General features: G+C 39.3%; 1 protein-coding gene across 2 annotated transcripts; it reads right to left on the bottom strand.

Moving 5' to 3' along the window:
- Positions 1–4413: 4413 nt before the first annotated feature.
- CBFA2T2 (CBFA2/RUNX1 partner transcriptional co-repressor 2) lies at positions 4414–103845 on the bottom strand (the record flags this gene model as incomplete). Of its 2 annotated transcripts, none has more annotated exons than XM_084247550.1 (11): positions 4414–4713; positions 5675–5865; positions 7913–7981; positions 14443–14638; positions 15843–15928; positions 18347–18600; positions 19516–19697; positions 23739–23828; positions 27998–28239; positions 30504–30647; positions 103812–103845. In XM_084247550.1, 11 exons carry the CDS (start codon positions 103843–103845, stop codon positions 4414–4416), a joined length of 1788 nt encoding a protein of 595 aa, XP_084103676.1. The 2 variants fall into 2 exon arrangements, with proteins under 2 accessions (XP_084103676.1, XP_084103677.1); XM_084247551.1 differs by having other exon boundaries at positions 5675–5862.
- Between the last annotated feature and the right edge of the window lie 13191 nt (positions 103846–117036).

Here is a 117036-nt window from a genome sequence, read left to right as displayed (position 1 = left end):
CCTAACCTCCTGGTTCACGATGGAAAAGGCTGCCTACACCATCATCTTTGGAAATGAGCACGTCAACGCACGTGGGCAGAGGCAGGCAGTCAACATTTTGGTTTCGTAAGAACTACACTCAAGTGTTGGAGGGGCCCTATTTGGCAGTTTGTCTGTGCCTCCCTCACCCCACCCGGCAGGATTCCAGAAAGCTGGCCCATGCAGGACCAGTCCAGGGCCCTCTGGCTCTTGTTACATTTGGTTCAAACATGCCACCACCCAGTTCTCTGCAAAGAGCTAAAGCAAACAAACAAAAACCCAAGAAAATTGGTTTGGTCTACTGACCCAAGAGCCTGGGAACCAGTTCTGAGGAAATCCTCCAAAATGTGTTTAATTTTAAATGATTTATTCAATCCATAACCCCTTCTACAGTTTCCAGGACAAATGGTCACCTAGGCATTATTTATGCTTTCATTCCAAAGAATTCACTACCATACAATTCCAACTGTGTTGCTGAACCTTCAAAGCCACTTGTGGAGTTGTCTTGTGGAACTATTCAGAACAACATCTACACCATTTTGCAAGCAATGATAGTGTGGGGAACAATTCACTTTGGGGCGGACTGTCCAAGGAAAAGGGTAGATTTTCTCTCTAGAAGTTACAGATTCTCATGTTGACACCAAGAAGTCACCAGTTCCTGGTAGACCACCCGGCCCAGAGGGCAGCAGCCATTGCTGGGCACAGCCCCGTGCAAAGGAAGTGTGCTGTGTCCAGACTGATGCCCGCTGGGATAGTGTGACTCGGCATGGCCCAAGAAAAGATCCACTCTCTCTGACCTCTGGGCCGGGTGACTGCGCCTGAGCAGATCTGCTTGAGCCCCTCCCCTGGGGTGGCGGGACCCTCCACAGTGGAGTACTCACTCTCACAAGGTGGGCCACCTATTCCTGAGCAGAAGGAATTAACTTACTTCTTCCTGAGCCAGTTTTCATCACCCAATGGAGTCAGGCAGGCACAGGCAGTGGGTCCTGCCCTCCAGCAGCCCGCACACTTAGAGATGGCTCCCCTTTTGGCACTTTTGGTTTCTCTGGTTGCTGAAGTCATTCCTCACTGGGCACAGGACGACGAGGTCCTATCACCGTCAGTGGGTGATGGTGAGCTGAGACCTCATCCTCCAGGCGTGCTCTGGTGGGTGCGGCCCTCGCCACATGGGCTTTTAGTTTCTAGAACACAGACGCGCCGTGACCACAGACAATGCCTTCAGCACCATCACCCAAGCCCCATTGTCTTTTATGTCCTCCCCCATATTATGAAGGTCAGTCCTTCTGCAGTCTGATTATATTAAGACACTTTAAATGTATCTTACACTAGATGAAAGTGGGGAATCTGAACTTGCACCTCCAACCTGGTAGCTGGGGTGGTGCCAGCAGACAGTGGAAACCAAGTGGAGAACCTGGACTCACCCCTGCACCTCCAGCCATGACTCTGCCCTAGATATTGCCTCATGTCCTCCCAATCTGAGAGCTGGAGAATTTCAGAGAGGGAGCCTAAGGAGGGACTACTTCTATCCAAATAGCGTCAGATGTCCTAGCAACTTATGTGTGGAAGTGGCTAAAATGACAGTTGAAGGTCTGAGAATCGAACTATAGTGCGGAATACTGTCCAGAATTTCAGCTTGGCCTCTGGGTAGCACATGAATGGAGAAATCTAGGGCAGCACTCCAGGCTCCGCAAACTAAGCTGTCACTGGAACTAAGTCCCCAAGTAGACCAGGACCTGCACACTAAGACTCAGCTGAGGAAACTGACATGGAGCCACAAGAAATAGTACTTTGTGGGTTTTGACTCTATTCCAACCAGGAAAAACATGAGCTACTCTGGCTAGTCTTGTGGCCACTACAAAGATTTAAAAAACCTGCCTAGATGTTCATTCAACTTGCGGATTAAGACAGTGAGTCAAGGACAATGAGAGACCCTCTTGTTATATATGATTTATAGGTTCCCTGACATCTTCATGGGATACCCCACATCTTTTTTGCCCCAGCTAGACTAGGCAAGATTTATTGGAAACTTGTACTTGAGCACAAAGGAGGCAGGACCAAAAGAGAAAACTTTTAGCCTGGCTTCACCAGGGAAGCGAAGGAGAGGTTTTTAAGGGGTGGGACTACCAAGGCGGGGCTGAGGGGAGCCATAGCATGTTCTGGGTTGGGCTATACTGGGGCATGCATGCTCCATACATAGCATGTTTCATTAACATTTGAAGTCTCCACCCAGGGGTGTGTGCGTGTTAGCATGCTAATGAGACTTCAGTTAGGATTTTTACTGTGCATTCCGGACCCTCCCTCTTCCAGGAAAATTGTGAAACAATCATTAGTCAGGAAATAGCACCTTTTGTCTAGGCACAGCGCCTCTGGTCAGTCTGGTGGGCCAAGGTGTTTGAACAGGATGTTGAGGCAGGACCCGCCAGTCCATGATTTGGTCCACCTGTTCAAACATGTTAGGCAATTCAGTCCTAGATTCAGTCCACCTGTTTAAACAGGACATTGGGCAACTCTTAGCCTATTGGCTTGAAATTTCACTTACCTAGGCTGGGACATCCCACATCTTACAGAAATGTAGGCAGGCCCTGTCTGGTGTGCTGAGTTCATCCTGTTAAAGTAGCGACACCCCACCGGCTGCTGCAGTTTAAGGAGTTCCACAGTAGAGGAACGTGACTCTGTTCTTTTATCTTTGGGTGTCCCTTACCATATGCAGTGGAAATCCAGGTATTTTAATGGTGCCTTGTATTGAGTTTCTTTGTAACACAGAAAATCCTTGGGTAAGGTAAAGTAGGGACTTAAATTTCTTAAAGTAAAATAGACCTATATGCAAGAACAATGCTACCTATGCTGATCCCTTTCCTTTATGGGACAGAGCTTTTATTTCTGTCTGGTCAGTGCATATAAGGTGGCCATGTGAAGCTGGGCCAACCAACTCACTCCAACTGATTCCTTGGGGAGAGAAGGTGCCGGAGGCTTGGAGGTAAAGAGAGGAGGGTCAGGGTCCTTGGGCTTCCAACAGGTGTTGGCAGTTCCAAACATTTTAAAAGGTGATGTCATGTCTGCAGAGCCAGGTAAGCAGCTAGAAAACTCCCTGAAGTTGGGAAGAAAAATTGGTCAGGTTCTCTCAGAATAGTTGTCACATTTCACAGAACGTTTCTTAGCTCAGAGAGGGAACGTATCAAACATAACAAAAAAAGGGAAATTGATATTATATGCCTGATAATAAGCTGATGTAGTATATATAATGACATGGAACCGTGGGGTTTGAAGAATTCCTTCAGGTCCAGGAGGGCAGCTCAGATGTGACCAGGCCTTGATGGTGAGGCAAGTTCCAGCCACACCATTATCACATCCTATGGGATAATCGTAGCTTAAGAGGCACCAAATGGAGACCACGGGAAGGAGACCCACAGCGATCCAGACATGCGTGGTCTGAGATAAAAGGACAGAACGAGATGACTGTGCAAACGGCCAAGCGGTGACAAATGTATCTGTATTTCCAAAAGATGATCCAGTCAGTAATTTGACGTACTAGTTTGGCCAACATGCTCAGCGAGAAGAGACTATCCACAATTGAGTCTCATTCCCTAGAAGACCAATCCATGCGCTGGAAACTTATTTTTTTTGCACAAGCAAAGTAAGAGAGAAAAAAACAGATCCTAAACTAAAGTAGCCACCCAGGTCGGGAAGTCTTGTCCAAAATGATCTGTGATGCTTGCTGGAAGTTCTATTTATATTTTTTATTATTAGGGATGCTTGTACTGAAACGGTGACTTTTTTCCTGTGGTTTCAAAGAATCGTAACAAGTCTGAACAGCAGGGTTGAGGAGGGAGTCCTGAGAGCTGCTTTTTGCCTGCCCAACTCCTGATGGGGAATCAATGGCATTTGCTGAGGTTGGAAATGGGGCACAAGGAGCTGTGTGGCAGGGAGAAGAGCCACTTCTTATCAGAGGGTGGTTTCCTCCACAGTTGCTACCAGCTCCAGGCTTCTGCTGTGGGAGGACAGTGGACTAGAGGACAGTGCCCAGGACCAGCTGCCTCCAGCCTGGCTGGGCACATTCAACAGTCTGCTGCCTCAAGAGGCAGGGAGGGGAGCTGGTGGTCTATACTGAAAAGGGGCCGGTCATGCCAGTTCCAGCTGGGAGAGGAATAAACTGGGAAGCCATGGAGGAGGCAGCTCCGGCCAGCTGCATCTGCAGAGAATGGCACACTAGTTCCCCAAGGGAACTGGGCCACAAGTCTAAAGAGGTTTGGGAGCAGAGTCTGCTGGGCTTGCACTCCTGCCTCTACTACATTTCCTGCTGATGACCCAAGAGCTATTTGCACAGGTTCAAACACCAGCCTCCTGTGCAGTGTTTTGTCATGCTGCAAGGTCGTCAGGGTAAAGTGAGTCTGGGGCTCAGAGTCCATTGGTGTCGATGGCTGTCACAGAGGCAGGTGTTGAAGAACGGGAAGTGGTTGCCGAGGTCTTGTCCAGGGCTGGGCTTGGCACATTGCAGTCGGTGGACCTGGCTGAGGTGCCCCTCCCTCCAGGAAGCAGTGGCCGACTCTGGCTGTGGGGACTCTGGCCATGTAGGTTCTGGCCACAGAGACGGTGGTGTCGCTCCCAGTCCTTGTGCTGGCAGAAAGAGCCACAGTATCGTGCGATATTGCAGCCACTGCAGGTCTCACTGGCTTTGCGGCCACAGTTCCAGCAGTTCTGCAAGATACAGCCATCAGTTAGTTGCTTGGATCTCATGAGGCAGGCTGGTCATAACTGTCACCCGCACTGTTGAAGATGGGACTATATGGGGAGAAGATGGGCTGTGGACCTACACTCACCTGGGCTTATCCTGTCTCTACAGTTATCTACTTGTGCACGGGAAATGCAAATTCCTTATCTGTAAAACAGAAAACTGCCCACCGTGTGCTGATGCACTAGCAAGATGAGGGGATGCAGACACACACACACACAAGCATCAGTGTAAGGCAGGCAAAGTCCCATCTCCCACTGAAGGTACTAACTTGCTTTGACTAATTTAGTCCTCAGCAATAAACCAAACTCTTTCCCAGGGTCCCTCCACCATAGCTACCTAGTCTAATCCCACACTTGCACGTGTTTAGAAAATTATTTTCTCGCTCCTCCCAATGGAAGAATGATCTTATTTTCACTGACAACACCAGATCTTTTGAAAATGTAACCTGTCAGAGGGCTAGCATGGGTGAATAGGAGGGCAGGTAGTTCTGCTACCTCCTCTGTGCCCATGCTCCAGAGGTGGGGTGGGGATCATGGGATCTGGCTCATGGTCCTGCAGGTCCAGGTCAAAAAGTTTTCTTAATACTCTTTGCATTTTTCTAGAGGCGGTCAGGTACTGCTAGGGTTTAGCAGAATCACCCAGGGGCGAGGGAACAAGGAGAGCACCAGTTGAGAATGCACTAACTCTAGTGTAGGAGATATGAGTCAAGTGAGGATAAGTCAGAGCCAGAAGCAGCAATCATGAAAGCAGCAGTAGAAACAGCTGTTAAACAGACTATTTCCCTAATCTACTAAGAAGGAAGATGCAGGCCATCAAGTGCAGCTCAGCACTGTCCCTTAGTACTCTCCTTCCTTAGGCTCCAGTGAGGATTCCATTAGGAAAACGTGCGCCCCGGCCTGGCCCATGTGCTAACAGAACTCTGACCTCTGTTGACTCCTCCTGCTCATTGATGACGAGGAAGGCATCCTCTGCAGCTTGCCGTTTGACATCTGCTATGGTCTGCTCCATCCGAGCTCTCTCTGTTGCAATCACTTCAAAGGCTTTTTGCTCTGCCTCGGCAACAGCTTTCTGTACTTCTGACATAGCCTGAATTTTCACCTTATTCACAGCTTCTTCTAGAAGAAAGTGACAGTAAAATCAACTGGCCGAGAAATCTTTTCCCTCCCACCCCACATCATTTCTAAGAAGGGACAGAGCCGAAACACAATGACTCTTGTAAACATACACAGGGATGAAGATATAAGCTCTCTTCTTATACTCATCCATTATACAATCATTTGATGGACACTATAGGGAGTGGGCACTGTGCTAGGGACTGGGAATACCTACTCTACTAAGGCATAGCCCATGTACTCTTAACCATTTGTGAGACAGTATAAAGGTGGATTAGGTGCCATGATACAGATCAGTAAGAGATGAGGATTCTAAGGATAAATATGATCAATTTTATAAGTGGCAGGGGAAGAGCAAGGAAATGTATTTTGGTTGAGATGGCTGGTGGAAACAAATTTTTGAAAAGTCTTGCATACCACAATATGGAATCTGACCTTTTTTCCTAATGTGAAAATGTGAATCCCTAAAGGATTCTGTGCAAGGAGAAGACTGAAGACAGAGATACAAACTGCGTGGTGAGGGTAATAATTTAGTTGATAGATGCTACTACCATTTTGCTGCAATCCCTCCTCTCTGCCACTCCCTACAGGCTCGTTTCAGAGTCTGTTCTAAGAGTCCCTGGATGTGCTTGAAACAAATAAAAGGCAAAAAGCTTGTGTAGAGCAAATGAGAAGGTTGGGGTGGCTCTGGGGCATCCAGTCACAAGTGAAAGGAGCAGTTTGGGGCTGAGCTCAGTAGGGAAACTTAGATTAAAGATAGAGATTTGGGTGCATTGCCAGGAACTTCAGGCTTCCAAAGCCCTGTCTAGTTACCCACACTATTTGCTTTCTAATAACTTGCTCTTATTCCACCACCCTGCTTGGTTTTCAGTGAATGGGTACTTGAAATAACACAGCTATACATTTGTACCTAAGCCCTAAGTCTCACTGTGAATGATCAACCATCTCAGTCCACAAGACTAGACAACCCAGAGGCCTAAGGGGACTTTCTTAATGCTTGGCTCTTATACATGGCCTAGGCTCGAAGGAGATCTAAACAGAGTGTTCTCAGACAATCTGAGAGCTTTACATCTTATCATTCCAGTCTTAAGAAAGTTTTCACCCCAAAGGTTAAGGATGATGCTGAGTTGACTTCACATCAAACTCTATCCTTCCCTACCTGGGCATCCACACAGATACATTATGGCCCACCACAGCTACCCTTTATAGTGCTCTTATTAGTTACCAGGTAGGCATTAAGTATCTCTTACTGACTAAATTTTATCTTCTTAGTTTAAGGACCAATCAATATGAATCACAGTTCAGATAAATATATATACATTTCTCATAGCATAATTTGTTACTATTCTTTTGTGCATTTGTTTATCGTGGTCTTAATGCTCTTGAAAGAGTCTTTATGAATGACAGATGTTAATTTTTTTGTAGAAGTAAACAGGTAGAAAATCAAAAACTGTTCTGGATGAAAGGTCATGCCACTGGTAAAGGGAGGCAAGAAGGCCAGTTATTTGGAGAAGAATAACTTTAGGGAAATGACCACTTTAATACTCCATCTTACTAGAATAGGCAGTTCCCACCCTCCTTTAAATCTTTAAATGTCTACCAAGAATAGTCTAGACAAAGTTAGTGAAGGTAAAAGAGTAGAAGAGTAGAGGGATTGAAGAGCTGTTCCAAGAGAATGAAACCAAACATATAATGTATGAAAAGTATGTGTGGATTTGAGTAAAGAGGACAAACAGAAATGAATTAATTAGCTATCTGTCCAGAAATGGCATAGAAATAGGGAATGAAAAAGTGGTTACTAAATGCCTCCCCATCATCCAGAAGTTTGTGAAAGGGACTTGGATGGACTGCAGGAAGTCATTCCAAGTTCTTAACTTGTAAAGTAACAAGACAGGCAGTCCAGATGTGTGGGAAAGCTGAAGGGAGAGAGGAAGGAGGCTAGAGCTCTATGGGGAAGGAGTTACGAAGCAACTACCTTTCCCCTAAAAATGTATTGGAAGCTTGCACAAATTAATGAATACACATGGCCTATAAGCAGACAGACACATACCAGTTTTCTTCCAAAACTCCACAGGAACATATCCTGCTCCTGGTCTGCTGCTGAATTCCCGCTGAGAATCTATATAAGAGAGATAAATGGCAGAGGGACATAAGCTGTCTACAACTGACATGCTTAGTTGTTATGAAAAATTTATTGGACCTCCCATTTACCAGTTAAAGATTTAACCGTATAGGTTCATGTGGTGCAAAAAAAAAATTCTGGTAAGGGATTAAACCAGATTATAAAGTAGTACACTTAATTTTTAGTTTTAAAACACACCCCTCAAATATTAACAATATTTCAGAAAGTAGCAAGATTATATAAACATAACTATAGATACATATTTATGTGCCTATCTATACCCAGTTTAACGGTTCGCATAATGTGCAAGTCACTGGCAACTACACTGTTGATATGTTAGAGATAGATATGGTTTTTGTTCTTGGCAACTCTGAATTCTTACATGTAATTTGAGGACGTTTCCTCTAAAGTTTCTCAAAATGCTTGCAATTAAAAGAAAAAAGGGCAAGAAAATACTCTGATCTGGAACATTGCCTTTCAAATGTATTCCAAAGAGGCACCCCAGAGGGTTGGAGGAAACAAAGTGGGGGAGGGGGAATCATGTGTCCATTGCAATTACAAGATAAATTTTATAATGGTTTCATTGCTTTAACAAGTATGAAAACTAGGTAATTGGAGATTTTTCTTTTCTTCTTTTTTTCCAAATTAGCCAGTGCCAGCAGATATCCTCACATCCTGATGCTTTGTTGAGGTTAATCAGAAAAGCAGATTTTATGCTCTTAACACTAGCCAACCGCTGGTGCAAAGAGCAATCAGGTGACCAGTCAGTGTGGCAGAAGAGGCCAGCCTGGCATGAAACATTCCCCAGAATAGCATAAAATGGTTAGTCCTCATGAAAATGCCTGGGAATTGGCTGTAAACTGGTCTTGGATAGGGAGGGAACCTCTCCCATTCTAAGAACAATGAGCACAAAGAACCTACTTCTGTATCCCTCCACCCCCTGAGCTGTAAGGGGCTAATGAAGGTTTTTTTTTTTTTAAATTTTTAAATCATGTACACATAGAATCATGTATATGTAGAATTTGCCATTTAGTCATAATGTTGTGCAACCATGCTCACTGCTTAGTTTCAGAACATTTTCACCACTCTGAAAGGGAAACCACAGAATTTTAATATTTTTGTTGCATCTTAGATCTCTAGGAAGTACTATCACCATGGTCAATGAAAAGAAAATAAAGGATTCTCTTCAACAGAGGTAAGGTTCTTGATTGATGTGGCCATTTGTCAAATACTTAAAAACTCAAGTATAAGATTCATAAAATAAATATAGGGAGAAATCCAGAAACAGAAGAGCAACAGTAACACAAGCTAAGGAGAAGAAAATCAATTTCAACTGAGTTTTAAATAAGGAAAACCATTAAGAAAGCCAATGATTGTACAACTGCACTGTCAGTGGTGTTAAACGACAGCAGAAACACTTGTTTATTTATGTGTGGCAAGGAGAAGCCTTAGCCAACCAAGGAAAAGCCACTTCACTTCAGTCATCAATATACTCTTGGTCATATCTTTTGTACCTGCCCAGTCCTCAGCATTTATTTCTTTGACATATTAAGAAGGTGAGATGCGGGCCTCCCCTGGTGGCGCAGCGGTTGAGCGCTGGGCTGCGAAGCTGCCTGCAATCTCTACAGCGCTGGTTTGATTCCCAGCCGCCCTGTGAGGGTCCCACATGGCGTGCAGTCCTCTCCTGCCACCCGCTGCTCCCCTCAGCAGTGTACTTCGTCACTCTGCCTGTTCTGTTCCCTGCTCTGGCTCTGGTGAATTCTCTAACCCTCCCGCACTTCTGACTGTACCCAGTGCTTGTATAAATAAATCTTAAAAAAAAAAAAAAAAGTGACATGCACTTCACCCTAAAGGAACCTCTCAAGTTACTTAAGGCATACCTAGAAATAGGGCTATTTTTGTGCTATTTCCAGAAGTCAGAGTAATTATTCTATATATGTAACTCAGAAAGAGACAGAAATTGGGATTTTTAGTTGGTTCACTAAGAAATAGACTCAGATGCTCTTATAATCAAAGATCAGAAAAGATAATGCAAGCAAATAGGTCAGAAATGGGGGAAATGGTATTGTCATAATGCAGGGGAATGCCCTAGTTCTGGAGAGAAGTAGAATGAAGAGGCATTTAAGGATGAGTGCCATGGAAGGTCTAAGGTTTACTTGACAGACTGATTCAACCTGGACTTTCAGCTTTCAGCTGTGAGTATTTTTTTTTTTTTAAAGATTTATTTTATTTATTTATACAAGCACTGGATACAGTCAGAAGTGCCAAAGGGTGGGAGAATTCACCAGAGCCAGAGCAGAGAGCAGAACAGGCAGACTGACGAAGTACACTGCTGAGGGGGGCAGCGGGCGGCAGGAGAGGTCTGCGCGCCATGTGGGACCCTCACCTGGTGGCCGGGGATTGAACCAGCGCTGCAGAGGCTGCGGGCAGCTCCCAACCCAGTGCTCAACTGTTGCGCCACCGGGGAGGTCCTCTGGGTATTTTTTTTAAAGGAAAGAAAGGTATTTTAATTTATAATTTATTTATTCATTTCTGAGTATTTATTGAGCATCAACTAGAGCTAGGCGTATCCGGGTAATACTCTTCTTTCTCTGAAACACTTTGGAATTTTTCTTCCCCCCCTTTTTTAAAAAAATTATTTATTTATTTATGCATACAAGATCTGGGGTACAGGCCAGAGGTGCAGGGGGTGAGAGGATTCACCAGAGACAGAGTGGGGAGAACAGGCGGACTGACTGAAATACACTGCTGAGGGGAGCATCGGGCGAGACAAGAGAGGTCAGGTGTGCCATGTGACCTCCCTGGCCTAGTGTGCCATGTGACCTCCCTGGCCAGGGATTGAACTCCCACTGCAGTGGCTGTGGATAGCTTCACAGTACTGAGATTTGACTTCGTGTGTCACCACGGAGGCCCGCGTTGGTAGTTTTTATACCCCTGAAAAGTTGCTGTTAACTCCCACTTCTGTTTTTTTGGTCTCTACCTTTAATATTAGAGGCTGACTTCTAGAATTTGGCCACTCTTGACTGCATTGCAGGTCTCAAAAAAACTTTGTGAAAGCTCCATGACTATGAATGGAGCTTATCATTGTGGGCTTAATTAGTAGCTTTCCCAAACTTGCAAACATATATTCAGACTCTGGGGCCCCGAGTTCTATCTCCAGGAGAAACTGATAGCTGCATCAGTTCTTTCCTTTTCATTTTAAACTTTACTTGCAAAATATCACATGATGAACAAGGTCATAAGAACATTAATGTATAATTTAATATGAAATTATATAAAGTGAACACCCATAAACCTCCAGACCAAGAAAAAGATCATTTTCAGCAACTCCAAATTCCTAAGAATAAGTAGTAGCAAGCTACATTAATATTTAAATGATTTGCATCTTGTCCCGAGAATAGCTGATAAAAATGGAGCTCAGTCTGCACTCAACATTATTTATATCTTCCATGCTACACTCTCAGAGGAAACTATTCTCCTGAATTCTCTGAGGATAATGTTTTTATTTTTCCTTATATTTTTTACACTTATTTATGCATTCTTTTTTTTTTTTTAAGATTTATTTATTTATACAAGAACCGGGGTATAGACCAGATGAGCAGGAGGGTGAAAGGTTTCACCAGAGACAGAGTGGGGAACAGAACAGGCAGACTGAAGAAATACACTGCTGAGGGGAGCAGCGGGTGCAACAGGAGAGGTCTGCTGCCCCATGGGGGACCCTTCCCGGCCGGCAGGGATCCAACTGGCACTGCAGAGGCTGCAGACAGCTTCACAGCGCAGCGCTCAACCACCTGAGCCACCAGGGGAGGCCCTATTTATGCATTCTTAAATAAAACAACACAATATATCCCTTACTGTCTGAACAAAAAATGTTCTTGAAAACATTGTGAATCATACATTTCTAGATAGAGGGAACCTGTATGTCATTATTTTAAATGGGGAATAATTTCATTATTTTAGATGGGGAATAATTTCATTATTTTATGCTGCCATTTAGTCTCCAGCCGATTTTCCTCCAATCATCAATACACTCAAATACTTAAATAACAATCCACAAGGGATTTCTGTATAAGGCCAAACATTTTAAAACATTTATTTAAAAGTCAGGGTAGGGGCTCCTTGGTGGCGCAGCGGTTGAGCGCTGGGTTGCGAGGCTGCCCACAGCCTCTGCAGCTCCGGTTCGATCCCTGGCTGCTCCCCGGCCACAGGAGGAGGGTCCCGCATGGCGCGCAGACCTCTCCTGCCGCCCGCTGCTCCCCTCAGCAGCGTATTTCATCACTCTGCCTGGTCTGCTCTCCGCTCTGGCTCTGGTGAATTCTCTCACCCTCCCGCGCTTCTGACTGTACCCACTGCTTGTATAAATAAATAAATAAATAAATAAATAAATCTAAAAAAAAAAAAAAAAAAGTCAGGGTAAATATTTGTGTGCTATGCACAAGAGTACTGCCCAGAATAAGGCGGTGCTAGTCAGAGTATTGGTCTGCAAATTGTTATTTATTTGCATGAAGAGATACAGAAATTATGCCAGAATGCAAAACATTTTTAAACTTTAAGCTTAGTTTAGTGAACTCTTCAGGAGCAAGATTCTCATATCATCACAGATAAAGAACAAATAGTTTTTGGAGTGGTGTTGGTCCACATTTTGAATAGCATGCTTGTTTAGGATAGGAATTATGCTTTCCTTCTGTACTATGACAAACATGTACTTTAAGAAAAATTAAAAAATGACTATATAATGTGCATTAATAAAGATACTAAAAGACATTTAAATTAGATAGGCTCACAGTGCTCTGAGAAGTCTGAGGTAAGGAAATGCTGAGATTTATGAAGAGCCATTCATGAAGAATGGAGTGAAACATAGAACAACAATATAATTTATAATCCCAACTATCCTCATTTTTGAGAGTGAAGAAGGTGCCAACAATAATTATGACAGGATAACAGGCATCAACTAGGTTGTCCTATACAAATGGAACATACAGTCACCTTAGGCTAAACCCCTAAGCACAGAGCGAAAAATGATGAGCAGAGGTTAATTAATACAAAGCAGTGCTTGAACAACACCAGCAAGACCTCAGTCATGGCTAGAGAAGGGGCAACTTCTGACTACAGTTCACTCTGCACTCTGTGACATACCACCTGCACACATACAGATGCGGTGATGGAAGGTTTGTGATTTGGATGTGACTTGAATGTGGGGTAGATTCCCACAATTTGTTATAGGAAATATTTCTGAGGCTTTAGATCATAAGGGATACCTGAGGATTAGCTTTGAAGTTTTCATGAAAGGAAACATACTACAACTATAAGTATTCTTTGATCACGGCATGCCAGATATCCCACACAATGGTGCTAATCTATAGTTAGCTTAAGGGTCACCTCTGGGGCTTCCCCTGGTGGCACAGGCACAGGCGCAGCACTGTGAAGCTGTCTGTAGCCTCTGCAGCGCTGGTTTGATTCTGGCCGGCAGGTGAGGATCCCACATGGCGCGGCAGACCTCTCCTGTCTCACCCACCGCACCCCTCAGCAGTGTATTTCGTCAGTCCGCCTGTTCTGTTCTTCGCTCTGTCTCTGGTGAATCCTTTCACCCTCCCATGCATCTAGTCTATACCCTGGTTCTTGTATAAATCAATCAATCAATCTTTTAAAAAAAAAAAAAAAAGAGTCACCTCTCTGGGCAGGGTAGAGGAATGAGATCTTTTAGTTACCAGTGTCCTGGCTTCAATATTTTTGGTAGTCATTTTGAGACTAACAGCTATCTTCTATGGAACATGCTAGGTCTGTCATAAGATGAGATTTGTTTTCTCTGGAGAAAAAAGGGAACTTAAAGTAGATGGGAAGGGAGTTTGATCACAGATGTCCTCTCATTCACAGGGCACCATGGGATAGGGAACCTTTGGTTAACAGGTGATGTGATGGAACATATTTTAGGGAAAAAGCTATAGCATCCTGGATGCACCTGGAATGAGAGAACAGTTTCTCTTATCTTTACTGCTTAAAGGCTGGGAAAAGGTAAGATGGGACAGAAGGGTAAACATTTTGTAGGAGCCCTTAGTGGCTTGTGCCTGGTGGTTGATAAATGGTATTTTCCTGGATGGTAGAGGAGAAAGGAGTAAGGAAGGGGAGGTGAACATTTTCAGGGCTATTGTAAGGAATAAATGTGATACACATGTATCTCGTACATTCAGTCAGACTGAATTAACAACTAGATACTCTTTGATCATCACCTAAGATACACCTAGAGAGAGTTAAAAACAATAAAATCATAAACATTCCCATTTTCCCATCAGGAAGAATTAGTATTTCTTAAACATGTTCGGTACTAAGTACTTGGCATATTTTCTCACGTATTCTACATGATCACCTTGATCACTCGACTTCATAACAGAACACCATCTTCCTTTAAAGTAAAATGTAAAAAGCCTTTCTTGCCATTTTAGATGGGATGCGCCCCTTACCGTTGCTGAGAGAATCTGCATTCCCAGGGCTGTGCTGCCTGGAGACCAGCTCACTCCCCGTCTTCCTCATGTCTGTGTTTTCATTATAGCGCCTTTTCCAGTAGTTAAGTTCTTCACGATCAGATTCCTGACAGCGCCGCAGAACTGCCATGGAGCGCCTTGTCTTCTCTACCATTTCCATAATGCAGTTCAGGGCCTGAGCCAGAGGGTAAGCCAGGCAGAGACGAGACAAGGACATTCAAAGCAACCAAATCCGAACATCAAGAACAGGTGAACAAAATATGAAGAATGCTCAAGTATTTTATAGGGTTAGTAATATCAAGTTTACATCTGAAAGCCCTTCTTACTATTTCTTTTCAAATATACACACATATATAATTTATTTGTTTTTTCTATTTAAAAAAATAATACTTTTTATAGATTGAGGCTGAAGCAATCAGTCTCATTTTAATATGGTCCTTTAAATACTATGATGAGGGCCTCCCCGGTGGTGCAGCAGTTAAGCGCTGGGTTGGCGAAGCTGCCCGCAGCTTCTGCAGCACCAGTTGGATCCCCGGCCGCTCTCCGGCCACCGGAAGAGGGTCCCACATGGCGCGCAGACCCCTCCTGCCGCCCTCTGCTCCCCTCAGCAATGTACTTCGGTCCTTCTGCCTGCTCTGCTCCCCTGCTCTGCTCCCCGCTCTGGCTCTGGTGAATTCTCTCACCCTCCCACGCTTCTGACTGTACCCAGTGCTTGTATGTATAAATAAATAAATAAATATTAAAAAAAAAAGTAAATACTATGATGAAATCACGTGCTATCTCTACCTAAATATACAAAATCATCCAATGAAGCTGGAGATTTGCATAAGAATATAACCAAAGAAATATTGTCCAGTGATAAGATCTCTCACGAAGGAAAAACTACCTCACAGAGATACTACATCTTCTCTTCCCTTTTTAGTGATAAGGAAAATTCTTCTGATGGGAAAGAGCTTGGGCTTCCACTCTGTACTAGTATACTAATTTTCATTTGTATTTGGAGAAGTTCCATTTATTTAACATAATTCTCTATATATTGTGTCTTGGATAATATATTTATCACTCCTCTGGTGTATTCACAAAAGGCTAAAAGGTGAAGCAAGGTAGAGAAAGTGGTACCTGAACTCACAGGCCTACATTTTTAACCATTACACTCTAAGATTCTGCTTGGCTGTGACCTGAAGTGATCACCCTACCACAAAGATTTGGGAGAGACTCTTTAGTTCTCTGACTGGAGGAGTAGCAGGTAAATCAGCTTTTACTGTAAAGGTGTTATGGCTCTAGGAATGTTTATTTCAAATATATATACTTCAATACTACTGGAAATATTAAGAATTAAAAGTTATAAATAGTTGAGAAATTATACATAAAATTCTTACATGATCAAGATGTTTCCATTCATCAGCCCATTCCCTTTCTGTCAAACGGTGGTCTACCAACTCATCTTGATAACCTCCATTTAGGCCTATTGGAAATGAGAAATTAATTGAAAGAATACAGTGGACTACAGTAGAACAGAATTCTACCAAGTGCACACACTGACATTCATACCAATTATGAGCACACTACTAAGGCAAAGATTCACAATGGCATGTAGGACTCACAAAATGGCAAAAAACCAACAAAGGATCACAATTCAGTATGTATTTAAAAAAATTCTTACAAATAAATTATAAAACATAAATAGTTCAAAAGAAACAGGCAAAAGAAATAAATAGGTAAGTCAGACAAAAATACAGGTGATTCATAAACATATGATATTAAAAATTATAAGTAGTCAGGCAGTACAAATAAAATCTTCACTAAGAAAGCAGTTCACAGCTATATATTGGGGGAAAAAAAGTCAGTAACACTAAGTGTTGGCAAGGATGTGGCAAAATGAGAATGCCTAGCCACCAAAAGAAGAGTGAACAATGGTATGAGCATTTGGAAACAACTTATTACCAAAACATTTTTTTTTTTGCATATATAATGAAATTTGCAGGAACATAACAACTGTAAATCAAGGGCATACAGAATTAGGTTATCTATCACTTTGAAAAATCATGTCATACATGAAAACACTGTTCATGGCATTTGAATCATTAATATAAAACCTGTTATTTCCTGAATTGGTGTTTCATTCATAATGATTCCATATCTGTACTAGCAACTGCCTATTTTGTTATATCTTCTAGTGTAACCATGCCTGAACACTACACACCTTATTATAAAATAGTTTCTTATATATTATAGCTTAGAATACTGCTCCTAAACTTATGACTATTTAAGATAGGTTACAGCAGCTATAAATTTCATTTTGGAGACTAAAGGGGGTTATTGTGTTTAGTAAGAGGGGGTGGAGGAATGAATGAACGGCTTGGTAAGAATTGAAAACTATATTAGGGTATAGGTTTTTTAAAAGAGGACTGGAAATAAATAAGGAAAACATAACCAGCCTGCAAGACAAATAGTTAAACCTAAATCATCAAGTTAGGACCAAAGGTCTTCCAAGTACACCTCAAGATGAAAAAAAGTTTTTTCTAAAATTGTAGGAAAACCTGACAAAATTACCAACATAGTTTTTAAGCACACTTTTCTCTCAGAAATTCAGATAAGCGGACCAAAAAAAACTGTATATGAATATAGAAGAAACCACTGGCAAGTTTAGTTATTAACAGATAAAAAGAAACACAGAGGGAATAGGAACTGTATCATGTAGAATAGCTTCTAAGGGAGGCGCCATACTGGCGATGCATTCAGACAGCTAGGTCTGAATCTTGTCTCTGCCACTCTGCTACTATGTGATTTTTGGCCATAGTTCCTTCATCTTTTATATGCAAAAAGGGGATAACAACTGTATGGGTCTGCTGTGAGGATGAAATGAGACAATGTGAGTATAGCACAATCTCAGTAGTGTACATCACAATCTAAGACTCAGTAAATAGAACCAAGTGAGAACCACTGCTGTCGTGGCCTTCACCATTCAGCTACCACCATATGAAGCCAGGGCATTATTATGGTCCAAACTGCTGAAAGATCTGAAAGATCTAAGTCAGAGGGACATGGGCAAGTAAATGTGTTACTATCTTTTACTCCACAAGTTATTTCATAAGTGGGAATGTGGTTTGGGAAAAACCTGGAACCTAGTAGCTTTCTGGGTTTCGAGTCTGACACATGCTCTGCAGTTGAACTCCAAGGGACCTTCTAAGTCAACTTGTATGAGCCCATAACAAATAGCTCTGTCCAAAAGCCGATATTGGGTGAGATGTGTTAGGGGACTTTTTGGTTTCTTCCTAAATTTAATGGTTATTTAGGATGAATGTACCAGGCATTCTAAATGTGACGATGGTGGTGGCATCTCCATTTTAGAAGTAATCTGTAGCTCAGAGAGTCTAAGCAACTTGCATAGTATCACAAAGCTACTGAGGATGTGTAACAAAAATTTAAGTTTAGATACACATCCACGCACTTTCACAGTAAAGACCACATATTTCACATCTTCATTATTAAAAAGATATTTTATTCTGAAATAAATCCAGAATTACGAAAAGTTACAAGGATATACAAAGAATTCTCATATACCCTTCACCTAGATTTCCTAAATGTTAATATTTTACCCCATTTGCTTTATCATTCTATTTTTTCCTAAACATTTGAGAATACATGGTAACCATTTACTCTAAAATATTTCCTAAAATTTGTTTAATCCTAGTTATACTATAGCAACAAACTATGAAGTGAGGTCAGCTGAGATCAACAAAAACTCTAATTTTTATGTGTTATATTGTTTTATCTTATCAATGGTAAAAAGCAATATTATTTTACTTTATCTTGGAGTAAGAAAGGAACCCAAGGACTCAATCTGAATTTAAGCCATTACCATGTTGCTTTGGTCACTTACTAAGATTGTGGTGTCTATCACGAACTTCTCGATGTTCTAGCATCTTGCTGGGTTCACGATACAGGTGGGAAGTTGCAATATCTTCTAAGGTGTAGTGTTGAAGAGGTGGAGGAGTAGGATGGAATTGGCCCCCAGGATTCATGAGTGGTACAGTGAGGGCAGGACTGTGCCGGGGAGCAGGGCTGATGGTACATACTCTCTTGGCTGGGGGCTCAGGAGGAATTGCATCTCTTTCAAAACCACTCTCTTCCCTCCTGCAGAAAAACCAGAACATATTTGAATCTTTCAACAAGTGTTCAAGCAAACATTTTCTGAATGCCTACTTTGTGCTACGCACTTTTACAAACAGGAACACTAAGAAAAGATATGAATGAGGCAAATACTGAGTCTGGGTGTCAGTTGGGTAATGAAAATTGCTGACTTATTCTAGCATAAAAAGAGAGGTCAAATCATCCATAAGCAGACAGGAATATATATGCCTTATGAAGCAAAGAAGAGGCTAAGGAGTTAGCCTTAGCTTTCTAATGTGATAGGAATATGGAGGGTTATAGGTGCAACTATGTTTAGGAATGCCTTTAAGTCAAATTTACTATGTAAATAGTAAATAACAATTTACAGTTATTTGAAACAATTCTCTGCACAGAGAAAAAAAGACTCACATAATTAATGCATATGTGAGCTGGCAAGGTTTTCACTCATTAGCTTCAATTGTGACAGATTTTCCACTGTTAAAATATTGATCCTTTGACAAACCATAGAATATGGTGGTAGTCACTCATACTGAAATTTCCAGAATGAATTAATACAATTTCAAACTTCTTGGTAAAGGTGTTTCATCAATAATTATCAATAATTAATTGTTATACATTTTTTTATAAGATTTCCCAAACCATAAAAAATAGCTCATGCATATTGTACTTCTTATGGTTCTGGAGCAAGGGACCCTCTGGAGCAGTTTATCATCAGGTGTCCACAATGTTGAAAATGGTCATGTTTGGGAGCTTCTCCTATAGGTTTGAGATTTACTCTGTTGCCTGATGTTGCACCAAAGCAAATTCTGAGACCATACCTATCTATAACCACAGAAATAAAAATCTTTTCTTTCACAAGGTAAGCTGCACTCCGGGTGGTTCCAGAAAAGCCAAGGCAACAAAGTTCTTTCTACTTACCTCTCTGGACTGGGCCTCTTGCCATTTCCATGCACTTCCATGAGAAGCTCAGAAGAGTCAGCAGGTGAAGCAATACTTGTGTTGAGCAGAAGGTGCTCATGCTGTGCCAGGTACTGGGATGGGGTCTGCTTGGCGGCACGAGCACAGTGCAGCAGTTCTCGCTGCAGCAGGGGCAGGTTGGCCTTGAAAAAAAGAGGCAGGGACTGAAAGCAGTTTCCTTATTGTTGGGCTTACATGATAGGGTTCAGCACTAAAATGGCTTTCACAAAACTTATAACACAGACAACAATCCTTCTCTCCTTGTCAGCCTGATCCTCATATACCTCTCGATGAATAAAGTTGCATCTCTTACACTGAATTTGAATTATTGATTTACTTGTGAGAGGAAAGGGACTGTGCTTTGTTTACTTTTGTGGCCTAGTACAGAAACAAAACTCTGTAAAGGTTTGTTGAACATAGTAAATTAAAAACTTAAAACATTTTTGAAGACTTAGATCAGTTAGAGAGTTGATACTGAAGTCACTCTTCATCATTATAAGATTTGGTTTCTTCTGAATCCCAACCCATATCTAACAGCATACTGTTCAACCATCCCTCATGTTCTCTGTGACAGCTGCCATGACATTCTGGAAATGGTGATTATTATGGCTTGGCTGGAAAATGGGATTTTGAAAGAAATATTGGGGTTGATGGGAGAGAAGGCAATAAGACACTTATTAGGCTGTGAGGCTTATATGAACAATGCCCAAACTCAGGTGCTACACTGTGTCCCAGATGGGATGTTTCCTTATTTTGCAAAAGGCGAAATAATTTTGTACTGATTATTTTCCCTTCTCCTCAAATAAAAAACCTTTAATGAGGACACATCATATAAAACCTAATACAACTTTAAATTTAACTCTAACTCCATCAGGAGTTACTTTTCCTGTATTCCTCTAATAAGAATCTATTTTTCTCCCCTAATTTAAAAGGAAATCAGGCTGAGGTCATAATAGAAGCCTTTATGCCAAGGGAAACAGATGAGCAAGTGAGAGTTTTAGTACATGCAAGTAGTCATCCTTTCACCAAGGGTTAACTTAGCAGGCACCATAATTAGTGACTGTTTTAAAGCAGAAATAAATTGACAAAACCCAAATGCTAGCCAAAAAGCTGCCATAACAACCCACCTCATGCTGTTTTCCAAAATAACAGTGTTAGAATAGGGAATTTGATGGTATAAAACACTTTTTAAGTCTGTTTATAGCCTCCATCTTGTCGCAACTATAAAAGCTTAGTTGGAAAAAAACACCAAGTCATATCTTTACATTTGTGCTATATACTCTTTGAGGAATTTTTTAAAATGCAAATTATTTCCTCTTAACACAAATTTCATAATCTTTTTTGACTTCCAGAATCTCAGGGGAAATAACTGTCTCATAGTTTTGATATACAGAAGAGAGACCAAGATAGACGCAGAATAGCTGTTTCAGGGTTGAAAAAGGTGCCCAGACTGGTCTGAGTGGCCAAGGCTTCAATGCGATCAGAAGAGCCACCAACAGGCCATGCGCTTGAGACCCAGGTGTTTTCCTGTATGTCTAATTGTAAAAGCTACCCCAAAAATCTTGTATTAGCACATCAGTAAAATGACCCACCTTTTTGCTGCTATTACATTTTCTTAGGAAATGAAGTTAAAGGGGCATATTTATTTGGTCAACTATTTTAGGCTGTGTGAGTCAAGAGGTAAAACTGAAGATATTATTTGAGTATGCATACAAAAGAGAAAACTAATTTCCACAAATACTGTATTGACAAAAGTATTGATAAAAATGATTCAGTACAGTTTTCTCATTCATTCATTCATTCATTCACACATGCAATATCTGTCCACTACTAATAAAAAGAATGGCATTATGAAGGAGAAGTTGAAGGTAACATTTAGCTTAACTACGTACGGCTCAAAGTGTTCCCCATTGTCAAACTGACTGCAAATGTTCACAGAGTGTAAAAATGTTTTGTTTTTTTTTAAAAACATTCTTTTAAAGGCATTGATTTTAGTATTCTCCAAGATGCTACAAAAACATGTGGTAGGCTGGCTTGGGTCAGTTTTGCAAACTGCTTGATCTAGAGCACACTGGTACCTGACACTAAGCTTTCATGGTCTTTGAGTTATTTTACAATTCTGTAAGTTACATATGTCTGATAGAAATGCAAAATAATGGTCTACGGACATGCATAAAATTACGTTCAGTTGGGGTTCAATTTGATTTCCCCTGTCCAATGTAGACTGTCAATTTTACTTCTGTTTACACATTCATATCAATATTTTTTTTTAAAAGATTTATTTATTTATACAAGAGCTGGGGTACAGGCCAGATGCGTGGGAGGGTGAGAGGGTTCACTAGAGACAGAATGGGGAACAGAACAGGCAGACTGATGAAATACACTGCTGAGGGGAGCAGTGGGCGAGACGGAGAGGTCTGCCGCACCATGTGGGACCCTCGCCATCTGGCCGGGATCTAACTGGCACTGCAGAGGATGCGGACAGCTTCACAGCGCTGCGCTCAACCACCTGTGCCACCAGGGGAGGCCCCATATCAATAATCTTAAACATAAATTTGCTTGTTTTTTAGATTCTCCCTGAACTGCTATAAAACCTTACACTGAATCTCCACTTAAGCATGAGTTAAACAGAATGTTTACTTTTTATCTGTATGAGTCATATACTTGTTTCTGAATTTAATAGAAAAAAACAGTAACTTTATAGTGGGAGAGCATTCTGGACACCACTTTTTCCAAGTGATCAAAGAAAATGTCACCAATTAGCAGACAAATTAGCATCTCTATGTCCTGATATCATGTAATGATACCACTTGCTTGATATTCCTGCCTAAAATGCACAAACTGTTTCTGATCATTGGAACTACCAGAAAACACAAATTGAGGTTGTCTGTAAAATAACTGTCCTGTACTCTTCAAAAACGTCAAGACCATAAAAGGCTGAGAAGCTGTTGCTGATTAAAATGTACTAAAAAGACATTACATGAAATGTAAGAAATTACCATGAATTAGTTCAGGACCAAAAAAACAAAACAGAACAAAACAAATACCACCACTTTTTCTTTTGCTGTAAAGGACACTAGTGGGACATGAATAAGATTTATTATTCATGTTGTACAAATGTTCATTTCTCGACTAGATAACGTATTAGATAAAGTATTCAGATATATCATGCCTGCATCTTGCTCTCAAGTATTTCTGAGGCAAAAAGAGTCTAATGATGTAGACGGGATGAAATGAATATATAAAAATCTGAGGAAAAGACACAGAAATTTTATTGTATGCTTTGCAACTTTTCTGTAAGCATACAATTATTTCAAAATAAAGCTTTCTAGGGCCTCCCTGGTGGCGCAAGGGGTTAAGACGCAACCTATGAAGTGATCTGCAACCACTGCAGCATGAGTTCAATCCCCGGCCAGGGAGCAACCCACACGGTGCAGCAGACCTCTCCTGACTCCCTCCCTGCTCCCCTCAGCTGTGCTTTCGGTCTGCCTGCCTGTTCTGTTCCCCACTCTGTCTCTGGTGAATCCTCTCACCGTCCACACCTCTGGCCTATACCCCAGTTCTTGCATGACTAAATAAATAAATCTTTAAAAAAAAAAACAACAAAAAAACAAAATAAAGCTTTCTAAAGAGGACATATACCACATAAATCTAACACTGTCTTATCAGGTAAGTACAACAATATTGAACAGTGCCCCTAAAAGTTATTTTCCAGGGAACACTAATTTCAGAAGAATAAATAGAAGCTAACTAACACTGACACAAACATTGCCTTCTCACAGGTTCTCCTGTTCTTAGGGTATTTCTAGACTTCAGAGGTTCTCCTCAGATTTAACATATACTCTTCACACTCTGGTGGCACCCAAAAGATTTAGAGATTTCCTGACAAGAGCCTGCCTCCATACCACCCCCTTTCCTTCTTACCCACTCACCTCCTGCTCCCCTCCTCTATTTGCTTTTTCTGTGAGTTACTAGCAATGTCTGCAACACAAGTGACAACTCAAGGTTTTTACAAATCTCATCTCAAGATTATCTGCAGACTGCATTCACATTGTTCTACCAACCCATAATAAAAGATAAGAAAATATGGGGCACTGTCCTGAGATCACAGAATAGGGAGAGGTAGCAGATCTTGAGGAAATGTTGAAGATAAAGTACATTTAGTAGTTACTCATAAAAATTACCTTGAGGAATGGAATCACAAAAGGACGAAGAGGAAAATTTGTAGCTTCCTGGAGCTTACAATGGAATTCTTCAATTGTTACTGTTGAATTCTGAAAAGAAAAAAAAAGTAGTTCAATTTCTAAAGCTTGACAATGTCCTCCTAATATAAATGGTAGGTCTGATTCCTTTTATTTTTTTTTTAATGTTTTTTTTTATATATTTTTTTAAGATTATTTTTATTTATTTATTTATTTATTTATTTATTTATACAAGCACTGGGTACAGTCAGAAGCGTGGGAGGGTGAGAGAATTCACCAGAGCCAGAGCGGGGAGCAGAGCAGGCAGAAGGACGAAGTACACTGCTGAGGGGAGCAGCGGGCGGCAGGAGAGGTCTGCGCACCATGTGGGACCCTCCTCCGATGGCCGGGGAGCAGCCGGGGATCGAACCGGCGCCGCAGAGGCCGCGGGCAGCTTCGCAACCCAGCGCTCAACCGCTGCGCCAGCGGGGAGGCCCGGTCTGATTCCTTTTAAGCCAAAAGGAAAAGGACAATTCTAAGAACATTACTGTATTTGAACTCCTCTTAAAGTTTAACCGGATTGTCTTTCCTTTATGAAACAGATAAGGCCTCCTTGATTTTTCCTTTTACTCTAAAACTCAATTTTCCTGTATGCTCAGGAGACAGGGGTGCAGAGAAGGGCAATGTCTTCCTCACTTCCTCAGCACTTGTACTGAGGTCCCTTGTATTGATGGGTTCATCGCAAGTTACCTCAGGTACAAGAAACCTAGTTGACAGTGTTTCCAGTTGAACAGATCCCCATCAGTGTAAGAAGTCAACTTATAGACTCAATAACCCAGTAATTTCATTTATTCAGAAATTCATTTCTTCATAGGTTCTTCCTACATCCTAGTATCAATTCTCCAAATCTTCCAAAACAAAGGTTAAAAAAACCATCAGCGGCCTTCTACCTTCACAAGGTCTCTGCATATCAGAGCACCTTCAAATAGGCAAACTCCTAAGATTTTAGTAGTCTTAGGAAAGTTATCAATTAGCATTTTCCCTATAGTTTTTCAAATCTGGCTTTAAAATGGGATTCTCAGTCATTCTCCTTAGGAGAATGTACAAATACAAATATTTTCCTCAAAATTTACAAGATACTTTTATTTCAATTCCTTAAAACAGAATATTAAATAACAAGTAAAAAAAAAAAAACCACAATAACTGGGCATTAATCTGAATTTTTGTTCCCCTGAAAGAAAAATGATCACTTCTTGGAATTGATTTTGACAAAACCGTCAATTTTTCAAAGACATAATATGTACTGTATGGTAATTTATTTAATTATTCATCAGCACAATGTTGCATTTAACAGTAAAAAAAAAATAGAAAATATATAGGTTCACAAACAGGAAACTGCATTAAAAATTACAACACAGTCATGCATGAGAATACTTATAGGGGGCAGATTTATTGCATCTATTAGTGAGGAAAGGTGTCTATAATACACTGTTAAGGGAAAAACGAGGAAAAAGGGTATGTTTTCCACTAATCCATTCATGAAAATAACACACACACATTTATATAGTACTGTAAATGTCCAGAAAGACAATTACAACAGCTATTATTTCTGGATGTGAAATTTTATTGGATTTTCCAAATACATATTCTCAGGAAGCACAGTCACTTAGAGAGATGATTGGATATAACTACATAAACTTTCACAAGCAGGAAAGGATTCACCTTTTTTTAAATTTTGCAAATGAGCTTCTGCTTCTGTCATTTTTTTCTTTTACTCTTCAAATTATCTTTAAGCACAGGCTCAACGTAAATTTGCTGCTAGAACTGGTGTAACATTCTGCTATCTGCTTTGCTTTGAAACTCATTTGACATTTCAGGGTCAATTTTATTAGTCTAAAGTTTATTAGTAATATTTATCCGCAACAATCTAAAAATGTGACCAAAAATGCTTTCTCCCCCCAACAGAATCAAAAACACTTCTCTCAATGGTAAGGGTAGCTCACAGTGCCTAAATTATTTTTGCAAACAATATAGTTGATGCTGTACACTATATTGTACTTATGGGAATGTGAATTTAAGTAGGTGTTAGGCACAGTCCCTATTTGTACCAGACAGACATTGGACATTGAGTCTCTAACAGGAGTCTTTGGGTAGAAACATGGCACATGTAGCTGCATTTTCATTGCTGGGGGAAGAGTATATTCTATATGATCATTCAGATGAGGAAAAGAGCATAAGTTTGCACATGGATTTCTCCAGATTCTAGCTATGTTTCTCTCTTTAACATCCAGTTGTGTATCTTTATTATTTCTCTGTTATGAATCTTAGCTGTGAGCACAATTATATGCTAAGTTCTGTGAATTCTTCTAGCAAATTTTAGCATAATAAAGTGGTGTAGGGGACCTATCACACTTCCTCAGAATGTCAACAATTCAAATGTCCGTCAAGAACAGAAAGTGTAATTATGGTATTCCTACAACAAAATACTATATAACAACAAAACTGAACAATCTGAAACTACACAAACAATAGGAATTAAATCTCAAATAATGAAAAAGTCATTGATTGTATTTTATCTTATATAAAAGTTGTTTCTTCCATACTATACTAAAATTTTTGTAGGTGGCAGTTCCTAAACTTTTTAGTCTCAGGATCCTTTTAATTTACATGGATTATATCTATTCATGTTATTATATAAATATTATATATTCATATTATACTATATCATATATTAAATATTGTATATAAATGATATTACCTATACCAACTATTTATATATTAAGATAACTATATATTAATATTTATACATCAATATATACTATAATATTAAATATTATATAAATTTTTATAGTCACCATATCAGAAATTAAAACTTAGAATTAAAAAAAATTCATTATTAACCCATTTCAAAATACCCAATGACATGTTAATTTTTTTTAGTGAAAACATTTCTTAAAGTATGAGAAGAAGAGTGGTATTATGTTAGTTTTGCAAATTTCTTTAATAGTTAGCTTAAAAGACAAAAAGGCCTCCCCGGTGGCGCAGCAGTTGAGCGCTGGGTTGTGAAGCTGCCCGCAGCCTCTGCAGCAATGGTTCGATCCCCGGCTGCTCCTGGCCACCGGAGGAGGGTCCCACATGGTGCGCAGACCTCTCCTGCTGCCCGCTGCTCCCCTCAGCCGTGTACTTTGGTCCTTCTGCCTGCTCTGCTCCCCGCTCTGGCTCTGGTGAATTCTCTCACCCTCCCGTGCTTCTGACTGTACCCAATGCTTGTATAAATAAATAAATAAATAAATCTTTAAAAAAAAAAAGACAAATAGATTCTTAGTTATCTGCTTTTTCATTTAATCTGTTGCTACAACAGAGCTAGCCTCTGTTGATCTGATCACGTAGCCTCTAGAAAATGCTACTATACATTCTTGAGAGGAAAATAGTAAGTAATACTTTAGTATTATGAAAATAGTTTTGATATTTTGTACCTCCTGAAAGTGTTGTAGGGAATCCCAGGGGTCTTTGATTACACTTTGAGAACTGCAATATTAAGATTTGGTACTTCCAGTCATTTTTTTTTTTTTTTTCCAAATCACATAAAGAGAATAATCATGGGGTGCTTTTACTGGAGGTGAATCTTAAAGAATTTTATTTATAAACATTGGGAACATACAGAACTTGACTTAAACACTAAGAGTCAAACCACACCCAGTTGTCAATGTGAGAAAATCACTCCCTTATGCCATAGGCTCATCACACTCCATAAAGAAAGAAAAATGATGGGCATGTTGAAAATTCTAAGAAAATTGTATTTGCACAAGGAGCTGAAGAATATAATCCCTTTAATACTATTTATTTAAACCACAAAACTAATAATTTTATGTTATTATTTTCAAAATTAAACTGACTACTCTTTTCTCTCTGGTTTGGAAACAAGGCACCAGGTACTGAATATATTAAGCAAACCAAATCCTGTGTTATGGATGAACCTTAGTGGGCCCAGTGAAATCCAGTTATAAGAAAAATTAAAAGCTGCTCATTGGAATTAAATCAACACCATAAGAAACAATAAGGTAACCATTACAGATTTTGTTTCTTTGCTAAACATGATTACCTATGACAAAAATCTGCAATTCAACAGTTTTATACAAGTCATATAAAACCACTATAGTTTGTAGAATTTGCACATTTGGGTATGAGCAGAAATATCTACTTATCCCTTGGTTTCAGTTCCGAGCCACACAAGTAGTTGTCAACAGTGATGTTGTACTTACCACTAGTGCGAGAACAAGAGTCCGAACTTTCTCCCCAATCTCAGGTGAGATGTCATTGCCAAACTGTTGCAGAGTGGTGAGGAAGCGTTTCAACTTGCTAAGCTGCCGAGCACCACAAGTGGCTGGCAATTGTTGATTTGTTAGTGCAGATGATGTGGAAGAGGCAGGACCATTGCTGAATCTCTGTGGTGGCGATGGGGCGCCATTCAGAGTAGGAGGAGAATGGTTGATGCCATTGCTTACTAGAAGAAAGCCAAACAACAGACAAGAATCTTTGCTAGTTCTTCTTCTTTGCATTATCCTCCATTTATTCATTTTGTAAAGCACATGTTAAAAGAGAAAATAAGACATTGTTTCTACCCTCAATGATATTCATATAGTGAGACAGACTGTGAGATAAAAAAAATAACAGAATAAGACAGACATGCTAAGAGTACAAAGTAAAATTAATAAACAATGATCAAAAACTCAGACAAGTATAAAGTACTACCAAAGCACAGAGACGGGGCATTTAATTCAATAGGCAGATGGTCTGGCAGAATATATATTTCCATTCATGTCCATCTTTAATGTCACACCTCCTTCCCAATCTTAGGGTCCCAAAGAAGTCATTTAGAAGTAGCACGTGATCAAGACAACCAGAAAACAGTTCTGTTAATGTAAGAAATGTTTTTCTAGGCTATACGTTTAATGACCTAGTCCTATAATAAAGTATATACCCGCCTGACCACTCAGCATATTCATGAGCATCAGTCAATTTCTCTCTGCCTAGGCAGTGTGAGAGTAATACTGCCAAATACTTGATTATTCAAAAAAATTTGTTCTAGATACCACACAGGACATTTTCATTCTATATTTCTGTTCATATTATAATACATGAGATTAATTAGTTTTCCTACATTCCCAGTCATTTTCCTGGTAGTTTTAATTTGGAACACAAGCTTAGAGCTAAATTCTTAGTGGCATTAAGTAAATCTCTCCTCCACTGAGACTGAAATAAAATTATCCAGTGCCTAAGTGTCAACAGATTTTCACTTAATCAAACCCAGTTTTGAAAATCTATATCTAAAACCATAATGAACAATTTAAGTCAAGATTTAAGACAAATCTGAAGAGTCCAGTCATTTAATCATTACTTAACATAGGAAACTGACATTTATTTACATTTTGCTTAATATCAATTCCTTAATCATGAAAAACCTTCCACTTTACTTCCTTCTTCCTCCAAGTCAGTCACAGTTGGGTCAACGACCACTGTTCTTTCTTATTGACTGACCCTTATTCAAATTTGATTTGCCCAACTCTTCATCCTCTATAGCTCAGTTATCACTTGTATTAAGAAGCATTCTGATAGACTGTATTGTTCCATGTTAAGGCAAACCTTAATAGATATAGTAACTCTTCTCTGTGCTGCCTATATAGATGTTTCCATTATTTTACTTATCAAATTATATTCACTTCTTTCTGTAACTGTGCATACCCACCCCCCAGGTGTTTATTTGTATTATGCATTTCTTGATGAAAACTACCTTATACATATGTGTATACTTTAATTAGCTAAAATTTATAATCTTCTATACTATATTTGTATGTGTGTACGTGTGTGTGTATACATACACACAGGTTTCTTCTTCCATTAGCTAACGAAGTGTAAGTATTCAAGAAAATTGGGCCAAATGATTGACTACATAAAAGACTTTGTGGGGTGAGAAAGACAGTAGAGGTAAATTCTCTTTGGTATCTTTCATTAAAAACAATTACTAGGGCCTCCCCGGTGGTGCAGCGGTTGAGCGCTGGGTTGCGAAGTTGCCCGCAGCCTCTGCAGCGCTGGTTTGATCCCTGGCTGCTCCCTGGCCACTGGAGGAGGGTCCTGCATGGCGCGCAGACCTCTCCTGCCATCCGCTGCTCCCCTCAGCAGTGTACTTTGGTCCTTCTGCCTGCTCTGCTCCCAGCTCTGGCTCTGGTTAATTCTCTCACCCTCCCGCGCTTCCCACTGTACCCAGTGCTTGTATAAATAAATAAATAAATCTTTAAAAAATAAAAAATAAAAAAAACAATTACTAAAGCTACTGGAAAGGAAAATTCAACACCAACCTCAGCAATACACAGTAGCTGCAAATGGTCTGCCATTTCTTTGTGTTCATAAAAGGTCAACTGCCATTGGAGAGCTGCCCTCTTTTGAAAGCTTTTTTTTTTTTTAAGGCTTTTAATCTGTTGGGATATCCAACTTCTTTTCATTCATTCTGGTTCCAGCTACTGCAGTTGCTTGTTACTCAATTTTATTTATTTAATTTTTTAAAAAAAGATTTATTTTTTACTTATGCATACAAGAACTGGGGTGTAGGCCAGAGATACAGAGGGGTGAATTGATTCTCCAGAGACAGAGTGGGGAGCAGAACAGGTGGATCTACTGAAATACACTGCTGAGGGAAGGCTTAATGGCAGTCAGTCACTTAGATCCAAATATCAATTTGAACCACAAACCCAAATAATGAAGAGGTCTTACATGCTGTGGGAGTAAATGACACTGGCCTTGGTCCTCCAGGATTTATTGGTGGAAGGGGTGGCATGGTGGGAGGTGAGGATCTTGACTGTATCTTCACTTCCACAGGCGATCCAGGCATTGCTGGCACCCTTTTCTCAGGACCGACTGTAAAGAATAAAAGGAATGGAGATGAGAGTTTTCTATGACACAATAAAAACAGTGACAATAATTTGAAATGCCGACACATTTCACTAGAGAATTAAGAAATTAAGAAGATTCTTAGTATAATGGGTTGAACGGTGTTCCTCACACAGATGCCTATCTCTTAAACCTTAAATTAGGTTTCCTTACTTGGAAAAGGGTCTTTGAAGATTTAATTAAATAAAGAATCTTGAGGAAATCATTTTTATCTGGTTAGCTTTAAATCCACTATGAAGAGTGTCCTTACAAGAGGAGAGACCCATGACACAAATACAGAGGGAAGAACATAAACAGACAACCATAGTACACAAACAGAACACCAGGTGAATATGGAGGCAGGGTTGAAGTGAGGCCATCTATAAGCCAAGGAATACCAAGGATTGATTATCAGCAACCAAAGGAAAAACAGAAGCTAGGAGAAGGGTATGGAAAAGATTCTTCCTCTGAGGTCCTAAGAAGGAATCAATCCTATAATTCATTCATTCACTCAATCACTCATTTTGCTGATACCCAGTTTGTTTTTTTATGACAATCCCAGAAAGCTAAAACAAATTAAGGTATGACATGATCTTAAAGTTAACAATAAGGATAGGGGCTGAGAAAGGAAGAAACCTGGTTATAAATTCAGTTTATCCCAACTGCATTAATTCTTGACTTCGCCTTATAACTGAATCACATTAAGGGATGGGAGGAGCTAATGTGGGCCTATCTAGACTAGTACGCATCAACTGCATGGCATGGAAATGGAATCATAATCAGCTGTACACGAATTACTAGGAATGATAAAGTACTGTATATATTTTTTTTATGTTCATCTACTCCAAGTGGGAAAAAAGAAATGGAGTCAACATCACTGACATCAGTCATGTCATTTATGATGCACAGTGTCCAAAAAGATGATTACAGATAATTCTAAAGTAAGCACAGGCTACTTTAACCCCAGAGACAATGCATACAAGCAGTTATTTTACAAGTCTGGATAGCAATGAATTCTAGAACGAGAAATCAGAGAGATAAAAATGTCATGACATTAAAATTAAGTCTGAGCTGATTTGAACAAAACTTGATTTTGAGAAACAATATCTAAGAAGTTACTTTTCCACATTAAAAGGAACTTCCTGCCTAATTGGTTAATAAAAGGATCAGGACTAACACAATCACCATTAAATTGAGCTATGATCCTATTATCAGTATGAACTTTACTTTTTTAGTACCATATCTCCAATAACCACTGAGTTAAAGTACAAGAAATTGATACCAAAGGTTCAAATCAACGTTTTCTTTCAGTAAGATCATCTATAAACACAATACATACACGAGCATTCATGGCATTGGCAACTCGGTACATCTTTGTAAATTAATGGGGCACCTCCTAATGACAAAAATAACCCTAATATTAATTTTATATTTCAGCTGGCAGTGACATTTTGGGAAGAGATATTATGAATACAGAAAGTCAATCAAGGAAGCAATGCCCTTAAGTTACAAATCCCCTGATAAAAATGTGCAGTCACTGAAAGTCACATTTAATCTGTTGGGATATCATCTGCCAGCCCTTCCCATCTCTCTGTCCAGGACATTTTCTTTGTGAAATGGATGGTGATGGTTGTCCTGTCTGATTAGTGGACTAATGAGCTGGTGCATTTTGCCTTTTCCTTCCTGACAGTATTTTCTCGGTGCCCTTCAGTGAACAGTTGACATGTTTCCAGTTCTTCCATCTGGGACCCAGCTTTCTGGAGGGTGGGGGGAGACGGGAAGGAAGGAACTGACAGTTGTCTCACACAGTTATGTGTTGTGTATAGTGTGCAACAACCTAGAGGGAGCCTTTCTTCAAACCACCTGCCTTTACAGCAAGGGCGCCAAAGGCCTGAGGAGGGCTTAGCAGTGAAATGTGTTTTAACATTCATCACTTGGCAGAATAAAAAAACACAGAACAGCCCAAGTGCAGAACACTGAACTATATACCAACTGAAAGCTGAGATACTGGGCAAAACCAGTCATCAGAGTCCATTTACAGATTAAATCTACTCTTGTTCACTTCACTATTCACAAACCCACAACATGTCTCAAGCAATGCCATTTTCCAGTAGAGAAAGCATGGGTATGAAACTGAGACATTTGATGTGAGTAATCTTTCTGTAACCTACATGAATTTTATCAAATCACTGCACTTCTCTGGATCATGTTTTCAACAGATGTAAAATGAGAGATAAGATCTACTTGGCAGGAAAGATCTTAGGATTAGAGATAATGCCTGGACTAGTACTAGGTATAAAGAAGATGCTTGATAAACAGTAATAAAGATCAGAGAACAGGAAATCTGGTGTTAAGTTCAAGATTTACCACTTAACTAAGCCATGTGACCACATCCAAACTAATATTAGCAATGCTTTCCCATGAAAATGGGTCTATTGGGCCTCCCCTGGTGGCGCAGCGGTTGAGCACTGGGCTGCGAAGCTGCCCGCAGCCTCTGCAGTGCCGGTTCGATCCCTGGCTGCCAGCGAGGGTCCCACATGGCGTGACAGACCTCTTCTGCCGCACCCGCTGCTCTCCTCAGCAGTGTATTTCTTCGTCAGTCTGCCTGTTCTGTTCCCGCTCTGGCTCTGGTGAATTCTCTCACCCTCCCGCGCTTCTGGCTGTACCCAGTGCTTGTATAAATAAATAAATAAATAAATCTTAAAAAACAAAAACAAAAAAACCCCCCAAAATTTAGAAAGAAAATGGGTCTATTATGAAGTTTACAATTCACCTAAATTCAGAGAGATTGCATAGAATGATCCAAGAATTAACAACTTGCAAAAGCACCAAGTTCAATGTAAGGTAGTAATTTTGTTGAAGGCTGAGTGGCTGAATATACTTCATGTATGAGAGATCTAACCAAATCGCTTATAAACTTGGTAAGTTCAAGCAGCTGCTCAGACAATGGATAAGGGGTATGTTTCAAAGTAGTCACCTAACATTCTGCTTAGTGTCTGTGACATACCTTTATGGCATCATGTTAGGATGACTTCATTTCTGAATCTTTGTGAAACTGATGTTCATGCTTTATATTCCAACTGGATCCTTTGAAAGAAACAACCAAATCTTAAGCTCTTTTCAATTCCAGAGAACTTAAAGAAAGTTCAAGGAGAAGAAATTCCTTTCTCTCAAGTACTAGTTGAGTCCATAAACACTCTCACTAGGACAAAGCACTATTGTTTGGACAAAGTATTCAGTCCAAGAAAATAAAAATAACCTTTACTTTTGTTTAGAACCTAATCCAGTGATTCTGATTTGTAGTTAGCCAAGTGTATATATGAATGCGTGGGAAAAACTGTCTAACTAGGATGGCTGGAGGGAGAAAGGAAGGGAGGGGAAAGAAAGGAAGGAAGAATAGAACTTTATTGTTTCAGGTCACCAAGTTTGAGCATGGCTGGTCATGCAGCAATAGATAATTATCTATATATACCACATACAAATGGTTTTGTTACTCTTCTGTTTTGGTTTATAATTTCACAGTATGACCTGAAATCCTTACTTTCACAAACTTTTTTTTTTTTTGAACAGTTGCATGATATTCCATTGTGTGGATATACCATATTATTTAAACAATCGCCTACTGATGAATAATTGACTTGTTTCCAATTACTAGCAGCTGAATTTTGAGGCTCTCCAGATCCCATGTTATTGACTGTTCTCCATTTGCCAGGCCTTAGGCAGAGATAAAGACAGGGTCCTTAGTAATGGGAAACAGTTATATTCAAATGTGCACTAAGAAAACACAAAAGTAGAGATGTGATCATGTATGAAGGCCAGGGAGGTCATTACATTGCACTAAGTAGCACACCTGGAAGATTATGTGGGCTTTCCAGGCAGCACATAAGGAAAAACATATGAAGGAGATAGCTTGAATAATACCCTAAAGTTGGAATTAGAACCAAAGGAAAATTCAGGAGAAAAATTTCCCTGACCACAGTTTTTCTTTAACCACTACCAAGGATAGGTAGGTAAATGTTCTGAATGCAACCATTTCCAAAATTGACAATTATAATTTGCTAAAGACAGAGGAAAGAACATTAAGTTTATTGTTGCATTTATTGGTTTAAAGTTGGCTAAAATGATTAGGGGCATAGCACCTGTTTAAAGATGAAAATTTCCCATCCTTGCAACTCTGCCTCAAACCTGACAACACATTCAACTTTCCAGTAACATGTAAGCTTCATAGAGACACCTAGGAATAACTGTTTACAATTTATCATTCAACAAAAATGGAGTCAAGTAAAAAACCTGTAGAAAATATTTTACAAAGAAACTTGAAGACAGAGTTCACTAGCATAAAATGAATGCTTCACCACACACATTATATCAACAGAAATTGAAAAAAAACATATTTTTTTCCATTCTAATGTTATAAATACATTGGAAAATTAATTTATCTAACACATTCCTATAGCTAAGGCATTAACAACTATTTTTTTTTTTTGGCAAAGGCAAGATACTAAATATTTTTGGCATTGTGGGCCATATGGTCTCTGTCTAACTATTCAACTCTGCTGTTGTAACACACTGTACACAATACACAAATGAATGAGCTTGGCTGTGTTCCAATAAAACTTTATTTTAAAAAAATAGGCAGTGGGTCACATTTTTATATTATTGAAAATTGAATATAAAGAGCCCTTAACTTACTGACCCTGAAGGCAAAGAGCATACAAAAAATTATTTTAAGATAGACTCCTGGGCCTCCCCTGGTGGTGCAGGCGGTTGAGCGCAGCACTCTGAAGCTCTCCACAGCCTCTGCAGCGCTGGTTCCATCCAGGCTGGCCTGCGAGGGTCCCACATGGCACGGCAGACCTCTCCTGTCGCACCCACTGCTCCCCTCAGCAGTGTATTTCAGTCAGTCTGCCTGTTCTGTTCCCCACTCTGTCTCTGGTGAATCCTCTCACCTTCCCGCGCATCTGGCCTGTACCCCAGTTGTTGTATAAAATTAATAAATCTTTTTTTAAAAAAAGAAATTGATCAAAAAAACTCCCAAAAACAGACATACTAGTAACAACATGAAAAAGAGCTAAGTTGTGAGACTAGTTATCTGAAGTTTTTCCAAAAATCAAACCAACTGGGCCTCTCCTGGTGGCACAGCGGTTGAGCACTGGGCTGCGAAGCTGCCCGCAGCCTCTGCAGCGCCGGTTCCATCCCTGGCCCCCGGCGAGGGTCCCACATGGCATGCAGACCTCTCCTGCCACGCCCACTGCTCCCCTCAGCAGTTTATTTCGTCAGTCTGCCTGTTCTGTTCCCCACTCTGGCTCTGGTGAATTCTCTTACCCTCCTGTGCTTCTGACTGTACCCAGTGCTTGTATAAATAAATAAATAAATCTTAAAAAAAAAAAAATCAAACCAACCTATGAAAAGAATCTGAAAGATGACTAGTGTACCTGTGAAGGATGGCCTATTTTTTCCCTAGCCACCCAACTCTTTATCTTCTAACAGTGTCAGATGGCCCTAGATAGAGATACCTGGAATACGTGAATAAATATTGTAACTTGATGATAACAACTAAAATTCTGAAATTCCCCCAGACAATCCCCCAAAGATAAGCACATGAAAATCACATGGGTGATAAGCACATGAAAAAGATGCTTAACATACTAGTCATCAAAAAAACACAAATCTTAACTCATCAACAAAAGGGACACGACTGATATATACATCCAACAATATGGATAAATGTCGAAAGTATTAAACAAAGTGAAAGATGCCAAACATTGGGCCTCCCTGGTGGTGCAAGGTGTTAAAATGCAACCTATGAAGCTCTCTGTGGCCTCTGCAGCAAGTCTGATCCCTGGCCAGGGAGCAACCCACAAGGTGCAGCAGACCTCTCCTGACTCACCTGCTGCTCCCCTCAGCGGTGTATTTCAATCTGCCTGTTTTGTTCCCCACTCTGTCTCTGGTGAATCCTCTCACCCCACACCTCTGGCCTGTACCCCAGCTCTTGTATGCATAAATAAATCTTAAAAAATAAAAAGAAAGATGCCAAACTCACAACAAAAGTACAAATTTTATTATCCTATTTATACGAAACTTCAGACAAAACTAGAGACAAAAAGCAGATCAGTGAATGCCTGGAACTGATGGGGAAAAACTAACTACAAAGGGGAATATTAGGGATCATGGTGGATATTTCATGTGGTGATGAAAATACTCTAGAGCTTGATTGTAATGTACTAGTGTAACTACAAGTAATAGCCAAAATTTGAACTATATACATAATGTAAGTGAATTTTATCATATATAAATTATATCACAATAAAGTCGAGAAAAAACAGCAAACTAAATCCGACTATGCATTTTTTTTAAAAATCACAATCAAACTGAGTTTATTAAAAAAGCAAGGGTAGTATATTAGCTATAATATTAGAAAACACAATATAATTCACCACATTAACATTAAAAGGAACACCCTAAAAATCTCCTCATTGTAGAAAAGCACTCTTAATAAAACCCAATTTCTACTCATGTATCTGAACAAAACTAGAAATAAAGATCAATCACTTAACTAGAAAAGGGACCTCTTTCAAAAACTCATGTATACTGTCATACCTATACATTAAAAGTACCACCTTTTACTTCAGAAAGAAGATAAAGATGTATAGTCACAATGTTCCTATTCAGCAATTACTCAAGAATCAAGTCATAGTAGCATAGTGAAGAAGAAAAAAATGGCTATAAGAGAAATAAAACAGTGCATAGACCAGATGATTGTCTATACTGAAAGCCAAAAGATTATACCATCCAATTATTAGAATTAACATGTAGATTCAACAAGATTGTTAGAGAGAAGTCCGATATTTAAAAAATTAACTGCATTCCTACATACAGCAGGCAAACAAACTAATTTCAAAATATATGGCTATACATAAAAAATTATAAACCACAAAGGAATAAACCTAACATAAGCTACATGAGACCTTTACGAAGAACATAATTAAAAGGAGATCTAAATAAAAAAGATTGCTCATGCTTGTGGATAAGAAGACCCAGTATCATAATTATTTTCTTTTCATTTTAATGTATAAATTAAATTCAGTCCTTATTAGTACCAGGCAAGATTTTTGGTGCAACTTAATTAGCAAATACTAACATGTTAAATGTACAGCAACAAGAGAAAAAGACAACTAAATTGTGGCATATTCATAAACCAGTGAGTCAAAACTGCTAAAAATAAGTGAACTAGAGCTACAAATAAAAAGGATAGTAATATTGGGTAAAATATTGGGCAAAGATAATAGGTTTTAGGAAAATATGAATTTATATTTTATATAAGCAATTTACGTGAGACATTTATATATGTAGTAAAATATAAAAACACCAAGTGACTATTATAATTGAAAAAAGGGTGGAATCAGGCAGTTACTAATTAGTTTTCTAAGTTCACATTTTGAAAAGATCTGAAGCAAAACATAAGACAAAACATTAAGATTTAACAAAGGATACATAACTATATAATTTGCTTTTGTCTTATTTTGTAAGCTTGAAATATTTCATATAAAAAGATCACTGGCTGCAAGGGGAAAATGGTAATGCAAGAACAGACAGCTTATGAAGTTTTTATAGCCAAAGATGATTGTGGCCTGAGTGACAACAGGAACGAAGGAAAAGAGGTGTTAACAGTAATATGTAGAATTACAACAGGTGGGAATTTACTTATTAGATGTGGAGGATAAATCAGGGTAACATCTGGAATTATGGACCAAGTAAAGGGCCCTAGAGGGAGAGTATGATGGAGGGGAAAGATGAGGAGTCATGATACCTATAAGAGAGACAAGAGGGCCTCCCCTGGTGGCGCAGCAGTTGAGCGCCGGGCTGTGAGGCTGCTCGCAGCCTCTGCAGCGCCGGTTCGATCCCCGGCCGCTGGCGAGGGTCCCACACACACACACACACACACAAAAAAAAAAAAAGAGAGAGAGACAAGAGAGTCTGAAAAAATGTCATGTCAAAAGAGAACACAATTATGCCTGATGATTTTTATCATATTGACTTTTATCCCATATTCAGCCTTTTTTTTTTAAGATTTATTTTTATTTATTTATACAAGCAAGCACTGGGTACAGTCAGAAGCACGTGAGGGTGAGAGAATTCACCAGAGCTAGAGCAGAGCAGGCAGAAGGACCAAAGTACACTGCTGAGGGGAGCAGCAGGTGGCAGGAGAGGTCTGCGCGCCATGTGGGACCCTCCTCTGGTGGCCAGGGAGCAGCCGGGGATGAAACCGGCGCTGCAGAGGCTGTGGGCAGCTTTGCAACCCAGCGCTCAACCGCTGCGCTACCAGGGAGGCCCCCATATTCGGTCTTGATCATGAGTAGCTAGAAACTATTATATACTAAATATTCTTTCATAAACTTCTACTAGATTTATAGAAGATCCCCTTCTTGAAGTCAGTAATTGGTTTCTTTGGCTAAGTATATAGTCAAAAGCATATAATGAAATGTTCCTAGAATGGAATATGAAAAATAGTTATTTTTGTGATTATTCTTTACAGTATGTTAGCTAAGGACACCATGACAAAGTATCACAGATCAGGTAACTTAAAAAACTATTGTTTTCACTTTGCCTTACTTCTATATAGACCAAATTTCCTGTGCCAAATTTCCTCTTATTAGAAGATACTAGTCATATTAGATTAGGGTCCACCTTAATGATCTCTTTTATTAAAGACCCTGTCTCCAAATGCAGTCACATTCTGAGATACTGAGTATTAGGGCTTCATATACATTCTTATTTATTTATTTATTTGTTTGTTTATAAAGATTTATTTATTTATACAAGCATTGGGCACAGTCAGAAGCGTGGGAGGGTGAGAGAATTCACCAGAGCCAGAGTGGGGAACAGAACAGGCAGACTGACAAAATACACTAGTGAGGGGAGCAGTGGGCGAGACAGCAGAGGTCTGTTGAACCATTGTGGGACCCTCGCCGGCGGCCAGGGATCAAACCGGCAGAGGCTGCGGGCAGCTTCGCAGCCCAGCACGCAAATGCTGCGCCACCAGGGGAGGCCCCCCCTTTTTTTTTAAGATTTATTTATTTATGCATACAAGAGCTGGGGTACAGGCCAGAGATGCGGGGGTTGAGAGGATTCACCAGAGACAGAGTGGGGAAAAGAACAGGCAGACTGAATGAAATACACTGCTGAGGGGAGCAGCGGGTGAGACAGGAGAGGTCTGCCGTGCCATGTGGGTTTCTCTCTGGCTGGCCGGGGATCGAACTCATGCTGCAGAGGCTGCGTTTTGCTTGATAGTGTGGTGCTTAACCCCTTGTGCCACCAGGGAGGCTCCATATACATTTTTAGGGGACATAATTCTGTCTATAATAGTGAATGTGGGGAGGGATGAAAAAAGCAGTTAGAGGTTGAGCGGCTTTTCCTGAGTTGAATTTTAGTGTTCTTTCATTCATTTCAAAACAGTTGTGTACCTACAAGGTATCCTGCTACTGGGGAGAGCAGCAAATAAAAAACAAGTAAATAAAAGAGGTGAAGGGAGAATTCTGAGGTTTTTCAGTCTGGATAACTGGAAGCACTGATTTCTTATTACAAAGAAAGTGAGAAAAAACATGCTATTTGTAGCGAAGGATGCAAAAGAATTTAAGAGTGCACATAAATTTCACTTCAGGACTTAACTGGGACAGAATCTATAGTAAATAAGAAAAGGTTTATTTGCAGCAAAAAGAAAAGATGAAAAGGACAATTTGACAAAGGGACCAAATTCCAAACCAGCTGGAGATTTATGTCCTTAAATAGTCAAATGTAGGCTATTTTGGAAGAAAGAAAAACTGGAAGGTGTGACTTATGAATTCTGGTTCTTCTGCCAATTTATCAACTACGGGACTCTTGACAAGTAATTTTTGAGCTCTGGTTTTCCTTACCTTCCTCATGGAGGAAAGCGGGTAGAAGGTGTTGAAAGGCCCATAAAGTAACAACTAAGAAAGTGCTGTTAAACTATTCAAGTATAAAATAGATAGGCTCTCCATCAGAAATGTATTACCAATCATTATACCATTACATGTTGAAAGTAACTAAAGGGTCTCTTCCAATGCTATTACCTTTAATATTTAAAGATATGTCGTAACTGCCTGCCAACATCAAAACCCTGTTGATAACCTTAATGCAAGATAAAAGCAGCAGTAACACAGCTGACTTGATAATGTAAAGAGGGAACAGTGAAATATGGATGGTTGCTTCCCAGCTCTAGCAAATGTTTATTTGGAATAATATAGTTATCTACTCCAACTGCACACCATCTGTTCCAAGTCTCCACCAAGTTGATATTTCTCACATGAACAGAAATGACTAAAAATTACATTTGATTAGCATCTTGCCTTCCCATGGAGGTTACCACTACCCACAATGTAAATCTACTGATCCTCAACCTCTTAACATTGTGCAGCATGCTGTTCTGGCCAAACACCTGCAACCAAAGCCAGCTAAACCCAGAGATTTGAGACTGACAGAGAAGCAGCTATCTCTAGCTTTCTTGGTCAATAAAGTTTTCAAAAATAAAATTTTTTTTTATTTTTTTGCTGGCCTTCTGGAAGAAATTATATCAAAAAGTTCAAAGCTAGTTAATAGCTTTTTAATATTAAAACCCATGTCTCTCCGGTTCCATCTACTGAAGTATCTGTGCTACAATTTCTCTGAAACACAAAGGCTTCTATAACAATACATTAGTGTATCCTGACAGGTCGATTCCAAAGTATATCCTAATATATCACTTCTCCATCTCCATTAGCTCAAGTCACTGTCATCTCTCACTTGCACTATTGCAACTGCTTCCTTATTATTCTTTCTGCTCTGCTTTTATTCCTGCGATTCTAATCTCCATGTAGAAGCCAAAACGCTAATTTAAAAACATCAAATAGACCTTGTAACAGACCTATTAAAACTCCTCTAATAGTTTCTCATTGCTCTTACATTTAAACACAAACTCTTTACCTTGGTTTATATGCAAATATCTACTCACTCTTTCTCAAAGTGTGGTCTGGGATCCTTTGCATGTATGTGCACGTGTCTCCTATAAAAATGCTCTTTGATGTTCTAATAATTTTTAAGAGTTTTCAAAGATATTCTGAAGAGTTTGAAAACTACTGACCTAGTCAATGCCTATCTCCTCTAATCTCAGATCTTACCTGTTCTGCCCTTATTCTGTGTGTGCATAATGTTGATCTTTCCACTTCTCAAATATGCTAAGGTAACTCCCACTTCTGTGCCTTGGCTCAGATTATTCCTTTGGTCTAGAAATGGCTCTTGTCAAATTGTTAAATGGCTTACTCTTTCGCATTTGAAATGAACACAAATGTTACCTCCTTAGAGGGAGCATAACAAGTTGTTCTCTATTCCCTCTACCATTCCATCCCATGATCTTATTTACTTCCCTCATTGTACTCATTACTATTGCACCAATCAAGCATTAGTTTTGCCTAACAGATGACCATTTTGGGAAAATAAAGGCCTTACCTATTTATCTACTGTACTACCCTCAGCACCTAAGAGTAGACAATAGCGAATCACAATGATCAAAGGTGGCGTATTCCCCAACTTTAGTTGGATGTCAATGGTCTTCTCTTTCTCACTTTTCCTTGCTCAATGAATCAGCACAGCCTTACCACTTCTACCTCCTCATATCCACCTTCAACTTGCTCTCTACTCCCCACTCCCAGAGCTACTACCTTAGATTAGTCCCCTCATTTCTCAAACTGCACTCTTTTTGGGATCCAATCTATTCTGCATTTTGCCACCAGACACCAAATCATCAAGAATCCTCATTCTCTGTTACTATCTCCATTTCCTAAAATTCCTTCCCCACTTTTCTCTACATACATTTATGTTTCCCAACACTTTTGAGAGCTTGTTTGGAGGTTCTAGCAGGGGAGCGCAGCTACTCGTATACCCTCGACCGAAGACCGGTCCGTCTCTATTCGGGGAAGGCCGTCCTCTTCGACCGAGCGCGCAGCTTCGGGAGGGACGCACATGGAGCGGTGAGGGAGGAAGGGGACACCCGCCTAGCCAGCCAGATCAGCCGAATCAACCCTGGCGATCAATGGGGTGACAGATGTCGCAGCCAGATCGCCCTCACATCCAAGTTTCCCAACACTTTTGATCCAACTTGTTGGTTCTGTTTTCATGATTTGAAAACATTACTAGACACTGCAACTATTATTTGGTAACAACTGTTAGTTGATAAGCTGTAAAAAAAAAAAAAAGACATACAAGGTAATTATTTAGTTCTTCTGAAGCATGTTAACAGCACTTACAGATAGCCAAGTCATCATTTCATATCAATAGTCTTTTGGGAACCACTACTTTAAGCAAAATGACATATAATGAAACAGATATTACCATAAACCAATACATATAAACAAAAGCTATATTCCTATGGCTTATTTCTGGTTACAAAAACATTACCAAACTTCTAAGTAAGACCCAAAACACTGAAAAGGTTAAATAATAATTTGTATTCATTCATTTATTTTCCAACCCCCTTATTCCAGTTCAAGGTCACAGGTGGTCAGTCTATCCAGTAGCACAGAGTACAAGGAACTGACCCTGGACACAGACTGTATGTGTCTCTTAGACTAGGACAAGTGAGACACAGCAATGAACCTAACATGCACATCTTTGGGATGTAGGAGAAAACCCATGGGGGAACATGCAAATTCCACACAGACAGTGGGCTCTGCCTGCAATATTTTTCTCATTAAAGTTATAATGAAATGACATTGAGGACCTGCTACATAAGCAAGCTATACTTACTCTAATTCTAACCCAAAGCCTGTAGTGTTAATGTTAAAAAGTTGTACACTTTTACTTGACACTAGGATAATAAAGTTAATTATGAAGATAGAGCTATGAGTCCATCAGCACCACTTAAAAAAAAATCACCCCTCAAAAATACATGCACTATTAATGCATCAACACCCATATAATGAAGACAATATATTGCATAAATCATGACTCCATTAATCATGTCAACTATAATGAAGCTGAATATTTGTTTTTAAACTACTGAGGAATATCACAGACTAATGCAATCATCAAATCTTTTGTTCCTATAACTGTCTCCATAGAACTTTCCATCCCCAAAATGCTATATTTATCTAGATCCATCCTCCCCCATACACAAACAGCTGTTACTCTTTCAGACTGAAAAATATTAAATTTTAAAATGCCGTTAACTTTTGCTATTTTAATTATAATAAGTAAAAATAAGTGTGCAATGCAAAGGCATATGTGCTCAGTCCCATCTTCCAAATATTAGTAAGGTATCTACCAAGTTAACTGTGGCTTAAAAAAACTGTTTTAATCACATTGCCATGCTCAGTTAATTCGAATGTAAAATATTTTTCTTTTCTGTAGATACTTACTCGTAACTTTAAAGAGTTTACTGATGCTAGGGCTCTACTTGGTTCCATGTCTCAAATATTAAATCTCATAATCTGATTCATTTAAATGACCCAGTCTGAAGAATGATCAGCCAGCCTATGAGCTTTTTGCCTTGGGGTGAAGAACCACAAAAACAGAAGTGCAGGCTCAGGAGTTGCACAGACCAATGATCAAGATGCTCTTGAAAGATGGGAAACCCCTGAACAACACCCCTGGTTGGCTGACACTCAGCTTCTGTTAGGGAAAGCTTGGCATCTAGGGCTTTGCCTTACTGCAAAGATAGCTCAAGTCACTGCTGGATAACTAAGGAGTGGTTCTTGGCAATAGTCAGTAACTGGTAATAGTTCTGTCCTCTGCAGCCTTATCACTGTCAAATATTTGAAGAAATCTATCTTATTATGAATAATTAAAAGACAGGTGGTTGTGCAAACCTACCAAACGTGCTCCTGCTACACATAGCGGTGGGGTGGGAGTGAGGGCAAGAAAAAAATAAAAATCTATGTTGAATCTGTGATTCAATCTGGTTTCTAACAGTAGCAAAACCAAACCAGCTTAGGGTTTGATGGTTTTTTTTAACTACTTTCTGGAAGCTCTTTGTGGGTAGGACAATGGGATTTTAGACATTTTTGAGTTTATGAGCAGATGCACCTCTGAGGCAAGTCAACAAATATGCACTGAATTTTGGTTATGTAGAGAAAGTACCTGGTGAATCCATATGTAAGGCGAGGATTTTCTATAACATTATACAATTTAGTATCATCCACATGTTTTTAAAGTGGAAATTTCTGGGCCTCCCTGGTGGTGCAAGGGGTTAAGCACCGCACTATGAAGCAATCCACAGCCTCTGCAACACGATTTTGATCCCCGGCCGGCCAGGGAGAAACCCACATAGTGACGCAGACCTCTCCTGTCTTGCCTGCTGCTCCCCTCGAAAGTGTATTGCAGTCAGTCTGACTATTTCAGTCAGTTCTGTTTCCCACTCTGTCTCTGGTGAATCCTCTTACCCCCTGCATCTTTGGCCTGTACCCCAGCTCTTGTATGCATAAATAAATAAATCTTTGAAAAAAATAAATAAAGTGGAGATTTCTGCACATAATGCAGGACTGTGCTGCCCTGTATGGCAGTCATTAGCCACACACAGCTAATGAGCACTTGAAATGTGGCTAGTCTAGACAGAAGCACTGTAAGTAAAATATCACCAAGTTTCAAAGATTTAGTACTAAAGAAAAAAGGAATGTAAAATACCTGAATAGTTTTTATGATTGTATGCTGAAATGGTATTTTAGACATATTAAATAAAGCAACACATTATTGAAGTATTCAATAATTTCACCTATTCCTTTTAATAAAGCTAATAGAAAATTTTACACATGTGGTGCCTACTTGTGACTTACATTATCATTCAGTTGGATAGTTCTCCTATAGGAATATGATGCTATGATTAATGTACAAACATGTTTTCTCGATTCAGACAGATCAGGATGCGAACCGAGGCTCTGGAACTTCTCCAGCTCTTTGATAGCAGGAGTAGCTCCTCCTCAAAGTTCAGTTTCCTTGCTTAAAACATAAAGTCAGTACTGTCCAGAGGCCAGGGCTCTTTTGACAAGTGAAATAAAGTAGAACAATCTAACACAGACCTCCGCCCCCATGCCAAAGAAACCAGTTACCAAGCTATGTTAGCTGAGCAATTAAGTTTAGGATACTTTTGTATTCTTCTTCCTTTTCAGAAAGTAAATTTATAATTTACTTAACTGATCATTTTATGGTCTAAATCTGTGAGGAATGTAAGATGCATATATAAACAAGGTACTTTATTACAATTAATCTGAAAGGAATGATATCAGATAAATATTCCTACAACAGATAAAGATAAGGGGCAATGTCTCCTCAGTCTCCTTGTGTTCTTTGTGCCTGGCTGAATTTCTGAAGCTCCATGTCAGAATCATTCATTTGTGCATCTCCCACAACCTCAAACTATACTTTGTTGTTGTTCTCTACCTTTAAGTTCCAGCTCTAATTTAATACATATATTTTACATTTAGATCTGTGAGGCTTCTACCTATCACAAACTTGCTTTTTACCTGTTTTTATTATAAACTGTTCTTCAGTTAAATCAAAAGATTTTTTTTATGAGGGGAGGTTATATATTTATGGAAATGGCTATTTCTCCTTTAATGTTGAACTATCCTTGCATTATGGGATCATCTTGTTTGATTAGGCTATATTCCTTTTAACTACATTGTTGTTCTTTATAATGAATTAAGGAAAAGGGGAAAAGATAATGTTCTGTTTCAAACAGACCAGAAATGAAGTGAGAAGAAGTATCATGAGTTGAATGGCAATGATGCTTTTTTGATTAAAAATGTGTATACATTTGTTTACTTGCACTTAACTTTGTTGTAATTAATACTTCAAAATGTTACACTTTTACTTTAACATTTCATCATTTTAACTAACATTTGAGCATGAGAACACAGAGAATACAACTGATATGTATATATGTTAATTTTAGAGGTGTGTATACTAGGGGAATTGGAGTAGTGGTGAGTTTTTAAGAGATTTAAACTATGTGACACCTCAGAAGAAATTTACAATCTGATGGAGCTGAGACCCAGGATAGGATCATTTCAACAATGTCAGGTAGGAAGCCAGCAAGTCATTTAGAGCTATGTGATCTAAGCAGAGGCTTCAAAGTCAAGCAGGTTTAGTTGTACTTCCTGCCCTGCACTCACTCGTAGGGAAACATGGAACTTCCCAAATCTGTTCAAGGACTTCTGGAAAGCCTGGGCTTGAGGTCAGTTTAGAGTGTGAGTCAAAGCTAGAAAGCCCTAAAAGGGCATGTGAAAAGAGTAATCAGTGAAGATGTAAGCAAAGTGGAAGGGAAGAGCATGAGGAAAGGCATAACACAGGGAACAAAGAGCCTGGGTGATATCAATTATGCCAGCACTGAAAGAAAAATCCAAGCAAAAATAAAGAATAGTTTACGGAGTCCCCCATTCTCCTCTCAGGGATAAAGATTTCAAGCCCCAGAGCGGGTAGCAGATGGGAGAGAAATACGCTGTTTCTTTCCGCTGCCATTCTCATTTCCAGGGCATTGTATATTTCAAATTAAAATATCAACAAACAGTTGAATCTGCATGTCTACATTGAGTTGGAACTTCTGATCTTCCCCCTTCAATGGGAAGACCCAATGATTCACTTTAAATTTCTGACTTTGGCACTACCAAGAATTTCTACCACAATTTAAACTATGTGAATAAAAAACAATGGTCCAGATGTGAGCATCTGCCTCTCATTTGCCTCAGGACAGAAATCGTGAGTTAAGATTAATGGATTTAATTCCAAAACAGCCCAGACATAACAAATTAAAATGAAATACATGTAAAAGGATTCAACTTTTGGTCTTGGAAACATCCGAGATGTTTTCTATCCGGTCCGCTTAAGGGAGTGTAATTAAAATTAATTTTAATGAAAGAAGGCAAAGCGATTCAAGTAATGAAGTTTTGATTTAGGCAGAAATAATTATAAGAGGTTCTCCTATATACTTTTAAAAAGCTAGTGATCAAGCTTATAGCTTTCAAACTGTGACAATCCTGAACTTCTCTATCCTAATTATGAACCTTCTGAGAAAAAAGGAATTAAGAGTGAAAATATGTACTGTGGGATTAGAACTTTTTCCTGATTCAAAGCAGCCTTTCTATCTTTATCTACCTATTATGAGGCCCCTTGGCCCTTCATACTTTAACCACAAAGTACTTTTGATAATTCAGAAATCCTTGACTAATGAAGGAATCTTAAGTTATATTCTATTTTGAACTCATACCCAAATGCAACACTCTGCTATAGAACTGAATGGCTTTCATGAATTCAGTCTCTGCTTAAAATGTTCAGAGAAAGACAGGAGGAGCTGGTTCCATTGGTTTGGGTAAAGAGTCATTATCAACAGAAACCCCGGTTTACTCATTTCTAACATAAGGAATAACAAAGATAGTAATTACATTGTTTATAGGATTACATGAGCATATATGCTCAAAGTAATTTTGCACATGAAGTACCTTACCTATTAATTATCTGCTTTTTTAGGTGAGTGGGACAAATGATCAAGTACATACTGGTATGCAAGGAAGGACAAAAGGATAAAGTATATATCTCAATAGCCAACCATGAAGAGTAATCATTCTTTCTTTTCAAGTTTGCTTTCATATACTATAGCCAAGTATTAAAGTCAATTTCTCCACAGTTACTCGGTCAGCCCTCCATTATTCTCCCAGAGCATAACAAAATGGGATGGTAAATTTGGAGAGAAAATGGTAATGTATTTTCAGTTCAAACTATAAAGCTTTCTAGAATACCTATATTCTTGTTATCTTCCATTAGTTCCACTATCCCATTTGTAATGTACAGGAGAAAAAAACACAGCAAGTAAAAGTATTTTGAAGTACTGACATTCAATTAGTGGAGTATAAAAATGACTCCTCTGCCAGAAAAACATTCATACCATTTGACTGTGTGAACTCACTCCTGGGAATCTGTCTTTAGGAAAATAACTCAAAGGGAAAAGCAATCTATATCATAGAATGGTTAATCAAAGAGTGGAACTGCATGTCAATGTGAACTGTTGAAAGCATTCAAATTTACAAATATGAAGATCATTAAACACTTGAAGAAATGTACACAACACAAAACTATGTGGGGGGGAAATCCTACAAAAATTATGTATGTGGAATGATGACAATCATTTATAAAAGAATGGGCACATATAGTCACAGTATGGAAAGAAACATGAAAATGGAATTAAGGACATGGTGAGGGTAACAGGTAAATATCAATTTCCTTGAATCCTTCTGAATCATGACTTACAAAATAGTCTCATTTGCTTTCTCACTAAATTTTCTTTTCCACAGAAGAGTAAGAAACCCATTGGGCTGCCAAGCATTCCTAATATGTTAAGTCTTTCTTCACACAAGTAGTATGATCTAGTTATAGTGATCTCATTTTTTTGAAATCAAAATTTTGACAAGTAATTAGGGTTGAGAAAACAATAGGACCAATTATTTGAAAGAGGAAGCATGATGGAGAAACCAAGATATGAAAGTCAGAAGTCCTAGACCTAATCCTTGAGAAGTATAAATGGGTAAAAACATGCTTTTAATTAAGACTGACTGTCCTTGGTAACAACCAGAGGAACTTGTTTGTGACCAAAGCCATGCCAGTTAACTTGTCAAAATGCTCACTGTTCATTTAAAGGATACATTTTTTTGGTGTACAGTAAATTCTTAAACAAGGCAGCCCATAAGATAGGCAATTAATCCTGCCTCTAACTTGTTTTATCATCAAGAAATGAAATACTGGGCTTCCCCTGGTGGCACAGGTGGTTGAGTGCAGAACTGTGAAGCTGTCTGCTGCCTCTGTAGTGCCAGTTCGATCCCAGCCGGCCAGCGAGGGTCCCACATGGCGCAGCAGACCTCTCCTGTCACGCACGCTGCTCCCCTCAGCAGCGTATTTTGGTCAGTCTGCTTGTTCTGTTCCCTACTCTGTCTCTGGTGAATCCTCTCATCCTCCTGTGAATCTGGCCTGTACCCTGGTTCTTGTATAAATAAAATAAATTTTAAAAAATCTTAAAAAAAAAGAAATGAAATATTAATAATCTTAATTTAAATTGCAAACCACTTTACAAAACATAACATCATCACCACCCACTATTACTAACTCTATAGCTCCTACAAAGAAATCAGTTGATGAAGCTGGCCAGTTTATCTGATAGGCTGAGGGCGAAATCTCCTAATCTAAAAAGGTCATTTAAACTTAATGACTGCGATGACTAGGCAACCAATAGGGGAAAATAAAAGGAAATTCACAATTAAATGCATGGTATGGCTGGCATAGGCGGTGGTACAGCAAAGTGCTTCCAGCACATTACGAAAAGAATACACCTGACAGAAAAGCTTCTAAATGTATTGCTGGTAGAGACATGATTATCATCTAAATCAAAAAAAGATGACTCAGGACTGAAATATATCTAACCAACATCTCTCTATGATTTATTATTTAAATTCAACAAATAATTCTCAACCACATACACTAATGCTTCTGCCACCAAATCTAGGGTGTACAAACAATGCAAATTTTAAGTGTTTTCTTTAGAGACTTTATTCAGCATTCTTCCCTACCCTATACCTCAGTTCCCTGGCTTACATATTTTAAGGCTAACTTTTTAGTCTGTGTTTGAGAACAGGGAACAGATGGTCTACATAGCATAAACTCTCCCCCAAACTAATTTTTACCAATCACATGTGGTTAAAACCCAGATTTATACCTACAGATTAGTGAGCAATAGAAACTCTCATTATGACTTCACAATTATTCAGTGTGACAGCTGTTTGTACCACTACCAAATGTGAGTTTTAAAACATAGGCTAACACTTCTGGTTCCAGAGGATTAAAACAAAACAAAAACCATTAAAAAAAAAACCAAAACAAAGTGACAAAACCCACATGAAAACAAAGAATCTTTACAGTAGGACTACAGGTCTAAAACAAATCTTTGCAAAAATTTTAAAAGGTACTATTTAGAAACTAAGTAATCAACAAACACAGACATACATACCTACTCATTCCAATGTTCAAGGCTTTAATTTTTTTTTTAATTTTTTTTTTTTATAGAGGCATGTTTTATTTATTTATTTATTTATTTGTTTGTTTGTTTGTTTTGTTTATACATGCACTGGGTACAGTCAGAAGCGCGGGAGGGTGAGAGAATTCACCAGAGCCAGAGCGGGGAGCAGAACAGGCAGAAGGACCGAAGTACACTGCTGAGGGGAGCAGCGGGCGGCAGGAGAGGTCTGCGTGCCATGTGGGACCCTCCTCTGGTGGCCGGGGAGCAGCCAGGGATCGAACTGGCGCCGTAGAGGCTGCGGGCAGCTTTGCAACCCAGCGCTCAACTGCTGCGCCACCGGGGAGGCCCCCAATGTTCAAGGCTTTTACCATGGTTTTGGAACATATTTTCATTAAAAAAACAAAACAAAAAAATAGCAATTTTTATGTTGGTTGCAGATGAGTCCTACCCAAATAGAAAGAAGTATCACCATTTTGGGTGATATTTTTGACATTTCTATCAGCTGCTGCATAATGAAACATATCAGAAGATTTCTGCTCACAACACAAAGCCCTAATGCATAATTTGTTTATTTTGTTTCAGAGGAGGCCAGTCTCTGCCTTTTATGTCCAAAGCCCCTTGAGAGTTGGACCCATGTCTGTCTTGATCATTCTGTATTCCCAGCGCCACGTTCAGTGGCCAGAACATAGTATACACTTGATTCTTATTTAATAAAGTCAACTATTAGGAATTTCTTAGAAGATTACATAGAACCATCACATTTTCCTAGTAGGAATAGTAGGTTGAAAAACATAATCAGGATGCAAAATTAGAACCAGAACTTCAATTTTGACTTAAATCCAAATAAAAACTAGTAGACTTTCCTTCAAATGGTTGATAACTGTCTCCAAAATACCTTCAAGGCCCTCCCTAGTGGCGCAGGGAGTTAAGCACCGCACTATGAAGCAATCCGCAGCCCCTGCAGCACAAGTTCGATCCCCAGCTGGCCAGGGAGTGACCCACATGGCAAGGTAGACCTCTCCTGTCTCACCCGCTGCTCCCCTCAGCAGTATATTTCAGTTAGTCTGCCTGTCCTATTCCCCACTCTGTCTCTGGTGAATCCTCTCACCCCTCACCCCTCTGGCCTGTACCCCAGTTCTTGTATGCATAAAAAAATAAATCTTTAAAAAAAAAGACAAAAACAGAAAAACAAAATGCTCTTCAGTTTTAAAGTAATTTGTTTTTATGACTAAATTATATGCCTTTACACACATTATATGCTCTAAACACACAAAAATAAACTGAGCAGTAATATTCTGCAACTCATTACTGAAACTACATAAAATGCATATTTTCAATTTTGTAGAAGTTTTAAAAGTTCAAAAATTTCTTTGCATTAAAAAACTAAAAGAAAAGAGGGATCTTGGACAAACCAAGAAGTTTATATGATAAGGTTAAGGATCGAAAATAGTGAAAACAATCTCAAAAAAGAAGAGCAAGATCAGAAGACAAGCTACTCAATGGCAAGTGATTTTTAGTAAAGGTACCAAAACAATTCAATGGGGAAAAGAAAAATCTTTCTAACAAGTATTTCTAGAACTGGATATCTAGGTGAACTAATATGAAAATTACTCATTATAAAAATTAAGGTTTTCTGTTTATCAAAAGATAGCATTAAGACAATGAACAAATAGGCTATATATAAAAATTATCCACAGCTCATATACCAAAAAAACCCTCGTATAGAGAATTATGACAAATGAACCATAACAACACAATGAAATTTCTTTTTTTTTTTTTAATGTTTTACCTCCTAAAGGACATTTTCTCTCTCTCTCTGTCTCTCTCTCTCTCTTTTTTAAAAAAAGATTTAGTTATACAAGCACTGGGTACAGTCAGAAGCGCGGGAGGGTGAGAGAATTCACAAGAGCCAGAGCGGGGAGCAGAAGGACAGAAGTACACTGATGAGGGGAGCAGCGGGCAGCTGGAGAGGTCTGCGCGCCATGCAGAACCCTCCTCTAGTGGCCGGGGAGCAGCCGGGGATCGAACTGGCGCTGCAGAGGCTGCAGGCAGCTTCGCAACCCAGCGCTCAACCACTGTGCCACCGGGGAGGCCCCACAACGAAATTTTTGAAAATGAGATTTGAACAAAGACTATTGAGCTAGAATTAATATAACTTCATAAAGGAAGATACAGCATGTTCAAAACACGGAGGCAGTAAACATTAATCATCAAGAAAATGTCCATTAAAATCACAATAAGCTACCATCACATAATCACTAAAATACAAAAAAGATTGACTAAATTTTTTTAAAGATTTTACTTGTATTTATTCATGTATACAAAGAACTGGGGTGTAGCCAAAAGGTGGGGGGTGAGAGGATTCACCAGAGACAGAACGGGGAGCAGAACAGGCGGATCTACTGAAATACACTGCTGAGGGGAAGCAGAGGGTGGGACAGGAGAAGTCTGTTGCACCACGTGGGTTAGCATCCTGGTGGGGTATCAAACCTATGCCGCAGTGGCTGGTGATAGAGTGATAGCTTGATAGCACTGAGACTTAACCCCTGCACCACCAGGGAGGCCCCAAGATTGACTAAATGTTAAGGAGAATATGTGGAGCATCATCTGGAACTCTCATACACGGCTGGTGGGAATATAAAATGGTATAACCACTTGGACTGTTGGAGAACTGTTTAGCAGTTTCCTATAAAATTAAACATAAATCTACCCAATGACTGTGTAATTCTGGCCCCAAAGAAACACTACATGAATATTTTTAGAAGCCTTATGCATAACAAACCCAAACTGGAAATAACTCATGTGTTCATCAACAGGTGAATGGGTAAATAGAGGTAAACCACACAATGGAATATTACAACATTGAAAAGAAACAATTTAAAGGATTTATACAATTACATGCATGAAATTCAGAGGTCAGACACAATGCATGCTTCCATTTACATGAAATGGAAATGCAGTGGTAAAAATGAAATACTGGTGCATTTAAGGCTCTTAAACTTTTTTAAAAAGATTATTACACAAGAGTAGACAACTACACAAGAGTAGACAACTATTAAACTCATTGAATTGAACACAACTATGTGTGCATTTTATTTTAATTATATTATGTTTTTTAAAATCAATGCAAAAGGACTCCCCAACCTATCCCAGTGCCTCCCACTAAGGGCAATTCTGCATGAAGATTGTTTTATCTTAGCATATGGAAATCACTCAGACTATCTCTGTCCATCAGATTTCTGTACAATAGCCATGAAAGGGCCTTCTTTCAGATCTTCTGTATAGCAAGTTTATGCCATACTTTAGATTTCCTGCAGTATTTCATCCTGAAGGGTGAACTTGATAGTCAGACCAGCACTTTTACATCCTGCCTGACCAGTGTTCACTTCTAATCAATAACAGATGTGGGAATGATGCCATGGTGGGCCTTATGCCAAAGTAACAATTTTTCTCCTATTCAAGAGCAAAAACCCTTCTTAAGCTTCAAGTCATCCAAACAGAGAGAATGACATCTGGAAATACACTACAATGCCATGTGTTTGGCCTCTTTGGATGATAGCTGTAGGCACTGCAAGCAGCGGGTTGCTGTGCCAGGCTCCTGGGATGCAGCAGAGTACAGCAACTCTACAACAGTGCAATATGGAGAAAATGCTAAAGCTTGAAGGAAAAGTAGTTGCAAATTCGTACAAGCTGAAGTTCAGTTAACAAAATTCCCTTTATTATGGTTCCTTGTTACAAATATGTGGGAATTATTTATTTCATTTCCATATTCATCTTAGGCCCAAATTTTCTATTTGTTCATAGCCTTGGCTTCTCAACTCCTTACCCTTTTCCTGGGATCTATTTTTTGAAAGCTAGTACTGCCAAGAAAAGCATAATGAACTTAAGTTAATGTTAATGTGAGGTCAGCCATTATAACTGCCTTAGAAAACATCACACAATTTTAGGAAATGTGGGAAAATATGAATTGGGTATATACACAACAAAGGAGTCAGTTATAAAGGAAAAGGGATAGAGAAGTAGGGCATTTGTTTTCAGTTTTATGTATTTTCTGCAATTGTATTAGTTTTTAAATAACTAGTGAAAGTTTGATGTTATTTGCATTATGCCTCCATTTGTTCTATTCTAATGATGACTAAAAAGTCACCAACTGATGACAAAGGAAAATTGATAAAAAAGTTTTTTTTCAGATGCCCACAGAACAATATATACCTTTCTTAATCCATAATGACAATAAAGCAGGTTTCCAATTTACCCTAGATTTGAACTAGGGAAGACTCTCTTGCTGGGAAGAATAAAATAAAATCAGGAAGTAATGAGTTATAATAGTTATCATTACTTTCTATGTCCATATAGTCATTTGTAATGATAACATTAATATGAAGAATGGTGCTAAGCACTTTATAAATATTTTATTAAACAACAGCACTAAGACAATGGGAGATACCATCGTCTTTACCATTTTACTCAATCAGAAATTAAGGCTCACAGAAGTCAAATTATGCCCAAAGTCTTACATGTAAGAGGTGACAGCTCTGCTGGATGCAGAGTCCATTAACTGTGTCATAAGAAATCTAAATTGAATGATGCTGAATGGTTATAAGACTCAATGACATTGTACTTTGTGACCAAGATAAATAAAAGAAAAAATGAACATTCATCATAGCTCAAAAAGACTTCCCATTCCTCGTTCTTTATTTCTTCACAAATTTAAGAATGCAGAACATCTATAGCTAAAGTGGATCAAAGACTGAAAAGTAGGAGTTATTCTGTAGGAATCCATTTATGTTCTTTTTTTTAAAAGATTGATTTATTTTTATACAAGAGCTGGGGTACAGGCCAGAGGCGAGGGAGGGTGAGAGGATTCACCAGAAAAGAGTGAGGAGCAAAACAAGACAGATCGACAAAATACACTGCTGAGGGGAGCAGCGGGCGTGACAGGAGAGGTCTGCCTCACCATGTAGGTATCTCTGCGGCTGGCCAGGATCGAGCCCCGCTGTAGAGGCTGCGGACAGCTTCACAGTGTTGTGCTCAACCCGCTGCGCCACTGGGGAGGCCCCCATTTATGTTCCTAAATGACAATCAGAAAGGCTTATGGCAAGGTAATTCTTCTCTGTCAAGTAAATGAATTTGAGGAGAATGGGAGAAAAAAAATCATGACTTTTGAAAACACTGGATCCACATCAAAGTCATCCTTCTCTTCCCAGTATAGTTTATCAAAATTAACAATCCAGGGCCTCCCCGGTGGCGCAGCGGTGGAGCGCTGGGTTGCGAAGCTGCCCGCGGCCTCTGCGGTGCCGGTTCAATCCCCGGCTGCTCCCCGGCCACCGGAGGAGGGTCCCACATGGCGCGCAGACCTCTCCTGCCGCCCGCTGCTCCCCTCAGCAGTGTACTTCGGTCCTTCTGCCTGCTCTGCCCCTCGCTCTGGCTCTGGTGAATTCTCTCACCCTCCCGCGCTTCTGACTGTACCCAGTGCATGTATAAACAAAACAAACAAGCAAACAAATAAATAAAGAAAAACATGCCTCTATTAAAAAAAAAAATCTTAAAAAAAAAATTAACAATCCAAACATTTCCTTAATTATTTCCAAATATTCAGGTACCTTTAGAAAAAATGAAATACACCAAGTATAAGCACAAATACAAAGGGTGAAAGGCCATCACTGAAATTACTATTTTAAACAATAAAACCATAAAACATAAGCAGGTATTCTATATAGAGTTTTCCAGGAGAGGCTGAAGGATAGAGAGCAAAACCAGCTAGAAAACAAAATCTCTTTGGCAAACATTTCAGTGACAACACAATTAGCACCTACTCCATTCATCTGTTAAGAGAGCTCAATCTTATTTTGGCATTAAATTAAACTTGGTATAGGAAAGATGGAATAAACAAGGCAATAAATGAACTGGGATAAGTACCAACTACAGGATCTCTCATGAACAACTCCACCCAACACAGAATATAAGTCCTAGAGATGGAGCACATTCTAAGTTTGGAATGGTTTAACTTGCATTCTTCCTCCAAACCCTGTGATTTTTCATGAGTGTGAGCAGAAATATGAATATGCGGTAGCAAAAGGCTACAGCTGTACTTGCAGATGTCAGGCTGTTAGCTCTGTGATCGGCAACCATGCTGTCAGCCTTGCTGGCTCCCTCCTAGTCACTGCCTCATCAGTCAGGGCTCTTGCTGTGCCTAGAGGACTGAGAGGTTCTTCCTGTTGGACAGCACCCCTTGCAATCAAGCAAAGGAAAAAGCCTGTATCAGGGAACTAATAGCCATCATAGAAATTTCAAGATTATATATTCTTCTCTCAATGAACAACTCTTATAGAAAATGCTAGTAAGAGGATGATGCCTCAATTTTCTCCTCCATAAAAATAAAAACAATAACCCTTAGGTTTTATTTCCTATCCCTGAGGTGTTGTTATAGGATAAAATGTTTTGAAAATTAAAAGCACAACGTAAATATAAGGCTTTATTATAGTGGGGCCTGAATCCAAACAACGTAAATGGAAGATACTATGGCAGGACAAATGGCAATGTCTGCTATCAGAGCAAACTTTTAAGTTCCAATATCTACTTACATATTAAGAGGTGATTGCAGATAAAAATTAAATAAACATAGAGCCTACAAAGCAAACTATATCCTCTTCCTAAACTGCCCTACTTCCCTGTCTCAGACACTTTGGAAACTCCTCCTTTAAGATCTAACTCTAATCTCACATCTTCACTAGCCTTCTCAGATATTCAACTGCACCTGGGCAGAATTAACTGCCATCTGACATCTGTATGATGTCACTAGTCATGTTGTTATAAGTAATTTGTTTCTGAGTCTGTCTTCACTAGCCCACATGAGTTCCTTAAGCTCTTTACTTTCACAACCACAGATTATTAACTCTTCCTAATTCCAGTTAAAAAATTAAAATGCAATCAAAACATTTCTATACCTTTTCTATTAAAGCAGAACTTTCAAGCTGTGCAAAGAATCACTGGAGAGGTATGAATTATAATATGTACTGAGATTTTGATTTCCTCAGCCTAAGATGGACTATTAGAACCTATTAATTTCTTTATGTGCTAAGATAGAAAAGGTCAGAAAGTACTACATAAACCTGTATGAATATTTAACTTTTTAAAATATTAAACTAACATGAAAATAGATTGGTTAAAAACTACATAAATGGTGACATCAACTGAGGCATTGAGAAAAAAATACAATGACTAGAATAACTGCTTCACAATAATTGCTTGACTAGAAAATAAATGCCTCAGAACATGGGCATCAGGTAAAGCATCATATCCTGAAAGAGAAAAATAACTCGCATAGCAGTCAGTCTGTGCAAACACCATATGGTCTGCTAATTTAATCAAAATAACCCCAAATTTTACTTTTTCATCTTGCAGATAAAAATGAAAAAGTTACTAGAAATATTTTAGAAATTATTCTGCCACCCCCAGTGTCTAATACATATTCTCTTTTCAAACCTACCTTTGAAAGCACAAAAACACTTTACAGGCCACATTTAAAACAAATGATCAGAGCTCAGTCTCTTCATTTTCATACTTTAAAAAACACAAACAACCAATCATACTTTGCATGACCCCCCTCCTCAAAATTGAAACCTCTAGTCCTCTCCAGTCTACCTACAACATTTTAGACTTTTATAATCTCTTGCCTAGACTACAAACCATCTCAAAATGATCTCCCTTACTCTAAAATTGTCCCCATGAAATTCATCTTTTGCATAGAAGCCTCCATCAAAAAAGTGCCAAGTCGAGAGAGAGAGAGAGAGAGAGAGAGAGAGAGAGAGAGAGAGAGCGCGAGAGCGAGAGAGAAAGAGAAAGAAACTGTAACGAGTCTTAATCCTATTTCCTACAGAATAAAATATGAGCACAGCATAGGGTATGTTGCATAACAGGTACTAACTACTCCTCCAGTCTTATTAATATCCTCCTCTTTTGACCTCATGACTTTACTGGGACATTTTTCTCTTTGTGCATGCTAACTTTTATTCATACATGAAGAACAGTCCCGGGCAAAGTCTCTTTATGGAACATCTTTTCTCACTATATTGGGCGGGTGGTGGTGGGGGGGCTGCGGGAAGCCCCTTCTAGGTTATGTGCTCTTTAGCCAGATGATGAAAAAAATATTAAAAACCCAGAGTATTTTCTTTTTGCTTTAGTCAAAAGGTGTGAGAGGATTTCAATCTAAGTTGGAAAAGAAGGATATGAAAGGAAGAATTCACACATATACCCACAGAAAAACAGAACCGAGGCTGATTTTCTGCAAATTTTAAATTTTATCTCCTGACCAATCTAATGAACATCTGTCTGCCAAGTTTCTCCTTATTCTCAAGTGAGAATGAACTTACTGGTTTGACTCTGGTTGGATCCCCCCTCTTTACACCTCTGCCCATAAATACAGCTTCCCCTCATGGCCCGAAACCTCAACACATCCATAACTTGCTGTATAGTATGTGCATTTCCCAAAGTGCAATTTCTCTGCTATTCTCAAATAAACTCAACTTCTGGTAATTTAACTTTGTCTCAGTTTACCTCTTTACTTAGGGTAACAAAAGTTAGTGCAGGACTGAGTGACCACCGTTTTATTCTACCTAGTCTCCTCTCCAAATTCCTTGACTCTTGATTCCCTGCTAGTTTTCATTTTGTCTTTTATTATATATATATATATATTTTTTAAAGATTTATTTTATTTATATATACAAGCACTGGGTACAGTCAAAAGCGCGGGAGGGCGAGAGAATTCACCAGAGCCAGAGCGGGGAGCAGAGCAGGCAGGCTAAAGTACACTGCTGAGGGGAGCAGTGGGCGGCAGGAGAGGTCTGCGCGCCATGTGGGACCCTCCTCCAGTGGCCGGGGAGCAGCCGGGGATTGAACCAGAGGCTGCGGGTAGCTTTGCAGCCCAGTGCTCAACCGCTGCGCCACCAGGGAAGCCCATATATATGTATTTTTTAAAGCCCATTTGAATACAGATGGAAGTTAAAGCAAAAAGATCTTATAAACTGGGGCCTCCCCGGTGGCGCAGCGGTTGAGCGCTGAGCTGCGAAGCTGCCTGCAGCCTCTGCAGCGCCGGTTCGATCCCTGGCTGCCGGTGAGGGTCCTACATGGCGTTACAGACCTCTCCTGCCGCGCCCGCTGCTCCCCTCAGCAGTGTATTTCGTTAGTCTGCCTGTTCTGTTCCCTGCTCTGGCTCTGGTGAATTCCCTCATCCTCCCGTGCTTCTGACTGTACCCAGTGCTTGTATAAATAAATAAATAAATCTTTAAAAAAAAATCTTATAAATTGTTTTTAGAGAAGTATATTTTATTACATTAGTCCCCTGATACATGAATGTTTCACATACACCTTTCCATTGCCTCACCAAGACCTATTATTCTTTAAACCTTACTCCAATTTTTAGTCACTCTTGGTGATTTTCTACCCATACTCAAGAGATTAAGGCAATATCACAAGTAGAATCAATATTGTACCCCACAAAGAACTGTCACCCTCAATCTTCATGTATACTCAAAAAATGTGAGGCATAATATGTCACATAAAAGGCTGAATTTTTTTTATACCCATTATCTCCCTGCATTCTTAAAATCATCACCTTCTTAGTGGGGGCCCTCCTTAACTGTTCTTTACAAACTTTCCTCAACTTAACCTGGGTCTTTCTAATCCCTTTCCATAACATATGAAGGTTTTTTAAATATGTAAAACCATATATATTTAGTCCACACACACATATACTGCTTATTAATCATCTTTATTATCTGTCTCTCCCAGTAGAATTTAATATCCATGAGAGCAGGATATTTATTTTTTTAAGTAATGCATTTTTATTAGTTTAGTCCACCATCAGGGGTATGCACACTCAATCGAAGTCATTCCTTGATGAGTTTCTCAGATAAAAATGCTCAGTTTTACCTTACCTTCCTAGTTCCTCTCCCCTATCTTTAGGACACCAAGTTGTTACTGGCCAGATTGATTTAACCTAACACTCAGATGCCTTAACCCCTTTTGCTCCATCCAGCTATGGAAATCTGGGATGTCAAGAATACAAACATGAAAGAAATTCAAGGTTTATTTCATATGGATAAGTTTACTGCTTCCCTATGACATATACAATTCCTATTCTATCTGGCAATACATATACTCAAACATGTTATATAAAGATATTTTCCATTTTATTTCTCCCCAGAGGAGTTTTTATTTAGTCCTTAAGGACTTAGCTCCTTTACATGGACTTTGGAGGAGGTCATGGAGCAGCACAGTTCAGTCCTTCTGGGCCAGAATTTGTTGAGTACCTTGCTGTGAATGGCACAACTCATGCAATCACGTAGTTTCTCATACAGCTTGGGAAGCACACAGGCATCGAAGACACTTACTTAGGATATGCCCCCGATGGCTGTGCCTCCTTCACTACGTTTGGAATGATGAACTCTGTCCTTGGGCATGCATCTGACGCAGATGGTGCAGCTAATAGGCTGTACATGACAGTGGCCCTTTTAGGTCCAAACTTTATTCCTCTTTTCTTGGTCATCTTGGAAGGAAGGACCCAAGAGGGGTCTTTGCTTAATTTATTAATGTACCTTCAGTGCCTAGAACAGTACTTGGCCATAACAGGCATTAACATATATTTAAACAATGAATAACAGTGAGGGCAGCTGTGACAATGTATTACTCTTCTCCCTCTCCCATCATTCAACCCATCAACAAGTTCAGAAAATTCAACATACCTCCAAAATGTACCAAATCATATCCTCTCTGTCTTCTGCTGCCATGTACCTAGTTCAAACTTACCCTTTTTTACTTCTGATCTTGCTGCCTTCAGACATGCTTCCATACAATTCTTTTTCTACACTACAGGAAGAATATGATCATTATAAAATATAAATTAGATCAAATTATTGCCCCAATAATTGGTTACTTAGCAGTCTTAGAATAAAATTTAAATTTCCGTCCTGGCTCTCCAAACTCTACATGAGTTCCCTCCTATTTCCCTAACTTCTTCTCTATCTTCTGCATCTACTACATTATAACAACAATGGTCATTTTTCTATTCACTGACAATATCAAACTCACTGCTGCCATGTGGCCTTTGCAACTGCTTCTCTGAAGACTAATATTCCTCAATTTGTTATCTACCAGGTCCTACAGAAAAATCTCTATCGTAAATGTTATTTGGATAATCAAACACACATGGCTCTTTGCCATACAATAGAACTTTGCTTTGCTTGTGAAAATGCTATTGCCATTTAAAAACAAACAAACAAAAACCCTACTATCAGCTTCATCATGGCATTCACCTCAGGAACAGTATAGGACAACTTATCTGTTAAAGGGGATAATAGAAAATTAGTCTCATACTATACTGCAAACTCCTTTGCCCATTCAGCTGGTTTCAGTGTCTAGCATAAGAAAATAAAAAATGAACCATATTTCCGACAGGCCACTAAGCCTGTCAGAGTATCAAAATGAAAACTAAAACCACATGCACATACCTCCAGATAATAACATCTATAGCAGTATCGTGTCAACAATCTGTTCCATCTTTTATTAAGTTCTACACTTCAAATGAAAGCACACTTATTTTGGAGTCAGAAGACTGTGTCAAATCTCAATTCTCCTCTTTCCTGATGTCTCTCACCTCTCATTTCTCCACTGTTTAAATGAGGGAGCAAATTTAAAAGTTCTCAAAAGACTCATCAAAAAACAAATACTAGGGCCTCCCTGGTGGTGCAGGGCTTAATGTCTCAGGGCTATACAACTATCACCAGCCACTGTGGCACGAGTTTGATCCTTGGCCACGGAGCTAACCCACACGGCGCAGCAGACCTCTCCTGTCTCAACCTCTGCTTCCCTCAGCAGTGTATTTCAGTAGATCCCTGTTCTGCTCCCCACTCTGTCTCTGGTAAATCCCTTTGCCCCCTATACCTCTGGCCTACACCCCAGTTCTTGTATGCGTAAATAAATAAATCTTAAAAAAAACCCCAACAAAACAAAACTACAAATCCTAGCCTGTTCTAAATGTAACCATATCACTTTACCAGGAGGCCTGCCTTCATAGAATCTGTCAAGTAAAGTGTTGGCTGCCAGGGGTTCTTCAACTCCTAGGACTTTTATAAAACTCTAAATCCTGGAAAAATACTGAAATTGTTACTTTAAATGTCAGAATTATTAAATCACTTAGTATGAAGTGTTGTAAACTCCAGATTTTACTAAGACTAAGTGGCACAGCTAAACACCCAACAGTCAAAAGATCTTAGTCATGATTACTCTTGGTTTTCTGAGCTGTTTACTTGTAAAGGCTACCAGACCCTGAACCAGATACTCTTCACTGAAAGGAGTAGTGACTTTTGTCAAGATCACAATACACTACATGGGTAGTCAATAACATTTCAATTTAGGGATTTAAACATGGTACTTAATCTATTTGAGATTACACATTTATTACAAATAAATTATTGGCTTAGACCAATAACCAAAATGAAACATTTAATTTGTTTACTGATGAAGGAAGAAGCATAGGATACCAACCTCCTATTTGTGGTATTTATCTTAAATAAACTGGAACAACCATTGGTGCAAATACACAGGGCAAACAAAAATAATGCAACATTAAAGGCTTAACTAGTTCTAATTGAAGTTTTCCTACAAAATGTACTATTTTAAACTAGGTCCCTTTCCTAACATACTGCCCACTTGATTACATTTAATAAATGAAAAGGCAAATGACCAAAATTTTTATGTCCCCACCCAAGAAGCCCACTGGGCCATGTTTTGCTTGAGTATTATGGGCACAGTATGAAATATTTAAAGTAGTGACTAAAATTTTCCATAAAAGCTCATCCAAAGTCTAAAAGCTTTACTACTCAGAAACACATTCATCTTCAGACCTTTAAAAGATTTACTATTCCACTTATGATACTGTTTTACTGTTTTTTTTTTTTTTACATTTCATATTAAGGTAGGAGATGGTAAAGGGGGAGAAAGAGGGTGTAATTAGTTTTGCTTGTAAAACGTTCATCACAGTTGTAGTGCCAACCGAGCTATACAGCCTATTGGGGGTCTAATAGATTTCAGGGTATTATAGTTTGAGTAATAGAGGTGGGGGTTGTGGTGGAAATCAATAAATGACTACTACTTCTTTGCACAGACCCATATGGAAGTAATCAAGCGCAAGGGTGGCAGCTGGGGCCAATAACAGTCACCTGCAGTTGAGGGACATGGGGGTTTCAGATGGGTTTTTAATGCTAATTTCCTACAGAAACAATGAGCTAGAAAGAGCAGAGTAACAGACGAGGCCGGATGAAGAGAGACCAGCCAGAACAATGGCTGCACCTGGTGCTGGAAGCAGAGGGACAGAGCAGGCACGCGCCCGCCGGCAGCAGAGGGCACATCTGTCACCCTCAAAGTGGCCCATCCCCCAGCTTTTCAAGCAGAGTAAGTAATGCAAGGTCCCTACACATTAACAGCTTGCCACACAGCAACAGGTTTGAGTTTTTAAGGCTGCTGCATTCTCTACATGCACTCTTCTCCCATGACTAAGAATTAGTTAAGGGAGTAGGGCTGGTTCTCTGTCTGAAGACAGACATTAAAAATATTCAAGAAACACATTTTAACTAAGTCTTTCAGTTATTGTAACTTTGACTTTGGGAGAGGGGACTAAGAAAAGTCACATGGTAAGAGAAATCTTATTTTGTATTAATGCAGCAAGAATCATGCTTGTTATTTTCAAATTTAACCTTCAGAACCCATAATAAAAGCTACTTTTATTCCTAATTTTATAGGTGAGAAAACTGGGGCTTAAAGGTGAAGGTTAAATTAGCTCATGGTTACCCAACCTAATACCAAAGACTACATACAATCTTTTCACTGTCTTTTCTCCACCTGTCTAACTACCACAGCCAAATGAAAATACACACTCTATTTACTTCAGCATTCCAGCTATGAGAAGCAATTGAAGATATATGTACATATATATTCTATACAGAATTGCACTTAATGTTGCCAGAAATCTCTAACAAGTTGCTTAGGATTCAATAATAATGGATATCTATTAACTGTTGCTTTAAACAAAGCATAGAGTTGCTTTAGCAGGTTTTGGCATGCTTTAGAAAGTAAATCCATATGCATTGCAAGTTTCCCAGCATAAATGTGGTGCCACCTAGATCTTAAAAGTTAAATGTTGTTAGGAAAGTCCATGAGCCAGTAAGAATATAAAAACGAGTTATAGTAGATTGTTTTCTGCAAGATACAGTCACCACTAATTCCTATATTTATTGACTTGAACTTGGAGGGAAAATTAAACCAAACAGTCCATCACAGTAGAAAACTTAAGAGCTTCCTGGTATAAACCACAAGTTTAAAATGGGGGGGGTGGGGAGAATGAGGATTAGGGGCTATGTATGCACATAAAGAAGTATCTCAGAAAGAAACAATTATTTACAGATTTGGAAAAAGCAACAACTAGGCACAACTGAAACACAGATGTTAACTCTGTGTAGCAATGTATTTGACAAAGCGATTTAAGGCACTGGGGTCTAATGGAAAGTGCATCTTTCCATCACCTACCACGCTTCTTCCAAATACTAGGAATCTAAGTCCTTCCTGTCCTTTTAAGTTTCTTTCAAATACTTCTTTCAAATACAGTACCCCCAGGAAGGAAGGTGTTCTGAATCCCTCAGTGGCAGTAATTTCCAGGACTTACCTACATTTGCATGTCTGTACATTTATCTCCTCTATAAGACATCTTTATCCCTTATTGTCACAAATGGGTAATAAAAAAAATGAATGTGTTGGAAATTTAGAAGACAATTCCAGTGGAAGCTTACTTACCAACTACCAACTAAGTTATCAAACTGGTTCAGGCAGACTTTACCATTCCACTACCCTTCCCTCAACTTGGTTCATTTATATAAAATAATGCCTTTGGGGCCTCCCTGGTGGTGCAGCAGGTTGAGTGCAGCGCTGTGAAGCTGTCCGCAGCCTCTGTAGCACAGGTTCAATTCCCAGGCAGCCAGGGAGAAACCCACATGGCACAGCAGACCTCTCCTGCCTTGCCCGCTGCTCCCCTTAGCAGTGTCTTTGGTTCGTCTGCCTGTTCTGTTCCCTGCTCTGTCTATGGTGAGTTCTCTCACCCTCCCGCGCCTCTGACCTGTACCCCAGTTCTTGTATAAATAAATCTTTAAAAAAAATGAAATAATGCCTTTGACTAGATTGACTAGATTATCCTTAAGATCCTTTTCAATCCTACTATGTTCCATAAGTCATCCCTGGAGACTTAGGAGCACTAACTGGTCTTAAAATAATCTTCTATGACCTGATTTCAAACAATTTTTCAGATCCACTTGAATTCTTCCAATTGTATATAAAATATATTGAAAACTCAAAAACACTCTTTTGTGGTGTTCCAAAGATGCCATTTAAATGTCATTATCTGGTGGTGGGAATTATGCGAGGACTACACCTGAGAGGAGAAAGCATACATTGTACAAAAAGGAAGAATGATATAAAATACACACACACACACACACACACAGATGTCATTATTCTCATCTTGAATTTACTGACATTATTGCATTAAAATCTTTGATCTAACATGGCCCCCTGGTATAAAATAATCCTTGGTTGGGCCATTCATGTAAGTCAACTTGAGAAGTTTTTTCTTTGACAGTACTAAAGCTTCTAAGAATGTTTTCATAATCTTAGAAAGTACTATGATTCTCTCCAGTATTCAACTCAAAAACACCTTAAGTAACAAGCAACTATTTTCCTGAGCTGTGCGGAGATAGTAGGACTTTTAGTCAACCCCCTTTATTTGCAGGCAGTCGTGGATATTCACATATTAAAATAGTCATTTTTTTAATACTTCTTAAAACTCTAACACCAAAAGTATTCTTAGTAATAACATACAGTGAGATACAAATCCTTTTTTTAGGCACCTCACGGTAGACCCCAGCCTACACTACACTTCAGCATTAAGTCCTTTTTTCTGCACTCAACCCAAGAAGCATGTCTTCTAGGTACAATGAATACTGCTTGCTCACTGAGGGAGTATCATGTAAATTCCATATAAATACTATACTTTCTCAAATATTCAGACAAGTCCCCAAATATATTGAACATTGCACCTATCAAAACAGAAACTAAAAAAAAATTCTTACTAAATCATTTAGTCACTTGGCATAAGATAATACTTATAAAAAGATCACTTGAAATGTGCCCCCTCCTTGAGAAATCTGACAGCAAAACTGAAGGAAGAAGCTGTAATATAATTACCCAACTGATATAGAAAAAGGCTGAAGAACTCTAAGCAACAGTAGTACTTTTTAAGTTTCTATTTGAGAATTAGCAGAATTTTCAAGGAAAAAAGAAAAATTTAATGTATTATCACAAAGCAGTATAATTCCACACCTCTTGTTTGTTCACCTTTTTGAAGTTCTTCTGTACTGGCATAACAGGCTCATCTGCATCACAATACTTAGAATACTCTATATCATTTATAATCATAGTAAGTCTTAACAAAGTTAGCACGTAATATTTATAACAGATACAGAGTCTGAGAGGAAGGTACACAGAGAGAAAGGGTACCCTGAAAACTAGAGCTACATATAAGACACATTCATAGTCTGAGAATTTGAAGTTAAAATGCAAAGGTTTAGGAACCAATCATGACAGACTAATGAACTAGAAACTTCTGAAACTTGCCTTCAATGTGCCAGACAAATTTCTCCTATAGTGACATAAGTTAGGAAATGCACAAAATAGAGATTCAAAGAGAAGTAGCTTGCTTGAGATCAGAGAAGTAATGAGTAAATGGCTATATAGTATATATAACTCTCTCCTGTAGTTGTCTGGATATGGAGGCCTGAAAAATATGAATACAACATACAGAAATAGCAAAAAGCTAAATTATGTATCACAAATAAGGACCCAGAACATACTAGCCATGTGTTTATGTGTTTACTGTATCACAAAACTACTCCTAACTCATAATTCAAGTCAATTTATTGATGTTCCTTATTTTGTAGAAAGTAAATAGAAGAAAATAACAAGGATAAAAATGTAATTAAAATACATTAAATGATACTATTACTTCTACTGTAATATCTTTTAGTTGTCATTTGTCTGAGTACATTGAAATAAACTCTGGCAACAGGAAGGAGTAGTCCATGAGCCATCTTTTTTAGCAGTGCCTATTTGTAGTGTACATACCAAAGGAGAAAAAAAATTCCCTCAAAACATCACAGAAAGACTCAGTGTGAAGTATCTTGTAGAAATATTTGTGGGTCTATTTTCCCTGCCATAGAATTCATATATTACATCTGATTAAAGTTTCCTTTCAAAAATGCATGATATTCAAACAGAAAGGTAGCAAATGAAAAATTAGACACATGAACAAAATGAAATATCAAAAACACCCTGAGTAGCTAAATGCTGCGCTCATATCAAATATAAAAAAATTCAATCACAATTTGAAATAAGCAAAAAGCTTTGAAAGGCAAAGATTTGTCCACTTTAGCCCCCAAACTAAATTAAAATGTACTTACCCCAAATGCCCAGATTACAACAATTCAGGTTCTTAATAAACCAAATATATTTCAAATAGATATTAAAAAGCTTCTCTTTTTCTCCTAATCTTCAAAGCCCAGTCTGAGACCAGCCTTCCTCCTTCTTTCATTAGCTGGACATGTGTCAGCTCTCTCACATCTGCGATTTCTCACTGACTAGAGCTGCTTGTCCCATTCCAGGGAAACACAGATGGATCCCAGATGGGAAGGTCCTGCCAAACAGACCAGCTCTTCACCTTGCCAGAATCCCCAGATACAGTCAGTCTCTCTGTCTCTCTCTTTTTTCTCCCTCCCTCCAGCCCCCTCTCCCTCCACTACCCTTCCAACCCTCCCTGTTACCAGGGCTCTTTGCCAGCTGATGTCACTAAGTACACACCTCCCAGTGGCTCCTGGCCAATCTGACATTAACTTGTTAAGTACGTGTAATTTGTTTATGGCTGACAATAACAGCAGCAAGGATATTGTGCAAAACCTATCTGTGCAAGTCCCTAGTGGAATAACATGCAGAGATACACAGACTCATATTTCTTGGAACATTCAAATGTTTAACAATTACTATTTAAAGTCCTACATATTATCTGGTTTCTGCTATTGTTTAACAGCTTCTGCTCTTCGAGCCAATTTTTAAATCCTACATATGATAAATTCCTCCTTAAAATGAATTATTAAAAATCTGCTTTGAACATGTAATTGGATGAAAAATGTAAAGTTGCAAATTAATTTGGGAGAATAGAAACAGAAATGTATGTAAATGATTCAACCAGGCTGCCTCGCAGATCCAGACTTGGTAGCACTGCAAAACTGGCACGTGATTAAAATAAGACAATGCAGGCAACATGGTTCTGATGCTATAAAAGATTATAAATGAAAAATGGGGACACAAGGCAAAAAACTGTTTAAAAATAAAGCAACCACGAATGTGAGAAATAACATAATGTTTAACATTAAAGGAAGTGTTGTTTCCACAAGGAAGAGTCAAAGTAAAAATCATTTCAGAAATATTAACAAAGAGAACCCAGAAAGGACTGAATAGCTCAAGGTCAAAGTTTAATCACATATACTCCCAAATACCTGGCACATAATAGCTGCTCAGACAATTTCTGTTAAATGAAAATTATTGAAAACTGATACTGTACTATAGTTACACAAGATGTTACCACTGGGGCTAAAAGGGTACACTGGATCCTCCTGTACTTTTTTTTTTTTTTGCTTGTTTGCTTGCAACTTCCTATACTGTAAAATAATAACTTTACAAAAGAGGAGGGTGGAGGGGACTGGATGCTTCAGGGCCACATAAAAAGGACCGATATCTTGCACTAAAAGCCACATGAACAGATTAGGAATAAAAGATCCTCCATATACATAATCAAATAGATGTGGCTATAATTCTTTAACCCTCAATCTTTTATCATACTTGGAATATCTGGAATCTGTAAATAATTTTTTCCTCATGGCAAATTTTGGCAAATAAGAAGGGAAACTTTTTCTGTTAAGGGCAACTTACTGACTAGGTTCCAGCTGTTCATCCCAGAGGCGGTGATACCGACAGCAACAGCAGGGCCTCCTTGGTGGCACAAGGGGTTAAGATGCAACCTATGAAGCCATCTGCAGCCACTGCAGCATGAGTTCCATCCCCGGCCAGGGAGATACCCGCATGGCGCAGCAGACCTCTCCTGTCTCACTTGCTGCTCCCCTCAGCAGCGTATTTCAGTAGATCTGCCTGTTCTGCTCCTCACTCTGTCTCTGGTGAATCCTATCACCCCCCCACACTTCTGGCCTGTACCCCAGCTCTTGTATGCATAAAAATAAAATAAATCTTTAAAAAAAAATAGCAACAGCAGCAGGCTGAGTGCTCACTAAGTGAAAAGACTGTTCTAACTGCTTGACTCTTCACAAAGACCCTGTGTTACAGGGCCTCCAATTTAATGTTATAGAAAAAGAAAGTAAGACACATAATAGTTAAGCAACTTTGTCATTTAACCCACATAGTGTCACCACCAGGTAGCCTGGAGCCACAGCCAGCACACTACACTCTACTGTCTCGAAGGAAAATGAATCAAAGGATGCTACTGGCTGTCCTGGATCTCTGACTCTGGCCAGAGCAAGCTATCATGTTGTGAAGACATCCAAATGGCCTTAAGAAGAGATTCATATGGGTGAGGAACTGAGGTCTCTGGTCAACAACAACATCAGCTTTCTCCATACTGAACCACCACCATCTAGCTAAGTAGCCTTGCAAATCTAACCCATAAGAACTGCATGAAAGGATACATGTTATTTAAAAGGGGGGAAAAATGGTTCATTTAATCCAAGCACCTGCATTATGAAACTTAACTACCATTTCCCACTAAAGGAAAAAGGAGGGGTCTTTAAAAAATATATAGTTGACTACAGGTATGGTGGGGGATTAAGGGGAGAAAGAAATCTACAAAACTTGTCATATCACAAAACAAGTAATTTAAAAAAAAGAAACCTGTTAGAAATCTTGAATCTCAGGTCCTAATCGAGAACTTCCAAAAAAAAAAAAAAAGAGTAATTAAACTATCAACAAACATTATTTCTAGAGTTGTGTCCAAGAGCCTAAGAAGCCAGCTTGAAGAGGTTCCCATTAACTAATATGGGATAATTTGAGTACCAATTAAAAATATTAACTGCAATGGACTAAAACACAGGAAAATATTTAAATTCATAACTGTATAATGATAATTTAAAAAACTGATCACCTTTTTGAGGATACTAGGAATCACTTCATTATTTTGACACTAGTAAATCAAGCATTTGCCTGTCTTCCTATATGAACTAAACCTCTAGGTAATAAAGAAACTGTTGGTACAAACTGATCCTTATCAAAACAAACTGAAAAAACAAAAATGAAAAAATTTATATACTTGTAATAGCATCATTTTAAAAATCCAAAATGAAAAAAAAAGCAGCCCAGATAATGATCATCCATTACCATTAATATGAAATGAGTGATATATGGACATTAATGTTCCTCCTAATAGAAATATACCACCACCTATGAAGTATTCTTGATTAAATTCCTATATGTAAGGACAATGTAAAGCAATCTATTTGTCAAGTCATAAGGATTTATAGCTTTTATTATCTCTCAGAGGGCTTTATGTGCATAATACAACTGGATGTCCATATTCTTATAAAATTTTTGTTTTAATATTTTTTTAAAGATTTATTTATTTATACAAGAACTGGGGTACAGGCCAGATGCATGGGAGGGTGAGAGGATTCACCAGAGACAGGGCGGGGAACAGAACAGGCAGACTGAAGAAATACACTGCTGAGGGGAGCAGCAGGCGAGACAGGAGAGGTCTGCTGCGCCAGAACCTTGCCGGCCAGCCGGGATTGTACCAGCACTGCAGAGGCTGCAGAGAGCGCGCTCAACCGCCTGTGCCACCAGGGGAGGCCCAATATTCTTATAAAATTTTAAGTCAAATTTATTAGTTCAAATTTATTGAACTTTATTTTATAATTTTAAAAACAAATGAGGTTGTATCACTGATGTGCCCAAAGTTATAACATGTACGCTAACTAACTGTTCTGTCTCCTTCTGGCCCAACCTCTCAGAATACCTAAACGGAAACAGCAACTATCTAGGTAAACATCATCTGTAGAGATATGCTATACTTGATCCATTACTTAGGAGTGGGGGAAAAATCCTAAACATTTAAAAACTAACAAGTTTAAGGGATAATAGACATATTGCAACATTTATTCACTTTATATGTACAATTCAGTAATTGTTAGAGTAAATTTATAAAGTTGTACAACTATCACCACAATTCCACTTTTGAATATTCCACTGCCCCAAAAGATCCATTATGTCTTTATAGGAAATCCCATTTATACCCACAGTCCCAGGCAACCACTAGTCTTCACATGTCTCTATCAGTTTGCCATTCCTGGTCATATAACATGTTGTCTTCTGTGTCTGACATCTTTAGCTTAGTATAAGATTTCTAAGATTCATTTTGTATTATGGTATGATTTCCTTTTAATTGCTGAGTAGTATTCTATTGATAGATATACCCACATTGTGTTTATTCACCAGGAGATGGACAGTTGGATTGTTTCCAACTTTTGATTACTGAGTAATGCTATTGGGAACAGTACAAGTTTAAAATGAATGTTTTAACAATTCTGTCCTGTTTTATATGCTTTTGGGGTAGAAGATTTGCCAAGCTCCTTATTCTACCCTAGTCAAATTCTCTTAAATGGTAATTTCTCTTGATCATTTTAAGAAGATTTATACTTTCATTATAGTTTGTCTGATATTGACGTCATGTTTAGAAGATTATAAAAACATATCTATATTTTCTTCTAATACTCTCATGGTTTCATTTTTTTTCTTTTTTAGTTTATTCCTAAGTGCAACAGAATTTACTTTGTATATATATATACTTATATATATATACTTATATATATATACTTATATATATACTTATATATACTTTATACTTTTCAAACCTCATATATATATATACTTTTCAAACCTCATATATATATATATATATATATATATATGAGGTTTGAAAAGCCTAAAATATAAGTGATATACCTTTTGCTGAAGTCTACCTACTACCCAGAAGAAATTTAAAACCAAGTAGTTGTTAATAGACCAGAACCCGGGCCTCCCCGGTGGCGCAGTGGTTGAGCGCTGGGTTGCGAAGCTGCCCGCGGCCTCTGTGGCGCCGGTTCGATCCCCGGCAGCTCCCCGGCCACCGGAGGAGGGTCCCACATGGTGCGCAGACCTCTCCTGCCGCCCGCTGCTACCCTCAGCAGTGTACTTGGTCCTTCTGCCTGCTCTGCTCCCCGCTCTGGCTCTGGTGAATTCTCTGGCTCTGGTGAATACAATCTCCCGCGCTTCTGACTATACCCAGTGCTTGTTTAAACAAATAAAAATAAATCTTAAAAAAAAAAAGTCAAAGAATAATTAAAAAAAAAGAGACCAGAACCCCCAGTACTCAAAATTAAAAGTGAACCTATAGGTTATGATTAAAAATCACAAGAGTCGGGCTTCCCCTGGTGTCATAGTGGTTGAGTGCTGGGCTGAGAAGCTGCCCGCAGCCTCTGCAGCACCGGTTCGATCCCTGGCCACCGGCAAGGGTCCCACACAGCGCACAGACCTCTCATGCCACGCCTGCTGCTCCCCTCAGCAGTGTACAGCAGTGTATTTCGTCGGTCTGTCTGTTCTGTTCCCCGCTCTGGCTCTGGTGAATTCTCTCACCCTCCCGTGCTTCTGACTGTACCCAGTGCTTGTATAAACAAACAAACAAACAAACAAACAAACAAATAAATAAATAAATCTTAAAAAAAAAATCACAAGAGTCATGGCACTTACATAACCAGAACAACCTAGAGCTATAACTACTTTCCTTGCAGATTTTCATGTTATATCTTGGGATTTTTTCTTCTTTTACTTCAGGAAAGTGTTTGCTAAAAAACTTAAAACAAAAGTAGTAGAGGATAACATTTACTTCACAGAGATTTTTACAAATAGTTCTGTTGAATCCATCATTCAAAAAGTGGAAGTTCCCATACAGATTTTTATATACACCTAAGATAACTTTCTGCCAAGCAGCTTTTTTATTTCCTGTTTTGACAGAATAGGAAATATAAGACATAAAAACTAAACCATTAAGTATTTCAAGCACATAGTCAACATCTGTGTTGGAGGCACAAAACATTACAGTTAATAATAGTTTACTGTTTTTATAAAATAACTAGAGAACCTATGGACAGATATATAATTCATACATCTGGCTGCAAAACTGTATTATTTTGTTCATTCCAATTATTCTTTTCTATTTGCATAGAAAAGTTTACTCTGATCATATTACCTAAAAATTCTCTTAATAAGGTCTTGTATTTCACACTTTTAACAAATTCTGGCTCTGAAATGAAACTAAACAGAGAGGCAATATAAACTTATTTTTCTCTGCAATTATAAGTGGTAAACTTTTAACGGCAAAGAAAATATATCCAGAAAGGCCATGGTGTGAAAAAATATAATCAGAGTAAACAAACAGAAATTCAAAATTCACATCAACTGAAACATTTTCTTCTTTAGTTTTTAGGATATGACTGTTATGGTCAGGTCTTTAATACCTTTACTGTTTAACCTATTTTTTTTAAATATTAAAAAACACCATATAAATGTTCTATTATGAAATATTTAGAAAAAAGAAAAGTGTTCAGTCATTAAAAGACAAAATAACATAGTGGTCCCACTGAAATGGTATGAGTAATTATCTCTTCCCTTAAACAACTCAGGAGGCAGAAAATTCAGTCCTATTATTAATTGTCTACTACAGGGTAGATTTACATAGAATACACTGGTCATGCAGGACATCTTACAAAACATTCTCCTACAATAATGCTTTATTATTTAAATTGGCACATGGAAGATTATGTTAACAGATTTATTTATTGACTAAGTCTAATCTTATTTCCTCACTTGTCATCAATATAAATATCTACTATTTACATTTGCTTCAATATTGGATATTTATTCAAAAGTCTTCCATATTTGATTTTCTACCACAGAACTTTGGATTTAAATGAAATTTAGGACTTTATTTTCTATTTAGATTGCAAAAGGATAAAGAAACAAGGATTACTGTGGTGATCATTTCACCATTGTGAATATCAAATATCAAATTAAGTTGTACTCTTAAAACCTCAAATACAATCTTATATGTCAATCATTTCTCAATAAAAAAAGAACCACAGTGAGAACTCAAATCATTTGGTTTGTGAATCCCACTTGTAAGTCAAAGAATTTGCAAGGAAATAGAACATTTTGTAATTAAGTGTTCCATACCAACAAATTAAGATTCAAAATGACCTAACAGTACTTTTCAAATATTGATGTCATCATCTTTTCTGGTACATGCTTTTTCTATTGTAATATGTTATAGATTTCATTTGATTCAATGTAAAACTCAAAAGAGCATTCTTTTCAAGAAATAATGCTTCCCCAATATACAGATTCAATGCTATTCCAATCAAAATCTCAATGGCATTCTTCAAAGAAATAGAACAATTATTGATGAAATTCATATGGAATCACCAAAAACCCCGAATAGCCAAAGCTCTACTGAAAAAAAAAGAAGGAAATGGAGGCATCACACTCCCAGACTTCAAACTATACTACAAAGCCATAATCATCAAAACTGCATGGTATTGGAACAAGAACAGACATACAGACCAATGGAATCGAATAGAAAATCCAGAAATAAACCCACAGATTTATGGTCAACTAATCTTTGGCAAAGGAGCAAAGACTATGCATTGGAGCAAAGAAAGTTTGTTCAATAAATGGTGCTGGGAAAACTGGGTCGCTACATGCAAAAGAATGAAGCTTGACCACTACCTCACACCATACACAAAAATCAACTCAAAATGGATTAAAGAACTAGACATAAGACCTGAAACCATAAAATACATAGAAGGAAATATAGGCGAAACACTACGGGATTTGCACATTAAAGACATCTTTACAGACACATCACCCAAAGCAGTGATAGTGAAGACAAAGATAAACAGCTGGGACTACATCAAATTAAAGAGCTTCTGCACAGCAAAAGAGACAATAACAAAAACAAAGAGAAACCCCACCAACTGGGAGAACATTTTTGCACCCAACACTAATGATAAAGGACTGATCACAAAAATCTGCAAAGAGCTGATGAGACTCAGCAACAACAAAGAAAATAATCCAGTCAGAAAATGGGCAGAAGAGCTAAAAAGAAACTTCTCTGAAGAGGAAATGCAAATGGCCAACAGACATATGAAAAAATGTTCAACATCACTTGTAATCAGGGAAATGCAAATCAAAACTACCATGAGATACCATCTCACACCAGTGAGAATGGCACATATTAAAAAAACTAGCAACAACAAATGTTGGCGAGGGTGTGGAGAAAAAGGAACTCTTCTGCACTGTTGGTGGGAGTGCAAACTGGTCCAACCACTATGGAGAGCTGTGTGGAGATTTCTGGACCTACTAAACATAGAGCTTCCATATGATCCAGCAATTCCACTCCTAAGTATTTACCCAAAGGACACAGAAACATCAATTCCAAAGAGCACCTGCACCCCTATGTTTATAGCAGCACTGTTTACAATAGCTAAGCTTTGGAAACAACCCAAATGCCCAAAAATAGATGACTGGATCAAGAAGATGTGGTACATATATACCATGGAATATTACTCTGCATTCAAAAAAGATAAACACATGCAATTTGCAGCAACATGGATGGCGCTGGAAGGGATCATGCTCAGCGAAATAAGCCAAAAAGAAAAAGAAAAATACCGGATGGTCTCACTCATAGCAGGAATCTAGAAAACTTAAATAAGGGACCAGGAAAATGAATATAAGAAAGTGAAAATCAAAATCAACAAAAAACTATGAACCAGAGACACTTTTTGGGGGGCGGGGGGCAGGAGGGGAAGGATTGGGGTCAGAATGGGGCGTTTGCAATTGTATGGGGGAATATAAAAATAAAATTTAATATAAAAAAAAGTAATAAAAAAATATATAATCAGAAAAAAAAAAAGAAATAATGCTTCCCAAAGTTTAAATGCCTGTTATTTCACAAAGACTTTGAATTATACATATTTAAGCCAAACAAAAAATATGGATAGGGGCCTCCCCGGTGGCGCTGCGGTTGAGCGCTGGGTTGTGAGGCTGCCCGCGGCCTTTGCAGCGCTGGTTCGATCCCCGGCTGCTCCCTGGCCACCAGAGGAGGGTCTCACATGGCGTGCAGACCTCTCCTGCCGCCCGCTGCTCCCCTCAGCAGTGTCCTTCGGTCCTTCTGCCTGCTCTGCTCCCCGCTCTGGCTGGGGTGAATTCTCTCACCCTCCCGTGCTTCTGACTGTACCCACTGCTTGCATAAATAAATAAATAAATAAATAAATCTTAAAAAAAAAAAAGGATAACTTCATTTGGAGAAAGCAGCCAGAGAGAGTAAATTTCATGGCAACAGACCACTTGTCTTGTCTCCTCTCCTCTCCTGTCCTCTCCCTCCCCTCCCCACCCTATCCCACACCACCCTACTCTGTTTTCTATTTCTATTTTATTTTATGCTATTCTACTCTTTCATTCAACAAATACTGAGAATCTATCTAGTACCTGACAATGTTCAAGGCAATGAAGCTACATTAATAATGCACATTCTAGCAATAGGAGACAGAAAATAAGCAAAGTAAGTAAATAAAATATGGAGTATGTTAGGTGGTGATAAACAGGTAAAGGGGAGATGGGGAAGACACGGTGGAGAAAGCGCAGTCTAGGTAAAGGTCCTGACACAAGACAAGGAATAGAGCATTCAAGAAACTACAAAAGATCTGTGTGGCTGAAGCTGGGAAAGTAGGATATGAGTTCAGAGATGTCAAGCTGGGAGTTGGGAGAGATCACAGAAAGTCTGAAGTTCATTGAAAAAACTTTGGTTTTATTTTGAGTAAAATGGGAGTCATTAACAAGGTTCTAAGCACAGAATTTACAAGACCTGACTAAATTGGCTGCTATGTTCAAAACAGATGGTGGAGCAAGAATGGAAGCAGGGTAGTAGCATGCAACTCCAGTAATACTACAATGTGGAAGCATCCCAAGTATCCACTAATTAGTGGATAAGCAAAATGTGATATATACCTAGATTGATATAGAGGTACGCTGAAATATTATTCAATCTTAAAAAGGAAATCTTGCAGTATGCCATAATATGGACCTTGAGGACATTATGCTAAGTAAAATAACCAAGTCACAAAAAGAAGTACAGTATGACTCTACTTTTATGAAGTATTTAGAAGTCAAAATCATAAAGAAAGAAAAACAGTGGTGGCCAGGGGCTGGGAGGAAGAGAAAATGGGGAGTTTTTGTTTAATAGGTATAGAGTTTGAGTTTTACAAGATGAAAAGAGTTATGGGGGTGGAAGGTGGTGATGGCTGTACCATATGTGAACATATTTAATACCACCAAACTGTATACTTAAAAACAGTTCAACAGTTAAAACAGTAAGAATTTTGTATTATGTGTATTTTCAAACATTAGGGGGTAAAATTAAGAATTCCAAGGTTTTTGGTTAAAGATGAGAGCTGGGGAAAATAGAAGGAAGAAAAGTTTTGAGAGAGGGAGATAAAAAGTTCACCCTTGGATATTTTTCAGTTTGTGATATCTATTAGATATATGAGTGGATATGTCATGTTTGCAACTGGACAAACCAGTTGGGAGTTCAGAGAAAGAGATGTGGGCTAGAGATATAAACCTGGGAGTTGTTAAATAGTACATAATACATAAATAGTATTTTTAAGACTTGAGATATCATGAGCTCACCAAGGGAATGATTAAAGATAAAAACAAGAGATTCAAATAGTGCACACTGGACATTAGGTAACCCAATGTTAAAGAGAATAGGAAGAAAAGGAAGAAGCATCATCAGTTCTTTTGATGATCAGATAGAAGGAAAAAAAAAGTGGGGTGGTGCCCTACAAACCAATGAAGAAAGTGTTTCAAGAAGTAAAGCCAGTAAATGGGCCTAGAGCTCTAGTAAGATGAGAAATGAGAACTGACTACCTGTAAAATGAATCAGCATGTGTTCTTTCCTCTGAGAATGCCCCATTACTCTCATCAAATTCCAAACACCTTCAGGTTCCGCACCTGCTACCTTTTCCTTGGAGACTGCCACAGTTCTTTAGTATATAAATATTTACAAGTATACTTGTTTTCCCCTACAATATCAAATCTAACAGTGTATTCATAGAAATTAATGATTTAATGATTTACTGGGGAAAATTAAGATTGGTAAGAAAGGCCTCTTCTTGTAGTTCCTACAGAAAGCACTGCTTTTCTCTTTTACAGTCATGCTACAGGTTTCTTTAAAAGAAATACAGAATTAAGACAAAACTCGAATGTACATATGTCCACAATTAGCTTTTTGCTAAGGATAACTGAGAAGATGAACGCCAAAGGGCACTTTAATTCCTATAACTCACAAAAACTTACAAATACTAGGTAGCCATGAACAAGTTTTAAGATCATTCCTCCTAGCTGATGTACCAATGATTACTGATTATAACTCACCACTGGTTTAGTTACTGGTCAACAGAACATGTGATGATCTCTGATGAGTAAGACAAAGCACTGGGCTAGATCTTCTAAACCATCTGGGCCCTGGGTCCACCTGCCTAAACTCTACAAGGAGACTTGTTTTAAATGCACACCCTTAGGTTTACATCAGAGTGGGAAAGAGAAGACCTAGGAATACAAACTTTCACAATGTTTTCAGAGGATTCTGCTATACACTAAAATGTGAGAAAAACATGGCACTAAGAGATGCAAATATGAACAATTAAAACAAAGTTCTTGTCTTCAATATAGTTGTAATGTACTCGGGAAAAAATGTACATAGCGTACCAGTTACAATAATTTGAGATATAAAGTAAAAAGCATCAAAGATGACAGAAAGTCTGTTACAGCTAAGGAAAGAATAATACAGATTTTGTGGCACAGATAGGTGGGTTTTGAGTTCAGATGAGTTGGTAGAAATACTTCTATAATCAAGGGACATGGAAACAACCAAGATTGAAAAAATGGTTTCATGCAAGGGCAAATCAGAGTAGATCATCAGCCTATGCTAGATAATCACGTCTCTGCTTGAGCAATGGGCAGAAGCAGAAGCAGAAACTCATCTTCACTCCTAGGAAGGCCTAGGACCGAAGGGCACTATTTTGATTCTTTGCTTGTTCAGCTACATAAATCACCGATTTCAAGTCCCTTCCATATACCTAGAGTATAATGTAAGAAAAATAAGTGAGCCATTCTCCAGCCATTCCATACTAAAACCCTAAGTCCAACCTTCTAATCACTCAATCTCTTTAACAATTGCATGACTCTATTCCTTTCATTAAAAAAAAAAAAAAGCCACAACAAATTTTACAAAGTATTGTGTTCCACTGCTTCTGACTCAACTATAGAATCAACTAATTATTTTGGCACCTAAAGACATCTGTGCTACACATTTTGAAGAATACAAAGATATTCAAAAGAATCTCATTCTAAATAAGAACTTGAAAATATTTTAGAGAGAGTTGGGCAATTTTTAAAAATAGTTATACATCTACCACATGATCCAGTCATGTCATTCTTATTCACTTACAAAAGTAGCTTTATTTGTATTTTTAAAAAAAGGTGGCCAAGAAGTGGAAACAACTCAAGCATCTACCAACAGGCAAATATATAAACAAATGTGATAATATATCCATAAAATAGAATACTACAACAGTAAAAAACAACCGTGATAGGTGTAACTTCTTAAAATAGTTATGCTAAGAAAGAAGCCAGTGAAGAAAGGAAGGAGCTAGGGAAAGAGAATCTTTACAGTATGACTACATTTATATAAAATATAAAGTTACATGATACATAAACTTCTGAAAAAATGCAAACTAATTTATAGGTACTAAAAGCAGATAAGTGTTGGAGATGGGGCAGAAGCGGGCATGAGTGGGAGGGATTACAAAGGGAAGGAACCTTTTGGGAGTGACTGACATGTTCACTATCTTGATTATGGTAATAGTCTCACAGGTGAAAACCCATCAATCGGTATACTTTAAACATATTGTGTGTCCTTTTTTATATCTCAATTTCTTAAAAAGTGAAAGAATGTCTAAGGAACAAAGTACATCTAAGGAAAAAGTGATAAAGGTCTTGCAAGAAACCCTGTTCAGAAGCAGTAAGATGCAGCCCTGAGGATGCCATGCAGCTTGAAATAGCAGGTTATAAAAAGACAGCGATCAACCCAAACATCATCTATAGGCAACAAGAAACATGGGTGTGAAACACAAAAAGGAATCATTTCTTGAGAAACAGTAAAAGAAAAGATGCCATGTTAACTCAACACATCATTCATTATCTACATATATTGTTTATGTGCATTTCCTTTGGCTTGTCAGCTCTTTACAGTGCAAGTCAGACTGCTATCCTGGCTTATTTCACAACTGAATAAATACAACTGAAACAAGAGATCCAGACAAAATCTACATCCTCTCAGAGGTCCTGTCCAGACAATCAAACTTGGCTCAGTTTGCTCTGAAATGGTATTTCTCAAAAGAATCTAACATACCTTGTAATACACCTTGTTTCTTGGGGAAAAAAAAAGGCATTCAAGGAGACACACGATTTAACAGAAAATATCTGAAACTCTTTATTGCTTCTATTTCTAAATTACTTAAAGTAAGGAGTAAAACTCATCCAAAAGATATTCATCATAAATGTAATGTAAATGTCATATTCTAAATAAATAGTCCAGGGAAAAGAGCTAATGGATGCTGGGACTGCTCTCTCAACCATGGGTCCATTTCCTACTCCTTTGCCCCACTCTTCTGCTGTAAACTCAAATGCCACCTTCTTAATAAAGCCTTCTTTAAATCCACTCTTCACTAATGGAATTACCCATACTTTTCTGTCCCCATAACTATATTTGAACAAGAATGGCACTTAGTTCCTTAAGCTATGAGAGGTTAAATACTGTCCTACTCATCGCAAAAACTAAACAGTGTTGGGTATAGAGTGGGTGCTAAAACAGGGAAAAGGAGTTTAGCATGAGGCCAAAGGTGACAAGACCTAAAGAAGTCTGGAGAGCAAACTCAAGGCTCACCAGAGTTCTGGTTTCCCTCCATTAAGTCTGGTAACTGCTAAATTACTGGGGCTGATAGGGAAGTTACATGGGGGTTCATTACCTTATTCTGTCTACTTTGTGTATGTTCAAAATTTTCCACAGTACACTGGTTAAAAATGATAATAAGGAGTAGGTAAAGATCTGATCAAAATTTCTTGTTCTTACTTTCCTAACTTTGAACTTTTCTTTGCCTCTTCCTTTTAACTTGATCTTTGCCAGCCTTCCTCCTTTGTTGTCAACAGGTCCACTGGGTCATTAGCCGTTTAACAAATGGTAGTTTGGAGGATAAAAGACAGACCCTTTGCACAGGCAATGGAATTCCAAATGCTAGACTCTTGGCTCCACAATGTCTGATTCAGAAGAACTGCTGGGAGCTATTAGTTTAGCTCGCCCACCCAGGCATATGAAGACTCCTAGAGTTCCTCTTACACCATTCCCATATGCCTCTCATTTATGCCCACACAGTTTTGTGATTGTGTGCTTTCGTTTAGCACAAGAACAGATCAGACCCAGTGTGACCACAGAAGTTATTAGGAAGGTCCAAGGATAAGGAATCAGAATGAAGTAGTTTCAAATGTGGAATTGCAACAGATGAGATTTTTTTTTTTAACCGGTGGGGCAATGATCCAAAACAAAACAAAACAAAACAAAAAAATGAGTTTCCAACATCCCAGAAACAAAATGAGGATAGACAATAACAGTATGTGAGATGCATGCTAACCTAAATGAGATTATCTGCCATTTTGTAAGCATATCCTGTGCTTTCCTACCTCTTAGCCTTTGCTAATTCTTTCCTATAACCTGGAACTATGCCCTAGGTTATATCTGAATTGTCTAACTTCATTAGATTTTTTTTTTTAAATCTCACTGCTTTCTTCCACATGCGATCTTTACTCATCATCTCCTTTATTCCATTCATATGTCCTCAACTTTTTTTTTTTCTTTAAAGATTTATTTATTTATATATGCCAGCACTGGGTACAGTCAGAAGCGCAGGAGGGTGAAAGAATTCACCAGAGCCAGAGCGGGGCACAGAACAGGCAGACTGACGAAATACACTGCAATGGGTATGGCAGGAGAGGTCTGCCGCGCCATGTGGGACCCTCGCTGGCGGCCGGGAAACGAACCGGCGCTGCAGAGGCTGTGGACAGCTTCGCAGCCCAGCGTTCAACCGCTGTGCCACCAGGGGAGGCCCTGTCCTCATCTTAACCTGCCTCACTTGGTTTCCTGTATGTACAGGCAGTATACCTCTCATAACATATCAAGTTTCTTAAGATCTAGAAAACTTGTTTCAGGCAAAATATCTAGCTCTCTACCTCATAAAAAACATGCTAGATATATCGTTTGGTTTTTGAAATTTGGACAAATCACAATATCTAGAACTCAGATAAGTAAAATTTAAATAACCAGGAAACATAAAATACATACACATTAAATGGTGTACAATAATTGTATCGATGAGACCAAAGAGAACACTTTTTAAGAAGGTCCTGAATTTAACAAACTATCCTAAGTATACAGACAGAAAGATAGACCAATATGGTTATAAAAAGACAGCGATCAACCCAAACATCATCTATAGGCAACAAGAAACATGGGTGTGAAACACAAAAAGGAATCATTTCTTGAGAAACAGTAAAAGAAAAGATGCCATGTTAACTCAACACATCATTCATTATCTACATATATTGTTTATGTGCATTTCCTTTGGCTTGTCAAAGGAAATAATTTGTCAATAATTTGTCAATATCCTTTAAGAAATTAATTTATAACTCTGAATTTGGGTTTCTGACAATTTAAAACTGTTAATACAGTTTTGCTATAAATTTATTCATCAGGGTCTCCCCGGTGGCGCAGCGGTTGAGCGCTGGGTTGCGAAGCTGCCTGCAGCCTCTGCAGCGCCGGTTCAATCCCCAGCTGCTCCCCAGCCACCGAAGGAGGGTCCCACATGGCGCACAGACCTCTCCTGCCGCCCGCTGCTCCCCTCAGCAGTGTACTTCGGTCCTTCTGCCTGCTCTGCTCCCCGCTCTGGCTCTGGTGAATTCTCTCACCCTCTCGCGCTTCTGACTGTACCCAGTGCTTGTATAAATTAAAAAAAAAAAAAATCTTTAAAATAAATAAATAAATCCATAAAAAAATTTATTCATCAAACATGTTTTGGTTTCATTAAAAAGCTACCTTCTGAGCAAAGAATACAGATTTCTCCAAAGAAGACATGCAAATAGACTATACAAGCAAGTAAAAAAGATGTTCAACATCATTACTCTTTAGGAAAAGGCAAATTAAAACCACACTGTGGAGCCTCCCTGGTGGCTAGGGGTTAAGTCTCAGCGCTATCACCACTATGGCCTCAGTTCAATTCCTGGCCAGGGAGCTAACCCACATATGGGACAGCAGACCTCTCCTGTCTCGCCTGCGGCTCCCCTAAGTAGTGTATTTCAGTAAATCCACCTGTACTGCTTTCCACTCTGTTTCTGGTGAATCCTCTCACCCCCTGCACCTCTGGCCTATACCACAGTTCTTCTATGCATAAATAAAAATAAATCTTAAAAAAAAAAAAAAACAACCCACATTGTGATACCACATCCTACCCATTAGGTAGGTTATAATCAAAAAGAAAATACAAGTTTTTTTTTTTTAAGATTTATTTTATTTATTTATGCATACAAGAGCTGGGGCACAGTACAGAGATGCGGGGGTGAGAAGATTCACTAGAGACAGAGTGGGGAGAAGAACAGGCAGACTGAGTGAAATACACTGCTGAGAGGAGCAGCAGGCAAGGAAGGAGAGGTTTGCTGTGCCATGTGGGTTAGCTTCCTGGCAGGGGATCGAACTCATGCTGTAGCCACTTTTGAAAACATCTGGCAATTCCTCAAAAAGTTGAACATTGAATTACCTATAACCTAGTAAGTCCACTTCTAGGTGTACATATATATTTCCAAGAGAATTGAAAACATATGTGTATACAAAAATTGAAACAGCAAATTTGTTTGTAGCAGCATTATCCATAATATCCAAAAGTGGAAACAAGCTAAATATCCTCAACTGATAGAAAATGTGGTATTGCACATTATTCAAGGTAGCTATGTTCCATAAAGTTGCCACAACACTGAATTCAAATACTGAATAACTGCTCCCGGTAAATACTTGGATTAGATTTCTTTAAGCCTCTATTCACAGTACAATAGATTCAACACAAAGCCTTGTTTTATGTTTTTGTTTAAAGATATCTTATTTGATATGCATATATAGTGATATATAATATAGATCATTAACATTGAATGCATGGCCAACTACACTGTAACTCGTGCCAGAATAAAGCTAACACATATTCTCCTTAAGGCACATTACAGCCTTCTTGTGCTTCGGCACTATACCTGGGGGCCAAGTGTAAACACTAACAAAAAACTCCAAAATATGGAAAACATGGTACTAGTTAGACCATGAAAAGGATTTCTTTACAGTAAAGGAGCTGATGCAAGAAGGCAGAAGGTCTCCTTACTGGATGTCAGCTGGGAATATGAGTGTGTTGGCCAACTCAAAACTTTCACTGTTCTGCTCATGTCCACAAAATGATCACTGAGTATTGATTTGGCAAACAGGCAAATTCACAAAAACAGAATATGTAAATAATGAGGACTGTCTGTATATCATATAACAAATATTATTCAATAATAAAAGTGCTGAAATATGTTGCAACATGGAAAAACCTAAAAAATACTATGCTAAGTAAAAGAAGTCAGTCATGAAAAGTAGATTAGGGACTGAAAAAGAGGAGGATGTGGAGTGATTTTTAATGAATATGGGTTTCTTTCTGGGATAATTAAATGTTCTGGTATACAGAGGTAATGGCTGTACAACACTATTAAAATTCATTAAATTGTACAGTTTAAGAGAGTATAGTATGTGAATTATATCTCAATAAAGATGTAACCCCCTTTCTGTAATATTAGAAAATACCGACTTGTGTAAAATAGTCAGATATGACTTTTTCTCCAAATTAATGCCCCCCAAATTGTATGCTATACTATTATATTACCCTGGTGTCACTTAAACCATCTCATTTCCAGCAGAGAAGCATAAAGTTAACTTTTCTTTAGGCACATCCTTTCTTTTATGAAAATTGATGCTCTTTTTTAAATGCATAATTGAACATTTAAGATAAGGAAAAACAATTTTTAAATAAGTTTGCAATGAAATTCTTTTATATGAAAATGAGAAAATTTGCAAAATGTGTATGCCCATCTAAAGCAAGATCGAGAATACAGCAAAGGTAGAAAAATGTCAGCAATCACTCAAGAACTGTAGTCTGAAAATCCCTTAATTACCCCAACGCCACTCCCTTCTATCAATAGATGGCTACATAAGCAACAGTGAGAATCATTTTGCTGTACCAACTCTCAGATTCTGGATTCCAGCAACATTTTCAAGGGCCCAGGAGTTAAAACAACATGAAAAAGGGAACAAAAAAGGCATTTAAAAAAGTCATCTAAAGGTTACTTAGTCTCTTAGTTTTCATATTCTCCTTTCCTACCAACCAAGAATTCAGCCTGCATGACGTATGGAAGGCCAATCAGTTTTTATTTATTAATAGAAGTGTCTTATGTTTAATAGAAAACATTAGAATTTTTGTTAAATGCGAGTTATGTGCCAAGCATTGAGTTCTCTCTGAATCAAATAATTCTCTGAATCAAAAAATAAAAATACCTATACATATTTTACTGAAGTCTGCTGAAAACTATGTGAGTCAAATGGTACTGTAACAAATAAACCACCAGGAAAGTTAAGTTAGCTTTTAAACCAAGATTCTTCAAGTATCAACTCCTTGGAAAAGCAGCATATCTTTCCACATCTGTCTCACCACTTATCAATCCCTTTGCTTGCTTTATTTTTTTCTCAAAGCGTTTCTCTCCACTAGGGGTTTTAGTATTCCTTTGTTTGTTATTGGCTGTCTCCTCACTACTCTGTGAGTCCTGTGGGAGAAAGGACTCCATTTAGATTGATTGTTCTAGCTCTAGTACCTAAACCTGTATCTGGCACATAGGAGGCGCTCAATAAACATTTGTTGAATATTGAATATATATTCAAGAATGAAGTCAAATACTCAAATGTTTTTTGCTGACTTCACTGCAGAATTTTTATAGAACTTCACTTTAATTCTACACATAAGCAGCAGAAATAAGTATATAATAACTGCACTGTGCTTTCTTTGTTTTCTTCAAAATTCTTAACAATTCATTATTCAGTCTTCTAGAGGTCAATATAATAGATTTATTTTAGAGCTCAGGTACAGAAAGATGAGTTACCATGATGTGTTCACTTAGAAAAGGAAAGATGTCTACATAACCCATAGTGTTTTCAGAGAGGTTCCTATTTTGCCTTCCTTACCTCATCAACTTCATATACTTAATTATGTGGGCCTTTGCTCTGGCAGATATAATTTCCCTTTATTCTCTCACTGTACTATACTTGATTCCTCTCAAGAAGGAAAATGTTCAAAAAAAGTAAAACTTTTCTCAGCTAGGTGAGAATTAATCCCATTTTTAAAATGCTCTTGGAAAATGAGAATTTAATCATCTTAATTCATGAAAGTCTACGACTTAACCCAACACATCTCAAATTTTAATGTACATGTAAATCACCTGGGGAAATCTTATTAAAATGCAAATTAAGTATGTTTGGACCAGAGCCTGAGATTCTGCATTTTTAACAAGCTCCAGGTGACAATGACGTGGCTCATTTTCAGAATATACAGTGTCTATCTACTCTCCATGTGGCTGAGGTAAATTTGCTGCTGCCTGCTCCTTCTTATGGGGTTCCAAAAGGATTAAGTATACAACTAGCAAATTTCTGCAAAACAATCTTTAAAAGTTTGTCAATCCCCTATGCTTTCTCTTTACCAGACAGAGTTCCTTGGTACTTTTTTTCTTAATTATCTGGGGAATCTTCTTTGAACCCTTTTAAATGCTACCACTTACATCTCCTAACCTAAGACATAAATAAGAAGTTAAACCTTAAGTATGATGGAGCAAATTCCTAACTCCCTTCATACAGCCCAATGGTATGACTGCTTCTGAAACAACATTACAATACAGGTTCATTTTAGTTTGCAATCCCAGATAACCTGTGTAGGGTAAAGAAAAATGTCAGGCTTTTCTGCCCTCCCGCCATCAGGATAGATGATGGATCCTTGCAGTCCTGAATGCATGCCTGATGGCGGGCACCTGGAATAGGGTGCGGGCATACGTAGATGGGATTCACCTGGGCTGAGACTGGGCTTTTAAGGGTGGTGTCATGGGGACGCCAGCAGAAGCCGAGAGAGAAGCAGAGCCATGAGAAAAGCAGAAAGAATGTGAGAGAAGGTGGGAGAGCCCAGAGTGAAGACTTTCTGGGGGCTGGGAGGGCTGCCAGCCTCCCAGTCCCCCAGCGCCCTTGCCTGCCGTGTACCTGGTAATCTAAATAAAAAAAACCTGCAAAAGCCACTGAGGACTCTGACTCCTCCTTTACCTGGTCTGCTGGATCAGAAAACCTGCACCGTGTCCCATCCTGACCTTACAACCTGAAATTATGTACATAATAATTTGCCCTCTACATTAAATTGACCCAATTAGGTGTTTTTTTTTTTTTTTGCAAAATATCACTGGATTTGATCCACTTTTTCAGAATTAAAATTACATTGAATTTTAACTTATTTACACAAAGAACCAGGCCTTGGCACTGAGAACTGACTTATTTTTCATAAGTCTTAGTGTCCTCATGTGAAATAGTTAGGAAGGAGGGATATAAATATCTCTAGTCTCTCTTCCAAGAGTCTATGGCTTAGAGTCCCTATTTCCTTTGTCTTCAGTGCATGGTATCTATGCCCTTTATTTTGTCCAATGAAAGGCCCTTTTTGCTTACTTCTCTGTTCCCCAGAGAAAAAAGCCTGCCATACACTATATAGATATATGACTACATTTATCTATCTTTACGAGGAACTCTCTCAGAGAGGCTAACATAATTATCTGGAAAATCCTCAAGTTACTCAAAACAAAAACTAAACTTAAAAAACAAAAACATATTGTGCCTCCCTGGTGGCCTAAGGGTTAAGTTTCAGCACTATCACCACTAGGGCCTGAGTTTGATCTGCCACCAGGAAGCTAGCTAATCCACATATGGTGCAGTAGATCTCGCCTGTCTCACCTGCTGCTCCCCTTAGCAGTATATTTCAGTAAATCCGCCTGTTCTGCTCCCCACTCTGTCTCTGGTGAATCCTCTTACCCCCCTACACCCCGCCCTCGCCCCGCACCTCTGGCCTACACCCCAGTTCTACACAAATACAAACAAACAAATTATCTTTCTCAGTGCCAATCCAATAAAAAGACAAGCAGTTGAATATAAACCTTTTGGTTCACTTTTGTTAATGTGTTGTTCTGACCAGAGTAAACACCTTTGTACAGGTAAAAGCTGCGATTAGATGTATGTGACTGGAGATAGCTGTAGCTGTTGAAAAGCAATCAATCAGCTCTTCTCCTAAGTCTCACCAGCTGTGTTTTCCTGATGACACAGAATCTGTCCACCTGCTCCCACAGATGGTACAGCTGCAGTTAAAGTAAAACACCTGGTTCTGTGCACCATTCCATGCAGTTTGCTAGAACAATGCTGGCTGCCTATGAGGCAAGATATGGTCAATGTTTTCATTTTACTGCCCAGATTAAGACCGACATTGTTTTTAACTGCAGGAGGCTAAAATGCCTCTATTCCCAAAATATAAATACAATGTTAAAGAAGTTATAATGTCAAAAGAATTGTTATAACGTAAAAATTCTAATTACAAACCTGGTTGTCATCACTCACTTTCCTAGTAAAATGAGTTTATTATTCCCTAGCATTATTCCCTTATTATTCCCTAGTGTTTCATATTAAGAATGGTAGTGTCAATACCGCTGAATGTACCGAATGAATGTATAATATTTATTAGCATGTGAGAAATGAATTTTTTTCTTCCTAGTTTTATCCTTAAGAAAATTTTTAATTGAGTTTTTTTTTTAAATTCTCTTGACAGGAACTTAAAAGTTAAGTTCAAATTAAATCCTCAGAGGAATTTTCTTCCCATTAAAATTCATCAATATTGGCAAACTAAAATCAAACTATGTCCTAAGCAAAGAAACAAACACATTCATGAGGTGATAAAAGATTTTATACCATACATAGTCCATGAGTTAGTTTCATTGTTAAGAACATAGCTTTTAGGATATTTTGATGGCTTATGGAAAAGATGGTACGAAATATTAGAAATTAGGAATATAGTAAACATATGTTTTCTGGTTGGTTACCAGAAAACTATACGGTATACTACTTGCATATAAAATAAAAAGCAATCAAATTAAAGATACATTCCTGAGCTAAAAATAAAACTTCAGTTCTCCCAACTTGTTAGCATTAACTAATCCCACTCCCTAATGCCTGCTCAGACATTTCCATCTAGCACTTTTCTTTTAATGATTTATTTTATTTATGCATACAAGAGCTGGGATGCAGGCCATAGATGTGGGGGTGAGAGGATTCACCAGAGACAGAGTGGGGAGAACAGGCAGATGTACTGAAATACACTGCTGAGGGAGCAGCAGGTCAGGCAGGAGAGATCTGCTGTGCCATGTGGGTCACCTTCCTGGCCGGGATCAAACTCATGCTGCAGTGGCTGTGGACAGCTTCATAGTGCTGATGCTTAACCCCCTTGCGCCACCAGGGAGGCCCCCCTCCATTAGCACTCTTATTACAAAATGTTTTATATCAAAAAAGTTTTCCTCCTGGAAAATTCTTCTTCCATTTGGTCTTCGTAAGGTTTAGACACCTCAAGGCGTTGTTTCTTAAACTCTTTAGACTACCTAGAAAGTGGTGGAATGCAGATTCCTGGGCCCTACTCCAACCGCCAGAATTTAAATCTCTTGGAGGTAAAGTCCTAGAAGCTGCATTTAACAAGCTTCCCAGATGTTTGGGAAATGTACCCCAAAGCTTACATTGCATTTTTTCCTCCATAATCATTTTAATATAAACCTATCTGTTACCTGATATTTAGCTTCATCGCTATGGAGTTCTGAGACACATACAAATTCATTTCCTTTTGGATCTATCTTGTTTTCTTATCCCCCTAACAGTCAGTAGCCCACTGACTAGTTGAGAGGTTTTGTGCAAATACTGAAATTATCCTACCACAGTAGTTCAATTCCTTTTTCTTTCTGACAAAAATATTAACAGCATGGGAAATTGATGAGTGCATCACTAAAAGATATTAAAAGCAAAATGCTGTATGTATTAGTTTACAATGGTGGAGATAACCACCAAAATATTTTCATGACATCAGTGAGCTGAAAATTACAAAGCTTCTAGGAATTAGGCATGAAGAGTCTTGTCCTAAAACTTCCTCTATGTCATCAATAACAAAAATGAACTATATTAATTTCCAGCACATTTCTGTCTAGTTACAGAACTTCCCAGGGCCAATCATTTATTTCTCTATTATCAGACATGGAAAAAACATTTGTTACAATCACGGGTTATAGGTGCATTTGCAAGAGTAAACTGCTCCAATATGGACGACCTTGCACTTTCTGAGAAAGGAAAAAGGATTTGAATGGTGCTTGGCCCATCTCATGAAGCGTCAGTCATATATCTGCCTTTTTTACAGAGTATGTAGAAAGTTCTCTGAAATGAAAGGTGTGATCACTTTAAAGGCATCTCACTGCTAACACTGAACAGATCAATAGTGAATGTTGCTGTCGTTCATAGAATCTGGTTCAAGGTACTTAAAACAACAGAGGAGATTAATGTTTCTGCTCTTGTTTAAAACAAATCTGACAGATCAGTTTTATGCAATTCCCACCTGACCTGAAATTATAGACTCTGCAAAATTCTATGAACAACATAATTTCATTTATGAAAAAGTAATATACATTTTTGTGTTACAAATGTGTATAAGGTATCCAAAAAAGTCTGGGAATATACACAAACTCAGTGATTGGTGAAAAGGAATTTTTACTTTTTATTCCACTTGCTCTAATTTTTTAAAAGACTATTTTATATTACTTTTGGAAACTACTTTTCAAAAATTACAATGTGAAAGCAGAATATTAAGTAATTATTCTTTCAGAATGACTAAGTGGAACAGGGTAGCTAACAAAGTTAGTCAATTATAATGCTACAAAATTAGGACTTGGGTTCAGGTCTTAATCTCTTCTGCCAAACTGAAGAGACATGCGTCTGAGTCAATTATCCTCACAGCCTCAGTTTCCTCAACCGTAAAATGGAGATGGTAATAGTACTGAATTCAAAGGCATTGTGAGTTCTGAATACTACTACTCTGTATGACTCTTAAAAATCTTATTTTGAAATGGCAAGCTCATTATTTCCCTTGTGAAATAAACTGATGCCTAAAAATACAGCTTGGCAAAAGCAAATAGTGCAAAGGAAACAAGTAAAATGTTATTGTAGAGTCACATTAAGTATAGATTAAAAGAAATGAAAAAAAGTGAAATCCCCATGTAAATTATTCTTCAAGTTGTGTATATATTAAAAACATGCTTTAAAATACAATGTGAAACACTATATGGTTAAAAATTTCTTAAAATAATTCATAATGTACTTTATGCTTATATAGAGCTTCAAAGATCAGTATAGCAATGATCATTTTACACAGAAGAGCAGACACTGAAACTATGGTAGACTTGATTAAATCTATACTAAATCTGGTAAATTTTAGTCACAAATCTTTAAAAGTATCCAGGAATATTCTCAATAAATAAATTCCTAATACTTTACTTCCTTGTCAAATCTCACAATATAGAAGTCTACATAATCCAAAATCTAGATGGACTTTACAATGATGTTCAAATGGCGAAGAGAATTTGTTAGCTGTGTATAATGCCAAAGGCCATGCTAGCTTCAACCTCTACTTTCATTCACCATGTTACTTATCTATCCTGCTGCCTACTCAGTGTCTCTAACAGGCATTTCACGCACAATGCACCCATATGAAATTCTTGATTCCCCATCCTTTCCAAACCTACTTAGGGGTTCTTACACTCTCCCCAGTCTCCCTTATAGCAATAATTTAGCCACTTAAGCCAATAACCTTGGGAGTCAACTTTAACACACAACCCCCACCATCCAATCCACTGGAGCAAATACTGCCAGTTCTACCTATCTCTCTGGTCCAAACCACCAACCTCCCTTTTTTGGCCTATAGCAATAATTTTTTTTAATTAATTTTATTTTTTTTACATCATTGTTCAGTTTGAAATATCTGCATAGCAATAATTCTTAATTCATATTTCTGCCTCTACCCTTGCCCCACTAGTGTTTTTTCCAAGAATAAAATGATCCGTTTAAAGACAAAGCAAAGAAAGTCACTCCTCTGCGCAAAATCCTCCTATGGCTCCCCAGCTCATTTAGAAAATCCAAAATCTCTTCCCCAATTCTTAATAAACTATAGGTTCTGGCTCCTGTTTACCTCCCTGAGATTAGCTTCTACCATTATTGCTGCCAGTCAGTATGTTTCCACCATAGTAGTCATCTTGCTGCTGTGTATACGCATCAAGCATGTTCCCACTTCAGTGCTTTGAGATTTGCTATTACCTTTGCCTGGTTTGCTCTTCTCCCAGGTATCCCCATGAATAGCTTACCTTTATTCACATCTTTGCTTAAATGTCATTTGGTCAGAGAAGTCTTAGCCACTTTATCTAATACCTCCAACCAACAAACATCCTTAATTCTCTATCACCACCTGAATATATTAAACACGTGTGTAAAATAATATTTTTATTGAAGTACCACTGTATTATAACTAAAATATTACCTTTAAATTACTTTATATTTCAAGATCTTGAAGAAGACTTCATTTTGTTCTATGGACCCTTTGTAACAATAGCAGCTCAGCAAAATGTTAAGACTGGTGAATATGTAAAATAAATGGAATGCTCATGGATTGCTAATGCAAGTACTGGTACAACTCCAGAGAATTTCTGATAGGATCTACTAAAGCTGAACATACATATACTTAACACTCTAATTCCTATCCAAAGTATATACTCAACAAAAAGACATACAAATATATGGAAAAAAACACAGAAGAATGCTGTTTGTACCATTTTTCCTAATGGCCAGAAACTAGAAATAATCAAAGTATCTATCAACAAAATTGTGGTATTTTAAAAGTGGAATTTTATATAGCAGTGAGAATGAGCTATTAACATAAGAACATGTGCCATTTCAAGTAAGAGCAACCCAATAACTGAAGAATACACAATAGATGAGTCTATAAAGTTCACTTTTCTTAAAAGGCAAAACTAATGAATGGTAATAGAGGTCAGGGTATGGTTATTCTGGGGGAAGGGAAGAATATAAACTGGCAAGTGAGATGTGGGTTCTCAAATAGTTACTGCTAATATCCCATTTTCTTGACCTGGATAGCAGGATCACAAATATGATCATTTTGTGAAAATTCATTGAGATTTACACATTTTTGCTTGATAAAAAGTTTATACAGAGAGTAAAATTATAGGGTGAAAAAAAATCACACTGACAAGGTATTGTCCAACAGCTATTATTGCTAATAGTTCACCTTTTAAAGATCCTTCTTTTTTTTTTTTTAATGTTTTTATTTATTTTGCGTAGAAGAACTAGGGTGTAGGCCAGTTATGTTGGAGAGGGTGGTGAGAGAGGATTCACCAGAGACAGAGTGGGGAGAAGAACAGAGGGATTTACTGAAATACACTAAGGAGAACAGCAGGCAAGACAGGAAAGGTCTGTTGCACCATGTGGGCTAGCTACTTGGCCGGGGATAGAACTCAGGCCCTAGTGGTGATAGCACTGAGACTTAACCCCTAGGCCACCAGGGAGGCCCCAATATCCTTCTATTAATCATCATAAGCAAAAGTTATTTTCATTTAAAATATAATTTAAGGTTAAGTAACTGGCTAAAGTAACATCTCCAGTCACCTCTAAACTGGAGCCAAGTGTTGAGAAAACCAACCCAAAGATCCTTCTCATTGAGCCACACTGTCAACCCAGATATAAGACCCTCTTTAAATAAGACAAATTTATTCATCTGTTACTGACAGACCTCTCCCCAAAGGTTTGTTTTTTAATGCCATCATTCAACATAAATTTAGTAAAACAGAAGTTCTGTTTTCCTCCTAATTCTAAGGGATAAAATCAGTCTGTGGTGTTCTAACATTTAATTGGCATGGATTATCTGCCTGATTTCTCTGTAATAGAAAGAAGGAAAAGGTTCACATGTAAACAGGATTGATTTGGCAAATGAACAAATGTATAAAGAGATACTTTCCTTAAAACAAGTTTGCACTCCACAACACATGGCTAAACCCTCACACAATAAATCAACTCTTCAGCAGCCTCCAATTTAAAAAAAAAAAGCTGGAGTAAAACCAACTAGGCCCGAGTAGGATCCCAATTTCCTATTTCTGATAACAGCTATTTAAATAAATACCTCTTGATTAATAAATTTCTTTTTCTTTTAAAGATTTATTTATTTATGCATACAAGAACTGGGGTGCAGGCCAGAGGAGCAGGGTGGGGGTGGGGGGGTGGGGTGAGAAGATTCACCAGAGACAGAGTGGGAAACAGAAGAGGTAGATTGACTGAAATACACTGCTGAGGGCGAGTAGCAGGCGAGACAGGAGAGGTCTGCTGAGCCATGTGGGTCAGCTCATTAGCCAGGGATCGAACTCTTTCTGCAGTGGCTGAGGACAGCTTCATAGTGCTGATGCTTAATCCCTTGCGCCGCCAGGGAGGCCCCAAATTTTAAATTTCTATCAACCATCCAGATAATCCTGTCACACTTAGTTCTAATCTTGCATGTATGGAAATGTGCTATAATCAAAAAAAGTTTTGATTACTACACAGTTTCACTGCCACAATCAAAAGTGCTATAAAAAATTGAGGAATTTCAATTGCTTTGAAAATGGAAATGAGAGCCTTAATTAGAAAAGATAACTGATAAACTAAATATGACCCAACTGTTGTCTCAAAAACTTCGCATGTCATAATAATCTGTATAGTTATCCTATTCATCTGCAGCCAGCAAAAAAACAAGGAAGCAATTACAGAAGGTTATTAGATACCATGTATAGAGTAATTCGGTCTGAGGACTTGATCGCAGTAACCTCAGAAATTACAGCCTCTTGGAACCTGACTGTAGAATGAGAAAGACCTCAGAGATCTGTTAGTTCAACTATCTTTTTTTGATTTTCTATACTGAGAGCACTTCTTTGCCTCGCTAAAAATCTGCATACCCACTATGTACACATAAGTGCTCAAAAAATGAGTTCAAGGACATAGAGGCAGCAAGAGCTGAGTAATCACTGTTTATGTTTTTGTGCTGATATAAAGCAGTTTCACAAAAATGAGAAAGAAGCTTATTTCTTATTAGCACAGGCACAAAGCTTATAAGAGACTGAGACAAATTTTAACAATAACTGAAAATAAGACCAGAGTTCATGAGGAAAATTGATCAGCAAATGATAACGTGAGTTAGTAATGTTCACTGCCAAAAAATATGCCAGAAGTCAGCAGTCTTCATGGCATAGCAAAGTTCTACTTCAACTCTTCCGTCATGCTAGTAGATAAAGCAATGTAATCCTACCAGAATCACTAGACAGAAGATGAGGACAAGAGGGAAAGGATAGAAATTGGTTCAAACAGTGATTCTGAACTCAGAAGCGTGGCCTGGGAGGCTATTTCAAAAAACAAACCAGAATATGTCATAACGTGGCATGTTAACAATCCAATAATATATAACTACTGTTAATCCACTCCCAAACCCAGTCCAGTCTTAATTTCCCCTATCTCCTGCTTGGGTTATGCTTTGCTGGTAGGGATATAAATTTGACAGGTCATTTCTGCAGAATAATTTGGCAGCATCTATCAAAATTACACAAATTGTATACCCTTGCCCTAGCAATTCTATTTTTAGGAATGTGCAGATTTATGGGATGATATTTTTATACAAGGTTATGAGCACTGTTTGTAAAAGCCAAAGACTGGAATATAAGTATCAGTACTATGGATTGTAGAAGAAAATAAGGATTGTGCATACATGCAATTACAGAAAATGTAAAATAAGGAAGTCCATTTATGGCCTACTGGAATACAAAAGAAACTGGTAATGCTATTTGACCCTAAGGAGGGGAAATGAGTGGTCGGGGCGCAGACATAGGGCCACTGTTCACGAAATACTCTATGTACAGTACCTTTTAAAAGTTGACTAATCTGAATACACTGCCAGTCCAAAATAATTAATTTTAAAAAAGTTGTTGGAAAGGACAAATAAATTTGGTTCAAGACAAGCATCATTTTCTCTAAGAAGTCTCATTGAAACACATGCACACATTCATATATATTAAATCAGATGCTCATCCTTGATGATTCTTAAGCAATTATCATTGCTTACCATTTGGTACTGAAACCATCAATCTGTCTTCCTCCCCCTCCCACTAGACTATACTTAAACTTCCCCAGGGCCTTAGAATTCTCTTTATATCCTTCAGCATCTGGTACTAAATGTTTATGATAGTAAACGAATATTTGAAATCAAGTTTCTTAGAAAAGTAGTGACCTTTAATCAATGACCTATAATGATAATTCATAATTAGTATAATTAGCTGTCTTTCCAGAATACAAATATTAGACCCCTCAAATAAATGATTTATTGAACTCAATTATCAGTGTAAGGAGAACCAAGAGACTGAAATGGCAAGTGAACTAAAATAATCCACAAGAAGGGACAGTCATATAAAAACAGTAAGAAATTAAATTTCACAATTTCATATTACTGTTTAATAAATAGTTTTTTTATGGAAACTCTCGTCACTCACCATATCATTCCTCAGAGTCAAACAGCAACAGAAGCAGCATGGACTATTTAGAGACCTATAGAAACACAGCAAGCCAAGCGTTGATGTCCACAGCTACCTCTAGGTGCTCCGTGGCTCTGAGGCCTATTTAGCACAGTTGGCAGCCCCATCTCCTCCCTGAGAAACTCCCTGTCTCCACCGATCCTTGCTTCACTATTCCCCAATAGCATCAGTGACAAGGGAAAAAGAGAGTAATTGTCCAAACTTAATTAAAATCCAGTTGTCAAGACTTTCATTACAAGAGCTACTGACAGAGTGTTAGGACACACAAGGAAAGACAAGCCAGAGATCTCTGAGGACAGGGACTGAATCTTAACCAACCTAGCCCAGCAGAACTTAGCACAGTACCTGCATCTATCTAACATTACCACAACAGGGTTGTTAAACAAATAACTTCACTTAGATCAGGAAGGGCATTTTCACTCAATTTGTAGTGTTTAAATTTTAAAAATATATTCATTTGTTACTTGTGTAAAACAAAGTAAATTTGGAAAAAAAGGGGGGGCCGTGTCTCCATGTACTACAGTAATATTGGCCATTATGTAGTGCTGCTGCATATTGTTTCTTCCCTATTTCTATATAATTTTTTTCCTGCAAACTTGTTCCCATTTAACCATGGAAATCACTAAAATTGAAGATTATTACTTATAATTATTAATTATAAAATCACTCATATAACAGCAAATAGTGACCAACATATTTTTTACAGGATTTGATTTCTACCTGCCTCCTGCTCTCAAATTTGGCTCCACTTCTCTAGTGGGAAACAAAATCAAAGACATAATCACTTCCTCAAAATCAAGAACAAAATCCCCTGCCACATTTTGGATAGAGAAAAATGTCACTGGTATTTTCTCTTTGAAGGGACAAGAAAGAGGATGGATGGGTAGTGGTAAGAAGATAGTAAACTAGCTGAAATTCACATGTGAATTAAAGGAAAATATTTATGATTAGAGTAGCTCTAGGGATATAAGATAAATATGGATAAATCTGTGGTCTGAATGTCTGTTCTTACATGGCCTTGAACAATTAAAAGCAGGCAGGACCTCTGTATGGAAATGGCTAAGTTAACAAAAGAATAAGGGAAACATTTGTGAGAGAGGAAAAGGTCAAAGTAGTGTGTCAAGGGAGCTGTGCTATGTCTGGTATTAACATTTCACTTGAGCTGCTGGAGAGGTCACATTACATATTTGTCGCCATCATCTAATTTAATTGAATGGTCTAGCCAACTCCAGAGCTATAAATCCAGACAGAGGATACCTAGCTCTGGGTTATTCTGAATTTTACTTTGATTTCTGCATTTAATTATAGCAATACAAAATAGAGGGGCAGAATCAAATATAAAGAGCCACATTCCAAAGTAAAGGTTCACTGCACAGTCCATATACTATACTTGATGATCCATATTTGACAGCTACTCAGAGAGCCATGCAAAATAAGCATGGACATTTCTTGGGCTTTTGATGTTCACTGCCATCATCTGCTTTGCTGCTAGGATCAGGAAACATATGGGATGAATTGGTAAAGGCTGCTGAGAGTTTTCTATTGCCTTTTTTCTTTAATTCATCTCTAAGGCCAATTCAGGATACCTCTGAACAACAGAACAAGGCCTAATGCAGTGGTCTTTAAATCACATCCCAATTCCTAGGACATTTCTAACAAGAAAAGACATCAGGGAAAAAAAGTTGCTGAATAAAAATGAAAGGAAATCAAGTTCTTCAGGGAACTCTGGGATCCTCCAGAACACAAAACTAAAAACCTCTAGTCTAACTGGTAAAAAGAAACAATGTGATAGAGAGTAAGAAACGGTGGGTTTTGGACTCTGATCTCAATGTATAAGGAGTGCACTCAACACCAGGAGTGACTTAATTTTGAATAGTGTGTGACCTTGGTCAATTTATTTAACTTCTTCTGAGTCTTATTTCCTCATCTGTAAAACTAACTGTAAATACTAACTCCCTCCCAAGGTAGCTTTAAGAATTACATGAAATGACCTGTGTGAAAAGTGGCGAGCAAAAAATCTAGCAGACTTTTAAAAAAATTCAACTGAACTTTCTAATCAGCTGACATGCTTGCTATAGATTCATTTTATAAGTTTGACTTATGGTACCCTAGTCTCTATGATTTCAGATAGCCTCAAGGTCTTCAAGGGGCCAAGACCTAGAAACCAGAAACAGGCAAAAAGTTAACCAGCCATAATAAAACCCAGAAACTGGCTCTGTCATAGTACATACACTAGCTCATATTGAGTGTGCGATCAGTCAGTACAGTGCTAGTGAGGGAGGCCCTTCTCCTTGGCAAGCTTACCAAAGCAGAAACAATAACCAGGAACTCTCCCTCATTAGCCTTCGAAGGATTTGAAGTAATCTTTACCACTGAGTAAAGTTCAAAGCAATACTCCAAGGATGGGAAAGGATGGAGTGAATCTAGAGGAGCAAATGGAAGGCACCTGATGAACCTCTGAGAAGTCTTTCTGGTACACTTTAACATTGCACCTATCATCCTGGTGGATAAGTACCAGATAAGGAGTTACTAAACATGACAATTTTCACCCCTTTTGAGATGCATGGGGCCATTCTATCATAAAATATCTATAAGCAAGTATTCACTACTAAGTATGGTCATTGCTATTTCACTTGTTAACTGTTCAGAATTCTTTTACAGGCCAATGATTTATGAACCTTTCCAAATGCTTATAGACTTTCCACTTAATAGGCAAAATAAATTACAAAGATATAGATACTATCATACCCTCAAGGAGCTTACAGTTTACAAGTTTATATTCTTAGATAACTCAGAAGGCAGAAAAAGGCAGCTGCTAACAGACAGGAAAGAGCTATAGTTCTGTGAAAGTTCTGGAACAGGCTTCCTTGCCATCTGATTCCTGCCAGGCACAACTCCAATCAGAACTCACTATTAACTTATTCACAAGGTATATAAGCTTCAACCAGGTTCCTGCAGGTCCAGATCTGGAGTATGACTCACCAACTTCCACTATATAACCTCAGTCAATAAGGTCCACCACTTCTAAAAAAGCCCCTCTTTCCTAGGCCTGGTTCAAATGTTATCTCCCTATCTGAATCTTATAGGACTGTAGAAGAACAATTAGTCATGCTTCCTCTGCATCCCCAAAAGCCTTTGCTTAGAACATGTAAAGCACTTTATCATTATCCATGTACCTGGACGTCCTGAATTTCACTATAGTGTGAGATACTGAGTTTTGCATGCATCCTCAGTCACTAACAGCACGGAAGAATGTGTCAAGCACAGTTAATTATTTACATATATTAACATATACATTATAATAATATGTTATCAATCATCAGAATAAAACGGCAAATGAAGAATTTTATCTTAACTTTACAGATGAAGAAAATAAACAAAAAGCCACGTAACATGCAACAATTCTAAAAGCTATTAAGAATTGGGCCCCGATCCTCCCCTGTGGCGTAGCGGTTGAAAGTTGGGTTGCGAAGCTGCCCACAGCCTCTGCGGTGCCGGTTAGATCCCGGCTGCTTCCGGCCACCGGAGGAGGGTCCCACATGGCATGCAGACCTCTCCTGCCGCCCCCTGCTCCCCTCAGCAGTGTACTTCGGTCCTTCTGCCTGCTGCTCCCCGCTCTGGCTCTGGTGAATTCTCTCACCCTCCCGCGCTTATGACTACACCCAGTGCTTGTATAAATAAATAAATAAATCTTTAAAAAAAAAAAAATTGGGCCCCAAGGTTTCAACCTAGGCACAACTCCAGAACTGAATTTCAACAGACCTACAGGGTTGAGGGAGAGGTCCCACTACAAAACCACTCTTCCCCAGGAAGTATAATTATTATTCACACACTGGAGTGCGGAAAGGAGATACTGGAACTTCTATATTTGTTTTAGCTCATCCTTTGGTATAACATCTATTTTTACACATAATAAAATGTACATAATACAGAGTACAGTCAACACTAAAATTGTAATTTAAAACAAACATTCATAGAACATGTGTGCATATGCACCCCTATTTACTGATGGGAAGAACACTAAAAACAATGGAGACCATTGCTCTAGACTACTTCCCCCAGGGACTCTGAGCTTATATATATTCTCTCTCCCCAGTTCTTCAGTTACAAACACTGGCCAATCATGATTATAGGTGAGCTTCCAGAGGCAAGAGTCTGCTCTTATTTATCTTTGTAATCCAAACGTCAGCACAGGGCCTGATGCTTAGCAGATGGTCAATGTTGAATATAACTGTATTAGGAGAACCTCAGTGAAAAAATTCTCTCAATATTTTAATTTTAATGCAATTTAATATATGCTTCCAGATTAAAAGAAAAAGCTAAGCATACTGCCTAGGAAATGTAATATACAATTCCCTTAGGAACACTAAAAAAATTAAAGTTACATAATAGACCAAAAATTGTACTTTGAAGCATATATTAAACTAAAAACTGTATAAAAGGTTCTGACATAAAAATTTAAATTCAGATAAAATGCTCTTTGACTTTACTGAGATGGTGCACCTTTGTCAGACCTAAAGCCTCATCTCTTTCTCTTCAGTTATAAACTCCAAGAGGAATGGATCAAACCATCAAAAGCAGCAACTACAGACTTGACTATAAAGAGACACCGGCTGCATGCATCTACTTCAAAATTCTCGAACCCAGTATTTAATGACTATAAAACAAAGAGAGGCTGTGTAAACCTCCCTTTTATGTGTTGAAGAATACTGGCTGAGGCTAGACTCGCAGGGACCCTTCCGTTCTTCAATTTGCTCCTCTGCAAAATGGGTATACTCAAAGTCTTATTTGCACCCTGACAAATATTAAAGGAGAGGAGAAAACATGCAAGATGGATTTATCGCTTTCCTCATTTACCACGTCTCCTCCCCCCCACCCCCGCCCCAAATAACTCAAAGTCCCATGACCACGCCACCACCCAATATGGGTCTACCTAGTTTGTTGCTCTATTTCCAGGGCCAAGAATGATACTTTTAACTTAATAGATGATTTAATAAATATTAAATGAATAGAATGCAAAATGCCTGGTGCTCAAAAACTGCTGGCTATTATTGTAAAGAGAAATAATTAAACTTTTATTGTTGTTATTAACAGACCCCAACCTCCCCCAAGGATCTCACAATTCTAGGAGGTACGCTAGATAAATGCTGGACTGAAGATAATGGAGGTAAGAAAAACCGGACAGAATTCAGGGCAGAACAAACTGAAGACCAAAATCATTACACAACCAGAGCCCAATTTAGGGCTTTTCCGAGTGAGGTTCACACTACACGAGGTTTATTAGCAATTACAATAATGACAGTTTTCACGCTTGTGCATGTGCCAAAGTCTGTGCCAAGCTTTCTAGTGGCCTCAAAAAACCCAGCGGGGGCTGGAGATTCTCTTCACGGCCCCACTTTGCAGATGAGCAAACTGAGGCTCGGAAAACTATGTAAGGTCACCGCCGGTGCGACCCCCGCCTGGTCTAGGAGCCTGGGCAGTCGGCTCCTCAGTGCACTCCACAGGCCACTCACAGGGGCCCCCCACCCCTCCTCCGCGCTCGGCCACATGCCCCTCGAAATCGGACGTGTGCGATGCGTCCCCTGGGGTCGGACTTAGTGGCTCCAGCGCCGGAAAAACCAAACAATCCCTGCCCGCGGGCAAGTTCCATGGACGCGGCCGGGCCTGGGCTTCGAGGCCGCGGGTCCCACCGTTTGGCTCGCACCGTGAGCCCTGAAACCTCCGGGAGGCACAGGACGCGGCGCGGCGGCCTGAGGAACCCAGGAAGGCCCAGACCGCGGCTTGACCTTGGATCCCGCGCCCCGCTTCGGGCCTCAGTTTCCCCGCCCGGCCTCGCGCCGGGGGCCTCGGGAACCGGCGCCTGCGTAGCCGAAGGCCCCTCACACGCCCCCCTCAGCCGCCCGCCTTCCCACCCCACTTACGCTGGAAGGCGGCCCCTCCAGGGACGCCCACCATCGCCGAGCGCCGCTGCCGCGCGCCTCCCGCCTCCTCTCGAGGCCCGGGTCCCCCGCAGGAGCCACCGCGGGACCTGTAGCCGCCTCGCTCGCCCGCCCCGGCCGCCAATGCAGCTGCCGCCACCGCCGCCGTTAGGCCGCGCGCCGCCCCGCCCCCCGCTTGGCCCCGCCCCGCCCTCTGGGCACGCCCCCGCCGCGCGCGCTCCCGTCCGCCAGACCAACGCACGCGGAAGCCCGGCCCTAGGACGAGCGGCCGCTAAACCCCGCCTCCTGACCTGCCCCACCCCTTCCGTGCGAACTTCCTGTCCTATCCGGGCCCGTCCTACTCCTTTGACCCGCCCCCTTGCGTCACGCGCGTCTGTCACGCGCACGGCCCGCTCTTCTGGCGCTGAGCGTCGGGCGGTGGTGGGTCTGTGCCCTGGAGCCGGGAGGCGGGTGAGGGGGTTGGAGTTCTAGGGGGCGGGACCTAGGGGAGGGGCCAATGTCTCACCTGAGTTCTCCAGGTTAGGGCCTGTTTCCCTTTTTGCAGGTCTTTGGATAGTGCCTTTTTGGCCTACAGTGTTCCAAGTACCTAAAATGCTATTATCAGAATCTTAATAACTATTAGCTGGCATAATTGAGCACTTTATCGTGCCTAGGTGCTATTTTTATACACTCCACACAGTTAGTGCTCATAAAGGAGAGAGTTATTTCTTTCTCTTTTCCAAACATGCAGAAAAAGGCTTTCCTAGCACCCATCTTGCCCACTGGTTACTGATAACAAAAAAGGAGGGATGGAACTGGAATCTAAGAATTTCTGTTATTTTTTTTAAAGATTTATTTATTTATGCAAACAAGAGCTGGGGTACAGGCCAGAGATGCAGGGGGGTGAGAGGATTCACCAGAGACAGAGTGGGGAACAGAACAGGTAGATTGACCGAAGTACACTGCTGAGGGGAGCAGCGGGTGAGACAGGTCTGCCTCACCATGTGGGTTGCTCCCTGGCCAGCTGAGGATCGAACTCGTGCTGCATGCTGCAGAGGCTGAGGATTGCTTCATAGTGCGGTGCTTAACCCCTTGCGCCACCAGGGAGGCCCCCGGAACTTCTGATTTTGGACCCGGTTCCTTAAGCTACTCTGAACTATTTTGCCTCCCCCAAACTCAAAAACATTAAAATTAAAACAAGAAATTAAAAGCCCCAAACTCCTCTATGTGCAGATACCATAAAGTTCTTTTAACTTTGCTTGTCTTTTACAAGCAAGACTGGATAAAATATTTGCAACATATGTAATGAAGAATCAGTATTCAGAATAAATAAAGAACTACAAACCAACAAAAGATAATTTGATAGAAAAATGGACAGAGAATGAATAGATAAAACACAGTCAAAAAATCTGAAAGCTGATAATTATTTTTAAAAGCTGCTCAACCTCTCTAGTAATTAGGAAAACACCAATGAGTTGCCATATTTCTGGCATTAGATTAAAAAAATCCTACTTGTGGGTCTCCATCCCAAAGAACATTTGCTCATGTGCACAAAAAAAGTGCATAGGAAGGAAGTTTATGTCAGAATTATTTTTAAGAACAAAAATTAGAATTAGCTTGAATGTTCTTCATGAAGAAATAGTGAAATAACTATAGAGAACAATATCCAACTTGTAAAAAAGTATTAATGAAAGGTTGCCAAGACATCCAAGACATATTGTTAACTGAAAAAAACCAAAAAAAATTCTTCATGAATTCCATTATCATCTGAATCCTGGTATATACTACCTTGCCTTCTCTCAGTACTTGGCTATCTGTGATATAACAACTATGCAACATTTTAAATATTATTATCATGCAAACATTTAAGACATGTTTGCTGAATTAAGTCAGGAAGGAAGGGAGGATAATGGGAGGAAGGGAGAGAGGCAGGATAATTAACCTGCCCAAGACCACATACTTTGAAGTGGTTGCCCAGTCAAAAAGGCTGCACTTAGAATATTCAGCCATTATGTTCAGGTCAACAAGCATGAAATCATTCATCAAACATTTAGTAAGAAACTAGCCCTGAGAGCTTTCCTGCCTGCCTGTGTCTATGCAGGTGTTTCTTTTCACAAACCTTCTCCCCTTGCAAAACAGCAGCAGCAGGTCTCCTGCCCACTGTGACTATGCAGGTGCTTCTCTTTTTCTTTTTCCTTTTCCTAATAAGCCTGTCCTTTTAAAATGTAAAAAAACAAAACAAAACAAAAAACTAGTCCTTAGCTTAGTAGTTCTTAAGGTAGGCTACTGTCAACAATCATCTAAAGCAAGAAACTAATTTAGCAACACATACACACAGGCCTTGCTGATTAACAAGGTTCGAGGTTATAAAGGCTGTTGAACATTTTTTCATATGCCTGTTGATCTGAAACCACAAAGACTGCCCTCCAGAGGTGGAGGTAAAGAAAAATGCCTTCCACTTCCTGAAGACTCACTCACTGTGTCCCACCTTGCCAAGTCAGACATGATTCCTCTGGCCACATCTCCATCACTATCATGCTAGTCAGTCAGTCCTTTTGAGTCCCAGTATGTACCAGGGCTCTGAGCCTCACCTCTGAGAATTGTGTTCCTTCGTCCACATAAGCAACCCCCACTTCACTCCTACACACCCTTCAGATAACAGCTCATCTGGGACTACCTCAAGGAATCCCTCCCTAAACCTCCTGTCAGAACTGCTTATATTCATTCTTATAATACCATACGCCTCTTCGTGGCACATAACCCATTTATCATTTGTCATTTATTTCCCCATTCTAATGAAAGGGTCGGTTCATTAAGGAGACATAGCAAACCTAAATATATATGCATCTAACCGCAGACCTTCAAAATAAATGAAGAAAAACTAAGACTGAAAGGAAAAAAAATAGATAAATCTTTAATTATACTTGAAGGTTTCTATACTCCTCAGTAATTAAAGAACAAGTAGACAAAGTATCAGGAATTCTCCATGTGGGTATTTTCCTGGCTGGCCAGGAATTGAACCCGCACTGCAGAGGCTGTGGACAGCTCCACAGAGCAGTGCTCAACCCACTGCACCACCAGGAGGCCCTTACCATAAAGTTTGTCCAAATCAGCAGTTTAGTCTCAGATGACAGGATTTAATTCTAATATTGTTTTCACAAGCTCCTAAAAGAATTACAGACTTGAGAGACCTAAGGAAATAGTTTCAAGGGTCCTGGCTCTTTCTTGTTGAAAACAAGTGATAGTTTTTCTTTAACTAGAGATGAGGAGGATAAAGATGGGTGGCTTGGTGCCTGCCATCTGCCCTGGCCATGCCCCTTCCGCTTAGAACTATAAACACAAAGCCCAGCCAGATGACAGTCAGTGAGGGAAAGCGATTTAAAGGTGTATGGTGCTTGTTGTGTAAACAGGAAACTGAAATGCCCGTGGCACTTTAGAAAGCCTATCTGTTTGCCAGCAAAATATTTGGCATGACTACTACTTTTCTAATAAGCAAGGCTTTTTCTCCACAGGAGGCTGAGGAGCCAAAGGACTCCCAGAAGGAGAGAGGAACAAATTGAGTTTCTTGGCCACTGGTTATATTATTAAAATTCATTATTGTTTATGATTATGAGAGGAATGTGAGCAATACTCATGGCAAGGCATTTGTATACTACCCAACAAGATTGGGAAGAAAATGAAAACCACTCAGTTCTTAACACAGAGAAATAAATTGCTCTCATCATTTTACTGTACATTTTTTTTTCTTTTCATGGATATATGTATATAACTGAGATTATACTGTTAATGCATTTTGCATCCTGCAATTTTTCTTTATTTACTATGATATACATCAGCAATTTTCCATGCTAGAAATTATTAATAAACATTGCTTTAATGGATAGTTGCATAATATTGCACTTTGGGTAGGATCTGATATGAATAGTCATTAGGCTGCTTCTGTTTTGATTTTTTCTGTTTGATTTTTTTCTATCACATGCCTATTGAACATCATTGTGTCTCAGTCATTTCTCTTTTCTGATTTTTAGAATAGATTTTTCAAAATGGTAATATTTGATCAAATAACAGCAATAGTTTCAGTTTTACTGCATCATATTTCAACCAGTAGTATGTGAGCATGCTCACATACCCTACCAATGTGTATTAACATTTCTTTTAAACATTTCCAAATTTACATATGAAAATATGGTATATTGCTCCCTGATGGATAAATAAATTCATAAGACTCAGAAGTGTTCAAGTGGAGCAATGGATGCTACCCCAAAGCAGCGTGTCTCCTGCCCCGCAGGCAGGGATACAGAGTCTGGCTCCTCCAATACCCAATAGTCTGCTCCTTGACTCCATTACTAAATGTCACTGGAATCCATGTCGTCCCCCTCAGACTGACTTCCACACAAGAGCATGAGGTTCTCATCACCTCTTCTTTTTTTAAATTCTCCCTTTAGATGTTTCATTATGTATCATAACTGCAGAAATGTCCACTGCATCCTGCAACAATCTCCTAATTGACTTCCCTGCCTCAAAGATTCTCCCTTCACTGTCCTCTGTAATCAAAGGCTCTGACCACAACTCATCTCTGATTTAGTTTTCCTGGCCACTCTCCAGCCTCTTTTACAAATCCAAACTGACTCCCTATTGCCTGACAGAAACAACTTAAGCTCAGCAAGGTGTTCAGGACTTCTCACACCTCACTCACCTTCACCTTCTGCACACTCTGCCTTTTCTCCAGCCAAACAGAAACACTTTGTGAGAACAGCATTGATAAATGTTCCTCATGAGCCTGGTGCTGTGCACAAAGCTCAAAGCAAAGCATGGTTAACAGCCCAGTTCGGTTGAGTGCTATCATCTTCTACCTCTGAGATGCGAAGACTGAGGCTTACAGGGGTTGAGTGATTTGATCCTGCCTGTTCTCATAGCTGGTTAGTGACTGAGTCTAGAATCCAATTTTTTTTATCACACATCCACACACTTGGTTTTCTTCAACTATCACTCTGTTCTCCAGGCCTCTGCCCAAAGTGTTTCCCGGGCCTTCCTTAGACCTAGAGATGAATAAGCCTTAAAGTCCTGCCTACTTGTTATCCTTCACCTCCATTTCTCCAGGTAACCTGGTCCTTGCAAGAAATACAAGTTCCCTAATACTGAACACAGACCCCACCACCCTTCCCACTGGCATACAGTTTAAAATCCTCCACGTACTTTCATATTTATGGCTGATCTTTGGGCCCAGGATGGTATCTGATGACAGAGTGTCCCTTGGTGGGGGAGGGGGGTTGTTCAGTCAGCCCCGTCAGAATGAGCTCCCATTTCAACATGTGTTTTCACTTAGTCACTCAACAAACATTTGATAGCATAGATGGTTGACTAGGACACTGATTGAGTACTCTCTGCCTAAAACTTTCATGTTCTCTCATACTCTGGTAGAGCAAACTTAAACACTTAGGAAAATATTATCTGCTAAAGTTAAACATATGCTTTTCCTATGATCCAGCTTTTCTGCTGGATGCTTATACATGTGATGAAAAGACATGTGCACAATTGTTTATAGAAACATTATTTACAAAAGTCCAAACCAGATAGTTCTCAGGTGTCAACAGGAGAATAGATAAATTGTGATGTATTCATTGTTTTGTGCCATAGCTACATTTTTTTAAAGATTTATTTATTTATTTATACAAGCAGTGGGTACAGTCAGAAGCGTGGGAGGGTGAGAGAATTCACCAGAGCCAGAGCGGGGAGCAGAGCAGGCAGAAGGACCGAAGTACACTGCTGAGGGGAGCAGCGGGCAGCAGGAGAGGTCTGCGCGCCATGTGGGACCCTCCTCTGATGGCCGGGGAGCAGCCGGGGATCGAACCGGCGCTGCAGAGGCTGTGGGCAGCTTCGCAACCCAGCGCTCAACCGCCCCGCCACCGGGGGTGGCCCCATAGCTACATTCTATAGCATGACAATGAATAAACTATTGCTGTACAGACACTCACATAATGCTGAATCTCACATAACATTAAATGAAATAACTAAGACACAGAAGAGTATATACTGTGTGATTCCATTTATATGTAAGGTCCTTAGGATAGGTAAAACTAATCACTGCTGTTAGAAGTCAGGATAGAGGTGACCCTTGGTCTAGTAACTAGGCTGGCATTCCAGGAGGACTTCTGAAGGTGGGTGATGTTCTGATTCTTCACCTGGATGCTCAGCTGTCACATAGGTGTGTTTAGGTTGAGAAAGTTCACAATTACAATTTGTGCTCTCTATGATTTTCCTTGATTAAAAAAAATTAAAAAATTTTCCTTGATTAAAAAAATTAAAACCAAGATTAATGAATATCTCCAAGACCTCTCAGTGTACTTAAAATGAAATTCAGGCTGCCCTCTAGAACCTACAAAGTCCTACCTTGTGTGGCCTCTACCCATATCTTGGATCTCCACCCCTTCTCTTCTTTACCTGCCTCCTCCAAAGAGCTTTTCACATCATCAACAATATTCCTTCTTCCAGCTGGTTCAGGCTGCAGGGAAAAGGGACTTGAGCAGAGAGGGGTGGTTTGCAGGGTTGGGTCTCTGAGCTACTGGGATAGTCTCCAGCCATCAGAGACACTGAGGTGGAATAAGTAGGTTGGAAAATGAATGAATACAAATTATTGTATAAGATTAGAAGTGTTTGGTTCTTTATTTAAAAGTTTGGTGATGTCTCTGTGACCAGAAATATGCCACAGAAACTTAACTCTTATTTATTCAATTAGCCTATGGTAAATTTGTTTCCCTTATACATCATTGCAGGGTGAAAGGTGGGACCCAACCCTGGACGGGTTGCCCCTCCATTGCAGGGCACACACACACATGCACATGTGCACACACACTCAGACTGGAACTGGGACACACCAATGAACCTAACGTGCACATCTTTGGGATATGGAAGAAAAGCTAAGTACCCAGAGGAAATCCATGGGGAGAACATGCAAAATCCACACAGACAGTGACCTCAACTGGGAATTGATTATTTTTTTCTCATTAACATTATAAGAAAATGATGTCATTTGAAGACCTGCTGTACTTTGAATAAGTCTGTTACTAGTGTGGGCAAGTTGTTGCCTCCAAGCCTCTTTCCCATCTGCAAAGTCAGAGAACTGTACCGGCCTTAGGGCTGTGGGTATTGGAAGAAGAACTGTATTAGGTATAGAGCACAGTGTCTGGCACATAGCCTGTGAACCTTTCTTCCCTGAGCACCTGTTATGTGCCAGGCACTGTCCTGAGCAGGGGGCCAGAGCTGTGAACCAAACAGACAAAGCCCCTGCTCATGGAACTGCCAAGGGGACAAGGACAATGGCTGGAAGTGGGCAACATGTGCTATGATAGGTGCTCTTAGGAAAAACAACACAATCTATTTTACGTAAGTTGGCAAATAAAGTCTCTTCTGAAAGGAGCATTTACATTTTTGAGGCTGAAGAACACAGGAGAGGTGCCAGAAGCTGTGTGACAGAAGAGTGGCTCCTGGTGGAAAGCAGCGGGAACAAAGGCCCTGAGGCAGGAGTGTACACGCAAACAAAGGACGTCTGTATGTGGCTGGGCAAGGGGACCAAGGCCAGGTAAATCAGGTTTATTAGGCCCCAGTAAGCTGCCACTGTAATCCTGGTTGGGGTGAGAGTGGTAGCAGGCAGGAGGGATACTGAGAAGGTGTTGGTCTGGAGCTACATTATGAAAGTGGAGTCAATAGGATTTGCAGAAGGGTCAGAAGAGAAGGGTCAAGAATGACTCAAAGGTGGGCCTCCTCGGTGCAGGCCATTGAACGCAGTGCAGTGAAGCTGTCTGCAGCCTCTGTAGTGCGGGTTCGATCCCCACCGGCTGGCCATAATCCCACACGGTGCAGCAGACCTTTCCTGCCTCGCCCCTTGCTCCCCTCAGCAGTGTATTTCAGTAGTCTGCCTGTTCTGCTCCCTACTCTCTCTCTGGTGAATCTTCTCACTCTCCCACGCATGTGGCCTGTACCCCGGTTCTTGTATGCATGAATAAATAAATCTTAAAAAAAAAGAATGACTCAAAGGGTGGGACAACTGGAAGGATGGGGTGGTCCTGTGCTGAGAGGGGGACAGCTATGGGATGAGCAGATACATCCCTGGGGGCAAAAGCAGGAGTTCAGGTTTGGGGCTGTTAATTTTGGGAAGCCAATAAACAGTCACATGGATACGGACATGTGCCTTGGCTGTTCAACTCCAGAGGTGAAATGGGGCCAGCGTGGTTGTGTATAGTTTGAAATAGTCTGAATGTGATCACTTAGAGCCTTTTAATCTCTGGTGCAGCAGAGCCTTAGCTTTGAGAGTTTGCTAACTTCCCCTCCACTCTATGCCTCCCATCTGGCACCTTCCCCAGGTGTCAGCTGTGCTGGAAACCACTCATCTCAGGCCCAGACACGTTGTGTGACTTGAAACCGCCTCTGGGAGGTGGGGGCGACAGGACCTGCAGCTCCGGTACCTTCCCTCCCTCATCCTTGTCTGGCCAGGGAGGATCCTGCAGGTGACAGGGGCAGAGTTGGGTGCAGCTGTTTGCTTTACAACAAGGACAATTTTGCCCACCCCTTCGATGCTCCAGGGCACAGCTCCACACCTGTTCTCTATCCTCCGGCCCAGGTGCAGAGAACAAAAGAACACCTACTCACCAAGGTCATTACCTTGGTGAGGGCGGGGGAGAAAGACTGTAGAAAGAAGAGTCCTGGGGTGGGGAGGAAGGGCAAAAAGTTATGGGGAACTAGAGGGCTTGAATCAGCACAGTATTAATGCAAGTTTCTTCCATAATGGGTTCTGTGTCTGTGCTGCTCAGTAAAACAGTCACCAGAACAGGTGACTATTGCACATGTGAAATGTGGCCGGGGGTAGGGGGGTATTCCTGGTGGCTTAGGGGTTGAGTCTCAACGCTATCACCCATATGGCCTGAGTTCATCCCCGGCAGGGAGCTAACCCACATATGGCAGGGAGCTAACCCAGATATGACCTCTCCTGTCTCATCTGCTGCTCCCCCAAGCAATGTATTTCAGTTAATTCACCTGTTCTGCTTCCCACTCCATCTCTGGTGAGTCTTCTTAACCCCCATACCTCTGGCTTACACCCAGTTCTTCTATGCAAAAAAAAATTTAAAAAATGTGTCTAGTGTGACTGAGGAACCAAAGCTCCAATTTAATTTAATTTGAATTAATTTTCATTTAAATAGCCACATATGTCTAGTGGCTACCTCATTGGATACCACAGGTTTTAACAGCTGGCTCTGGAGGACATTCGGATGATGATGATTACATGTTTAAATAATAACAGCTATCATTTGTTGAGCACACAATGTGCTTGTGAGCCAGGTACATTGCATGAGTTCTTCTATTTAATCTTCACAATAACTGTAGGTAGGAGAGAAGTTATTGTCCCCATTTTACAGATGACAAAACTGAGGCTCAGAGTGGCACAGTCTCTTGGCCCAAATCCTAGAATAAGGAAATGCTGAAAAGTTAAAAGGGAACACCCAAAAACAAATTTCAAAACTCCACTCAAATAAAATAAGCACAGCAGCCTAGCCCTCCACAAATGAATAGTGTGTGCAAATTGTTAAAGGAATGCAAATCAGCCTAGGATTTGGGGGACAAAAGCTCAGACCTTCTGGTCACACCCTGAGTCTTTCTAGGCTGCAGGAGTGGGGGTGGAGGCTGAGTGACAAGGAGGAACTGGGGAGAAGGGAGTGCTGGGGTGGGGGTAGGGCTGGCCAGCTGGTGTCAGGGACCCAGGACATCAGCTGGCTGGCGGGCTGGCAGACTTAGACAATAGGCTAGGGAGGGGGGCGCCTGGTCAGAATTCTCCTCCCTCCACACCAGCCTTCTCCCTGCACCCCGCCAGCTGCTGTGGGCACCTTCTCCTGTCTCAACCCAGACCTGTGGGGAGCAAGAGAACTGAAGGGGGGAAGTGGAAAGGGGTCAGTGGAGGATGCTGGGAAAGCATTTGGAAAGACCTAGGCTGGGATGGGAGGGGTGGGTTGGAGAACCCAGGTTATTTCAGGGCTTCTATGGCAGTCTCCTTGGTGCTAGACTTTGTATTGGGGGATTTGCATAATCCTTCTATTTATTCCTCTTTAAGTACCCCTGGTAATATTAATACTGATTATTATTAATAGTACTAACCCAGTGGCTCACGCTGGGCCCACCGGGCTGGAACTGAAGGTGTTACCTGACTTAATCCTTACCAACATTTTGGGAACCAAGGACTTTTATTATCACCCTTTCCAAATGAGGCACTGGTGGCTCTGAGAAGTTAAGAGACTTTCCCAACATCTTAGACCCAGAAAGAAGGTGATCCTTCCTCACCAATTTTCCCACCCCTAACTTTTACTTAAGTCTGTTTTTGTAAGTTGCAACTGTTATCTGCCCTCTTATGAGGTTTTTATACTGTGGTTTATGTCAAGTGAAACTTACCTTAAATTCAATCTTTAGTGTCCAAATGTTTTTTGATACACAGTTAATTTATTGCTTATATATTGTCCTTGCTGATTGCTGTACCAGCAGGCATCCTATGCTTTACTACCTGTTCATTCGTAGAAGAGTTTCCACTAACCTACCTCCTACCTAGGAGATGCATCAAAGGGGGACTAGTGACTAAAACTCAATTTTTTTTAATAAATAAAAAAAATTTTATCTTTTACATCATTGTGTTTTCCTGGTCCCAAACTCAATCTTCTGAGGATTCTCCTCCCTCTGGCTTTCTGAGACCCTTGGCAGCTCTTGTCTTTAGTAGGTCCTTTCCACCCTTCCAGCAGGAGTGTGACATGGTATTCATGCATTCATTCCACAAATAAGTCTGGAGTATCTACTGTGTGCTAGACAATGGTGTAGTCACAAGCTACAAAGCAGATGTCGACCTTGTCAATCACCCTGCACATCTCTACGTATAAAGAGTACAGAGTACTGTAAATAGGGTGCATGGAAGTTAAAGACCATCTAGGGGGAGGGGGTGTCAAGTTAACCATGCAATCAAGGAGAGTATCCTGGAGAAGGATGGCAACAGTTGAGGTCTGAAAAATATCCCCTTTTCAACTCACTCCTTAACCCCACTTCATTTTAATTCCTTCCCTTCTCCTAGGAACCTACATATTGATGCAGATGAGACTTAGGGAGAAAGGCACAGAGACTCCTCTCCATGCATGAGCTGAATCATTGGGGGGGCTGAGTATGTTAGATAAGAGGGCGGATAAGTTCCTAATCACTATCTTATTTTACTTTTTTAAAGATTTATTTATTTATATTTACAAGAGCTGGGGTATAGGCCAGAGGTGTGGCAGGGGGTGAGAGGATTCACCAGAGACAAAGTGGGGAACAGAACAGGGAGACTGACTGAAATACACTGCTGAGGGGAGCAGCGGGAGAGTCAGGAGAGGTCTGCTGTGCCATGTGGGTTGCTCCCTGGCCGGTCAGGGGGATCGAACTTGTGCTCCAGAGGCTGCAGACAGCTTCATAGGTTGCATCTTAACCCCTTGTGCCACAAGGGTGGCCTCTAATCACTATTTTAAAAATGATTATAAGGTAACTTTGTGTAGTAAGTACAATAGCTTTTCATTCCACTGTTTATCATTTTTTTAAAGATTTATTTATTTATGCATACAAGAGCTGGGGTATAGGCCAGTAGAGCGGGGGTGGGGCGTGAGAGGATTCACCAGAGACAAAGTGGGGAGCAGAACAGTTGGATTGACTGAAATACACTGCTGAGGGGAACAGCGAGTGAGACAGGAGAGGTCTGCTGTGCAATGTGGGTTAGCTCCCTGGCTAGGAATCGAACTTGTACTACCTTGGCTGCGGATTGCTTCATAGTACTGAGACTTAACTCCTTGAGCCACCAGGGAGGCCCTCATTCTACTGTTTATTCATTTATAAACATTCAACCAATATTTATTGAATCTGTACTGTGTGCCAAGTGCTGTTTTAGGACCTGGGGATATAGCAGTGAACAAGACAGATAAAAACCCCTGGTCTGGTGGAGCTTCTTATATTATAATACAGGAGGCAGAAATGTATTTGATATGTTGTTAAATGGTGATCATTGCCATGATGAAAAATAAAGGAGGAGCAGGTGGCAGACAATTTGAAATAGTGAGGTGAAGGAAGACTTTTCTGAGCAGGTGAAAGTTTCAGCAGAGATCTGAGCAATCTGTGTGGGCATCTGGGAGAAGCGTGCATTGCTGGAACACTAAGATGCCATGAAATTCAAATCAATAGCATTCTCAACTCATGAAATTCTGAGTAATAGAATTCTGGGGCCATGGAATGCTAATCAATACTTCTTTGGCGCCTTAAAATTCTAATCAATAGAGTTCGCTGGTCATGAAATTCTAACTAATAGAACTCTAAAGTCATGAATTTTTAATCAATCAGAAAACTTCTCCCATGAAAGCAGCTGGAAAGCAAGATTCTCAGTGATCCATGGGAGGTGCTGGAGATTCCCAGGGAGAAGGGAGAAAGAATGCCCAGGAGGTGGGAACAAATAGCATGTACTGAAGTGGAAAATGTCAGGCTGACCTGTTGATTTGCTGAGGTTAGCACATAGACTGTAGACTGAAAGTTTCAGGGAACAACTGATAAGTGCTATCAAGGTCACACACCAGATTCATACATCCCAGCTGATTGTACCCCTTGCTTTAGACAATAAATATTCTGTTGCCTAATTGCCTGGGGCTCAGATTTTGGAGAGAGAGAGTTCCCTTGGGCCCACTGATGTAAAGTCCACAGACGTAAAAAAAAGAGCTTCCCTCCTCCTTTCTGAGGGCTGCCTGGTTCCCTAATGGAAATTTGCTGTAAGAGTACAAGCATCCTGTGGCAGGAGGGTGGAGAGGTTATAAGCTAAAACCTGCTCCTCACCCAGTCATTCAATTGATGAGACCACTTTTTGCAAAAAATCTATTGTTTTTAATCTTTGAGCTATAACACCAGAGTTTCAGCAGCAGAGAGCCTGGTGAAAAATAACATGTCCACAGGCACATATGGACTGAATCAGTGCCCACTTCCTGGTCTGGATCCAATTGGGCCTGTGGCTATGTAGCCCTCACCCTACTGTATTAAATCTGAAGACTCTAGGCTGATTGCGGGTCCTCATCTTTAAACCTTTTCCCTTTATGAGTAATGGTCTAGGATGGTGTAGGGTAAGGAAAAATGTCAGGCTTTTTGCCCTCCTGCCATTAGGATAGATGACGGATCCTTGTGGTCCTGAATGTATGCCTGA

The sequence above is a fragment of the Talpa europaea genome (assembly GCF_964194135.1).
Source record: "Talpa europaea genome assembly, chromosome: 11".
NCBI classification, from domain to species: domain Eukaryota; kingdom Metazoa; phylum Chordata; class Mammalia; order Eulipotyphla; family Talpidae; genus Talpa; species Talpa europaea.
Note: the sequence above shows the minus strand (reverse complement) of the source record. Positions and strands in the feature narration are given on the sequence as shown.